A 142,490-nucleotide genomic window follows, 5' to 3' on the forward strand; every position below is an offset into this window, starting at 1 on the left:
TGTCTGTTTCTCCACTGCTGCCCTGTGAATAAATTCTTCAGTACCGTTTTTTTAGATTCCATATAGATGCATTAGACTATGATGTTTATCTTTCTCTTTGACTCACTTCACTCTGTGTAATAGGTTCTAAGTTCATCCACCTCATCAGAACTGACTCAGATATGTGTCTTTTTATGGATGAGTAATATCCCATTATGTGCGTGTTCCACAGCTTCTTTATCCACTCATCTGTCGATGGACGTCTAGGTTGCTTTCATGTTCTAGCTACTGTAAATAGTGCTGCAATGAGCATTGGGGTACATGTGTCTTTTTCAACGCTGGTTTCTTCAGGGTATATGCCTAGGAGTGGGGTTGCTGGGTCATATGGTGGTTTTATTCTTTGTTTTTAAAGGAGTCTCCATACTGTCTTCCATAGTGACGGTAATATAAGTAAATATCAATTTACATTCCCACCAACAGTGTAAAGTGTTCCCTTTTCTCCACACCCTCTCCAGCATTTATTGTTTATAGACTTTTTGATGATGGCCATTCTGACCGGTGTGAGGTGACATCTATTGTAGTTTTGATTTGCAGTTCTCTAATAATGAGAGATGTTGAGCATCTTTTCGTGTGCTTGTTAGCCATCTGTATGTCTTCTTTGGAGAAATGTCTGTTTAGGTCTTTTTCCCACTCTTTGATTGGGTTGTTTTCTGGCATTGAGTTGTATGAGCTGCTTGTATATTTTGGAAATTAATCCTTTGTCAGTTATTCCATTTGCTATTATTTTCTCCCATTCTGAGGGTAGTCTTTTCACCTTGCTCATAGTTTCCTCTGCTGTGCAAAAGCTTTTAAGTTTAATTAGGTCCCACTTGTTTCCTTTTGTTTTTATTTCTGTTATTTTATTTCTGATCTTCTATAGAGAGGATCTTGCTTTGACTTATGTCATTGAGTGTTCTGCCTATGTTTTCCTCTACGAATTTTATAGTTTCTGGTCCTACATTTAGGTCTTTAATCCATTTTTAGTTTATCTCTGTGTATGGTGTTATTCATGCTTTTCTATATATATACACATACACACACACATATATATCGGTCTTAAGGGAAATCAACCCTGAATACTCATTAGAAGGACTGATGCTAAAGCTGAAACTCCAGTATTTTGGGCATCTGACGGGAACAGCCAACTCATTCGAAAAGTCCGTGATGCTGAGAAAGATTGAGGGCAGAAGGAGAAGAGAGCATCAGAGGACGAGATGGCCAGACGGAATTACTGATGCAATGGACATGAACTTGGGCAAACTTCAGGAGATGGTGAGGGACAGGGAGGGCTGGTGTGCTGCAGTCCACAGGGTCACGGAGTCGGACACACCTGCGGGACTGAATAACATCAGCATACATGTCTATCCGGTCTCTGTATACCCAACTCTATCTGTCTACCCCTCTTTATATCCATCTCGGGCAAGCGTTGTATAGATGTATCTACTGTAACTACTATCCGCTGCAGTTAATACTTTAAGCTGTGTATCTGTCTCTGTATACATCTATCCATATGCAGAGATACTCCTCTGTCTTTTTATATGTATCAGTAACTACATACATAGCTAGCTATGTATCCTCCTCTGTATCTATAACTATCTTTCCAGCTATGTATTACCCAGCTATTCAGGTATCTCTTTGTCTGTGTAACTATATCTGTGTATGTTTTGATTCCTACCACTTAGATTACCCCCGAGGCCCACACTTCCCTTAGGTAACTCTAAGTGTGTTTCCTGGGTCTGGGAGTAGGTTGCTGTTTGATAAAGCAGATCATTTGTATTCATGTTGGATTCTGTCTCGAAGCTGTGCCATGTATCCTTAGTCTTCCTGTGAATGCGTGGGTCAGTGTGATCTCCTGCAGTTCATCAGTGTTGCTACCACTGGGAGACTTCCCTCTCATCTTTGAGCTGAGTAGTATCCACTGCATATGTATACCCAGTCCTCACTGTCGACCATGCACGTGTCCAAGGACTTTTTCGTAGGTTTCACGCCTTGCTTCTTGTAAACAGCCGAGCGTGGAACGTTGGGGTGCACGTGCCATTTGGAAGAATGGTTTTCTCCAGGTACAGCCCCAGAAATGTATTTCAGTATCTCCTGGTTGCTGTGTTTTCAGCTTTGAAAGGAAGCTGCTTATTGCTTTTTTTGAGTGACTTTTAGCCATCTACCTTCCCTATATGAAAAAAAATGACAGCTCCGTTTTCTCCGTCCCCCTCGACCGTGTATTTCTCATAGACTGCCTGTTGACCAGTGCTCGACGATACCTCACTATGCCTTTGGGTTCCCATTTCTTTAAGAGATGATGATGTTGAAAAAAATATCAGGGGTGTTTTTTTGTTTTGCTTTTTAGTGTGAACATATTATGCTCTTGGTGGAAAACAGCTTCTAAAATTTGGCCCCATTCTTCCTGCATTTTGTTTTACAAAACTCAGGCTGTTATCCAGCTCTGGGAGCACGTAGAACTCCTCAGGCCTTTGCCCAGGAGATGCCCTGAGGCACAGGCTTTCCAACTGTAGTTCCCAAACATGGCCACAAGGAGGCGACATTTCTTGCTGCCTCCTCCTGGGATCCCGGGCACGCTGAGCCCCAGTCAAAGCTGGGATCCCGGGAGGTAGAGGGCAGAGAGAGAGAAACCACAGAGGGCCAAGGGTTGACAGTCATTATCTCTTCAACATGACCCTTCACCGCCCCCCCACCACACACACATTCCAGGTCCTGCCAAAGGGCTCAGCTGAAGTGGTCATGGGAGGATGAGGAGGTGACTGGAAAGTAGGCGGCCAGAATTGGTACTCCTAGCGACAGGGAACGTGGAGACAGGGTGCCGTCCCAAAGCCCTTCCAGCCCAGAGTGTGCACCGTATGTTAAGGACCACAGGCCTAGTGGTGGAGGCATGGAGGGCCCCTAGGATCCCCACATTGTCCCATGCAGAGGGGGCCAGGACCGCGAGATCCAAGGGAGGGCTCCTTGGCATACACCTCCTGCCCAGCTGACTCACCACTGCACTGTCTGCCCTTGAGACGCACGCCTGCTCGGGCCCCGGGATGGACCACCGCCCCAGCTCAACCTGTCTGATGAGGGCTGCAGAGTAGACGGTTGTATTCATTTCCTGATGTTCACGGCCTGTTTATTGGTGACTGGAGCAGTCTTTTGTACCATTGTGCTTACTTGAGGGGCACAGCCACTGGACTCGCTTCTGCATGTCCACCAGCCTATGTTTCTGAACATCTGCTTCCCTGGGAGACTAGTCCATTTGTATTTATTTGAGATTCCACCTAGAAGCAGTTGTGACTTCCGTGGGTCCCTGTGATCCTCTGCAGATTCATCCACTCCTGACCTGATGTCTTTCTTCTCTCTTTGCTGAGTCACAGCCCTTCGCGCACCTGAAGCATTGCTCGAGTCCATTCACGTGTGTGATGGACATTTTTGCATTCCGCCCCTTGGTTACCGTCAGTGGGCGGCTCAAGCCACGTTGGGGTGCACGTGTCTGTAGGAAGGATGGTTTTCTCTGGATGTAGTCCCCAGAAGGGATTCCAGGACCCTGTGGTTAGCTGTCTTTTGAGTTTTGAGATGATGCAGTGTACTGTTTTCGAGTGGCTTTTCGCCGTCTGCATTCCATCTACTTGGAAACAGGGATTCCCTCTCGCCCTTCCCCGCTCAACCCCTTACCGTTTCGAGACTGCCTGTTGACCAGTGCTAGAGGAGACCTCACTGCAGTTTTGGTTTCCATTTCTCCAAGGGGTAGTGATGCTGACAAATCTCCAGCGATTTTTTTTTTCCTGCTGATTTTTAAGTGTGAGGAAATTTTCCCTCTTGATGGCATTAGGCTTGTGCAGTTCAGCCCTGTCGTTCTTCTTTTTGTCTTAGCAACCTCAGGTGGTTTATCTAGGGCCTGCATCATTTAGAACCCCACAGGCCTTGGCCCAGGAGATCCCCTGAGGCCATGGCTTTCCAACACTGGTTCCCAAAGATGGCGAAATTTCTGATGCCTCCTCCTGGGTAGCGGGGCCCGCTGAGCCCCAGGCAAAGCCGGGATCCTGAGTGAAGCAGAGTGCAGAGAGAGGCAGAACACAGAGGCCAAGGGTTGAGAGTCGTCGTCTCTTCGCCGATACCCTTCATCCCCGACACATGCCAGGTCCTGCCAGAGGACTCGGCTGAAGCGGTCATGGGAGGATGGTGAGGTGACTGGAAAGCAGGTGGCTAGAACTGGCACGCCCAGCACCAGGAGGTGTAGACAGGGTGGCGTCCCAAAGCCCTTCCAGTTTATTAATATAAATTAATAGATATGTATTTAGTAGATAGATATAAACATATAGATTGACAGATATATAGATAGCTGGGTGTGTGTATATAAACACGGCAGATACAGAGCGGAGATGGCTGGAAACAAAGACAGCTGGACAGAAAGATATAGATAAAAATACAGGGAGGAGATGGCAACCCACTCCAGCATTCTTGCCAGGGCAATCCCAAGGACAGAGGAGCCTGGCGGGCTATACAATCCACAGGGTCGCAGAAGAGTCAGACACAGAAACTAAACAACAACACAGATACACAGATCTGTGGATAGCTGGGGAGACTGACAGATACAAATACAGAAAAACTGATAGCTGAATATAGAGATACAGACATAGATGGATCTGTAAGTATCTATATAGAAAGATACAGAGATAAATAGCTGGACAGTTGGAGACATAGGTGGATAGAAAGATTATACAGATATAAATACAGATGTATAGATAAATCTATAGACAGCGACAGACATACAGATATAAACATCAGTCAGTTCAGTTCAGTCGCTCAGTCGTGTCCGACTCTCTGCAACCCCATGAATCACAGCACACCAGGCCTCCCTGTCCATCACCAACTCCCGGAGTTCACGCAAACTCACGTCCATCGACTCGGTGATGCCATCCAGCCATCTCATTCTCTGTCATCCCCTTCTCCTCCTGCCCCCAATTCTTCCCAGCATCAGAGACTTTTCCAGTGAGTCAGCGGATAGATAACTTAGTAGGTAGGGATTAACACACACACAGTGTCATATATATACTGTACATATTATACATAACTACAATAATATACATGAATGCATGTATATATGACAGCATGGACAATGAACCAGGCATTACTGGATGGGACAGGAACTTCTACTCAACACTGTCCTAAGCCACATGGGAGTACAGTCTAAAAAAGAGACACGCGTACACATAACTGAGTCAAGCTGTTTCCACGCAAAGAAACACAACAATGTAAATGAACTGTCCTTCAGCAGAAAAAAATAATTACACATTAGTATGTAATTAGTAATTAGTATTACTTAACCAGAAAAGAGGGAAATCATGCTTTTGCAGCAACTTAGACGATTTCCAAGCAAATCATACTGTTGTTGAAGCCTAGCATCCATTCACTCATATGGAATGGAAAGGGGAAGACAAGACTATCGGGTGACGCACAAGAGAGCAGCTTTTACTGCTCTGCCAGGCAAAGGGGGCCACAGCGGGCTCATGTCCTCAAAACCATGTGATCCACACTGGAGCAGGTCGGGAGTTTATACTGTCCAAGGAGCAGGCATGAACAGCTCACAGACAAGTCTCGGATTAGTTAGCATCCAACCATCTCCTCCTCTGTCGTCCCCTTCTCCTCCTGCCCTCAATTGTTCCCAGCATCAGGATCTTTTCAAATGAGTCAGCTCTTCACATCAGGTGGCCAAAGAATTGGAGTTTCAGCTTCAACATCAGTCCTTCCAATGAACAGCCAGGACTGATCTCCTTTAGAATGGACTGGTTGGATCTCCTTGCAGTCCAAGGGACTCTCAAGAGTCTTCTCCAACACCACAGTTCAAAAGCATCAGTTCTTCTGTGCTCAGCTTTCTTTATAGTCCAACTCTCACATCCATACAGGACTACTGGAAAAACCATAGTCTTGACTAGATGGACCTTGGTTGGCAAAGTAATGTCTCTGCTTTTTAATATGCTGTCTAGGTTGGTCATAACTTTCCTTCCAAGGAGCAAGTGTCTTTTAATTTCATGGCTGCAATCACCATCTGCAGTGATTTTGGAGCCCAAAAAAATAAAGTCAGCCACTGTTTCCACGATTTCCCCATTTATTTGCCATGAAGTGATGGTACTGGATGCCATGATCTTAGTTTTCTGAATGTTGAGCTTTAAGCCAACTTTTTCACTCTCCTTTTTCACTTTCATCAAGAGGCTCTTTAGTTCTTCTTCACTTTCTGCCATAAGGATGGTGTCATCTGCATATCTGAGGTTACTGATATTTCTCCTGGCTATCTTGATTTCAGCTTGTGCTTCCTCCAGCCCAGCGTTCCTCATGATGTACTCTGCATAGAAGTTAAATAAGCAGGGTGACAATATACAGCCTTGACGTACACCTTTTCCTATTTGGAACCAGTCTATTGTTCCATGTCCAGTTCTAACTGTTGTTTCCTGACCTGCATACAGGTTTCTCAAGAGGCAGGTCAGGTGGTCTGGTATTCCCATCTCTTCAGAATTTTCCAGTTTATTGTGATCCACACAGTCAAAGGCTTTGGCATAGTCAATAAAGCAGAAATAGATGTTTTTCTGGAACTCTCTTGCTTTTTCGATGATCCAGCGGATGTTGGCAATTTGATTTCTGGTTCCTCTGCCTTTTCTAAAACCAGCTTGAATATCTGGAAGTTCACGGTTCACATATTGCTGAAGCCTGGCTTGGAGAATTCACTAATCACTGAGGAAGGCTTTCTTATCTCTCCTGGCTATTCTTTGGAACTCTGCATTCAAACGGGTAATCTTTCCTTTTCTCCTTTGCTTTTCACTTCTCTTCTTTTCAGCCATTTGTAAGGCCTCCTCAGACAGCCATTTTGCTTTTTTGCATTTCTTTTTCCTGGGGATCGTCTTGATTCTTGTCTCCTGTACAATGTCACGAAGTTCCGATCATAGTTCATCAGGCACTCTATCAGATCTAGTCCCTTAAATCTATTTCTTACTTCCACTGTATATCATAAGGGATTTGCTTTAGGTTATACCTGAATGGTCGAGTGGTTTTCCCCACTTTCTTCAATTTCAGTCTGAATTTGGCAATAAGGAGTTCATGATCTGAGCCACAGTCAGCTCCCAGTCTTGTTTTTGCTGACTGTATAGAGCTTCTCCATCTTTGGCTGCAAAGAATATAATCAATTTGATTTCAGTGTTGGCCATCTAGTGATGTCCATGTGTAGAGTTTTCCCTTGTGTTGTTGGAAGAGGGGAATAATCCTGCCTAATTTAGGGAATGGACACAGACTTGGAAATAATCTCGATTTCCAAGCTCAGCATCAATATTTTGTGTTAAGAAAATATTACCTCTTTTAAACTGCTTTGCCATAGCACCTAGACAAACATTTGGAAAGTATTGGATGTATTACAATGAAGATCACTGCAGACAGTGACTGCAGCCATGAAACTAAAAGATGTTTGCTCCTTGGAAGGTAAGCTGTGTCAAACCTAGATAGCATACTAAAAAAGCAGAGACATCACTTTGCTGACAAAGGTCGATATAGTCAAAGCTACGATTTTTCCAGTAGTCAGGTACGCTATGAGAGTTAGACCATAAAGAAGGCTGAGTACCGAAGAACTGATGCTTTCGAATTGTGGGGCTGAAGAAGACTCTTGGGAGTCCCTTGAAATGCAAGGCGATCAAACCAGTCAATCCTACAAGAAATCAACCCTGAGTATTCATTGGAAGGACTGATGGGCCAATAATTTTGCCCACCTGATGCGCAGAGCTGACTCACTGGAAAAGACCCTGATGCTGGCAAAGGTTGAAGGCAAAAGGAGAAGAGGTCAACAGAAAACTAGATGGTTAGAGACTATCACTGATTCAACGGACATGAATTTGCGCAAACTCCAAGAGATGGTGAAAGACAAGGAGTCTGGCATGCTGCAGTTGATGGGGTCACCAAGATTCGGACATGACTGAGCGACTGGATGATGACAACAATACAATGAAGATAATGGTTACGATACACCTTTGCAGTGTTTTTCAAAAGAGCCCTCCTATTTTAGTTGTCAGACAAGAAAGTAGTTTTTGAAGTGTTCCCTTTTTACCTACACTTAGTAACCAAGTGGCCTTTTCCCAGGAGGCTATAGCTTGAGCTGGGGCTTCTCAGGCGGCGCAGCAGTAAAGAATCTGCCTGCTAATGCAGGAGCTGCAGGTTCGAAGATCTCCTAGAGAAGGAAATGGCAACCCACCGCAGTATTCTTGCCTGGAAAATTCCATGGACAGAGGAGCCTGGCAGGCTACCATCCACAGGGTCCCAAAGAGAGTGACACAGCTGAGGGACAGCACAGCACACACGGCAGCCTGAGCTGTCTCGTTTGCTATTACTGTTTTTAAACTAGGAGAAAGGTTTCATGATTTTAAGACTTTGAGACCATAAGGTTGTATTTGGCAGTGGGTATACTGTTTTGAAAATGGCTGACGATATCCTTAAGTCTGATAAAGTTTCTAGGAGTATAGAAACGTGTCTGATAATGGCCACCTAGTTCCCATTTTGGATGTCTGAACCTCAGTTAGCTTAATTTTTTAATGTAAATTTTTTAATGGCTAAAGCAGATGTACAACGCATGTTTAAGAGGCCACAAACAGGCCTTTTTCATCAGCCCAAAGCTCAAATCCAATCCTGTGCAAGCCAGAATGTTTTCCCCATACCTCAACATGTGAAAATGTCTTTCACCATGCTCCCCATTCAATTGCAGATGTTTCCATAAACGCCACTGGTAAATCAATACATTTCTCCAACGCTGCCAGGGTGGCTCAACTGCCTGCTCTGGGTCTATCTATGTCCCTTGGCCTCTTTTTTTTTTTTTCCTAGTTCTGTAATCAGATTATCACAAACAAGCTCAGAGCTGTGCTACTGGGGAAATGCTTTGTAGGCTATACGGTTTATCAGCTGTACTTAACTGTCACACAGGCACTGCACACATGCTTCTGGTAATACACACAAAACAAGCACGGAGACCTCATGAGCAGCTATACTTTGTGGCATCTACACTAGAGATTTTTTTTTCATCCTGAATATCAGGGTCAGAAGTAAAACAGTAACTTTCCATTTTGATAGGGAGACAGACATTTGGTAAACAGTGCGGCTGAGTGAGCTGGATGGTTCTTATGGGCTGGTCCAGATGTTTAGGTCGGCTGTTTTTCCACTGCTAGTATCTTTTCACCTTGGTGTAGGTGTCATTTGGGGTCAGCAGTCTTTTCTACAGTCAAGTGCAGTTTCCTTCTTAAATGGGAAGTACAAACTCAAAAGTCAGCTTCCTTCATTTTTGTTGTACATATGCTAGTTAAGAGTACCTGATCAGGGTCCTGTAACTTGGCTTAGTCCTTTCAATCGTGTCTTTTCCAGCGCGCTAATATCCCTTAGTTGTGGGTCACACGGTATCTGATCTTCATCCAAAGAGAGAGAACTGTGACTGGCTTTGGAAACAAGCTTAAAACACTCTTTTACTAGTTCAAATAAACTATACTAATATAGCAATAAAGAGCCATTTTGGACATAGATAATAAATACCAAGCCTCAGTAAATACAGAACTGCAATATCAACACATGTATACAACTGAAATATAATTTTTCTCTCTAGATTATCTTCATTTTTACTAAACCCAGACTAATTAAGGCTGACTTGTTCAAAGTAAGTTTGGTTTTAATAAACTTGGCCTGATTACTTATATAAATCTAATTGCTTATATAGGCTTTTATTTATGGCTATAAAATAAATGTGGCTTGTGATATCTTAGTCCCCTGACCAGGGATTGAACCCATGCTTTCTGCATTGGAAGCACACAGTTTTAACCACTGGACCACCAGGTAAGTCCCTAGGCTCTTTAAAATTGGTTGCACTGGAACTTTTCAGTAGGAATCTCACATTGAACTTCTGAAGGCCTCTCAAGGCCAGGAAGGCCATGCCAGTGGCTTGCCTTCAGATTCTGCCTGTGATATCTACAGACTGAGCACACTTGTCTTTTTTCCAGGTCCCCAAAATCTCTAGATTCCTACACATGACAAGGGAGTCTTTTTCATTCACCTGATAAGGTTGCTCAGAACCTTAAAGAGTTCCTCCAATTTCTGGAGGAATTAGATAAGAGACAAAACCAAAATATTTTAATTTTACCCGTAGGTGTAAATTACTATATTGTTGAAAATCACAAGTAGCTTGAGAAAAGGAGCTTTTCTGTATCTGAAAAACAAAGATTAGTAGCCAGAAGTATGTCAGACAAGTCGTAAAAATCACAATCACATTGAGCAGTTCACTTAACCTCATATAGTCAATCTTTGTTCTGTTTGAGATCAGTTTTCCCATTAGTTTTGTTGACCTTGCCTGATGACTGAGGACGCTGACGGTGATAATTTCAAAAAGTTTGTGACATTAATGACTGTATAATCTGTCCTGTGAAGTGAGTGTGTTGGTCACTGGAACTTGCAGAAACGATACTGTGAAACAGTTTCTAACCTCCTCCTTTTCACTGTGACAGGATCATCCCTGCAGGATGGAAAGCTACAATCCATCAGATGAAGATGAGGTTTGTCGGGGAGCCAGGAAAAGCCAAGTGGCCCTCCTGGATTTCCCACAGCTCTGATTTTTTAATTTACAGCTATTGTTTATTAATTTTAAATTCCCTGCCTTAGGAGTAAACCATTTCTGTGCTATAAGGAGATCTTAACAACATAGAAAACTCTTTTCTTGAAGTACCTTTTCCACAATGCTTTTTATCACTTTCTAGATTCGTGTTAATTCTTCCCTTATTTTTTCCATCCAGAAACCAACACCAACTTGCAGGACAAAATTATCATCATATTTTTCCCTCAACAAAAATATCTCCAGTCCTTTTACCTTCTTTTGCTGGTAATGCGTCTCATGCATGCTTTACACACCAAAATGGTCCCCTTCCCATTTTAGTAGCTTTAATATCATAATTTTCAACCCCTAAAAAAGCCCTTGCTCTCTAGTGAGAACAAGTGAAAGTGAAGTCACTTAGTCGTGTCCGACTCTTTGTGACCCCGTGGACTGTAGCCCGCCAGCCTCCTCCGTCCATGAGATTCTCCAGGCAGGAATACTGGAGTGGGTTGCCATTTCCTTCTCCACTAGTGAGAACAAAGAAGAAAGCAATTGTGAACTATCTGTCATACTGGCATCAGCAAACTTAAGAACATATTCTGTAACCTCTAAAAACAAACATTTTTTCAAACTACAATTTATTTTCTCAAAGACAAGACAGGAGTCTAATGAGCACACTATCCTGAGTTTCCCTCTTGCAAAAGTAGATAATTGCAGTTTCATTTGTAAACTCTTTTCTTTAAGCCAATTAAATACAACTCATGTACAAATTAACTTCAGCAACATTATTCAGACAGAGATCTCATTTTTTAAAAATCATTTTGTATTTCTTGACTCAGTCACTGCACTTAAATTTATCAGTTCACGAATAACAGTCACAATAGTCAAATTTGCACATTTGATTCTAAAAGGATCACTTGTTCTTCCCTCCTTTTCTCCCTGCTTTGACTTGAAGTTCTACCAGTTAAACTCAAGGATGAAGTTCCAGGCAAAGTGGGCTGTGTTTGTACTTCAAGGACATGGCAAGAGTTTACTTCAGGTTTTCTGCTAAGAATATTTTTGTTCTCTCAGGGTCAGTGTTCTGAAAAAAAGTATTTGTATCAAGCCAGTTTTCTCTAATTGTACATGCAAAAAGGATCAATTTTGGAATTTCAAAAGTTTCAACCAGTTTTCTCCACCTAAAGAATACTGTCCAACTCTGTGCGACCCCATAGACGGCAGCCCACCAGGCTCCGCAATCCCTGGGATTCTCCAGTCAAGAACACTGGAGTGGGCTGCCATTTGTGACCACATGGTGTTAGTTATCTTTTCCTTATTTGCAGGTTTATAGATTGGCCAGTCTGCCTGAACTTTTCCTAGGAGGCTGTCAGATGGAATCAAAATGAAGACGCGCTTGCTGTGTTGTGTCACACCATATCCAGAGAAAACCAAACTGTGAAACGATACACACACCCCAGTGTTCCATTCAGCACTGTTTACAACAGCCAAGACACAGAAACAGCCTAAATGTCCATCAGCAGAGAAAGGGATAAAGAAGATGCGGCATATATATACAACAGAATACTGCTCAGTCATAAAAAAGTACAAAATAATGCCATCAGCAGCAACATGGATGCAACCAGAGATTATACTAAATAAAATAAATCAGAATGAGAAAACAAACACCATATCATTTGTATGTGGAATCTAAAATACAACACAAAAAAAGCCTATCTATGAGACAGAAACAGACTCATGGACACGGAGAACAGACCTGTGGTTGGCAGCGGGGAGGAGGCCAGGGTTAGCAGATGTAAGCTATTATATACAGAATGGATAAACAACGTCCTACCGCACAGCACAGAGAACTATATTAAATATCTATGATGAACTATAATAGATATAAAATATATATTTGTAACTGAGTTACTCAGCTGTATAACACAAATTAATGCAACGCTGTAAATCAACTATGCTTCAATTAAAAAAGACAAAGTCCTGTGTCTACAACTTATTTAATACAATTTTAAATGGTTCAAGAAACAAATGCAAACAAGACACAGTATCGAGGGAGAGGACATTCACTGTACTTGCACATCCTCTGAAGGCTTGAAATTAACTCAAATGCATTACGTCACAGTGATCCCTAAAGGTGCTGTGGTCTCAGGGCGGTCCGGTCCTTGGCCAAACTGTCAAGTTCAGGAACATGAAAAAGAAGCCCATCCAACCACAACCAAGCTTCCAATCTCCCCTGCTCCAAATTATACAGAGTGCAGTGCCTCTGGTCAGCCCTCTGACCTAAGGGTTGGTCCCTAGAGGTGGGGGCCTATGCTATCCCGTGATAGGTCGTCTCCATGACAACAGCCAGACCAGCAGGCCGGATGGAGAGGCTGGAGACAGGCAAGAGCGGGAGTTCCACAGCCAATATGAGGCCACCCCTCACCAGCTCCACCAGAACAAGGAGGAGACTGAGGGCCCATAAAGGGGAAGGGCAGACAAGGTGGACGTGGCAGTGAGCAGGCAACACCACAGCAGGCACTGGGTCGGGACAGGCTGCTGATGGGAAATTCGAGAAGCGTCATGCTGACGCCAGGGACAGACGTAGGCTCAGGAGGATGAGGTCAGGAGCACGTGGGATGCTCACGGTCCCTCCTAGAGCAGGGCTGCAGGCTGAGCGCGGCCCCTAGGAAGCCACTCCCTCAAATTCAGCCTGCCTCTCCTGCCGGGCTCCAGTCGAAGTCCTGAAGGACGGACGGAGGTTTTCAGTTTGGAGACCGAGGCCCGAGGCCAGAAGCGCTGGCAGGTATTTAAGGGGCTTGCACGCCCATCCTGCCTTGGCCACTTGTGTAAGGTCCCCCTTGTCACACACGATACTGGAGAAACAGTCTCAGTCCACAGACCAAAGAGCCTGAAGCCTCGAAATAAAGATGTCACTGTGAGTGGAGAGAGATTAGGGAGTCCCTCACCCCCGCGGGCTCATCAGCAGAGACCCCAGCCTGGTCCTTCTCCCCCGGCAGCACCAGGGGCTCCCTGGGTGTATCGGGGCGGAAGGCAGAGTCCCAGGTACAGGAGCCCAAAACCTCACAGGGCCGAGGCGGGCTGGATGGTGATCAACTCAGGGCAGTCGGTGAGGTGGATACGCCTGGCCTAGGGCTCTGCTGCATCTGAGCTCCAGTTTTCAGACGTCCCACTGGGGAGGCAGAAGTGGTCTGATTCAGAGGAAAGTCCTGAGCTCTATGTAGTGTTTACATTTCAAAGTTTGTCTTGGAGGGACTCTTAATGGAAGTGTGGAGACGACAAATCAGGCATCACTTGTGGTATACCAACACAACTTTTACATATAATAATGAGGATTGGGAAACAGCACATTTTATATATATATATATATATATATATATTTAGTATGAGTAGCTATCTCTATTTTCCACAACCAGGTAGCATTTTCTAACACGTTTTCTAATTAGAAAATTTCTAACATTTTCTAATTATGTTCTAACACGTAAAAACGTGTTAGAACCACGGATCTAAAAATCAAGATTCTCTACCATCCAGGTGAAGACACAGGAGTGAGAATGGCATGGGAATAACCCCATGTCTGATGGAAATTCCCGTGCGAGGACAGCACAGTGACGGGCCCAGGGGACATCGTATGGGGGATCACCCCTGAAGACAGGCAGCAGGACCTCTCCCCCAGAGCTGTCCTTGGGCTCCTGGAGAAACACCCAGATCCTATCACCTCTCCGATAAGGAAAGAAAGTAACAAGATTTTTTTTGGTTTCACAGTGACATTTTGGCTCTTTCTCCCTGAGAAGAAAAAGACAGGCACAAGCCAATGGGGAAGAGTGTGATGAGAGAGGCCAGTATTGATCAGGCTGCGGCATTCTGACCCCACCAACTTCTTTCTCTTTTACCCAAATAAAGCAGAACAAGATCTACCATTACCACCTTACCTTTATCTATTCCTTTAACATAATTTTTTAATTTTTGGCTGTGCTGAGTCTTTGCTGCGGTGAGAGGGGGCTGCTCCTCATTGCCGTGTGCAGGCGCCTCTCCTTGCTGAGCACAGGCTCTAGGCGCTCAGGCTTGCGCTGTGGTGCGCACGGGCCTAGCTGCTCCGTGGCATGTGGGATCTTCCAAGACCAGGGACTGAACTCATGTCCCCTGCACCGGCAGGCAGATCCTTAACCACTCGACCACCAGGGAAATCCCTCGTGCCTTTAATTAACGTCTTGGCATTTCTGCTAGAGATAAACACATCAACACCATGAAAACTGTTCTGGTGACACCACTTGGAAAGACAGTCAGACAAGTGCCTGTGTGCTATTTTAAGATATTTTACTGCCTACGCTTATTACAGCCCATGAAAGGCTCCCACGGAAATCCCAAACTAGAGGCCTGGCTCAGAAACACAGCCACTGCTTCCCCCAGAGCCAGCTGTCTTTGGGTCTTTGGCCCAACCACCTGCCCTCTGCCATCCACATAGACAAGCAAGCACAAAGGTGAGCAGGTCACAGGTTGGTGACTCTGCGGGCACACACCCTTCTTAGGTTCCTCAATCTCTGAAACAAAAGGCCCATCTGGAAAGCAAACACATGGATTTGGCACAGCCAGTCACTAGAAGAACTGCATTTCTGAAGACACGTAGGGACTTTGATAAACCCCAGAAAGCACTGACCTCTCACCTTCAACCACTGTGACTGTTTCTTCCCAAAGAACTAAGAAGGGTTCAAGTCAGAGGACATTCAAGTCTCTCTGGCTGGATGGCAGACAAGAAACTAGACCCTCTTACCAAGCGGGCCCCAGGGTCACAGACACCCATGGAAGTACATTCTTCTAAGTCAAAAGCCTCTGTGTCAGAGAAGACTTTAACATACCCCATGTTGGGTGCCTCTTTCCTCGTGGATTACTTCTTTGGGAAGATGAACTTTGGGCAAAACACTTAAGCTCTCTAAGTCTCAGCTTCCTCATGGGTAAAATGAGGACAGTGCCATTTCCCTCACAGGGTAGCTGTAGGATAGTACACGGAAGGCACTAAGCTTTGTATACACGACCCACTAAGGGAGCAGAAAACAGTGGTGCTGGGGGCTTCGACATGACAGAAGAGTAGAAACAGCGGGCCCATGAGAGGAGCAACAAGAAAGAAATATACAATGCACGTGGTCAGGATAATGCACAGAGGTGTTAGACCAACTCACATCTTAGTTAACGAAAACATATAGATAATACTGGGCTCCAAGAAGGCTGAACAGATACAAAGACCCTGTGCGACCTGGAGACAGAAAATGTAACACCTCCACATCCAATACCTCCGAAGGGACACACCCAGCAGACACAGCCCTCCTGTTAACCTGACGCAAGACCAGCCCGTGATCTGCAGGTGTTAAGTTTCCTTATATAATCACTTCCCATGTCAAATACTATGCCAACTGACATCTTCCACCTTTTGGGGAGAAATTTGGTCTGAAATTTAGGATTCCACCATTTTAAAAACAGAGTTGCTAAAACACAGTATCCCGAAGAGGCCACGCCCGCTTCCTCACAGACTGCGTCATGCTTCTGAGGCGGGAACTACGAGGGCTTTTCCTCCAGGACGCCTGACCGCTCCTGAGCGCGCAATGCTTCCAATCTCTTCTTGTAGCGAGTCATGAAGTACTCGTCGGGCTCGATGCCCGCGTTCCGAAGATTTTCCATGACCTTTTCCAGTCTGACCACCGATCGTGCCCCGTCCACCTTTCTTGCGCTCAGGTACAGGGTGAACTCCCGAAAGTCCAGGAGCTTACAAGTGTCCACCGAGCAGATGTTCCTGACGTCACTAGTTCTATCCAGATGAGGGAAGAACACCAGTCCCGACAGCTTCTCCAGGTCCTGCAGGCTCACCTGGAACTCACTCAACTGGGGCTGGAAGCCGATGGCCTTGTTGGGCACCACGAAGGCCCCGAGGGCCAGGGGCTCAGCAGACCCCGCGCTTCTGCGTGCCAGGATCACCTTGTACAGGTGGGAGGGCACTGCCACGTTGTCCTCACCGATCACCTAGGGACAAAGCAGCCGTATCAGCGATGCTAATGCACACTGCGCGTGCGTGCTGAGTCGCTCAGTCAATTCCACTCTTTGCCACCCCACGGACTGCAGTCTACCCGGCTCCTCCATCCATGGGATTCTCCAGGCAAGAATACTGGAGTGGGTTGCCATGCCCTCCTCCCAACCCAGGTCTCCCACACTGAGGTGGATTCTTTACCATCTGAGCCACCAGGGAAGCAAGTCCCAAATATTTCCTGAAAAGACTTCCAGATGCAATTCCAAAAATGCACTTAACAAGCTACTCCACCCCATCCCAATGGATCTAAATTCAACTGCCAAAGGTAATAATAAACCAAGACAGATTCTCAGAGAAGATGAGCATGTAACAGGTAGATTCTGATCATTTTTAAAGTAAGGTCACCCCAAAGACCAGGGCTCCCATTCTCTGCTCTCTTTGTAGGACAGAGGAATGCCAGGAGTGCATCCTGGGTGTTTCAATGGATAAGAAAAGCCGTTGCCTTCTCTTTGTCTCATAATCAGGACTTTCAGTGCTAACATTCAACAGTCAAAACTGCCAGCTTAGAAACTCCCAGCTCTAGAAATAAAAATATGGCCTCAGTTTATCAAATTCACTAGGGAGCTAAACATATAGCCTTTCAAGCAGCAGCCAGACAGATCGCATAAGTTATTAATATCTTCAGTATCGCCTAGACTATGGCTTATTTTTAAAATTACATTAGATAGGGACTTCCCTGGTGGTCCAGTGGTTAAGACTCAGCCGTCGAATGGAGTGGGTGTGGGCTCAGTCTCTGGTCAGGGAGCTAAGAGCCATATGCCTCTCAGTCAAAATCCAGAACAGAAAACAGACACAGTAGTGAAACAAATTCAATGAAGACTCTGAAATGGTCCATGCAAAAAACAAAACTCTTAAAAAAAATTTAATTACATTCAGTTCAGTTCAGTTCAGTTGCTCAGTCGTGTCCGACTCTCCGTGACCTCATGAATCACAGCACGCCAGGCCTCCCTGTCCATCACCAACTTCCGGAGTTCACTCAATCTCATGTCCACAGAATTAGGTAAATGTAAACGCCGTCTGCTCAGAGCTCTGCACACTCGCATCTTCCATCAAACACACAACTCCTGAATGTGTCATCAAATCTAACACTTTGGAAAGCTCTCCACACAATGAAGCAGCCAGAACCCAGGTCAGGCCTGGAGACAACTTGGGTGCCTGTGTATGGCTGCACTAATGAAATAACACTGTTATGAAACCTGTTCAAATTTCCTTCCAATTGGCCTAAGAGCCATTATCTGCTTTCTGAAGAAGAAAACGTGAACATCTGCTTCCTTAATGGCCTCCAATAAAATGACAAATCCCACAACAAGAAGCCGGGAGCCCGGATAAGACAGAGGAAGGAGAGCTGTAGGGGATTCGCTTCTGCCTTTCCCAGCTCCTACCCACACGGCACAGCCAGACTCTGAGGCCATCTGCCGTCTGACACGCAGGGAGGCCCCGGCACCATGACCCACCCAAAGGAGTGGCCTCTGCAACCAGCTGTCCTGGAAGTTAGTACAAGCGGCTGGTCAGGGTGCAGCTTAGAGTAAGGTTTACGGAACAGCACAACCTACGTAACCCCCTCCAACAAGTCATGTATGCGTGTTCCTCACAGACCAAAAAACACACCCACGTGAACCCGATGGAGTGCACAACCAGCCCACGGATCACCAAGAGATGTTCACTCCAGAACGCATCTCAGGGGTGCCGTGCCCGGCATGCTGGAAACACTGAAAGGAACACGGCTGAAAGCAAACACAGCTCGCGCTGCTCTCAAGAAGCGTCCTGTGCGGGGAGAAGGCAACACCTGCAGTTTTCACTGCAGGCAGAGTGTGGTGAGATGTCAATATTGAGCATCAACGCCTGCGCGGAGGGCGCGGGTGCAGAGGAGTCAGGAACCAGAGCTGAGGGCACGGCAGCAGCTGCGCCGCGGTTTACAAGGAGGGGATTTTAAATGGCCTTCAAGCTGGGAGCCAACGGTTAGGCAAATCCTTGGTGCCACCTGGTGGACATCTCCGTCACTGCAGCACAGACCTCAGAGTGCCTCTGTGATGAGCCTTCAAGACCAGTCACTTGAATATTGTCTCCCCTCATGGACTCTGTTTACACACACAAATGAAAACTTTCAAAAATAATTAATAGGTCAAGCCTGTGTGCTGTCAATCAGTGTTTCTAATAACCCCAGTTCATTATATTCTAGGCAAAGTAAAGAAGCTTGACATTTTAAGATTCATTGTTTAATGGAAACCACCATTTCTATTAAATTTTCAAAAACACTCACACAGCTAGGGAACCTCCAGTACTGCTTTTGGGAAACTGCATGGACACAGGAATTCCTACTAAGAACCACAAAGTGTGACTCTTCCACCCATGATCTTCTCACAATATTTCAACAAAAGGGGGTAAAATATTCTTCACAAAAATAAAGAGAAAAATAGAAACTTAGCCACTCACTGTCTGCTGATTCAGCTTGCTTTGTTCTCAGAAAGTAAACATCTTTAACCTGCCTAATACAGGAACCAGTATTATTTGGAAATTCAGAAAACTCTTCGTTTCTTCATTGAATTTAAAACGTAAAAAAAAAAAAAAAACCTAAAATATTTTAAAACTTCTTTGTAGACAACTCAATCTACAACATAAATTCTTCCCATTTTCAGGAAAATTGGAAGACAAATAGGGCACCAAAACAGAACAGTTCAGCAAATTGAAACCCCAGAGACCTAAGGTTTTGCATGAAGTTGCAAGTCACAGCCACAGTATCTTCTTTTTTCATTCATAAAATGGCTAGTAACAATCCCCAAGAAGCCCATCTCTGAATACTCCTGTAGACACAAAGACTCATTAGTTTAAAAAATAGAGAAAAGGATTTTGAAATCTGCAAGGCCTATGTAAAAAGTTATTTTTGTAGCAGACATCATTCCAGAGACAGGAATGCAACTGCATTTGGCACAAAAGATGGTTCTGCACCGGGACAGGGGGAATGTGGGATTAAGCAAGATAAGACCAGTTCAAGGTGGACAAAAGGGATTCAGGAGAAGAAAGTAGGCTGGACACAAATGATGCCCTAAACAAAGGACCCAAGGGCTTAACTGATTTATCAGTAAATCAGTAATAGTCCTTTTCATATAATATTTAGTTATAAAAATACTTTACAAAGAAAATTCTTATTGCTGTTAAATTACCAAAAGGCACTGAACTCTTGTCAAGGCTGTAACGAAAACTGGAAATCAACCAGGAGTGACTAGAAAATACAATATATAAAACAAACAGAAAGCTGGCACTCACTCACAACGTGAGATAAGTTTCTATACCTCCTGGCCTGAGCTTGTTTCTTCCCACCCAAGAGACAGAGATGACAATTTGCTCCCCCATCTCGCCCCCAACTAACTCCACACACACAAAGCTGGGCCTTCATGCTGACTCTGTGCCAGAGAGACTGGCCACAAACAACACCCAGGCTAAACCTCTCTGTCGTGTCATACACACAGCATCACGAGGAAAAAACACATACCTGCAAGACTCAGACAGATGTGATATATCTGGTTACATTCCCTTGGTAAGACGATAAAAAGACATACCAAAAATAAAACTATTAGACACATCAAGAGATGAAGCCCTTAAAATAAACTCATGCCAATCAAGTGAAAGAGAGAGGCAGTGACGGTGTGATAAATGGGGAATCCCCACCTGAGTGGCCAGAGGGACAAGAAGTGAGGGAGTCACAGGGGTGGGGAGTCAGCAGGGGCGTGGCTGCCACGGACACTCAGACCCCGGGAGACCGTCCTTCTCACACTGGGCACCCGCCCTGGCAGGGCGCGGGAGATGCCACGCCAGTGAAACAAGCACGTCTTCCCAGAGGGTCACTTCCACTGAGTGATTTAGGATGGGAGTAAGAAAATATATAATATTTTATATATGTATCTATATATTTGCTTGCTTTTTTAATAAGACTTTTATTTTTACTTACTTTTTGACCCCAAACTATGGCAGTGAAAGTGCTGGCCCCTAACTACTAGACCACCAGGAAGTTCCCAAGACTTTATTATTATTATTTTATTTATTTATTTTGGCCTCATCACATGGCATGCAGGATCCTAGTTCCCCGATCAGAGATTGAACCTGTGCCCCCTGCACTGGAAACATGGGAGTCTTAACCACTGGATCCACCTAGGGAAGTGCCATAAGGAAATATTTATCCAATAAAAGAGTTGATTTCAATTAAATAGATATAGAAATTAAGACTGCATAAAGATAAAATAGGAGATTTAAAAAAATAATTGCTGATCACATTAGCTGATGCCTCGAAATCCCTGAAGGCATTATTTTCAATTTCCTTCTCCTCCTGGAATTAGTGGAAGTTTGGATAATGCTGTAGAAGGAAAAAAGGCTATTAAGTACTTCTCACAGGACAACCCCACCACTGCCGAGGCATCAAATCTGAAGCTCACTTTCTTGCAAGGACAATTATAATCTATGGGCTGGAATCTTCAGGTATGTTTAATTTGCCTGGATTCTCTCTCTCCTTGAAACAGGCACATGTCTGACCTAAGCTATAATAAAGGGGGTGACTGTGATTAGAGCTGTCAGATGACTCACTTCTGATAAAATCACTGCCTCTCATCTTCCCTCGGGCTCATGCTCACTCCAGTCCTATGACGCTGCGGTTCTTTCCTACATATTCCAGCAGACATTTCTGCCTGGCTCCTCTTGGCCCATTTTCTGCTCTTATGCTTGCATGCCAGCAACTATCACTTGTAACTGCTCTCCATCCACACCATGTTTTACCTCCTGGCCTTAAGCTTCTATATATGAAGAGCACAGCCAACCCTCCACTGGAGACTTTAGAGAGCTTAAAGAACAACGCTGTGAATGACGAGCAATTCTCATACAAGGAGAGAGACCCACGTTTGGATTTCCCCCTTGACAATTACTAGCAATGTCACTTGGACATGAGCCCTTGAAATCTCAATTTCCTCCAATAAAAGAAGATAATCACCACCTGTTTGTAAGAGCTGTTTGTGAGGACTGACCGGGATAGCAGGAACAAAGCCACAAACATACTGAGGGGTATACAAGGCCCTTGATAAATCCCACTTCATCTGCTCCACTTCCTCCAAAGTACACACACTAGATACACACAGAGCTTCATCACTAGATAGAAAAGTAAACAAACACATTATCTTTATTAGCTATATTCTACTAAAATAAGGTTCAGAGTATAGTTGTAAACAAGAAGGAAATACCAAATGGACAGATTTAAGAAAACAAATCATGAACTGCCATACGTAAGTGCAAAGCATTCCCTGGGAAACAGGATCCATGATTCAAATATGTATTGATTCCTTGAGAGGAACAGACCTACTTCAAGGGCTGGGCGATGCCATGTCCCCTTTCTTGGCATCTCTTAAGGACATGGTTTTACCCATAATGGTCATATTACAAATTGCCAGAAAATCACCTTAAGTTTTAGTTGGGCATTCAAGTTGAGCATTTGCGCCTGCTGCAAATCTTTCTTTTTTTTCAAAAAAACTTTTTTTGAAGTGTAGTTGATTTATAATGTATTTGTTGCAGGTGTACGGCAAAGTCATTTAGTTTTGTATATACACACAGAGACACACACATAGATATTCTGTTTCAGATTCTTCTCCATTACAATCATTACCAGATATTTAATGCAGTTCCCTGAGCCATACAGCAGGGCCTTGCTGTTTATCCTTCTATTTTTGTCTTCTTCCCTAGACAAGTGCTCTAATCCAACTGTCAGAGGGACTTGCTGTTTCTTAGCACACGTCCTGCTTTTTCCTGCCTCTTCCCCTGGCCTAGCTTTGCCTCCCATGTCTGTTTTCCTTAGCCAAATTCGCCCAAGTTTATATGTCATAGATTTGTATGCATACATATATTTTTAGCCCAACTCAATTCTTAAAATGGTGAGCTCTGAGACAATTTTTCCAATTTAATTGACTAACAGATCATATTTTCCTTTCATGCTAATAGATACACTAAAAATTTTTAAATGCAAATTCCACCTGAAGTCAAGTTTGATCTGAAAAATGATGCTGGGCTTCCCTGGCAGTCCAGCGGTTAAGAATACACCTGCCATGCCCTGTAATGTTGTGGGAGGCCTCCACAATAGTGCAGGTGTTCAGAGTTTCAGCAAAATCCGAGTACAAGTTATTAAGTAAAAGAACTGATAAAAGTTGTTGACTCAGAGAGAGAGAGAGAGATGACTTCCATGATGTGAAAGAAGGAAAGAAGGGGAAAAGTATCCAAACATAGGCTGAAGCGTGTCGTTTATAATTCCACGTACATTCCTCCCACGTGACAAGTACTTAAAGATTTCCTAAATTAAAAGATTGGCCAGTGTGAACACGAACAGGTCCTATTCATTACTACAGACATGGAAAACTAGTGTTACAGGTTCCGAGGCCCAGAATCTCAAAGAAAAGGCCTAAGGCTGATAATGCTTTAAAACAAAACAAAAGACTGTCACTCAGAGTCCACTCTTCAAGAAGCTCACCGTGGCTGCCCTCACACATTCACCACCAGGACACTAATCAGGGTCAGAAGAGCCGACAGGTCTCTTCTAAAATTCTCTTTGAGACTACCTATACACACCTGTATGGCATTCACTGATCGACTATTTAGCAGGAAAAGCAAGATTGTCTTTTTAGTGGTTAATTTTATATAACCCAGTGTAATAGAATTCTGGTATACAAAAGATATACGAAAGAGGTATAGACATTTGCTTCATTCTGAATTAATTGCAAATTCAAAATGTGTAAGGATGGCATATGGAATACTTGTATACCCTTCACCTAGATTCATCAACTCTGAACATTTTGCCCAATTCCATTTATTACTCAACCTTTTTCTATGTTTTTTTCCCTAAACCTTTTGTATTTCAGAGCAAAGACATTCACTTACATAATCACAGTATAATAATCAAAGTCAGTAAATTTAACACTGATAAAATATAATTATCATTATGACCAGCCTAGATAGCATATTAAAAAGCAGAGACGATACTTTGCCAGCCAAGGTCTGTCTAGTCAAGGCTATGGTTTTTCCCATGGTTATGTATGGATGTGAGAGTTGGACTGTGAAGAAAGCTGATTGCTGAAGAATTGATACTTTTGAACTGTGGTGCTGGAGAAGACTCTTGAGAGTCCCTTGGACTGCAAGGAGATCCAACCAGTCCATTCTAGAGGAGATCAATCCTGGGTGTTCATTGGAGGGACTGATACTAAAGCTGAAACTCCAATACTTTGGCCACCTCATGCGACGAGTTGACTCACTGGAGAAGAGTCTGATGCTGGGAGGGATTGGGGGTGGGAGGAGACGGGGACGACAGAGAATGAGATGGCTGGATGGCATCACCGACTCGATGGACATGAGTTTGAGTGAACTCCGGGAGTTGGTGATGAACAGGGAGGCCTGGCGTGCTGTGGTTCATGGGGTCACAAAGAGTCGGACACGACTGAGCTACTGAACTGAACCTACAGACCTCAAATGTTACCAATTGTCCAATAAACTCTTATTCAGAAACTTTTGTTTTTCTGATCTAGGATCTGATCTAAGATAACACAATGCATTTTATTTCATGCATTTTAGTCTTTCAGTTCAACTGGATGTCTTCCTGAATGTTTCCCTCCTCTTGACCCCAAAGACTGAAGTCGTGACTACTCTACTGTATTTCTCCCCACTCCACCTGCTCACGTCCAGCCCGGATCTATAACGATACCTAAATCCCACAACTCTGCTGCTGGTCCTAAGTGTTATGAGCTCACACTGCTCTATCTTCTGGAGTTCCCATGCTCCCCTCCTGACTCTGTTCACTCTTATTCCTCCATCAAGATCTAGCTCAAAAATCGCCTCCTTGGGGGACTTCCTTGGTGGCCCAGTGGTTAAGACTGTGCTTCCAATGAAGGGGCTAGGGTTCAATCCCGGGTCAGGGAACTAAGATCCCACAGGCCAAAAATAAATAAACAAACCCCCTCCTCTGTGAAGTCTTCCTGACCCCTGCAAACAGGGTTGGTCACTTCTTTCTGACACCACTTCACCCAAACGTGGATACATCAGCGCACGCTGCAACATAATTAGTTGATAACACACCTGTCTCCTTTTCTAAACTGCGCACTCCTTGAAGTCAATGGCTGCTTTTTAACCCATCTTTATATCCTCTATGCCTATCATTCCAACTGCTCAATAAATCCTTATGAATAAATGAAACTAAAAAGTTGAATACAGAGACTTCCCTGGTGGTCCGGTGGCTAAGACTGAGCTCCCAAGGCAGGGAGCCTGGGTTCAATCCCTGGTCAGGGAACCAGATCCTGCCTGCCACAACTAAATATCCTGCATGCAGCAACTAAGGCTCGGTGCAGTCAAATAAAGAAGTAAATATTTTTAAAAATAATAATTCTAAAAAGTACAATACAGAATGAGATTATAATCTCACGCACATAAGCCTGAATGTTAAAACATGTTCCTACCTGGTAACTAACTGTTTTCTTTCCATCACTTCCAGTCTGAGGTAAGGTCAGCGGTCCAGATACTATCCAAACATCCTCAAACCTTTCTGTCAGTTCTCGACAGTACATTTCTATTCTGAAAAACAAAAGAAAAAAGATATGTGATAGTCTCATACCAAAATGTAGAAAAGAAGCAAACCATATCAAGTCCGAGGAGAGGTAACAAGAATACTGAATTACAGAAATCAGTGTAAACAGTGAACATGGCATAAAACACCAAGAAGCAAATAAGCAACGTTCTTCCCAGTTTGCTATACGAAAAAACTTAAGAAAACACACGCATTTATACAACTATCTACATTTTCCTGTGTGTCCATTCAACATAAAGTTTATGACTCCCTTATTTTTCTATGCCAGTAGGTCTCAAACTCTATTCAAGAATTATGTGTCATTTCAACAAGTTGATATTTTTTATGTAACTACATCCATTGTAGGACAATCAGGTTTATCCCAGCATTTCATAAACACTGTCACACTGTATTAACAGAAATGAAATGTTAGTAGTGTAAAATGAAATATTAATAGCATGAAATATTAGTATTAATTTTAAATACTTAAAAGACCCCCTGACAGAACTGAATGAAAGCATATGAAAAATAGAGAACACCCAGATGATTTTATACAATAGTTCCTCGTCCACAGAGAATACATTCCAAGACCCTCAGTGAGTTCCTGAAACTGCAGACAGTACCAAATCCTATATATACTGTTTTTTCCTATACACATATATTCATGATAGAGTTTAATTTATAAACATGGTAAGAGATTAACACAATAATGATAAAACAGAACAATTTTAACAGTATGCTATGATGAAAGTTATATGGGTGTAGCCTCTCTCAACATACCTTACTGTACAAATTCACCAATCTAAACCAAGCCCTTCTCATGCTTAGTGGCTGTAATTTATGCAGCTTGAGATGCAACAGCAAAATTAGCACAAGTTTTGTTTTTCTTCACAATTTCATAGGTAAGATTCCTTCTTACCTTACATCACAACAATTTCAGCATACAATTTTTTTTTTAAGTCAACAACTTTTACCTTTTCACTTAAGGGAAACACTTTACAGCATCTCTTCAGCCAATCCAAGTTGCCACCATCACTGCTCTTGCATTTCGGGGCCATTAGTAAGTAATGTGAATACAAGCACGATGAACGCGAGATGGTTACTGACCAACAGGCGGGATACACTGGACAAAGGGCAGATTCACAGCCCAGGCAGCACAAGGCAGAAGGTACTAGATTTTTTTTTTTTAATCTTTATCTTTTTAAAAAAAAATTTTAATTAATGTATTTGGCTGCGCTGGGCCTTCACTGCTGTGCATGGGCTTTCTCTAGTTGCAGCAAGCAGGCTCTAGAGCGCGGACTCAATAGTTGCGGCACGTGGGCTTAGTCCCCCGTGGCACGTGGAACCCGTCCTGAGCAGGGATCGAACCTGTGTTCCCTGCGCTGACAGGTGGACTCCAACCACTGGATCACCAGGGAAGCCTGGGAAGCACTAGGTTTTATTGGGTTACTGGGCAAGGCACCAATTTAAAACTTAAGAAAATAAATTTCAAATAAACTTATATTTCTGGAATTTTCCACTTAATGTTCTTGGACTGCGGCTGACGGTGAATAAGTGAAACAACAGAATAATGTTTTCAGCAGTTTCTTCCAGAACTTGACTTGCGGCCAGTGGGAACAAGGCCAAAATGGCTGGCTATGGACTGACGTCTATACTTCCATAGGAAACCATCCCCAAATCCAGCAAAGAAAACTAGCCCAAAGCATTTATCTTCAGTATTGTCAGCATTTGAAAAATAAAAGACAGGAACAGCTCAGGCACGCCTTCTCCTGGTCACATCACTCATCTCCCACAGAATCACATTTTAAAAACTCTCCCTGCTCACCTGTTCCAATATCCAGCATTATTATCATAATTCTGAGGCACAATATTAGAGAGGTAAAAGGTTTCAGCCATGGCTTTCTGTGAAAAGAAATAAAAACAGGAACATGCGCTGAAATGCCTTCCCCTCTGAGAGAGACAACCAGTTCCTTAGTCAAACCTTAGCTCCAGGCAATTACAGCTACTATGTGTTCAGATACATGAAAGTCACAACTGCTCCATGACAGAAAGCTCAATAAGGATTATAATCAGAATAAGGACTATAACAAAAGATTAGTTTGGCGTGCTACCTTTCTTCATAATTTATTAAATTCATACATGTAATGTCGACTACATGAACAAAAAATTTCCGATGTATAGCTAAAAGGTAAATTCTAGTGCTAAGTCTCTGGCAAAGAGTTTCTCAACAAAGGTCAGCTTTTAGGAACACAGCAGTATTTAAGTAGTACAAACACATTAGTTCAACAGTGGCACCAAAAAAGTCCTGTTGTTTTGAATTTCTGGCCACCATGTGTTCATTCAGGCTTTCCTGGTGGTTCAGACAGTAAAGAATCTAGCTGCAATGCAGGAGACCCGGGTTGGATCCCTGGGTCGGGAAGATCCCCTGGAGAAGGCAATGGCAACCCACTCCAGTACTCTTGTCTGGAAAATCCCATGGACGGAGGAGCGTTGTAGGCTACAGTCCATGGGGTTGCTAAGAGTCAGACATGACTGAGCAACTTCACTTTCACTTTTCACTTTCATGCAATGGAGAAGGAAATGGCAACCCACTCCAGTATTCTTGCCCAGAGAATCCCAGGGACAGAGGAGCCTGATGGGCTGCCGTCTATGGGGTCGCACAGAGTCAGACACGACTGACGCGACTTAGCAGCAGCAGCAGCAGCAACTGCCAAGGCCACCAAATACTCTGTCTTCAAAAAGTGGCTCTCCGGCTTGCATGCACACTGACATAATCTACAGAGCTTCAAAAATATGGATGCTTGGGTTCCACGCCCTAGAATTCCTGATTTACCTGCTCTCATTACAGTCTGGGTACCAGGACTGTTTTAAGACTTCCCCAGCTTCTTATAATGAGTATCCAAGGTTGAGAGTCACTATCTTAAAGACAATAATCACCAACAATTCATGTAATAATCTCAACATCAGAAAAATCACTTCTCCCCTTTTTTGGCAGAAAAAGTATCCTAAACTAAAGGAGGCTAGAGAGACATGACAATTAAATATAATATGTGACTCATGATTAGATACTGAATTTTTTTTTAAAGTTCTAAATGACATAATTGGGATAATTTGGCAAATCTGAATGTGAACTGTATACTAGATATTATTGTATAAAAACACATTTGCACACATTTCTTAGTATAATGATACTTGATATATATTCAAATATCCTCATCCTCAGATAATATAATCTCCCAAACAATCTACCTAGGCATGAAGTATTACCATGTCTGCAATTTACTGTCCATGGTTTAAGAAAATTCATAAAGTAAATGTATCAAGATGCATTTTCTGTACTATCCTCAACTTTTCTCCAAGTCAAAATATTTTTGCTGTGCTCTCTTTTCAACTTTTCTACAGGTCTGAAATTTTTCAAGATAAAAATGAGTGAGTTGTTTAAGCTCATATTGGCTTTACAATTCCCTTTTGCATAGCTTTTAGTTTTCCTCACTCAACTCCTTTACAAATGCTTGCGCATCTGAGCAAAGAAAAGAAGCGTAATTAGGAAGAAAACGGCAAAGTACAGTATGAAAATCCTCAAGGGTTAGGGTCTTAGGTTAATTTCCAAGTCCCAGGGAATGCATGATACCAGCCCTGTGTTCCCATCCCTCCCGAAAAATGTGCCTACAGTTGAGAATTTGTTATTTCCTGCTGGGGCCATATGGCCTCGCGACCACCCACTGCCAATATAGTCCTCATTGAAGGCACTGAAGGCTGGAGGGATGCTGGGATCCGGCTTGAATTTACAGTGTTTTCTGTCTGCATCACCTGAAGAAAAAAGACACACAATGTAAGTGCACAAATATCCCTCAAGATTCTCTAAGCAAGGCAAGTTGCCAGCTGGTATCTCTTTGAGCAGTTAGTAGGTAGTATCAATCCTTAGTGATGGCACGCACGTCTCAAGTTCCTGGGACAGTTCAGATACTTCATTTGAGTTTAGCAACAACTAACTCTTGCTTGCAGTCCCTCTCACCCCATAAGGCTGCAGAAACAAAAGCAATATGGCTTTAGTTTACCAGGACCACTCTGACCCTCTCTGGATTCTGGCATTCCCCCAAATATTGGCCTGGCAAAGCTCTACTTAGGCTCTTCATATATTTTTTTTTAATTATTTTTTTCTATATACTGCTAATAACATTTCTTGTTGTTTTTGGCAGGAGAGTTAATCTAAATAACTTAGCCTGTCATTACTAAAACTGTAAAACAAATGCTTCACACTAAAATTAAGGAAATCACAGGTATATTGCTTCCTGTTTTCAAATAATATTAGTTAGCTCTATTTCACCTCCTCAAAACCGTACAGCTCACATGACTAACACTATGAAGCACGGTGCTTTTTCTTACATACCTCTGAAAATAATAACTTAAGCGTAAGGTAAAATTAGTAAAGCTGAAATCCCATCTTGGGCAAACTGTTGTATTTAAAGGAAATTTATCAGGCTTGAGACTAAATCAAGTGAGTTTCTCTTGATGTAAATTTATAATCAGGGACTTCCCTAGTGGTCCAGCGGCAAAGACTCCACGCTCCCAAAGCAGGGAGCCCAGGTTCGATCCCTGGTCACGTAACTAGATGACACAAGCCACAGCTAAAAGATCTCGTGTGCTGCAACTAAGGCCTGGGACAGCCAAATAAATAACTTTTTAAACTGATAATCAATTTCACTTGCTATGATAAAATTTACACTTACATCAGTTCCCTTCTAGCAGTAAGCATATTTCAAAGTGAAAGTTGCTCAGTCATGTCTGACTCTTTGGGACTCCATGGACTATACAATACAGTCCATGGAATTCTCCAGGCAAGAATACTGGAGTGGGTAGCCTTTCCCCTCTCCAGGTGATCTTCCAACCCAGGGATCGAACCCAGGTCTCCTGCACTGCAGGTGTATTTTTTTTTACCAGCTGAGCCACAAGGGAAGCCCAAGAATACTGGAGTGGGTAGCCTATCCCTTCTCCAGGGGATCTTCCCAACCCAGGAATTGAACTGGGGACTCCTGCATTGCAGGTGGATATTTTACCAACTGAGCTACCAGGGAGGCCAAGCATATTCCAATCCTCCTGCTATTCTGCAGGTTAATGTGTACTTTACGAAGGCACATGCTCATTTTAATATATTTAAACACAGTATGCACTATAAGGGCTTCCCTGGTGGCTCAGAGGTTAACGCGTCTGCCTCCGATGCGGGAGACCCGGGTTCGATCCCTGGGTCGGGAAGATCCCCTGGAGAAGGAAATGGTAACCCACTCCAGTATTCTTGCCTGGAGAATCCCATGGATGGAGAAGCCTGGTAGGCTACAGTCCACGGGGTCACAAAGAGTCGGACACGACTGAGTGACTGAACAGAAGGGGCAGGATGCACTATAAAGTGATGGAGAAATAATTTGTGGCTCATATAGCAAATTAAAAGGCAAATAACAGAATGGGAATAAAACAACTCTGACAAAGTAACAGTCTTAATACAAAAATTTCCTACAAAATTCAAAAAAGAATATCCCCATTGAAAATGGTAAAGAAAAATTCACAAAGAAAGAATAAATCACAAAATATTAACCCTCAAAGTGAGGGTTAATTAACCCTGGTAACCAACAAACAGCGGTGGTGGGAGTGTAACAACAGATTGGACAAAGAGTGATGTGGGAGTGTAACCTGAAAAGGCTACCGAAGAATCAGTCTAACAGTAAACAGCAAAACCCGGCCATCTTAATGACGGACGGCATCGGGACACGAGGCCACGTGAACAGGCGCACGCACCTGCCTGCCTCTCCAATCTCCAATCACGTTCGCCCTCGCTACAGCCAGGCTGGCCTTCTTTTAGGTCCCTAATGGAACGACACTCTTCACATGGAGGCCTCTGAAGAGGCAACCGTGCTTCTCTTTCCCTGTCTGGAATGCTCTTCTGCGTATCCTGCCACCCCCCAGCTCACTGCCATCCACTCTTCAGGCCACTTTCTCAGAGAAGCCTTGCTAAGCAGTACCGGGTTCTCCTGTTACAATCTCCCATCATATTCTTTATTGTTCCTTAATTACACAAACCCAACTTGCAATCACTTTTCCTCCAGAACAGTTACTGCCAAGTATAACTACACATTCATGAGTATTTGATAGGTCAACACACCCACTCCCTGACCCAAAGTGTCCTGGGAGTAGAGACCATCTACTCTGGTCACTGAGAGAACCCCGAGGCCCAGCCCAGTGCCAGGCACATGGCAGGCATTTACAGGTCTGTGTGGAGGTTATGAATGAGTGGTGCTCACAGCAGCCATATTGTGACAAAGCCTCCAATTCATGTGTCAAGGATACAGATCCTCTCAACCCCTGAGACAGCCAGGCAGTATCCATCTACCTAGTGAGCCATACAAACATTTTCTACAAGTGCAGTGATGTAGAAAGGGTTGAAATTATTAATAACCCTCTTTGTTCTCAATTTGGAAACATCTTTCATCAATACCTTTGCTTCTAATCACCTACCCATTATCTTGCTTTTGGATATATGTTCAAGAACCCATCGAGGCACCCGCTTTGATTGATCATAAGACAAGGCATGGTTAGTGTAACACCTTGTCTCTGTTCCAGTTAAAGGGAATCCAAATTGTTCCAAGACAGCCCTTTCCGAAGAACCTAAAAATGAGAAAGGGTGCAAACAAACAGTTAGTGACTTTTATTAGGAACAAAAAATAATAAAGAAGTGGGTAAGACAAAGGACTGGCTCGACCATAACATTAACCAGGTGATCTCATTTTTGCAATTACTTACAAGGCAAAGAAGAGAGTAAGCAAAATACTAGTTTGGCCTAAAATCAATTGCATAATTCTAGCTAAGTAAACTGTAGCTATTTCATTAACTGTTAAATAAGAATCCGATTTTACTGGTATTTCACATCTAATTTTCAAGTCTCTGCACCACATAATGCAGTGTACTCAAGAAAAACTCCTGTCATTGATATAACTGAATGGGGGACAGCCGACCTAGTCACCACGCTTTAAGAGTTAATGTGGGCACAAAAGCACAGACTTTTAATTTTAAAATTTTTTTTTTTAAGACCCTCATTCAGGGACTTCCCTGGCAGTCCGGTGGTTAAGACGCCAGGCATCCAATGCAGGAGGTGCTGCTTCAATCTAGGGTCGGGGAACTAACATCCCACATGCCTCGCAGCCAAAAAAAAAAAAAAAAAAACCCAAACAGCAACAAAAAGACCTCCTCATTGACACTCTTCCTCACTGTCTGGTACTGAGGCAGAGATGTATGCTGCAGCAAGACACTGGTAAAATTGGCACAGCTTTTCCTAGTGGGAGAAACTAAACACCTACTGAACAGGGAGTCAGTTTCCAAATAACCCTCTTTCCATGCCCTCTCCAGGCTTCACCTCACCAGAGTAGCTCTCTTGCTACATGCCAAGTGTCAAAACGAGCAAATGAAACGCACACGTTGGAGATAGAAATGAGCATGAGCTCATCTACTTTGTCAAACGTGAGGTACACCTGATAACTTGCAGATTTACTTGCGCTGAAGAAGGCTAGCAGATGTTCTTCATTTGAACAATGATCAAAGGAGGACAGCTCCCGGATCTCCCCAACCTTTTTGGCATCAGGGACTGGTTTCCTGAAAGACAATTTTCGCAAGGAAGGACCGGGGGGTAGGCCGATGGTTTCAGGATGATTCAAGCTCATTACATTTACTGTGCACTTTATTTCCATTCTTATTGCATGAGCTCCACCTCAGATCATCAGCCATCAGATCCCGGATCTTTGGGACCCTTGTGTTAAAACTATGGGGTCCTCCGTTCATTCATCTATACTTACTAGACACCAATTTACCAGGTACTGGGCCGTGTATACGGTGGAGAACAAAACAAAACAAAACAAAAAAAAACACGGTCCGAGCGCTTATGGAGCTAGCAATCAAGGGGACAGGAGACAGTGAAAAGCACGTGTGGGGATCAGTGCTTGGGGGACTGATCAAGTAGACCCCAGCGGGAAGGAAGTACACGGAGCGGGCAGGCGAGACGCGCCGGGGGGAGAGGAGGCAGAACCCAGAGACTGGACAGCGGACACCAAGGGCCAGGCGAGCGGCGACAGCGCGCGTCCACGGTTACGGCTGCTGCCCGAGGCAGGAGCCGGGACCGAGCCCTGGGGGCCCGCGCACTCACCGTCCGCCTCCTGCACCAGCACCGCTGGCTCAGCATCCCGACTCCGGAGGAAGTGCGCGGCCACGAGCCCGGTGCTTGCAGCGCCCGCGACAGCTCCGGCCACGAAGCCACTCAGAAAGCGCCGGGACCCGCGCAGGCGGGAAGCAAAACTCGCAGCAGCCATCTTGCCCGAGACGCGAGCCTCCTGCCGCAGCGCAGGCTCGCGCCGGGTCGGCCGCCCGAAAGCCAATCGCTCGCTCGGGGCCCAGGCGCGTGCGCCGCCTCCAGTCGCCCGGCACCGAGGCCCTCCCGGGCGCCCAAGGCCGGGGCGCGAGCGCGCGCCCCCTGGGGACCGACCGGGAAGCCCAGGCGCACGCAGGCTGCACCTCCAGTCCTCTGGGGCCCGGTGATGCGCGAGGGCTGAGTAGCTGCACGTAGAATCCTTTTAGTCCCACTTACTAGGCGAGTACACCACTAGCACATGCTTACAGTAAGGTCCTAAGAACCGAGATTCCAACTCAGATCTGATTCTAAAACCTGTGCCACATTAGGTGTGTTCAGGACACGTGACTCTGGAGTCGCATGCTACACAAATCGTAACTTCCTAAGACAGCTTTGCACCTCCTAAGGAGTTTCTTGACAAGACAGTACTCCATGGTAGTTTAGGACCCTGAATCACAGCACAGGGTTTTGGATCCCTCTCACCCACTTTCCACCTGCTTCCTCTTTTGAAACAAGAATACTTCTTAGACCCTAGGGTTTTTGTGAGAATTAAAGGAGATTAAGCATATAGTGTTTTGAGAACCTGAGGCATGTTGTTAAATGCTCTGTTAACATTCACAATTTGTTATTTAGCTCTGTTTTCTATATGAAATCCAGATTGCTGAATGCTTGCTAAGAAAGGATATGTTTTATGCACTCCCACTCACAAATAGGTCTTCATCTTGCAGCATAATCTCTAGCATTCCATGTGGACTTAGTTCACTAAGCAGGAAACCATTGCTAACTTCAATGTAGACATTGTTTTGACAGTTTCATGACTCCATGCTTCCTCCCAGGAGTACCTGTCATGAAGTCATTTTGTATCATCCCCTGGGCCTCTGACACTAACTGGTTTAGCTAGGTCAACCAGTCTTCCCAAGAATTTCAAATCTGGAATTTTGTCCAGGTAGCAAAGCTGTGACAAGTGGAACTCTGGCACCTAAGGCCTTTTTTCCTGCTAAGTAGTCAAAGAGCAGATGCATCTGGTTTTGCACAGAACACAAGGGGATCAAATGCTGAGACACAGGTGACAACAGTCTGTAATGCCAAACCCCGTTTCCAAGGCCCCTGAAGAAGTTCAGACATATCCTGACTGCCCAGAACTGGGCTGGCCACTTGTCCCAGGATCCTTCCAGCAAAGCCCCCTTTTTGTCTAGTGGTGTCTGGCATCTGCAGTCGAGTCCAGACAAATACAACCAGGCAGCGCTAGTTATCTGTAGGTTTCAAAGCTGCTTCCACCAGAATCTACTAAATATACACACTTGAGAGGTATTTCTCAAGGCCCTCCGGAGTGCCATGCAGTGAGCTAAGCACTAGAGAGGGGATGGTGGGTGACTTCTCTTCTTCCACATCCTGCACTTGGAAACAAAGGTGGGACCCCATACTGGGTCCGAAGAGTCAAGAATTAGAAGGAAAGATCGCCTGACTCTGGGTAGGGTGCCTCCTCTGGGCCTGTTGGCCTACCTTTAAAATGAAGGATTAGTAGTTTTAAAACTGTCATCAGGCGAACTCTAGTATTCCATAGGGGTGCTTGAGAAGGGAAGGAGGGGGAGGCAGACTTAATGGCCCCTGAGTCGCCTTCTACTTGCTCATGTGGGCAAGCCTGCTTTTATGAACTGGCTTGTACTTCCATTTCTGTTTCAAACGAAAAAAATTCCTTTGCTGAAGAGAAAGCAAACCAGATGGCCCCTGCAGTTCAAACTTCCAATGTTGTTAGCACCAAGGTCTTTATTCAAAAACATTATTAGCTTTTTGTCTTCCTCTCCTTCTCATGATTAAGGACACTCACTGATAAAAGGTGAACTTCCTAACACTTAAAAGGACAAAATGGACCCAAAACTGAACAGGTGATTCCTAAATAAAGGGCCCCTCCCTTCATCAAAAATTGTTCCCAGATGTTCCAAGCAAGTTATTTAAATCTTCATAATAAAGTGAATAAAAATGCACTGACCCCACCAGAAGGATTCAAAGCAGTTGTTTCTGCACACTTAGCAAGTACTAGTCACAGGCCAAAAAAAAAAACATCTTTTATCTTACTGCAGAAAGCAGTGAGGTGATTTCTGAGTCTCTCCTGTTTTATTAGGTAGTAGAGACTACAATCATTTTATTTGCAGGGAAGCATGTTTGCCTCTAGTGAGGTAATTCAGAAACTCCACAACAAAGGACTTGACTTGCTGATTCACATCTGGGGAGGTGTTCCATCACTGTATTTTTTAATAGCTCAGCAAGTGACCCGGGTACTCGACCACGTTTGGAAATGGCAGCACTTGTATTCCACAGCAGTCCTGAGTATAACGTTTTTTAAAACTGGGTTTCTCTGCTTCACTTACAAAAATAGTGTTCAGGGCTGTCTGCCAAGCACATAGGACTGTGGGGCAGCGTTGCGTGAGGGGTGGTCTTGGGGATTTGCAAAACACACCCCTGCTCTGCAGGGACATACTCAAGAGTCCCAGGATGGTCCACGAAGGAGATGCCCACTGTGTCTCCAACTAAGTACTGAGCTTCTGAAGGGCAGAACTGGAGACCTGTGTTTAGTCACCCATAGGAACTTGGCAGCTTGGTATCAGCCATTAACAACCGCAGGTGTCCCAGACAGGAACTCACAGAGGTGCTCAAGTTGGCCCTGTAAGTGGGAGAACAGAACCCCCCTGCCGTGAGATTAAGAGAGACCACAGGGTTTTATTATTATTATTATTATTTTATTTTCATATACAAAAAGATAAAACTTGAAATAGTTCTAGATTTTTCCTCCTATTCTGTTGGGGTGTGGCTGCTTCTTCACACGGGGGGGTTGGGTGGGGGACTACATTCACATCGGTTTATTTGAGGACCCAGTGCAGAGTTTAAGCAGCAAAACCCCAACTTAGCAGATCTAATTTCAAACTTGACACTCATTTCTAAAATTACCACAGTAAAAAGGAACAAAGATCCACTGCAAATGAATGAACTATGATACAATGTTCTTTCCAAAATGTCTTCATTTTGCAACTGTAATTACATGGATGTCTGCTTTAGGCCATTTCAGGTGTGTGCGGGTATTTAATATATATAGGTATATTTTATATATATATAATATATATATATTATATATATATAAATCAGCACGCTTTTCAAATCCAGACAGGGTAACAGCAACAAGCTTAACTCTGTGTGTATGTATATATATATATTTTGAACATGATACTTTAGTGTGACTTTTGTTAATTCAGTAGTACGATCTACTTGTGTTCTACAAAATCTTTATTGTATAGCTACAAGGGTGAAAAGTGACTATTACATTTACATCTCACATACCCTGGTACACAGTACTTATTGAATTTGAGCCAAAAACAAGAAGTCTTTAGTTTCAGCACTTGAAGAGCTTCCTCAACTTCTACTGTCTGAAATCATATCCTAGTCACATTTCCAGAGTTTGCAAATTATTCATTATTGTAAACGGCAAGAAAACAGGTGAATCCAAACTTTTAATTACAGTTTTATATACAAGTTAGATAACACAGCTCAAGAAGACTTTGCTATCCATCCTAAACCCAACACACACATTCTCCACTAAGTTATTAGACAAGTCTTAGGGTTTTCTGTTTTTCCCTTACAAATAATACAAACATTTAGAAGGAGCTGGTAAAACTGATATATTACGATGGCAAATGAGAGGTGACATCTATTGGTTCCAAAATTGGTCCTGCAAATGTACTCTGCTGTGTTCTTTAACTGTGTGTCTGTTGCATGCAGAAGCTCTTTTCACAAGAACTGACATCAAACTCAATATAAGTTGAATTTACAGTACTGTATGAAGTTATTCAGATTCAAGGACAAATGTGGAAAAATGTTAACACATGGAAAATTTGGCCTTTGATGCTATCATAAATGTGTCAAATTCATAAGCAGATTCTTTTGGTACAGTTGAAAAATGCCATCGTGTGGATTTGTGGTGTGGAACTGAAATCTCAAAGTATGTTTCTCATCTGCGGTAACCCTCATCCCCACCTCAATTCTCAAGTACCACCCAATTTACTTTTGCATTTTTACAGATTTCTAGAAGAAAAAAAAATGGAGAGGGGAGGAAAACGACGCTGGCATTTTAACAAGTCTTCCCCTCCCAGGAGGTCGTCAGGCTCTCAGATGAGGTCTCCTAAGAATCTCTGCATGAACACTGGCTCTCAGACGGCCTCTCGCAAATGACCTGGACACTTTCCAAATCAAACCCCAGCTGTTGCCTCATCCTTCCTACTCTCATCTCTGTCGTTGCTGGTTTAAGATTTCGATGAGTGCATTTTTCGCTTATGGAAAAAATTATTGGCGAAACATACACTTAACTTGTGGCAGTGCTCTGAGAAAACCTCAGCTAGGCTAAAGCCCCTGCAGAGAGGAGAGAGAACACTCTGAGGGCGGAGTCGGGACCCAGCGGGGACACGCTGACCCTGCTGTCCCACGGTCAGCAGGACCAGCCAGACAGGCAGCCCACGCTCATAGGGCTGAGTTACCACTTTAATCTTGGTCTGCCATCTACGCCCCGGAGATGCAAATTCAGATGTGGTGACTGCTGGTTAATTAAACTTTCTGAACTGGTTTAAAAAAAAAAAGGCTCTTTAAAAATATATATATATTTATTTATTTAAAATACATCAAAATGACAAACAGCCATAACCCGCAAGGCCTAATTTCACAGCAACGTATGCTACAGACATCTTCCCAAAATGCACTGTGGTGGATGGGATGGGGGGGATCAATCCTGCCATTTAAGGGAATGTTCTACACTTGAGCTTTAGCGACTGGACGTGTGTTACTAAGAGCTCATTTTCAGAACTCATTTGTGAACAAGGCCAACCAACTGAATCACTTTGCCTATTCAGACACGAGAATACTGAAAATGGCAGAATTCAGAGTGGAACATGGGAAGCACCGTTCAGATGACACTCAAGACCCATCCCACCACAGGGCCGTGAAGAGCTTGCCAGAAGCCCCTTACTTTTCAATCCTTGGGAAGAGTTTTACTTTAAAACAAACGAGTACCCATACTCGGCAGGGTTCCTGCATGTGTTTGTGTGTGTGTGTGCGTGTTGCAAGCCTGCAGTTTCGAGAGGACCCAGATGTTTCAACAGGAGGTCTGAGGTAACTGGTTCTTAACACACCTGGAGCACAGAACTGCATCCAGAAAACACAGCTGGGAAAAAGGAAAAAGGTGGGATTTCTGGCTAGAAAAGACAAGTAGAAAAAAGCTTACAGCAGTTGCTTTTGGAGGGAGGCAGGTGACAAAAACAAAGGCACAACAGAATTACATTCCAAGACGAGTGGCTGGAGGGCAGACAAACGCGCTTTGATGGGGAACAGGAAAGGACCGACTCCCAGAGTGCTCCCGGACCTGCCGAAACTCATTCATTCAAGTATAAAAGGGGTGGCGTAAAACGGTACTCTCGGCCAGCCTGGAGAGAAGCACAGCAGGTTTAACAGGACACATGAGAGACTCTCCTGACAACACCGTCCCGACCAGCGCACCTTCAAACCCAGCGGCTGAAGCCAGAAGGCCTTCAGCAACTGTGGATACAGAGTATTAGCTACATGACTGACCTCTTATACATTCCCATCAGAAAGGCTCACCCCAGTAACCATCCACTCTACCCAAAAACCAAAAGGCTAATGTATAAAGACCGCCTTCCACATCACGGCAGTGATGCTGACCTTTGTAGGAAGAGCAGGAAAACCCTATAGATGTGGGCAACAGGCCCTGATGGCACATGGTTCCAAGCCTCCTGCGCGGGCTCCAGGGTTGCTCGCTAGACTCAAGTGGCGAGCCAGCCCAGCCCCTCTCGCCTCCCAGCAGCCTTAACAGAGAAGACAAACATGCCAGGCAGCCCTCCATTCACTCTGATCGCAGTGTCCACACACCACGCCCCTCCCTTTCCGAATGGAAAATTCTCTCCTGAAAACTGGATAACTTGGTCTGAGACCATTCGGTTTGGCAGATTTCTCCAATCACCAAATCCTCGTTGTACACATTTGTTGCCTGAATCTTCCTCGAGTCCCAAGCCACCCCAATCTGCACTCCGGTACCATTTCTGTTCCCCGAAACCCCTCCACACCACTACACCCATGAGAATAACTTACAAAGGAATTATTCACCTCAGAACCCTTTGTTCAAAAGAAATGTCAGGAGGAAGCATGTACGTAAAGCACACTGCAGGGTCCTCTGGCCTCTCCAGCCCCTCTCCTCGCAGACTGTCCCATGTAGACAGCTGCGAGTGGAGTCTGGGGCCAAACAAGAGCCACCGGGGCCTGCACTCTGCCAGTGTATCAGCGAGAAGCCGCATGAGCATTGAGTGACAGCCCCACACCACTCACAGTCCAGTGGACGCTTATCGTGGAAGGTAAAGCTCATGACTCTGATTACAAAATCATTCCTACTCAAACTCACTAGACTTTATAAAAATAATCTGTGGTATAAAACAATCTCCACACACTGTGCAGAAGAAATCTGTCGGGTGATATAACTAAATATATATGCCGTGCTATAGATTTCTTAAAGTAAAATTTCAAGTGTCATATCTCTAGTATATAACCTATTCTTTTTATATATTTACAACGCTACCTAACAACATTCCAATGCGAACGTGATTGGGAGAATCCAGGAGTGAGCCCGAGCCCAACCCACAGCAGAAATTCCCAGGGCTCAAGACAGGACTCCTCCATTTGCAAAAAAAAGACCCATCCACATCTGCCCGAAAAGCATGAGCTAATGGGTCCTATTTTTTTAACTGTGAGCTTTAAAATGTAAACTTTGCAAGTGAAGGAAACGCCCTTCTGTGGATGTCCAGAAAAGCCCACATTTGTAGAATCCACTGCACACGCACACACACCTGTGTGTATATTTCTTCAGTGTCCTGTGGCTGGCTTGCAGTAGTTCTCAGAATTGCCTCGGCTCCAGACAATCCAAAGACACTCCTGGAAAGGGCAGTGCAGAGCCCATCTCCACATGCTGGCATTTAGAGAATATGCGTTTTAATTCATGAGGAAAAAACACTTGTCTTATCACTACGAGCTGCCATAGGAGCAAATAAAATCTCACTGGTTTTGGCACTACAGGGATACATGAGGATGCCAATCACAAAGGCCTGTTTCATTCACACCTGGAAGATACCGTCACAACAATGTAAAAGCTGGGTAAAAAGTTTCAGTAGTGGTAAATCCTTTCAATTCAAAATTCTGTCCAAACCAAAGTTTACAGTGAACGCAAAACGAGTTTAAAACAAGAATATTCAAAATATTCCACTAGGTAATCTGGACTTCTACTTGATGGTAATTCTTAGTTCTCCTGGACCCACTGCAGTCGGCCCTCTATATGGAGGGTTGGGGGGTGGAGATCCGAAATCCACTGACGCAGAAACCTCTTGTATAAAATGACGCACATTTGAAATCACCTCCAGATTATTTATAATACCTAATATAACAAAATACTATGTAAGGAGTTGTAAATACAATGTAAGTACTATGTAAAGAGTTGCCAGTAAGTGGCAAATTCAAGTTTTGATTTTTGGAACTTTCTGTAATTTTTCCCCAAAATATTTGATTCAAGGTTGGACGAACCCGAGAATGAGGAACCCATGGATGCGGAGGGCCAACTGTAGTTGTTTTTCAAGTGGCTGAGTCACATGCGTTAATTTCCAAGGGAAGGGTGCATTTTAAAATTCCATTTATTTTTGCTACAAAACTAAATCCTCTTAAAAAAACAAAAGAGAAACTTCCCCAAGCCTCCTAAAGGTCTGGGATACATTCATAGGTGGACTGCTGGTTGCAAATTAACTTTCAGGAATCTTACTTAAAGAACATGCCTATAACCCTGAATTCACTGTTTACAAATCTAGACTAAGAAGAAAAACAAACAGTTCATCAACTGAATTACTGGGCTGGTTTCTTTGCCTAAAACATAACTCCTGATTGAGACTTACAACTCATCATTACTAGGCTGAACACATTAGCTACTGAGTACTTTACTAGTTCAGCTTTTGTAAACAGCCATTGACCACCAGAAAAAGCCACCTTGTCTCCTTTTCTTTTTTGGCTGCTTGCCCTGAACCAAAAGGAGAGGGAGTGGGATGGGGTGGGGGGTGGGGGGATAGTTAGTCAGTTCCCTGTGCTTCTTGAAGAGTCAGGTCTGAGGCAGGCCTGGCCATCTCTCCAAATATTCAGAAGCAGCTGGGACTGACAAACTGAGTTAACTCCTGGAAAATACTTTCCAATTTAGGTATTTTTCTAGTGAGCCAAGTTCTCCGGAATAACGCCTGGCTGTTCAACTTCCAGTATGCATTCTCAGTCACATGCCACTCTTTGTGACCCCACAGACTACAGCCCACCGGGCTCTTCTGTCCATGGAGTTTTCCAGGCAAGAATCCTGGAGTGGGTTGCCATTTCCTACTCCAGGGGATCTTCCCCAACCAGGGACTGAACCCACGTCTCTTGCATTGCAGACAGATTCTTTACCACTGCACCACCTGGGAAGCCCCTTAACTTCTAGTACCAGTTCTAAAAACTTACATACGTATGCTCACTATATTACTTAAAAAAAAAACCACAAAATCCTTGTACTGCCAACAGATGCTGGGAACTTCACATTGTATACTGGAAGAGGCAGAATTCCATTTGCAAGAGGGCCATCTAGTCCTCCCATCCCAATGGAATAGCTCCCTCCCTGGCCTCATGGTTCAGAGTGCAGGGGCCACGGGATGGGGCTCTCTGAGCCACACACGACATATGGTGGACCCTCAATACACGGCTTGGCCTGCCACGAAGGAAACACCACACATGCACCAAGCACCCAAAGAGGCTAGCTGGAGAGAAAGGAGACAGAGAAGAACCACAGGATCCCCTGCTCAGCCCCCTAAGGCGTGACAGGACCAGCCATGACAGGAGGTCAGCCTAGTCCCTCGGGGCAGAGGGAGAACCCCCTCGGGGGCCTGGAGATGACAAATGTTTCCCTTGGCTGAGAACGCAAGAGTGGGCGGCTCAAGCATCCTGAGGCTATCCGAGGCTGCACAAGGTCCCTCTTCTTCTGGACACATGCCGCCCCATCCAGACAGGATGAAGTCTGCGTCAGCAGCAGCTGGCACGTGTAAGGAAGCCTCCCCAGCAGGACTGAGCCCTTGGGGCCCCTACTGAGAGCCAAGAGGACAAGAAGGCCACCTGAACACCAGGCTGACGGCGCTTACCCCATGCTGCCAGGGCCAGGTCTCCCTTCCTCCTCAGAAGGATCTGTCTGTGGCCTTCACACCCCAAGTACTTCAACCAGAGAAGGACCCCTGGGAGGGACCAACGGCCCCAGGATGTGCTAACGCCCATGCCCTCCCATGGCCTGTGATGAAGAGTCCTCTGCGGAACACTGTGACACAGTGGCCTCCGTCCCTACATGTCTCCTCCTTTCCTTGCTCACTCCTGGGTCTCTCTGGCTCAGGAGACCTCCCCACGAGTGACCAAAGAGAACACACTCTCCACAGCCAGGGGCCTTCCTGGACGACAGCACCCTCGGGAGGAAGGGGCAAGGATCCTGGTCCACTTCTGTCCTCTGACTTGGCCAAACCTCTATCCTGAACAAACCGGGGACGATGAGACCAGACTCCACGGCTCCCGGTCTTCCACAGAGCTTGGAGGGAGAGAGAAAAAAAAGTAGGAGTGATATGAGCTCCCTGGAAATGGAGAGTGCGTGAAACATCTGTGGAGATGAGCAGAGGCTGAGCCCCACAGCCCCATCGGCACAAGCCGGAGTCGTGGATGGCTGACTCCTCAGAGGACAAACATGACTTTATCAGAGGCAGAAGACCCCCCTAGGCCCCAGCGGGATGTCAGGAGAGAGATGCCCACCTTCTCCTGGCCACGAGCATGGTCAGGGACACTCGGCACAGCACATGTGCCACCAGAAGCCCTCTGCCAAGACACACCACATGGGGGCCAATCCCAAAACCTCATTCTGGTGTCACAGCCCCAAGGAAGTGACAGTGGCTGGGCACAGGGTCAGCAAACAGGGACCCCCATCCCTGCCTCCGACTAAAGGCCAGCCCTGCGGGCCCCACAGCAGGGCAAAACTTGCTCTCATGAGAATCAAGCCAGCACAAGAAAGAAAACCTGCCCAGAGGAAATCTAAAATCAAACAGAGGCTAGGGTTTAGTGTTCCACATGGGAGAGCATCAGGGATATGATCAATCCTGTCGGAATTTCTTAGTGGTTTATTTGTTTCTTCTGAGGGTTGAAAAGTAGAGACGCCCAGCACTGCCTAAGTAAGGAGAAAGCTGGAGAAACCAGATATGGCACTTTTCAATAAATATTTTAAAGCTTCTGAAAGAAATAAGTGGAAAAGAAAAGCAACTGCTGTAAGGCCTGTTTGCTGTTAAAAATCATTCCGAGGGAAGAAAAATACCACAGCACAAAATAGTTTTTTTTAAAAAAAAAAGGAAGAAGAAATAGACAAATAACTTACTAAAAAAAACAAAAACCTGTCCCTGGAGCCACCCTGGCCGGTCACATTCTGACCCATGAAGCAAAGCCCGCCTCCCACCATGCTCTGTGTCCAAACACGCAGAGGAGGACACAGCCTGGGGGGCCCAGAGCCCCCGCCACCCGGCCGGGCCGCCAAAGGGGCTCCAGAGACCTACCGGTCAGCTTCCCTCTCGCCACCACTGCTTTGCTTAAGAAATCAAGTCTCAAGTAAAATTACCTCATGGGGGTCTAAAGGCCACAGTTCTCCCAGGTTAAAGTGGGGTCGCCTGTCATTCTGAACAATGACCTCTCAAGTCGAGGGAAACAGCGGAACCTCCAAAAAACTCAGGAGGAGACGCCACCCGGTTCTCACCCCAGTCAACCTCTCCCCATTGCCCACCAACTCGCCTACCCTCAAGGTGAAGAGATCCAGTTTGCAAATAAAATGGTCTACAGCAATGGGAAGGAAACGCCTTCACAAATAAGAGTGATGAATGCCCAGACTCAGCCCAGACAGCCAACCCACAGTGGATGACAATTATTTACAAGGGGACATTATCAACGAAAAACGGGAGCACTCCCTAGAAGACTCACAACATTTTTTTCTTTTTCTCTATTTCTTTTAAACTTTCTTGTCATAAAAGCCAACTTACATTAAAATATACTTACTACGAGACAACACAACTAATAAAATATATAATAAAACTTACACAAGTAGAAAATTCTGAGGTATTTCTGGTTTGAGGTGGTCTGTGGTCGTGAAGTTTTAATTCTTTTACTTTTCAAAATTTAAACCTCGGAAGCCACATAGCAAAGCGTTTGTGTGGACGTGTATGTTTTGTTTTTTTCTAAAAAAATTTGCATGTTTCATAAATTAAAAAAAAAAGTCAAAAGTTGAAACAGCAGCATTAGGAACATTCACTGACAGAGCAAGCTTATGGCAACACAGAGAAACGGTTTTTTCGAATATGCACCTCTTTTGTAAGGGGGTCTGGAGAAAGCTGTGTCCACGAGCTACATAAAGGGACAGTAATGTCACCACACAGGGCAGAGCCAGCGCCGCAGGACTCTGGGGCTCTCCAGAGAGACAGGCCTTGGCCAGGCCGGACCCAGGAAATCCTCTTGCCCCGGCTGTGCAGGGCACCCACCCCGTGGCCATTTCCCTGAACTGCTCCAGGAGGAAACTATTTCAGTTCTTCCTCCATTATAGATACTTACAGTATAATGTCTCATGAAGACTGTACTCACTAAACTGTGATGATTTCTACCCTTGCTGAACCTTAAAATCAGGGTAGACAAAAAAATGTTGTGTCCTATGCCCAAGCCCAAGTGAGTGGAAAAATTAACTGGACAGGGCACACGGACGGGCCAGAGCCACAGCTGATTCCAGACTTTCTCCAAACCCCGCTGCTGCTGTTCATGCTCGGCCTCCACACAATCCTTCCCCTCGATTCCGGGTTACCTGAGAAGTAGTCTCATAGCAAAGGATGTTGCTCCGAATGTGCCCGAGTCCAGTGTAGCTCTGCTCCAGAACCCACCCCCAGCTCCGTCCTCCCCTCCAGTCCAAAGCATCCTCAGCCTCAGCCCAGTTTTTCCTCGGTCAGGACAACACCCGTTAATCCGTGAAAAGACACGCCTGCTGTTTCTTAAACTCACTGTCTAAAAAGGGAAAAAAACACAGGAAAAGGTGAGGCGGGAGGGGGACGAGGGCAGAGGGAAACTCCTCGTAGGAGGAAGATGTGTTCCTATGTAACAGTCTTCAAAGGTTCCTCTAGGTAGAGTTTGCAGCATTAAGTTTCCTAAGACAGGATGGGTTTCTTCGTGTCACAGGTTCTGAGACAACAAACAAAGAGAAAGCGGAGAAAAATGGACCCCGGAGGGCAGGAGGTGGCCGAGGCTCTTCAGCACGGCGCTGGTTCTGCATTCACAGCTCAGCACCTCAGCGCCTGCTGGCGTGTCCGCTGTTTGCGATACAGTAGAGCAATGTGCTGGTAAAAACTGATCCAATCCAAAAAATAATATTAATAATAATAATTATAATAATTATAATAATAATAAAAAGTCAAGGTAAAATAGCAGCTGCATTTTATGTGTTTGTTGGTATTATGGGATTTCCAAAACAAAACACAACTTTTTTTTTTTTCCTTTCCTCTTCAGATCTACTGAGTCTGGAGATCCACTCGTGTCCTGGGCTATTAGATGCTCGATTCCTTCGGGGGCAGGTCCACGTTGGTGACAGAGGTCACCAGGGAGACAAGACAGTCCGAGGTAGTGCCGTTGACTGACCTCCGGATCAGGGACACTCGCTCCTCCACACAGCCCGCGGACAGGCGAGCCTCCGCGTCGTGGTCCCAGCACTCCTCGATGGTCACGCAGAGCTGGGCCAGGCCCTGCACGCCGGCGGGAGAGAGGAGACACATGCCTTTGCTGGTGGCCCTCAGTGAGGACAAGCAAATCAGACAATGTTCCCGAGGACTGAGCCCACAGGCCCGTCCACAGGGGTCTGGGGTAAGCTCCCCTGCCAGCAGTCAGCATCCTGAGCCCCCAGCCTCCTCCACAGACCCCAGGAAAGGGAAACTGAACCTCAATACTCAACGAGGGAATCCAGGGCCCCACGGGGCTGCCTGCCTTGGAGTGGTGACATTGCAACAAAATCTCAGGCAAAGCCCAAATCACATGGGGGCCCAATGTGCAGTTACAGTGGAGACAGAGGGGGCCTCATCCAACCCTTTTTCCATGGCCCCCAGAACCTCCCTAGAGTCCAGGGAATGTGGCCTGACACCCTGTGCTGGGACCAACTGTGTGCAGCTGGGAAAGGCCCCAAGACAAGCAGAGTGCCCACCCACACCCAGGAACAACGCAGCCTGCTTGGTGCTAGGCCACTCTCAGACCCCTCCAGACCTGTTCCACGTCAGGGAACTGGACTAGCAACTGCAGCGTCTCTGCCCTGAGAGACTGACGGTCTGAGGCAGAAGGTAAGGCCCAGCTTCCTTCTCCCTGTGCCTAAATTTTCTCCATTTGCAGTCTTGGGTTTCACAGGTCAAGCAGCATGGCAGCAGAAGCTGGCCTTCACAGCTCAACCCCTGACCATGTGGGAAGAGGGCTAGCCCCCAATGATGTCCTTCTGAATTAACCCTAGCGTGCCAGGGGGAAAAGATTCAATGGAGCTCAAGGCAAATATCCTTCCAAGAAATGTTAACGGTTTCCACAGCTGGGGTCTTTTGTACATGTCCCCAGACTGGAGGGGCCCAGATGCCATGGAGCTCAGCCCAGGCCCAAAAAATTGATGAGGGCAGGGAAAAGCGATTACTTCACCAGAGCTAAGCCAACTTAAACACTTAAGTGATGGGTGTCCTGCCCAGTGGGGTAGAGCAACTCCTTAAATCTAATACTACCCTGAGGAGACAAGAGCTCAGAGTAATAAAGCAATTTGCCTGATGTCACCCAGCTACTGACGGACAGATCCAGGATTTCCTCCCCATGTGTCAGGTCCCGTCCCTCTCTGGGGTCAACACCAGAGCCGCCACCTTGGAGAGCACTAACCCACAGACACTCCCCAGAAGGGAGGCACCGCACCAGGGGGAGGCAGGGCCGGTCCTGCGGCCTGAGCCCTCCGCTCCGGCCCTGTGGCGCAGGACGGCGGGGTGAGGCCCCACTCCTGGCCATCAGCCTCGCTGCCCCCCACCAACCCCTCACCGGGTGTTTCAGCCAGTGGTCCTTGATAGCGGGCCGCATCTTCTTGTGCACCACCACCTCCTGCAGCTCCTCCAGTGACGGGTGCTGGCCAATCTCCTCCTCAAAAGGCAGCATGTACTCATCCACAGGTCCTGGAGGAGACAGTGAGTCCCGAGGTGGGGCCGGGGGGGGGACCCAACTGCCCACTTCTCCCCCACCACGCCCAGCATGCTCGGGGCTCCCACCCTGCTCACCGTCGGCAGCCTTGCAGCGGGACACGAGCTCCCACAGCACCAGCCCCATGGCGTACATGTCGATGCGCAGAAAGGCGTCTCTCTGGAAGTTGATGGCTCCCTCAAGCACCTCAGGGGCCATGTACCGCCGCGTGCCCACCTGCATGAGGACAGGGGAGGGGCTGCGGTCACCGAGCCTGCACAGATGCACTCACAGGACACAGGAGCTACCGTCCGGGTGTCTGACAATGACAGCTGTCCCCGATGGGCGTGGGGGGCAGGGAGGCCTACAGGGGGCACAAGGAAGCATCACTCCAGACAGTACCTCTTCACTCCATCAACACCACCAGGGGCTCCACAGATAATGCATATTTTACTGAGACTGACACCAAAAACAGAAGGGGCAGAACAGTTCAAAATATTAACAGCAATTGTTTTAGGATGATCTGCTCAGATTTAACTTTACGTTACTTTTTCTCTAGGTGTTTGATTTGCATTCTTGACATACATTTATTTATCGTACTTTTATCTTGTTTAATAATTACAACTGAAAGAGGGAAGGGAAATCTGTTTCTCGCTGACTGGCACAGGAAGTCATGCCACCCTCCAGGCCTCACCTCCCCACTGGTGAAATGACAGCATCGCCCCTGGGGTTCTCAGACAACTCTGAGTTCACGGGGTAAGCCCTGTCCCCTGCCAGCTGACACCAGAAGGGCAGTGTCCACCCCATCTTCCACCCCGAGGCTCGTCACCTGCCCGTGAGTGTCCCCCGGAGGTTTCCCTGGCTCAAACCGAACAGCCAGGCCAAAGTCAGCCAGCACAGCAGTGAGGTCACTCTTCAGCAGTACATTCTTGCTCTTAAAGTCCCTGGGGAGACAGTGGACTGAGATGGAGCCGAACCTGTGGTCTGATTGACCCTGGTCCTGCCTTCCCACCTGGACTCCAAGAGCTCTAAGCCGGGGCCCATCCCACCGTGGGGAGCGGGGTCTGCACCAGGGTGGAGTTCCACGAAGCCATACAGGCGGGCAGCTTTAGGACACTCCCCTCCATCGGTGTGAGAATCCCTAACTGCACTCTGACCAGAGCTGTCAGAGCAACGCCAACCCCAGTCCAGGCCCCAGCAATCAAAGCCCAGCCCTCACATTCTCAGAGGGTTTGAGGAGGGGCACTGCAGCTAGGGATGTGGGTTTCCTGGCAAGAATTTACACTGTTTGGGATGTGAGTGAGAAGAGAAGTTTCAATGAATTTGCCTGATTCTGAGCAGGCCCCAGAGCAGAGGTCCCCAACCTCCACGATCTAATGCCTGATGATCTGAGGTGGAGCTAATATAGTAATAATGAAAATAAAGTGCACCGTAAATGTAACATGTTTAAATCAACCCGAAACCACCCTCACCCCAGTCCGCAGAAAAACTGTCTTCCACAAAACTGGTCCCTGCTGCCAGAAAGGTTGGGGACCGCTGCCCCAGAGGTTCGAGCTTCTCTGGAGGTGGCGGAGTGGGCGCTGGGGTTGCGCGCAGCCCTGCCTTTCCCTAACCCTAACTTCCTCATGCCTGTCTCAGCATGAGGACTAAACCGATGGACGAATGCTTAGGGCCAGCCCTGGCACACTTACTATGCACTACTGTTAGGCTGGACCCTATGGAGGAGTCAACATTCAACCGTGTCTGACCTACAAAAAAGGTGATTTCATACAGTCAACGCCCTGTGTCATTAACGTTATTCCCATTGGAGCCCTTCAGCTTTGAACCCCAGACTTTGAGGCTCCCTCACAGTCAGAGAACCACACTAAACTAGGTCATCTTTTCTGTGCTGCTGTTCCTTCACCTGTAAGAAGGGCTGGGAAAAACAGTACTTATCTCACAGAGCAGTTAGGAGGCTTAAATGACCTGGCATTTTGGAGTGTTTAGAGTAGTGCCTGCCACCTTGATGACAAGGTTAACTAACAGACTGGCTCTCAAAGCACCATCCAAGGACTCCACAGAATCCCCAAGACTGTTTCATGGGATCTGCAAGGTCAACATTCCTTTCATAATAATCCGTTATTTGCCCTTCCTAAAGCTCAATCACCCGGGACTACAGAGTTTTCCAGAGGCTACATACACACGTCATCACTCTGACAGTTAACAGGACATGTATGCTCTAATACAGCAAGGATCAACACCCAGAACTCCAACCAGGGACAGAATCAGCACTTCCTTCTGTGGCCACTGGAGGGCACCAGAAAACCAGCTCGCAAGACCACAGCCTGAGCAGACAAGGGTGGAAGGCAGGGAAGGGCCAGGGTTGCCCCTGACACACCACAGGGCAGCTAAGCATGTTTATGAAACTGAGACCACCACCACCGCCTACCCCCCGGGCCCTGCTCTCAACCTCCAACCCTCTCTGTGGCTCCAAGTCAAGAGAAGAGAGGGCAACTGCTAACCCAGGTACCTGTGGGCGATAGATGGCTTGTGGCCCTCGCCCCGGCACCAGGGCACGTCCTCGTGCAGGTATGAGAGGCCTCTAGACATCGTCTCTGCCACGTGACACAGTTCATTCCATGTGATGATGTTCCCCTTCAGGTAATCCGTGAGGGAGCCCTACAGGAGACAGCACAGACTCTGGGCACGCGGGCAGGACCCAGCCCTGCCCGTGGAGGGCCTTACCCGTGGGTCAGATGGCTGAGTTCCCCACCCGGAGGTTGGCACTGACAAGGCCAGGAGGGGCTGGGAAGCGGGTGGTGTCAGATAGTGATAATCATGAGGTCTCTACTCCTGCTTGCAAGGACTGATCCCAGGGAGAGGGGTTCTTCCTGCAGACCCTTGTGTCCACACCCATGGAAGGGGAACCTCAGGGGAAGGCCACAGTGGGGCTGCAGTCACCTCCCGTGGGAGCAGGGTCCACAGGGCGAGGCTCACCTTGTCGTGGAAGGCCGTGATGAGCCACAGCTCCACCTCCAGGTTGGAACCTCGCTTCTCAGCGGCAATGAACTGCAGCAGGTTCTCGTGCTTCATGCCAGGCGTGCTGAAGATCTCCCGTTCACTCTGCCACGACTGCTTGTCCTGAAGCAGGGAGGTGCGGCTGAATCCCACGGCAGCCACGCCACCTGACAGCTTCCCACCCGCTCCCAACCTCAGCCTCTGTCAGCGGGCAGAGCAAGGCAAAGCAGGACTGAGCCGGGCCAAGGACCACAGGCCAACGGTGAGCCCTGAGATCACTAAGGCCAGCACCTGATTTATGACAGGGGGGCACTGAGGTCCACAGTGACAGAAATGAGTGGCCCAGGACCACCCAACCAAGAAGCAGGGAAGGTGTGGCTTTGCCAAGTGTCCTGGGCAATGGCTCTGTTAGCCTGGTGTCCAGGGCCTCTAAGCAGAACCTGATGTCAAAGCAAAACCCTGAAAACCAGGGTGGACTGAGGTTCTGCAAATCAAGGTTTCACAAAGCCCTACCCTAGGCCCACAGTAAACGCTGTCACCCGCAATGGGGCCCATTCCTCTCTCACCCCACTTGCACAGGGTATGGACTGCTCTTGGGCAGGAGGGCTCAGGCCCCAGCCAGATGACCTGGAGACCACCCCCACAGGCAGACACACACCTGGAGTGGGAAGATCTTGACAGCCACAAAGTCGTTCATGAGCTGCGCCTTCCAGACACAACCAAAGCGCCCCCGAGCCTTGATCTCCAGCAGTTGCAGAGGCTTCAGGCCCACCAGAGGGGACGGGGGTGGAGGTCCAGGGTCCTAGGGAGATCACGGGCTTAACAGGATCTGGCCATAATAGGATCTACCCTGCCCCGCCCCGCGCCAAACCCGTCTTACCTCATGGATGTCCACGTGGCCATAGGGGGGCTTGCGATGTCGGTACATCCAGAAGGCCAGCAGGACGATGAGGGAGAGGCCCCCGATGGGCAGCAGCGAGTAGGCCAGCACAGTGAGCAGGGTGGGGGCTGTCGGGGGTGGCTCGTACGTGACTGGGGACACACGGAGCCCAGCGTCACACAGTCCTCCTACCTGCACACCTCCAGGGCCAGACCAGAGGCCCCTGCAGCCGCTCCCCACCCCACGCAGGAGCCGAGCATCCGAGGGCCAAAGCCGGCCCACATCTGCTTCCCCGACACCCTCACCTTCCGGGCCGCCCGCCTCGGGCAGGTGGGTGAAGCGCTCGTTGCAGAAGTTGCCTTCGCAGCAGCAGAAGTACACCTGGGGGTTCTCCTCGGTGGCCACACACTCCTGCCTGGAGGCACAGTTTCCCATCCATAACTCGGCTGAGGAACAGACTCCCAGGGCGGCCCAGCCAAAGCCCTCCCCAGAGACAGAGATCCCTATGGGGAACCGTGGGGGTTGGGCTCCCCAGGAGTGGGACCCAGAGTCAGGAGCGAGATCCAAGGGGGGACAACCCCCGCAGCATTCCGGGGATGGACCTCCAAACCGGGGAGGGCTGGGACCCGGCGAGAGCCCGTATGGACTCCAGACACCTGGCCTCGGGGGCGCCGGCACCTGTCGTAGCAGTTGAAGTCGTCCAGCCAGCAGCCCTTCTTGACGAGCTCGATGGTGCCCGAGCTGTTGCGCCAGGAGGCGTAGCAGTGCAGCCGCTTGTCCTGCTCGCCCTCGCAGCGCTCCAGGCCGCTCTGGTTCGTGCGCTCCAGCTCCCAGTTGGCGTTGTAGTAGATGCACTCCCGCGTCTCGGCCTCCCCGCGCCCGGAGCCTGTGCCGGGGAAGGCAGCTGCTGCTGAACCGCCCGGCCCCTGGGGTGGGCACAGACCGGCAGCCAGGTGCACAGGGAGGGGCTTGGCCCACCCCTGGGCTCCGGGTGCCTCCCTGCACCGCGGCAGGGGCCCTGGACCCCAGGCATGTCGGAATCACTGTGCATGTTGGAGTGGGGCGGGAGGGTGAGGCTAGACATGCCTATTCCTGGGCCCAGCGCAGACCCCTCCAACTGGAGTAGGAGCAGGATCTGTGTTTTTCACCACCCCTCTGTCCCAGGCGGTTCTGGTGCAAACTCGGGGACCACTGTGGAGAAACCAGGAGTGCGGCTTCCTGTCCACGTCTCTGTCTTGTCTCAGCAGCTCCACTAGCCAGAGGCAGGGCTGAGGGATGGGGTGGCCCTAGGAGACCAGACGCTGCGGCAGAGCCCAGGCTGGTGCCAACAATGCCCACACCTCCCCCCACCCACCTGCAGAGCATCAGCAGCTGCGTACTCTGCAAAGCCCCCGATCCAGAGGGCACACGTGACCCACTACATCCATGGCAGCAAATCGAGTGGGGGTCCTCGGAGACTGGTGACCCGGTGACCCCCAAGCTGGGCTACAGACGGGGTGCTGGGCACAACCCCACCCTCCTCCCCCGACTGCAGCACGCAACACTGCCAGGCTCTTGAATATGCTCGACTTCCAGGCTTCACACAAGTTACTACCTCTGGTTGCAAGACGTTCCCCACTTTCTCCTTTAAATGTTGGCTCTTCTCTCTCCCTGGAGGCCAGGCCAATTACTCTCCACTTCCACAGGCCTTTGCACTTTCTCCATCACCTCATTTATCCCCCGTGACTAATTTCTTATCGCTGTTTAAAGGGTTATTCCAGACATTCAAAGAGTATAAAAATAACACAACCAAAGATAATCCCCCCCAGAGACAATAACATGATAAACACTCATATAAGAAACAAAACATTACAAATGCGCTTGATGATTGCTTCTTAAATGTCAGGCTTCCCCCAGAGGACTGCAAAGCTGATGCTTTGACAGCAGAAACTTTGACTGTCTTGAGTGCTAGAACCAGGTCCAGACACAGGCTGGAAAGATGGGCAGAGGCGCCGAAGGAAGGAAGGTCCAATAATCAGACAGAGGACATAGTTCTCTCCTGGCTGGAGCTGGATTGTCAAGGGAGGGGAAAACAAGGGATGGCCTCAGCCTGCAGCCCAAGTCCTAGGGTCCATCTCCGCTCAGACAAGCCTCCGCACCCCGTATAAAGCTGGGAGCCAGAACAAGAGAAGTCGCCAGACAGCAGAGTGTCCCCAGCTTGGCACAGCTCCTCTCTCCAGGCTGCTGACCAGGGAGGGACCCCTCTGGCCACTACTGTGAGCAGGACCCACGTGGACAGGGCTGGGAACTCCAAATCTCAAGGCTCCAGGTAAGACTCCGGGCTCAGGATGACCGTGGTCCCACACCTGACAAGATCCTCTTACACGTGCATGCATGCTAAGTCACTCAGTCGTGCTTGATTCTTTGCAACCCCATGGACTACAGCCTGCCAGGCTCCTCTGTCCATGGGATTCTCCAGGCAAGAATACTGGAGTGGGTTGCCGTGCCCTCCTCCAGGGGATATTCCTGACCCAGGGGTGGAACCCATGTCTCCAGCGCCTCCCGCACTGGCAGGCAGTCCCTTACCACTAGCTCCACCCGGGGAACCCCACACACCAACTGAAAAAAAGGGGCCCTGACCCCATTCAGGTCCTGGTTTGGACGCCGCCCGGCAAGTGCCCCACCTCGTGCCTCTGTTTCCCCACTCGTGTAAAGGGGATGCTAGTGAACCCACTTCCTTGGCTGTCCCAAGAATGACTTGAGTTATTGCATTTTAAATGAGAACAATGCCTGGCACCATCACTGTTATATTAGAGTCAGACCCCTCTCCACTGCCAACCCCATTTCGTCACAGCATAAGCCCCCTGCCCTGTCAGGCTGGTGGTGTGCACACCCTCACCTCCAAGAGCTTTGTATTCAGAGCCCCAGGGGGACTCGGGGAGACCGGGAGGCTGCGTGCCCCCCCACTCCCAGACTCTGCTGCCAGCTGGAGAGGAATCCCCCTCCTCCCTCCTCCCTGGCACTCCTTCTGCACACACTCAGCTATTTATAGCCTCTGGCAACACTCCAACCACAAGGCTGCCTCCGCCTTTTAATAGACACAGGGCTCCTGCCCACACTTCTAGAGCCGGGGCCCCCTACACAGGAGGCTCCCCCAACCCCCGCCCACTCACCCATCCCGGCAGGAGAAGAAGCTGTGCCCCAACTTGCTGCCTCAGAGCCCAGAGGGGCACCTCCCCCGAAGACATGAGGGTGAGGGGGTCCATTCTACCCCGAGCACCAGCCAACCTGAGCACCAGCCTCTCAAGGAAACAGGTATACAAGCAGCAGTGTCCCCAATAGGCGGTCCTTATGTTCCAAGGAGTCTAAACCTCAGTGGGAAGACACCCCTGGTGCTCCCCAAGCCCCCAATCCAGGCGAGACACGGAAACCCCAACCCTGGACTCACAGAGCCACCTAAAGGAAAGAATTCATGCAGATTCCACTCTGAACCCACGATCTGAGAGCAGGATGAACCTGAACGGATGGGCTCTGACACACAAGGTCTGTTTCCCAGGCCAGCTGGCCTCGGATGTACCCAGCTTGCACTTGGGGAGACAAGGGGGAAATCCAATGGGGAGAGAGTGGGCTGGAGACCTGAAGCAGACCTTGGGGAGAAGGGGTGCAGCCGGGGAAACCATGCCTCCCCTGGGGTCCCCCGGGCTCTGGGTCTGGGGAACATTCAGCTCAGCCAGCAGCTCTCAGAGGTACCACAGACCCCAGCAGCCAGCTGGCCGCTGCGCTCTGCCCGTAGTTCCTGGGGCTCCCTGAACAGCCCCGCCTCCCTGTGGGCGCAGTCCCCCTACACTGGAGAGTGGTGAGAAGGGGATGCCAGCCACCACCCACCCACCTCAGATCACCACCCCCCGCTCCCTGCAGGAGCCACCAAGCCAGAGATGTGGCCAAGTGAGGCAAGCGCAGCCTTCCCCCGCATCATCCAGCCTCCAAGTCTGCAGCCCCCGCTCCGCCACACAAGCGCGCACAGGGGTCAGGCCCCCTTCCCTGGAGGCCGTGCTTTGGGCGCCCCTCACCCTGCCCCGAGGAGGGACCTGCCCTTAGCGGAGCACCCGCTGTCACCACAGGCTCCTCCAGAGCAGCCAAGGAGGGTCCCGAAGGTGGGGGCGCCCAGCGACAATACCCAGATCTGAGTTTGTGACTCCGCCTCCCCCAGTCCACACAGGATGCTCTTCCCCATCTTCCCCATGACCAGAGTAGGATGGCTGGTGTGTGAGGGATAAAGGGAACCTAAATGCAGACGAGGAGGAGGGCTGGAGCATTAGACACACACACACGTGTGCACACACCGTGCAATGACACACACATACAAGAGGCAGAAAAGAATCCCAAACTGGACTACGTCCATCTCTGAACTTCTCCCACACAAAAGAATAACTCTACCCAAGATATTTATTAAGTGTCAAAACCATGTTTTGAGCCCAAGGCTGCCTCGCTGTGGAGTACAGACCCTCTTCACCTGCTCTGTGACGCCTCCACTCTCTGTTAGCCAACAGCTCGCTGAACGGCCGGACCACAGTCTCAGGGCCCATCCTCCTGGTGGACCTTTAGGGCCATTTACAGCATTTGCTGATGTAAGCCCTGCCGCTGTGGACCCCTCCTGGGGTCCTCTCCTGTGTGTTTCCTCATGAGCAGGTGTTCCTCTAGGGAATACACCACAGGTTAGAGGTCAGAGATGGCAGACAGAGGGATGAGCATCTCCAACTCACAGGACCCGGTCACACTGTTCTCCCACGTGGATGTACCACTGTTCGTGCCCAAGAGGCTCCTGCCCCGCTGAGCCACACCTCAGCCCCTGTGATGTGCCAACCAGGCCAGGGGGAAATCGGACATCAGGGTTTTGATCCCCATTTCCTAATCGCTTGTGAGAATGGTCATACGTGTGTTTCTCAGCCCCTTCTAAAAATTGCCTATTCACATCCTTTCCCATTTTTCCGCTGGGCTGATTCTCTAAATAAAACTTTTCTTACTACAAAATAACCCCTTTCGTTTGCCTGTTTGCTCCTTGCCAGAAAGCCTACTTTACTGTGACACTAACACAGCTATGTGACGTGTCCTGTCGTATTTCCTCAATTTATCTTTATCCAACTCGTACTTCCAAGCTTTCTGTATCTTTTTTTATCCCAACTCAATCGAATACTGTCTTTGATCCAAAATTGAATCCTGGGTCCAGGAAGAGTCCATATGCTGCGGAGCAACTAAGCCTGTGCGCCAGAACTACCGAAGCTACATGCTCTAGTGCCCGCGCTTCATGACAGGAGAAGCCACTGCAATGAGAGGCCCACACGCTGCAGCCGGAGAGTAGACCCCGCCTGCCGCAGCTAGAGAAAGCCTGTGCACAGCAATGAAGACCCAGCAGAGCCAAAAAACCCCAGAGTCCAGTCCCATTACAAGTACCACTATGTTCAAGAAAACCGGAGATATCAAGGGAACATTTCATGCAAGGATGGGCACAATTAAAGGACAGAAATGGTAAGGATCTAACAGAAGCAGAAGAGACTAAGAAGAGGTGGCAAGAACACACAGAAGAACAATACAAAACAAGGTCTTAATGACACAGATAACCACGATGGTGTGATCACTCACCTGGAGTCACACATCCTCAACTGGGCCTTGGGAAATGCTAGTACGAACAAACCTAGTGGAGGTGATGAAATTCTAGCTGAGCTATTTCAACTCCTAAAAGATGATGCTGTCAAAGTGCTGCGCTCACTATGTCAGCAAACTTGGAAAACTCAGCAGTGGCCACAGGACACTCCGATTCCAAAGGGCAGTGTCAAAGAATGTTCAATCTACCGCACAACTGCGCTCATTTCACATGCTAGCAAGGTCCTGCTCAAAATCCTTCACACTAGGCTTCAGTAGTACGTCAACTGAGAACTTCCAGATGTGCAAGCTGAGTTTAGAAAAGGCAGAAGAACTAGAAATCAAACTGTCAACATCTGCTGGATCATAGAGAAAGCAAATTAATTCCAGAAAAAACATCTGCTTCATGACTATGCTAAAGTCTCTGGATCACAACAAACTGTGGAACATTCTTAAAAGAGATGAGAATATCAGACCACCTTACCTGTCTTCTGAGAAACCTATATGCAAATAAAGAAGCAACAGTTAGAACCAGACATGGAACAACAGACTGGTTCAAAACTGGGAAAGGAGTACAACACCTGTATATTGTCACCCTGCTTATTTAACTTATATGCAGAGTACATCATGTGAAATGCTGGACTGGATGAAGCTCAAGCTGGAATCAAGATTGCTGGCAGAAATATCAACAACCTCAGCTATGCAGATGATACCACTCTAATGGCAGAAAGTGAAGAAGAACTAAGGAGCCTCTTGATGAAGGTGAAAGAGGAGTGAAAAAGCTGGCTTAAAACTCAACATTCAAAAAACGAAGATCACAGAATCCGTTTCCATCACTTCATGGCAAATAGGTGAAAAAGTGGAATCGGTGACAGATTTTATTTTCTCGGGCTTCAAAATCACTACAGACAGTGACCACAGCCATAAAATTAAAAGATGCTTGCTCCTTGGAAGGAAAGCTATGACAAACCTAGACAATGTATTAAAAAGCAGAGACATCACTTTGCCAACAAAGGTCTATACAGTCCAAACTATGGTTTCTCCCGTAGTCATGTAGAGATGTGAGAGCGGGACCATAAAGAAGGCTGAGTGCCAAAGAACTGATGCTTTCGAATTGGAGAAGTCCCTTGCATTGCAAGATCAAACCAGCCAATCCTAAAGGAAATCAACCCTGAATATCCATTGGAAAGACTGATGCTAAAGCTAAGGCTCCAATATTTTGGCCACCTGATGCGAAGAGCTGCCTCACTGGAAAAGACCCTGATGCTGGCAATGATTAAGGGCAGGAGGAGAAGGGAGCAACAGAAGATGAGATATCTGGATGGCACTACCAACTCAGTGGACATGAGTTTGGGCAAATTCCGAGAGACAGTGAAGGACAGGGAAGCCTAGCATGCTGCAGTCCACAGGGCTGCAAAGAGTCAGACACGGCTTGGCAACTGAACAACGTTTAAATTTGTTTTTTCTCTACTGTTATCACCTTTAGATTATCATTTTAGATCCTATTTCAGGGACTTCCCTGGTGGTCCAGTGGCCAAGACTCCTTGCTGCCAATGCAGGGGGCCTAGGTCTGATCCCTGGTCAGGGAATTAGATCCTACAGGCCGCAACTAAAAATCCCAAGTGCCGCAACCAACATCTGGCACAGCCAAATATATGTATGCTTTAAATTCCATTATTTCAGCCATTTCTGGTCTGGAAGTAATGCACACTATTTCCATTCCATTATAGGCTAACCTCTAAGTTTTAACATGTACATTTATGCTAAAAGCCGAAAGGTGATCAACATCTCTCCTATACCTTATTGGAACTTCACTGTTCCAATTACCTCCATCCAACCTACATTAAATTAGTTTAACATAATATTTGTGTTCCACATGTAATCGATTGTTCATCTTCTCATCTGACTCCCAAAGCAGATATTATTTGGGTTTTACACAGTCAGCATCTTCTGTCTGTACACCCATTCATTCTGGAACTCCACTCTTCCTTCCAGGACCGCTGTCCTTCCCACAGAACACCTTCCTTCAGTACAGATCTTTGGGTAAAGAAGCCTTGGTTTATCTCTCTGAAATTGTCATCCTGTTCTTTTTCCTAACTGACAGTTTAGAAGAACATAAACTTCTAGGTTGAGTTATTTTCTCTCAGCATCTTGAAGGTATTATTCCACTGTCTTCTGGCTTTCACCATTACTGAAGAAAAGTCTATGATTAGTTTAACTTTGCAGATATTCTGCCTTTTCCCTCTGGCTGCTTTCTTAGCTCTGCTTCTTGCAGTTTCACTAATGAGCTACATGTTTAAATTTACTTGTACTGCTCAGAGGCATGGGCTTATGCAGGTATGTGCTAAGTCGCTTCAGTTGTATGGTAGCATGCCAGGCTCCTCTGTCTATGGGATTCTCCAGGCAAGAATACTAGAGTGGGTTGCCATACTGCTCAGAAGAATATGCTTTTAATCTGATGATTCACATCTTTCACTGACTCTGAAAAATTCTTTGTTGTTGTTGTTCAGCCACTAAGTCATGTCCAACTCTGTGACCCCACGAACTGCAGCACACAAGGCTTCCCTGTCCTTCACTATCTCCCAGAGTTTGCTCAAAAGCATGTCCACTGAGTCAGTGATGCCATCCAATCAGCTCATCCTCTGTTGCCCCCTTTTCCTCCTGCCCTCAATCATTCCCAGCTTCAGGGTCTTTTCCAATGAGTTGGCTTTTCCCATCAGGTAGCCAAAGTATTGGAGCTTCTATATCAGCCCTTACAATGAATATTTACGGTTGATCTCCTTTAGGATGAACTGGTTGAATCTCCTTGCTGTCCAAGGGACTCTCAAGAATCTTCTCCAACACCCACAGTTTGAAAGCATCAATTCTTCAGCACTCAGCCTTCTTTATGGTCCAACTCTCACATCCGTATGTGAGTACTGGAAACACCATAGCTTAGACTATACGGACCTTTGTTGGCAAAGTGATGTCTTTGTTTTTTAATATGCTGTCAAGGTGTGTCATAGCTTTTCTTCCAAGAAGCAAGAGTCTTAATTTTGTGGCTGCAATCCCGTCTGTAGTGATTTTGGAGCCCAAGAAAATAAAATCTGTCACTGTTTCCACTTTTCCCGCATCTATTTATATCTCCCTGTTCAATGTTCTGATATTCCTATTACAAGCATCGGACCATCAGATCAGTCTCTTAACTCTGCTTTCATGTTTTTCAAATCTGTATCTAAACACCATTATAGAGAATTCCACAAAACTAACTTCCCATTAGTTAATTCTCTCTTTAGCTGGGTCTAATTTGCTATTTCATTCTAATTAATTTATAAATTCAATTAATCTATTTTTTTTATTTCAACAAGTTCTACTTAAAAAAAAAACCTTCTTGGTCAATTTTGATACTTCCATCCCTTGTCATACTTCCAAATCTCTAGCTTATATAAACTCCATAACTTAACTTCCTGAACATCTATTTATCCCACTTGTTACTTTTGATGATTTCACTCATGGAATCTTGTTTCCCTGTGTGTTTTGGAATTTTGGATTCTGTTTTTGGATACAGAACTTATGTTCAGTGGCGGCCTTTTCTGTGGGAATAAAAAGTGAAGCCAAGTTTGAGGGGGCAAACTTCCAGAAATAATTTATATTTTTGCTTCTGCCAAATTCTCCAGGACATTACCAATCTGGAATCACTGTAATTATTCAACTTCAGGTTCCCAGGAAACACAGATGGTATAAACTTCAACTCCAAGCTCATGGAAGCACACAGATCTATGGTTACAAATTCTCAAGTGAAACTACCCACCTCCCCAGCAATCAACAATTTATCTATTCCCTTTGCCAGCAAAAGAGCGCTCCCTCTGGTCCATACTTTTACTGAATGAACAACCCTGCAGAAGTCTCATCCTGTGAGAGCCTCAGTCTCAGCTCCGCATCTTACCTCCTGGGCCTCACACACCGCTGCTACACCCTTATCTCTAAATGACGGAAAGAGGCAAAAACCCTCAGGAAAAAGCAGCTTTAGCCAGTCAAAGGGCACAGCTCCAGTTTCCAGCCCACCCTTGCTTCTCCCTTTTTTATACATGCAATTATGCATATACATTTAAAAAGGATATTCACTATACATTATCCAGCATTTCCGTGTGTCTTGTATAAGGAGGTTTTTTTGGCTGTTCTGTTCACTATTATGGACAGAAATGGAAGTTCAGGAGCAATTTTCAAGGGTGACAAGAGGAGCTCTAACCAGCCTGCATGCTAAGTCGCTTCAGTTGTATCCAACTCTTTGAGACCCTATGGACTACAGCCTGCCAGGCTCCTCTGTCCACAAAATTCTCCAGGAAAGAATACTGGAGTGTGCTGCCATGCCCTCCTCCACGGGATCGTCCCCACCCAGAGATGGAACCCAAATCTCCTACGTTTCCTGCATTGACAGGTAGGTTCTTTACGACTAGTGCCAGCGGAACAAGAAATCAAGCTAGGTCACTTCGAGTCACATTCAACTTCGACTCTGTAAATAATTCCCTAACACCATTCACAGAACAAGGCTGGGGGCAGGGGAGGCGGGGAGCTTCCCTGGTGGTTCAGTGGTAAAGAATCCGCCTGCCAATGCAGGAGACAAGGGTTCAGTCCCTGGTCAGGGAACATCTCACGTGCCTCGGAGCAACTGAGCTGGCGCACCACAACTACTTTGCCTGTGCTCTAGAGCCTGGAAGCCAAAACTACTGAAGGCGTGCAGCCTGGAGCCCCTGCCCCACGAGGGAAGCCACTGCAGTGAGAAGCCCGAGCACTGCAACTAGACAGTAGCCCCTGCACTCCCCAACTGGAGAAAAGCCCGAGCAGCAACGGAGACTCAGCACAGCCAAAGCGAAAATAGACAATTTTTAAAAAGACAAGGGTCCAGGACCATTCTCCAAAACACCTGCCTTTCTCCAGAGCCCATCATTCCTAAAGGACACTGGCAAGAGAGCTTGTAGATAAAAGGTCAAGGATTATACACAAATGTTATTTTTGCTCCCTCCTGTAATCCCACTATAACCACAGCAAAGAAAAGGTTTTTAAGGCATAAACCCATAAAGACAAAAGGAACAGCAGAGAACCACAGAAGTCAAGTTCTGAAGCTGGAAAGCAAATACACGAGCGGCCAATGGCCACACAGACCCCTAAACTGGCTGCAGAGAGCTGAGAAGTGACATGATTTCCGCCTCCTAACATCTCCATCCCACATCAGAGTTTGTCTTCTTCTGGCTCCCCCTCCACTCTGTATCTTTGGGGTCCCAAGCCAAAAAGAAGGGCTCACTATCCTCACCCTCTGTTTAAAATTCCAATTCCTATCTTCCCCAGCCCGCAAGGCTGTCAAGTCCAAGGCGCGGCCTCTCAGATGCACATGTGGAGCTGAAAACAGACTGAGACCCAGCAGCCACCACGCAGACCCTGGCCTGCGAGGTTCTCCCCAGCTTCTTAGCTGTACAATGCTTTCAGCCGGGGGTGTTTTCCCTGTTTGTCCATTTTCTCCAGCTGCCTTCAGAAAGAGGGTTGATCCTGATCATCAAAAGAGGGAACCTCCATACCTACTTTGACCCAGTTTTTAAATATATTTTCAGGACTATATATAATACCTCAAGGGGACACCTCCACCTCCACACATACACAGCAACTGAGATCACAGTGCAGATAAGACTGCCCATAGAAAGTGTTAATCAAGAACACTGACCCCAAAGCAGAGTCCTGAAGAAAGTCAACTTCCCTTCCAAAGGGTAAGTCAAAGGGAAAACAATCCTCTGCCAACCAACTTCATTATTTCAGACTCTTGTGAACTGAACTGCATCTCCTTGCCCTCAAATTCATAACCGGCAATATGACTATACTAGAAAATAAGGCCTCTGAAGAGGTAATTAAGGTCAGTCAAGGCCACACGGATGGGGCTGTACAGGACTACTGTCCTTATAAGAGAAGAGACACACCCAGGGAGAGGGCGGTGTGAGGACATGGCAAGAAGGTAGCTCTCTGCATGCCAAGGAGCACGGGCTCACCAGGAACCAATCCGGACAGAACCTTGGTCTTTGACTTCAAGCCTCCAGAGCTGCGAAAATTAATTTGTTACTGAAGCCCCCAAGTCTGTGGCATTCTGCAGCCCAAGCAGATTACTACAGAGACAGCGCCCATCACCTGTGCAATGTGGGAAAGCTGACTGGGATGTCACTCACGCCTTAACCCACTGCCACCCAGCTCCGCGAACAAGACCTGACAAGTGGGCTCACACAAGGAATCCCAGGAAAACAGCAGTGAGAGAACAGAGGGCATGGTGAGCGTGGGACCCGGAGATCAGGGGCTTTGGGGAACAAGCCATCTCAACCTGCCCTCTTTAATTCTTCAGCCAGTCAGGGCAGAAAAGGCTGCAAGGGAACAAGGCACACCATCCAGGAACCGACGCCCACCACAGCCCCTTCGCTGTGAGAGGCCTCTCACCAGACTCCGGACCATTCCTCTCCAAGTTTCTCCCATCCTCCCGGCCTCCATTATCACCACGACCCTGCCACGCCCAGCGCTTGTCAAACGCACTGCGAGGACTGCAGAGCCTGCCCCAACAACCTTCAGCAAGAGCCCGTCTCTCTGGGGGTGGAGGCAGCGTGGAGCCACTGGGGAGCACACACAGACACACACGTGCACATCCACCCCAAACCTGGACACAGCCTGCTGAGTCCACCGCCACCTCCCCTCTGTCGGCACAGGAACTCAAGATGTGGGAAGCAGCCTCTCTGGATCTCCTCAGACACCGGGTCAGAGGCAGTGAGCATCCTTCCTGTCTGGGCACCCTTCATGGGGTGGGCGATTTCCAAGCTCTGTAACCTACCATTACACAGGGACACAAACACACACACACACCATGACACAGTATCCCATGTGTAATCGTTTCTCCATATCTATACTAAAATTCAAAACATACATGCCCTGTGACTCCCAACTCTCTCTTCTTGTCATCAATACTTAGCAAACAATCTGCATGAACTGTGAGCAATCAGAAAGCCCATCAATAGGAGACCAGAAAAAACGCAGCTTATCTCTGAACTCTGAAATTTCACACTACTAAAAAGACTGAGATAGATCCATAAATACTGAAAAAGACTGCCAGAACAAGTCTCTGAGCTTAAAAAGCCATGACAGGGACTTCCCTGGTGGTCCAGTGGTTAAGACTGCAGGGGACACAGATTCAATCCCTGGCCAGGGGAACTAAGATCCTGCATACCATGCGGTGGGGAAAAAAACACACACACGCCACCAAAACCATGACATTTGACAATGTGGATGCAAGTTACGAAACATGGTGACCAAAAAACGGGGACACAAAACAGTCCACCCTCCAAGATTACATCCGTTTAAAGCACAATGACAGCTTCCCCTGGGGCTCAGTGATAAGAATCCGCCTGCAATGAGGGAGCCCTGGGTTCAATCCCTGGGTTGGGAAGATCCCCTGGAGAAGGGAAAGGCTACCCACTCCAGTATTCTGGCCTGGAGAATCCCCTGGACTGTATATAGTCCATGGGCTGGCAAAGAGTCAGACACAACTGAGCGATTTTTACTTCACTTCACTTCAAAGCACAATGACAGGCCAAACTAACACATGCTATTAAAAAAGGACAGTGCTTACCCTCCAGGGTTTAGGGGTCAAGACTGGAATGGAGAAAGAGAGGGCTCAGTGGGGAAGGGGCAAGCATCTCCATCTGGATGCTGATAACATCAGCATATTCAGCTTGTGAAAATTCCTCAAGTTGTCACTTATGTTAATTACACTATCCTATACATAATTTATACTTCAGTTAAATGTTTGAAAAAGAGTTTTCAAACATTTTAGGTTAAAAAGAAAAAAACAGCTTTCTGTCTTTCTCTCATACTTCTATAGATACACAGGTCAAACTCCACCAACCGGAGAAGGCTCATTTCTGGAGAAGGATTCAGAGGGCAGACAGAGCTGGCAAAAGAGACCATGGCTTCCCCTGTAATATCTAAATTTCTGCAACTGAATCCATATGTGTTACTTATAAAACTAAAAATTAACAAAAATTTTAAATGGGACAAGAAGTTACGGCCAAAGTGACTATTACTATCAATGTCACCCCAGGTGGCCCACCAGGAGACCCCAGGATGAGTGGAGGTTTGGGAGGGGCTTTTCAGGGAGGGGAGACAGGACCGCACTAGGCCAGCTCACCTCCCCAACGGAGTCCTGCAGGATTCACTCTCAGGTCGGGGTGGGGCTTCACAGGAGGCACCAGCCCGGTTAGGAAGGGAAACTGGAATTCACCTGACTTCTCTGCCCCTCTATTTTCTAAGCTCCAGAGCAGATGAATCCCGATTCCCTTCTGCCCTCAGGGCACCAAGGGCTCTCCTGTAACCCCTACTCTCTAATGGTAAAGAATCTGTCTGCCAAGGCAGGAGACATGAGATGTGAGTTCAATCACTGGGTCAGGAAGAACCCCTGGAAGAGGGCACAGCAACCCACTCCATATTCCTGCCTGGAGAAGTCCATGCACAGAAGAGCCTGGCAGGTTACAATCCAGAGGGTCACAGAGAGTCAGACGTGACTGAAGCAACTAAGCACGTAGGCAGGCACTCACTCCCACCCAAGGCAGTGGTTCCAAGGGGAACTCTGGTCTACTTGGCCTGTGAGGCCCTGAAGGGAATGTCAAACTTGGACAGGAGGATAATTCTCAAACAGAACACAGTAATGGTTTCTTAACCCAGGGTTGCCAGTCCAAGACTCTGAGAACTCACGCATGCTTTCCGAGTCAAGGAGGGGAAAGGGGGAAGGAGGATTGTCAACGATCCTGGACGTTAAAAGGCATTGTCCTCATATCTGCAAACACTGTGCTCCACCATACAGGCCAGGAGGAGAAAACATCCTGGCATCAACGCTCAAGAGCAGCAGCTTCCAAGTCAGCCTCCCGTTTTCATTGGTGTTTGTCTAGGAGGCAAGCAGCGGCCCCTCCCTCTCCTCGGATGGACAGACAACAGCTGGTCTGGTCACATCTTCCCCGAAACGCTGGGCCACCAGCCCCAGGAAGCAGCCTCCTCCAGCCTCCAGCCAAGTGCTTGGGTTTCCAAGCAGCCTTCCTTTTCCTTCCCCAGAACTAATTTTAGCCTCCTTGGTTGTCAGAGTGGAACTGAAATAGTCGGCAAAGGAACGTTTGCAAACAAGAATATGCACTCACCTCACAAAACACCTCAGCTCCAGCCCAGAAACCGGCCAGAAAGAAGTCATCCCAGTAAGTGGCAGGCCAGACCCCTAGAAGCCACCCCCCCAACCCTGGAAGGAGGAGGACTCACATCTGCCCACTGGGGCCACAACCTTCCTTTCCCACACCCACTCCCGCGATCACGTGCCCAGGACTGAAAACACTCCAGGAGGGCCGCCAGTCCCTAAGAGAGTTTGAAAAAGGCACATGTGTGTGCACAGCTAGACAGGGAGAACCAGGGCAAGGCGTGGGGCTGTCCAAATGCAGACAGCCAAGAGTAATCCTGGGCCAGGGGAGGCCCAGCGAACTCCCCAACAATCTCAGCCTGCGTTACCAGTCGGTTTCCAGCACCTACTATAGTCTCAGACAGAGAGAGCACTGAGGAATTTCACCATCAGACTCAGAAGAGGCCAGCGGCCTCTCCTCTCCCCCATCCCCACCCAACAACCCAGGCATCCAGGGGCAAGACCGCAAAGACCAGGCACCTCTGGGGTTGGGATGGCAGGCCGCAGTTTGGTGGAGAAAGGCCCAACAAGGGGGAGGTGTCTGTTCTGGAACAAAGAACAGGTGACGGAATGGAAGGGAAGAGAAAAAAGATCAAGAATCCTGAGAAGGCAACAAAGTCCCCTTTGGGAAGACCCAAAAGATGGAAGCAGAAAGCCTCAACACCAACAAAATAAATAAATAAATGCAAACAAAATAAAAACCTTTAAGCACTTCACACACCACACAGCAGCGACAGGGAGAACTTGGAAACTGAAGCTTTGGGGACTGCTTCCTCCTACTCTGAAATCGTGCTCAGTTCAGCAAGGTGTATTTTGCCGATCTCAAGATCAGAGAGGAGATCCCCCGCAGAAGGCTCCGGAGTGGAGCCGCGAGTAGACTGGGGGAGGAGAGGAGGAGGAACAGGGAGCTGCCAGTCTGCCAAGAACAACCAACAGGCGCCGGAAGAGATCAACCCCCGGGCCGAGGCCGTGGTGCCGGCGCCCATCTGGTCTCCAGCCTCCGGCCGCGCGGCCCACCACACCTCCCCGGCCCGGGTGGAGCTGCGCAGCTGCCCCGTACCTTTGGGGAGAGGCGGCGCCCTCGCCCCGGTGTCCGCGGCCTCTGAGCCCCAGGCCCAGGGCGGCGGCGGCTCCCCAGGGTCCCCGGCGGCCGGCCCGCTCGCAGCGCCCGCGGGGGAGGGCATGCCCGGTGCTCCGCTGGGCCCGCGTCCGCTGCCAGATGCGCGCAGGGACGCCGAGCGGCGAGAGGCCCCAGCCCGGGCGGGCGAGACAAGATGCGAACCTGGCGGTGCACTCAGTGTGGTGGGCGGGGGCGGCAGGCAGGCAGGCGATCCGGCCACCGGCAATCGCCGCCTCCCTGAAACCTGAACCACTTCTGGGAAAACTCAAGGACGCCAGGATTCTCTCCACGGTGGCCAGCGGCACTCCTGAAGCACAAATTGGAACCAAACCCTGATGCTGAAGCAGGAGTCTCCCAGACTTTTAGAATCCAACCTTCCGCCCTGAATCTTATGAGGAGAGTGTGATTGTGAGTGTGAAAGTGTGTGTGTGTGTGCGCGCAAGCGAGAACGCGCGCCGCTTGGGGGAGAGAGTAACGGGGATGGTATTAGCCATTAACCCCATCTCCCACAACTCCCTGTCCCTTTAAAATTATGAGAACATTCTAGATCAGGTTCTCAATAAGGTGATTTATGCCCTCTCCACTCCAAGCATTTTCGGTTTTCCGGATTACAAGTGCTATTAGCATTTTGTGGGTAGAGACCAAGGGATACTGCAAAACATCCTACAATGAACAAGACACCCACCCTTCCCACCTATACAGACACCAAAGAATCACGGGATCCAAATTGTCAACAGTGTCAAGGTTGAGAAACTCTGTTCTATAATGAGGTCTAGCCAGCCAGGACCCTGCCTGAGGGCTGTCTGTCCAGTGTCATTCTCAAAAGGATTCAGATCAGCTACCACCTACCTAGGTCCCCAGATCCCAGTCTCTGGTAAAGGGCCAGTATTTACAAGTAGATCTAGGGTACTCTGGTCCTCACTTGCACTACCCTAAGTTCCCAGGTTGGAGGTTGATTGCACAGGCACTCAAGGGAGGGCTTCCTGAAGGAAAGGGGTGGGGGTGGGGGGTGTGGGGAGGAAACCAGGGCTCGCATGTAAACAGCTGGCAGGGTCACACAGGCAGAAGTAAAGGAGAAGTCACATGCAGTGGCTAGAACAGGTAGGTGGAACCGCCGGGTGCAGCATACCTGCCGAAGACAGCACGTTGCCTCCTGAAACAACGGGCAGGGCAGGCCTTCACAAAAGCCCACCCAGGGGGCCACAGTTACCTGATATCGGTGCCAACAGTGAGCGTGCACTAAGTATGCACTCACTCTCACACACACTCTCCATTTGCATTTTCTTGGGGGAAAGATCCATAGCTCTCATCAGATCCCCAGAGTGTACAATGGGCACAATTCCCTGGGTTCCCTGGAAAGGCTGTCCCTTAAGCGAAGTGCCAGGAGAAGGCCAGGTGCTATCTGGGGGAATCGGGATGACCTGAAAGACCCTGCAGAGTAGTGGGTGGCCATCAGGGTCTCGTGTGTTTTCACCTAGGTGGACAGCCTAGGAGGCTGGGTGAGTGTCTCACATCATCCACCTTGGAAGCGTCTCTAAGAGCTGAGGAGAGTGCCCGCTCCTCCCCAAGGGGCAGCCCGGCCAGCCAGCCAGGGCGGAGCCTGGAATGCTTAGCAGGAACAAGGACCCCCTTTCCCGGGAAAGGGAACCGGTGGCCCGTGACTCTCTGGTCTGTGTCCTTGAGAGCTACCACTACACTGGGCCTGAGAGTCACTTTACTCACTGCATATACACGGCCCCCTGAGGAGATGGAGCACATCTTTGGGTGGGTGAGTAGTTGTCTACAAGGACAGCAGGGAGCAGTCAGGGCTTGCTGATGGGACAGACAGAAATCAGGTCCTCCTCCCCAGCCAGGGGCCCCTGACATCTCACTCAGCATACTCTCCAACCCACAGGCCCTGATCTAAAGCCCAAGTACAGACAGAGGTCAGGATTCTTGGGGGATACACAGATGGGTGTCTGGAATATCCTCTGCAAGGCAAGAGCCAAATAACTTGTTTCCCAAGGATACTTGGCCAGGCATGGATCACAGAAGACTTGCAAAACTCACTAATGCTGATCTTGTATCAAGCACTGTATACCATGACTGCAGCATCCATTCTGCCTTTTCGAATAGGCCTGCATCGTCTAATATGGTAGCCACTGGCAAAATGAGGCTACTGAGCATCAAAAATGTACAAAGTCTGAACGGAGACATTCTGTAAGTATAAAACATGCCATGGATTTTAACAACAGTAAAGAATGTAAAATGTCTGTTTTAATACTGACTGCAACTTGAAATGACTGTGTTATATACATTAGGTTAAATAAAATATACCATTAAAGTTAATTTGCCCTTATTATGGGCTGAATGTGTCCCCTCAAAATTCTTATGTTGAAACTCTAATGCCCGATGTGATGGGATTTGGAGATGGGGTCTTTGCAAATCCGTTAGAGGTTCATGAGGGTGGAGTCCCCTTAATGGGGTTAGTGAAAGCAAAAACAACACAGTGCCCTCAGTATCCCTACCTGAAGCACAAGGTAAGGCCATGTGAGGATGCAGTGAGAATACACCCATCTGTAAGCCAGCAAGCCCTCACCAAAACCTGACCATGCTGGCACAGACTTCAGACTTCCAGCCTCCAGACTGTGAGAAAAGAGTTAAGCCACACAGTCTGTGGTATTTTGTTACAGTGGCCTGAGGAGGCTAAGACACACTTTTCTTTTTCCTTTTATTAACAAAACTACCAGAAAAGTTTAAAGTCTTCTATGTGGTTCCCTCTATATTTCTGTTTGACAGTGCTGTCCTCGACCTTCCTTCTACAAGGAGCTAGGGGTACTTCTAAACAACAAGCCCAGGGTTTGAAGGAAGCACGCCAGGAGGATGGAGGATCAGGAGGACCAGCTCTACCCCCACTGGTGTCTGTTGAGGCTCCTCCCGTAGCTCCTCACAAGTCAGGCAGTGGCCACCAGAGGACTCGCTGATGTGACCACAAGAAACACAGCGACTCCACCTTCCTACAGTAAAGAATCCGTCTGCAATGCGGGAGACCTGGGTTCGATCCCTGGGTTGAGAAGATCCCCTGGAGGAGGGCATGGCAACCCACTCCAGTATTCTTGCCTGGAGAATCACCACGGACAGAGGAGCTTGGCCGGCTACGGTCCATGGGATCACAAAGAGTGGAACATGACTGAGCGACTAAGCACACACACACACAAGCACTGCCCAAGCCAGGGAAGAGGATGGAAATCCCAGGGACCCAATCCCACCTTGCCTCACCTAATCAGGCGGGGACCTGAGATTGGTCAGGACAGAAGAGTTAATTAGGGAAGAGGCCACCTCGGAAGGCCTGGTCTTGGAAGAGCCCAGCACCTCTAGGAAGAATCCAGAGACAGCCACGTGAGCCGCTGCTTGCCTAATAAGTAGGCTAGCTGCAGCCCTTCCCTTTAGGGGCCAATGTCTTCCTTCACTTCAGAGATCTCATTTGGGAGAAAAGCATCTCAAAGCAAAACTTCAAAGGCAGAGAAAGGAACAGGTTCAACACCACGGACACTTTGCTTCTGTGACAGAAGAAATGGCTCCAAAAGCTCCGTGACCCTCTTCCATATTGTGCCCAAGTACCAAGAAGGGGCAGCTTCCCAGGTGGCTAGTGGTAAAGAATGCGCCTACCAATGCAAGAGATCCAGGTTGGCTCTCTGGGTCGGGAAGATCTCCTGGAGGAGGAACTGACAACCCACTCCAGTATTCTTGCCTGAACAATCCCACGGACACAGAGGAGCTTGGTGGGCTAAGTTCATGGGGTCGCCAAGAGTCGGACATGACTGAGCACGCGTGCACCCGCCAATAAGGGGCCTCTGTCTTCCAGTCGCTGCATTCAAGTTACGCAGCTCCAAGCCCCACAAGGAGAACTTACTTGCCTCCGACGCAGACGGCTAAGCCATGATACACCAGAAAGCAGGCCGGTGGAGTGGGAGTGGGGATAAGGAGATCCGGGATCCCCACCCCCGCAGCAGTCCGGGGATCCCAGCCCCGCCCCTGCACTCCCGGCCCCGCCCTTCGCGGGTTTCCCAGACTAAGCTGCTGCCACCGCGGGCGGCAGGGGACCCGCGCTGCATGTGTAATGGGGGCTGGGAACAAAGACGCGCAGGACGAGCTCCCAGGCTGCCGTGCACCAGCCGAAGAGACCGTCCCGGGCTTCTCCCTGAAGCTTTAATGCGCGGCTTCCCACGGCTGCCCAGGGCCATCCGAATCCGAGTGCGGAGCCTGTCCGCGCGCGCACACTAGAGTAGGGCGCGCGTCCCAGTACCGCTGAAAGAAGAAAATCTGTGCGCCGGCCAGGGGGAAAAGCGATCTCCCAGCGGAACTCCGCGTGTGTACACCCGCACCCACCCACCCTCAGCCGCCAGCACGCAAGCCGAATGCTTGCAGGGTCACCCACCCCCGCCACGTGCTTTCCCAGAGGTCAGAACGAATAGGGACCTGTTGGTTTTTCTTCTCGCCCCACCTCTCGTTCCAGGTGCCCCAAAACAAAGCAGTTCCTCGGGGTGACCGCACCTCGCGTACCGGGTCGCCTCAGGGAAAGCGGGTGCAGGTGGGAGCTGGCGCCAACGGCGCGCCTCGCGGGGAACACCACCCAGACGTGATGGGGTGGAGTGCAGGAGACTCCTCTAGGCTGTGTGAAGCGGCCCGCTTCGCCCCACTGCACCTAAGTGGCTCGAGGGTGGCGCAATCCAGCCCCCAGCCGCTGCTGCACCTACAATCCCGCTACCTCCGTAAAAGATCTGCCCGCCCCTCTTGGCCACCTTCCCATGCTCCGATTTTCATCTCACTCTCCCTGGGTTCCACGCGCCCATATAGCCTGAACCCCGACCCTGGGGTCGCCGCCGCGAACGGGAGCCCCGCAGGCCGCCGCACAGGCAAGATCATCCCCCCTCAAGATCAGCGAGCGGGGCGCCCTGCGCGCCCCCTGTCCCCGCCCCGGGAGGTGCAAGCTGGGTGCAGGTGGCGCGGCAAGGAGGCCGCGGGCCCGCCCTTTGTTGGTAAACAGCGCGCGGCGCCCAAAGCCGCCCCGCGCGCCCTTCCTGCGCCCCCCACGCCGCGCCCCGCTCTTACCGGCGCACAGCGATCCCCAGAGGAGGGCGAGGGCCGCCCAGGGCGCCGTCATGTTCCGCGGCGCCGCCCCGCGGACACCCGGAGCCCGCGGGCAGGGCCGCGCGGCGCTCCCGGGGCGCGCAGGGCCCGGCGGCGGCTGCGCTCTCCTTCCCGCTCCTTCCTTCGGCCTCGTTCCCCGCGCGTTTCCTGCGCCTTCGTCCCCGGCAGCGTGCAGGCTCCAAGGGCCGGACGGCGGGGCCGGGCTCAGGGCCGCTGCGGGCGGCGCAGGCTGCGGCCCGGGCTCCGGGACGACGCGGGGGCCGGGGGGCGGCGGCGGGGCGCGGGCCGGGGCGCGCCCGACTCAGGCATGGCGCGGCGGGGCTGGGCCCGGGCCCCGGGCACAGGGGCCGAGTCCGGAGGGGCCATGAACGGGGGGAGGGGAGCTGAACCGAGTCCAAAATGGCTCCCGAGCCGCGGCCGCGGAGCCGAGCCAGCGGGGAAACCCGGATGTTGGATACAAAGAGGCGGGCGCGCGGGGCGGGGAGGGGGCGGGGAGGCGGGCCGTCCGGCCGCGTGGTCCGCGCCCCCCTCGGGGGCGGGGCCCCAGATAAACAACAAACGAAGGCCCCGCCCCCCCCCGGCGGCGTGGTCTGGAAGGCGCGTGCAAACTGCGCGACCCGAGGGCGAGGCAGGGCGAGCTGGCAGGATTGCGTCCTGGACCACTTAGCCCCGGGACCCCGGGACCTCGGTGCCGCGGCACCGTGATTCCTGCTTTGCACTCGAGCCCGCGCTCCCGAACGCATGCTGCTTTGCGACCACGGAGAGGCTGGGTCGCCCCGGACTCTGGCCTGGATTCCCCTCTGCGCCTCCGTCTCCCTACCTGAGATGGAGGGCATAGTGAACCGCAGGAGACCTGTCTGAATTGATAGGCGAATAATCTGCAGAAAAAAAGGCTGATTTCCCTAAAATGACAAGTAGTCTCTTAACGTCTGCACCCAACCCCAAACACACACAAAGGCACAGCTGGGCATCTTGAAATTGGACACATCCCAGGGAGGGAGAGTGGGAGCCCCGCCCCCGCAGAGCAGCAGCAGATGGAACAGGGCCTCTAGCAACTTGCCTCTCTACCCTAAACCCCACCCCACCCCGATTTAATCTGCACCTTCAAAACTGTTCTCAATTGTCCAGCGAGTGTCTCTGCCACCCTCTTCACTCCCCAGATGGCTTCTTGAGAGCCCCTTGTTTTCTGGGTCGGTTTCTACCGTCCTTACCACAATCAGGGCTTGGGAGGGTCATGATGGAGAAGGAAATGGCAACCCACTCCAGTATTCTTGCCTAGAGAATCCCATCGACATGTCCATAGGGTCCCAAAGAGTAAGACACGACTGAAGCGACTTAGCAGCAGCAGCAGATGAGGCTCCCAGCTAAAGAGGGAAAGCCCGCTCACATCTCAGGGATGTGGGGCAGAATCCTTCCGTACAGAAATGGTCCTCTGGCTGTTCCTGACTTGCCACCACCTTTCTTGGAGCAGGACAAGAGGAGCCAGGCTCGAGGTGGAGCCTGGAAATCTGAGCCTAAGTTTCCTTTTATAAGAAGCGAGGAGGCTAATGAAGGGGAAAATGTGAGTAGGCTAGATTCCTTCCATGCTCTACATTTTTTAAATAGCAGAAACCTTATTCAAACAAAATCTTATGTAAAAGTCCACTTTGTACACAGTGTATCAATGAAGTTGAAATGAGGGTCCACCACCCCTACTTCCACAGCACTAGGAACACCTCAGGGACCACCTTCGGAGTCACTTACAGATTATAGGATGCTATATTGATGGACACATGACAAGAAAAGCAACTGTCATTTCCTTGGAAGGGAAGAGAAATCACTGCCTCCTTCCCACTGGAAGGTAGCAACCCATAATCTGTGTGCCAACATTTAGACTGGCTGCTTCTCTGCTACTCCGAACCAGGTAGGGTATCACAATAAAGGCTCAGGGTGGTCCAAACAGCCACCACATCTGTGTCCTCCACCCTGGCATCTCTGGGAACTTCAAATTCATATAACCAAATGCCTACCTGACATCTCTATTGGGCAGCCTATCAGGTATCTAGAACTTGCCCTAACTAAAGCAGAGTTCCTCATTCCCCAATAAATCGACTCCTCCGGTCGTGCCTGTCTGAACCAACGGCATAACCAGCCAATAGCTCAATTTGAAATTTTATGTAATTCTTGATTCCTCCCATATTCAGTCCATCCGCAATCTAGTTTCAGAAACACATCCACCATCAATCCACTTCTCTTCCAAATACACTATCACCACTATCTCACTTGTGGACCACTGCAACAGCAGTGAACTAAAATCATGTCTTGTCACCTTCTTTCATTCTTGCCTGGCTATATGTTCTGGATGTTGAAATGATCTTTTCAAAATGGGACTCACTTCACATTCCTCCCTTGCTTCAAATCCTCCCATGGCTTCCTGTTATGATGGCTAACAAATTGGGATATGAACAGCCCTACTTCCTCCACCATTTCAGCATCATCAGCCAGACACACTGACCTACTTTCTGTTCCCAAGACACATTAAGGTGGTTTCTGCCTTAGACCCCACCCCTACCCCAAACTCCCCACTGGCAAGGCTGGAATCCTCTTCCCATGATTCTCTTGCAGAGCTGAAATCCATGTTGTTAGGCTCACAGGATTAGCCTCTGTCTCTACCACCATTTGCTCATGTGCCCACAGGCTGTTTGGGAAGGTGATGCTGGGTATCTGAAATATCAGGCATGAGATGATGGGAAGTTGAAACGCAAAAACCCAACAAATGTCCACTCTAAAATTTCTGGCAGGGAATTCTGCCATTCAGGAATTCTGTGTGTTCGAACCACTCTTTCCGTTTTCTTCTTTCCTCAGTGATCAAGGTGGGAAAGCAAGGGATCAGGAAGAAACAGCTGAGCATGGCATCCTTCCATATCAACTTGATGAGAGAAGACAGAAGACTACAGCGTTATACTAATTGGTATCTGTATAGTTATAACCATTCTATTGTGAAGCTTAAGTGCATTTAATTGGCAAGATAAACTCTTAAAGGAAGTACAATTTTTGTAACTTTATTTAGAGACCTCTTTATTTAAACACACAGAAGTACCCCCAGCCTGTTTCAGCTCATGAAAGGCCCTGATTATAGAGATATACCATAGCGGGTAATTATGAGAACTAGGGGAAACATACATGAGTATATATTAGTGGGTAATTTAGGTACATTAAATTCAATTCAGTTCAGTTCAGTTCAGTCGCTCAGTCGTGTCTGACTCTTTGCGACCCCATGAATCACAGCACGCCAGGCCTCCCTGTCCATCACCAACTCCCGGAGTTCACTCAAACTCATGTCCACAGAGTTGGTGATGCCATCCAGCCATCTCATTCTCCGTCGTCTCCTTCTCCTCCCGCCCCCAACCTTTCCCAGCATCAGAGTCTTTTCCAGTGAGTCAACTCGTCCCATGAGGTGGTTAAATTACCAGTACATTAAACAATTTCAGGGGGTAACAGTAATTGGATGGGTGCTTGGGTTTTTTTGCCAATACAATTCTCCCCAAACATATCCATTTACTTCCAATCTGTCCCATGTGCCATCAACTTCAAAAGTTATTTCTCAGGCATTTCAAAACTGTTTTCTTTCTTGTCCCTACTGTTCTTCTTCCCACCTTGTCTTAACTTACTGGTGGCTACCTTCTGCTGCTGCTGCTGCTGCTAAGTCACTTCAGTCATGTCTGACTCTGTGCGACCCCATAGACGGAAGCCCACCAGGCTCCCCCGTCCCTGGGATTCTCCAGGAAAGAACACTGTAGTGGGTTGCCATTTCCTTCTCCAATGCATGAAAGTGAATAAAGTGAAGGCACTCAGTCGTGTCCGACTCTTCGCGACCCCATGGACTACAGCCTACCAGGCTCCTCCATCCATGGGATTTTCCAGGCAAGAGTACTGGAGTGGGGTGCCATGGTGACTACCTTGAGATCAACTAAATTAATTGGCTTGGATGTTAATTAGGTAAAAAGGTAACTCTCCATAGCTCTTAAAACAGAGTAGATTATGCTGTGCTAATGGAAAAATATCCAAACCCCAGTGGCTCAAAAGAACAAAATTTATTTCTCACTCATACTGTAAGTCCGCTGGGGGTCAAGAAGCAAGCTATAGTGACACAGGCTAATGGAGGCTACATTTTGATACTTGCTTCTACTGTTGCAAAGAGAGAGGGAAGACAGCCTGGTAAATTACATTCAAGCTTTTAAAACTTCTACCAGATTCTGAGAAGACGGGGGCTAGGTTGGTGGCTGCATACCTTTTGAATCTTCCAAAATTCTCAGAGTAACCACACGGAAGAAGAAAAAAAAAAAGAACAGAAATTCCATGTACATTTACAATAAAACCAGGTGACAGGGTTTCCCCTAAAACACCAAAATACAAACGAATCGAGATAACTACCAACAGCAATAAAAGCTTCATGGACTAGTCTCTGTGCAAGGGGAAGCTGAGGAATAGGGGTGGAAAAGGTACCTGGGAAATGCAGAATCCCAAAGTAGCTAAGAGATATTCACTGGGAAGCACTGCCTCAGTAACTTAAGAACAGTAGGTGAAACTAGAAGGGGTTTTTTCCTTCGATTCAATAGTGAGTGAGTCAAAGAGACTCTGGTAAGAATAGAAAAAAACTAGAACAGTCCGTCCTTGTGAACGCTTAAAACTGACAGGCCAAGCCTCCTTTTTAGGTCAGGCTCCTACAAGGTGGAGAAACCTCTGGAAGTGCTGGATAAGATGCTTTACTTCCAGTCATCATGCAGTAGCTGGAAGAGTTATTTGCCCTTCGGAGCCATGACAAGAAAACTGGACAAAAGACAGGAGTCAACTATCTTTGGAGTTTGGACCATCCTGAAATCTCTGTGAAAAGAGAAATAGTTGAAGTGAGGCTTATGATTACCCTGCTTTCTGCCTGGAGACACATTCCAGCCCACAGTGCAGGAAGTGCATTAATCCAGCAGAACCTGGCCACCTTGTAGAGTTGGGATCGGAGAGAGAGGTTGGAGAGGGGGAAACTGAAGGAGCAGAGTAGAGGAGGGCACTGCGTTGAGAAAGCTGGAGGTCTGCAGACAAGTCTCCTCGGGGCTTTTGCTGAATTCAAGGTTTCACATCCTCAGAATCAAACTCCATGAGGGGAGAAAGCAAGCAAGCTGAATAGCTCCAAGACTGGCACAGAACACCTTTTATTTCTAACTGGTTAAGGTGGACAAGTCCTTACTCAACACCCAGGACACTGAGAGTAAAGACTCAGAGAGTCACTCCAAGGGCAGTGGAGCTGAACTAGCCCTAGAGTCAAGGCTACTGTAACTCCACACTACCAAGCCTTGCTGTGATCAAGCTGGTCTGTAAGTAATTTAAATACCTACCAGACAACAGGCCAACACCTTTCTAAAAGAATTCAACACATCTGGCGTTGTACCACTGTACGTGAAAGAATTTACAATGCCCAACATTTAATTTTTAAAATTACTAAATATGAGAAGCAGGAAAATGTAACCCATCAGGAGAAAAATCAGTCCTTAGAAACGGACAGAAATGGCAGAGGTGATGTTTCTATCAGTCAAGGAATTTTTAAAAAGCTATTATAAACACACTGAAAGACATTTGGAAACAGGAACATCATGAAGAGAGACTGAAACACTTCAGAAATGGACTTTCGGGAGATAAAAGAAATAGTGTCAGGGGACTTATGTATACCTATGGCTGATTCATGTTGATGTTTGGCAGAAACCAACGCAATTCTGTAAAGCATTTATCCTTCAACTAAAAAACAAACAAACAAAAAAGAAACAGTGTCTACACATTCATAAGTGAATGGTGTGTGTCTCGTGCCTTTGTTGGTTTTCTGTGAGCTGCAGTTTCTGGGAAATGAGCAGCTCTCATTCCTGTAACTCTTGTAATCCAGTCATTCATGTGCCTCCTTCATGAGGATTCAGTACAGCTGTGGTGCTGTTATCCCTCTGATAGGAACTCTAACTCTGTGTAAAGCCCCAAAGGGCTGCTACTTATTTTTATTTTATATTGTACTATATTTCATTTACAGTGTTGTGTTTGTTTCAGGTGTATAGCAAAGTGATACAGTCATATATATATATATATATATATGAATTAACAAAAGCAGTTCCCGTCTTTTGATGGGGTGCTCATGGTTTATAACATAAATGGCATTGAGAGACGGATAACTTAGGTATGGCATTGGGTTTTTTTTCTTTTTGCAGCCTGAGGCAGTTGTAAAATAACTTAATGTAGCTTTTTACAACTGTGTATTCTATAGTATTTTTTCATTGGGTGAAATTTTAACTGTTAATGTTTTTGGCATTGTGCTTTGTACCATTTATTAAATAAAAATTTTAAAAAAGAGAGAAAAAAAAGAAACAGTGTCTTTTTTAATTGGGTGAATTGACATTTTATTTTTTCCTGTAGTTTTCAGTAAGTTACTGTTTCATTTTTATCAGTGTTACAGTATTATAAAGCTATACTTCACCTATCACTGTTTAAATTATATCCTATAAGTTTCATTATCCATCTTTTTTCTCTCCATTGATTTTTCTTTTTAACACATTTCTATAAGTTTTATAAGTATTTTACACCCAGGTCTTGAACATTTTTATTTATTTTTTTGCCCCACTGTGCAGCTTGCAAGATCTCATTTCCCCTGCTGCTGCTGCTGCTGCTACCAGGGATCAAACAGAGACAGTGACAGTGCCGAGTCCTAAGCACTGGACCATCAGGAAATTCCCTCAGTCACTTTTTTGGACACTCTGAAATATTGCTTTATGTTTTCCCTTTGCCCCAGAGTACTTTGACTTGCACATTTTGCCTTTGCAACAGAGCTGAGGTTATATATATAGAGATATACATTTTTTAAAATTTATCTATTTATTATTTGGCTACACCAGGTCTTAGTGGGATTTAGTTCCCTGACAAGGGATCAAATCCAGGCCTTCTGCATTGGGAGAACAGAGTCTTAGCCACTGGACCACCAGGGAATTCCCATGACAGTTCTTTATACTGTCCTTTTTTTTTTAATTGTTAGTCCTACCTTGTCAAAACATGTGCCATTTGATACTCTTCTTCCACCCTAATCCCCACTTTCACTTTGGTCTTAGATCTAAAACGATTCAGTGCTCACTAGCAATCCTTTTGCTGAAATTTCCCCAATGATCTCCTAATTCCATGAGGTTTGTTTTAGTAGAATACTGAGGTGAGCGACTGAACTGAACTGAACTGAAGAGTTATGTGTACAATATTTCCTGAGCTCTTGCATGATTAAAACTTTTTAAAAAACATCCTTGATACTTAAAGAGCAGTTTAGCTAAATACAAAACACTCAGTTCATATTTTTTCTCTGAGTTTCTCGAACATGTTGCCCCACTGCTACCTTGCATTTTGATGCCAACCTGATCGGAGACTTCTCTGCCCTCAAAGCATAATAGTTTGCTAGGAAGTATCTCAGCTGATCATTCTGAGTCAATTTTCCAAGTAACAAGACAGGCCTATTCAAGATTTCAAGATACGAATTCAGATCTTCTGTTTCCAGGACTTCCTCTTGGATAGTTTTAAATACTAACTCTGTTTCATTGTTTTATCTTTTGGCTTCAAGACTCCAGTTTTACCTGTGTTAATTTTTCCTTGCCTATCTTCTTTGCCATTTTCTTTCTGGGCCTTTCCAGCTCCTCGTGTTGTTTTTGCTGTCTTAGCTTTTTTCATTCTTATCTTCTACATGATTTATAGTACTTGCAGTCATTCCTATTTTCATTTGGATGTGTTGTAATTCAGTCTTCATCATCTAGGGTGATTTTGTCTTTCTGTTCAAAATTCTTTCCCGTTTGGTCCATTCTCTTTTCACATTATCCATTGTTCACATTTTCATTTTTATTCCGAGTGTCCAGATTTCTGATCTGTGGTATTCTTTCATAGCCACAATTGTTTCTTTTTTGAAGTTCATGGTAGAGGGTTGTTATAATTCACCTTTTGTTTCTTTTTACGTGAGGTATTTCATTAGCTTTAAAAGCTATGGTTCTCACTTTGTTTTCTTCTTGTGTTTGTATAATCAGCTCCTTTTTCTGTTTATGTTGATATCCCTGTAATAATGGGCAGCTCTGTGGGGGCAGGGGTAAAATGAGGAGTGGATTGAGCGACTTTCTGGTTTTTGGCAGGAGATTCCTTGTTTGTTGGTTGGTAATGGAATTTCTTTAATAAGTAATGTCCAAGTGGTGGTGAGGTGGGGGGAGAGTTCTTCTGAATCTTTGACCTGCTGTTGACGGGCTGTGATCTTCAGCTTCTTGCTTCCTTTTTTTGCCTTCATCCATCAAGCTTAGAAGGGTATCACTCCCTTTCAAGATGACTTCGTCTTTTTCAGATGTGGTATCTCTTATCCTACTTAAACCTCTAAATTCCTTCCCTTGACTTCCCACTAGTCTCTGCTCTGATCCTCTAGGTCTCAAAACTGTTGCAGCATTTGTGTCCTCTGTATGAGACCACAAGTAGTTTGGTTTAACCCAAGTCCAACTTAGCTGCAGGCAACAGGAAAATCTGGAGGATTTTGCAGGAGGCAGGTCACAGAGGACTTTCTACGGAGGCTTTTGCAATAATTTCAGCAAGGAATAAAAGGGTCAAAGTAAAACAGGGAGGGGTGGAGAGAAAGGAAGTACTCTTAAGGGATCACTGAAGGAATAACCAGAGTTACTTGGTGACTGATCTGAGGTGGGAAAGCAGGTATCTGAGTTCTGAGTTTGGGTTCCTGAATGAATGAATGGATAGATGGTGGTACCAATTCACTGAAACACGAACTCTGGATGAGGAGGTTTGGGGAAGGGCGTGGGAAGATAAGTAGGGTCTGAAGTACCCCTGTGAGAATGCTGACCAACTCCAAAGAGAGTTCTGGCTGGAAACACAGAGCTGGGTATAGCTAATATTTAAGGACCAGTTGAAGTCCAAGGTGCTAGATGAAATCACCCAAGAAGAGGGGACAGAATTGGAGGGAAGGAGGAATGACAACAGAGATTTGGGGCCCAGGAATAATTAAAGAGTAGACAGGGCAGAATGCTCAGTAAAGAAGAAAGAATGAATGATAAATAAGGAAAGCAGGTGGAGAAGAAAATGGTAACCCATTCCAGCATTCTTGCCTGGGAAATCCCATGGACAGAGGAGCCAGGTGGCTACAGTCCATGGCATCCAGAGTTGAACATGACTGAGCACACACGAGCACAAGGAAAGCAGGAGAAAAGTTGGAGAGAATGGCTATCAGAAAGAAGACAAAAAGAAGAATAATCACTGCAATGGATTAAGACATACAAAGTATGTTAAATGTATCATACTGATACTAAAAACCTAATTGCTTTCAGAGGATGCTTGGGGATCAACTTATCATCCTGAACATTGATGAATAAAGAGGAAAGAATCTATTTATTTTGCTTTGTCTTTCCCAATCTGCTGATTTAGGTCCTGAAAGGGGAAAAGTCACAGTTTTTCTTGGATATATCCCAAGCTCAGTATTACCTTGTCTCCTGGGATAAAGACAGGAAAAGAGAGATGTTTTCCTGCCCTGGGCACAATGGCACGGGGACACGAGCAGCCCAACTGGGTTCAGGAGGATGTGCTAAGATGGGCTTTAAGGCGGTCCCGGGCAGGGCTGGAGCACTGCAAGGAATCAGGTGGGGAAGCGGGGAGGGCAGAGCTGCCCAGAATAGGGAAGAGGATCCCAGCTGTCCAAGGTCACATCTCCAAGTGGGGTCAGGGGGCCTGGGCCTGCAGAATTCACTCTGGAGGCCCCCGGGTCTGACTCAGGATTCTCTGCTCAAGCATGGCATACCGCTGGAGGAGGGCCTCATAGACCTGGAGAGGTGGAAAGACCAGTTTAGGATGGGGAAGGGAAAGTGCCTCTTAAATATCTTTGCAAATTATAGTTTAAAAACTTTTCTATCCCGCTCACTTGCAATTTAATTTTTTTTGCTGGGCAGACAAAAGAGAAGTGTCAATTCACAAAAGAAGAAATTGTAGTAGTTCCCCAACCTGTAGTTTAAGATCTTTAACAAATGGGAACTAAGACAAGAAACCAATTTTTGTTCTTAAATCTACAAAACATTTAAGAATTCTGATGAAGGTGCCTGGAAATGACTGTCTCTTTGCACAGTTGGTAGAATTTGGTGGTACAACACTTTTGGAAATCACCTCAACTTTACATTTGGTAGAGGGGCTCGAAAATGCCCATAGTTTTCGACCTGGTTATTCTACTCCGCAAAGCTCTCCTAAGGAAATAATCCTAAATGTAGGCTGCTAGGTACACCAAGGGTCTTCTCAGACACCACTAAACATTCAGACTCATAAGACTACCATGGATTACACCTTGACTCTCAACAGAATATACTGGAAAAACATGAGTGCTGGCACAGTGGCTGAAGGGGCCCATGAACAGTTTGTACAAGTGTCCTGGGAAGGGTCTCTTTGCCTCCCTGCCTTCTTCCCTCCCTATACCCCAGGTCACAGCTCAGATGCAAGGAGATGAAATCCACATCTTACAGGTGCAGTAGCCTCATTTTCCACAGAATTATCTCTCCCAACACCTCCGTGGGCAAGAGACGTGCCTGTGAGAGATCACAGCACGCAGGGAGTCCTAAATCTGACTTACCCTTAGGTATTTGTTTTTTCCCACTTAAGATGCAGTTTCCTCATTCAAGGCCATATGGCCATAAGCAATGTTGCCTAGTAACACTGTTGACATTCCATTTTTATTAAGTCTCAAAGGAAGAAGAGCTAGAACATTAACCAAAGGTCAAATTCTCATGAAGAATAGGGAGAGGTTTTGTTATTCCTTTACCCACATAGGGTTAATTATAATAATCAAAAAACTAGAAGCAACTGCTTGAGAAAATGCTTGAGAAATGTGGTTCATCAGCCAGTCAGAATATTATGCAGTCATTAAAAATAACATGTAGGCACATTTTTAAGAATATAAATACTTGGTTGTAATGTAGAATTTTAAAAGTGGGATACATCTGAAAGAATGCTTTAACACACAATCAGGCAAACTGTGATTTGCGGAAATATCTCTTGATGAAAACAAGGCATAAAATGGAGAGTCAAGAGACCTTGCAATATGGATTGCAGAGATTTGTAAAATTAAAATCTGTCAATAGAGTAATAGTTGCAGATATTCAAACAATAAAGTCTGTGGCTAAAGGAGCTAAAAAAAAAAACTAAAATGGACTACAAAATTATGTATATAGTGTGCTGTATAATAAAATAAAACCCAAACCAAAAAACCAACATGGGAAAAAGGGCCAGAAAGAAACACAAGCCCACATTCTTCCTCTTCATTCCTTTTGTTTAAAGCTATTTTCGCCTGTAGCTTGCACAAGTGTAAGCCTTGCAGTTCAGGGCAGTGTGTGTTACAGATTCGACATCACAGACCAGCAACCCTGAAGACCAGGGATCTATATTTCTGTGGGACTCACATATACCACTAGGAGGTCATGCCAATCTCAATTTGGCTTAACTGGCCCCTAAGTCAAGGACTTTAGCAACTGATTATGCAACAGGGCCTCTGAGGATGAACTCACTGGGAAAGTAAAGGGGCCTTTGATCTCTTCTCCAAGGAGGAAATTGGAACATTCAGCCGAGCCTACACAGAAAATACTGTTCCTGTCTTGAGTTTCCACTTGAGCACACAGGTGTGCCATAGAAGGCAAACAGAGGATGCTGCCCGGCTCTCCAGGTTGTTTGCAATCCAGTCCTCAAATAAGCCACTTGTGCTAACAATCACAGGCTGTCACTGCTTGCACCTAGTGCTGAGAAGGATTCTGAGGTTACACTTGGGTTTAACGGTACAGAGTTCCATGAGCTATTAGCGACTGGTCACAAGCAAGCCAGGGAGAGTGGCAGGACACACGCTGAGTATTTGCCACCTGTCATGAGGCAGTCGCAGCTGTTTGTTACCCAAAAGCTTTCCCCAACTACCTGTTTCCTTGCTGGCCTCCTCCTAGAGAGGATAAAAGAGCAGTCAGACTCTACCCCAGGCTGACTGCATAACCAAGTGGTCATCTGTTGGGGGAGTTGAGGGGAACACAGTAGTATGTTTCTCCCTGATGCAAGAGTGTGTGAGGAGACACTCTCTGCCCAAAGGCATGCTCTGATTCCTGCCTGTGAATACAGCTGTGGGCGGACAGGATGTTAGAAGCAGCTGCAAACATCCTGTTGTCATGTGGAGTACATTTTAGTGCAGCACTATCCAATGTGGTGGCCACAAGCTATTTGCGGCCCTGAGCACTTGAAATGTGACTGCTGCTACCAGCAGAAAATACATATCAGATTTCAAAGTTCATACACACACACACACACAAAGTAAAATATCACACAAGCAACTTTTCTTATTAATTACATGTTGAAATGACAGTATTTTGGACATTTTGAATTAAACATATTAAAGTTAGTCACTTTTTTTTTTTAAATGAGACTACCAGAGAATTTAAATGACATATATAGCTCTCATGATATTCCCTTTGTCCATTGATGATCTGGAGAAAGTCAAAGAACCTGACACAGAGCCCTGACACTGCTGAACCACTGACCCAATACTAGCAACACCATCCGACCTCCTGTTGTACAATAAACCCATGCTAGGCAACGATTCTTTTTAAGCCTCACAATGAGTAGGTTAAAAGCAGGCTGGATAGATGTCCCCAGTTCCCAGATGAAGAAACAGAAGTTTGCAGATGAGGAGGCAGGTCAAGGTCATGTGAAGGTCACATGGAGAGGGAGAGGCATGATAAGAATCAGAACTCAAAGGCCCCTTATCTCAAGGCAGGTTCTTTCGACTGCATTGAGCTGCCTTTTAAACAGGACACACAACAGAAAGTAATGGAAGCCTGGGCAGACCCATGTGGAAGGGTTATCTAGTCACCTAGAAAGCAGGAGCTTCTGCTTCCAAGACAGGAGGGCAGACAGTTCTCCAGGGTGTTTCTACACATCTTGTGACAACTTTTGTTCCTGACTAGCTCCTCAAAGGTGTTGTATAGCAAACAGCCTTGGAAGATGGAGATGGGAAATTGGTGTGCTGATCAGAATCAGAAAGATAATGACTCCTTTGAGGGCCAAGGCTGGACGGGTTTGTTGGCAGCTCCTTTATGATGCTGCGGGATTCCTAAGCTTGGGGTCCCCTCAGTTGGGTCATAGACACAGTGAGGGCACACTATCCGCGTGGGTCCACTCCACGCTGCCCCACGGATCTTCAAGGCCAAGGAACTGACACAAATATGGAGCCTATACTGCCTGTGGAGCTGTGAGTAACAGAGCCCTCTGTTTGGGTCGCCCCTGCTCCTGGGCTGCAAGAACCTTCTGCAAACTGGAAAGGGGTGCAAACTGTCCAGACTGCCCCTCGCTACACCTGGGTAAAACTCGAAAGAGTCAACCCAGCTTCAGAACTTCCTGTAGGATTGACCGAGGGCTCCACTGAGATGGCACTGCAGCAGCTCCTCTCCCACCTTGGCCCAGCCCTGTCTCTTTGCCCTTCCACAGATGCAGATTCCAAGAGTGCCCCCTCATAAATCTCCTACATGTGAAAGTGTTGGTTGCTCAGTCATGTCTGACTCTTCGAGACCCCATCTGTAGCCCGCCAGGCTCCTCATGTTCATGGAATTCTCCAGGCAAGAATACTGGAGTGGGTAGCCATCCCCCTCTCCAGGGGATCTTCCCTACCCAGGGATCGAAACCGGGTCACCTGCACTGCAGGCAGACTGTTTACCGTCTGAGCCATCAGGGAGGCCCAGGAATCTCCTGCATCCTCATCAACAACTCAGGGTCTGCTTTCCAGGGTAGCGGCTTGTAGCAAGTGGGGTCTGAGTTCCCCGACTGAGGAACCACACAGTTGTCTTGGATCCAGACTTCAGATCTGAGCGGTAGAAACCCAGCGTGTCTTATGTTTAAGTGACAGAATCTTTCAGCAGCTTCTGTAACCCTGTGAATTAGAAGCAAGCACCCACTCCAAGGCATCAGAGCAAGGAAGATGTGCCCAGTGAGCCATCTGATCCCTGGGGCTACAAGATTAGAGGCATCTCTGAATCTCAGAGACAACCTGCTTCCTTTGCTCTAACTTTCTGACAATTAAAAAAAAATTAGATTTCCTCTTCAGTTGAGCATATCAACTATAACATAGGTGACAAAGAAAATACTTACCTTTTGGAAATAAGAACCTAGCGGGTTTTTCACAATGCAAGTGCCACAAATACATTTGGATGGTCTCTTACCTGAGACGCTCCTGGAGTTGGGGTTGCAACTAATCTGGGTTTTGGGGCTAACTTCACAATCTCTGCGAAGGGCATGTCTGTTCCAGCTGCAAGGCCTAGAAGGGACAGCTCATTTTGTATCAGTGCATATTGCAAATGAAGGTGTTGCCGGAAAAGGCATTTTATCTCTGGAGTGAGAATATGTTCTAAAACTGGATTATGGTGATAGCTGTACACCTTAATAAATTGTTTGTTTGGGTTTTTTCCCCTTTATATTGGCTGTGCCATGTCTTTGTTGCAGCACACAGGCATCTCTTGTTGCAGAGTGCAGGCTCGGTTGCTCCAAGGCCTGCGGGATCTTAGTTTCCTGATCAGGGATCAAATCCGTGTCCCCTGCATTGGATGGTGGATTCTTAACCGCTGGACCACCAGGGAAATCCCACAACTTAGTAAAGTTACGAAAAAACACTGAATTGTACAGTCAAGTATGGGTGATTTTTTTATATTATATAAATTGTACCTCCATAAAACCATCTTAAAAAGGGGGAAAGAGAGAAGAAAAGTTTCACGAGCAGCCCTCCTTCTCAGCAGGGCCTAGTTTGTCTGAAGTGCATGTTAGGAGGCAGCTAACCTCTGACCTCTGACAGAGGGGAGGGTCTGCCTGCCTCCCCTCCCTCACATACTCCACCCTCCCCACTGCTCACTGCATTGCAGTCACCCCAGCTTCGCACAATTCCTTCTGCCCAGAGCCTTTTCACTGTAAGGAATGTTCCCTCCTCTCTTTTCAAAGAGGTGGCCTCTAAGAATGTCCCTGCCACCCCTCAGCACCTTCCGCTTTCCTCAGGGCATGTCACACTGCTGCCACAGATTTAAGGTCGCTCCCTTCCTGAGATGGAAGCTCTGAGAGGCCAGGACTTGGTCTCCACTGGAGCCCTGGTGTCTAGCACACGGCTGCACCCAGGAGGTTCTCAGTGACTGCTCGCCAAGCAAAGGAGAGATGGGGCTGGAGAGAGGGAAGGCGGCCGCAGCGGGGCAAGGAACAAAGAGGAATTTCCAAGCAAATTAAGGAGCAGTATCAGACTGAAGGGAAACTCAAGACCACCAAGAGGGAAGGAGGGCCCAGGAAAGACGCGAGGCCCGGCTCTCTCGTGGAATGCTGGATATCCCAGTCCAGAGCTGTGTGGATGCGGGGCCAGTGGATGGTGGGGTGGCCCCCAGAGAGACTTCTCCAAAGACTCTGGTCCCCCTCCACTCAAAGCCTGGATTTGCGTGACTGATTTTTGTCCCTGGACATAGCTGGAGAGAATGGATATGGACATAAAGTGGAAACTGGCATTCTAGAACTTAGCTCAGGTTTTAGTTTTAGATGGCAGTACAGGGCAGCATCCATAGGTAATCTCTGGCAACTAAACAGGCACAGAAGGCAATTCCCTGACTGTCCACTGGTTAGCACTCAGCACTCTCATTGCCAGGGCCCGGTTCAATCCCTGGTCAGGGAACTAAGATCCTACAAGCCAAGTAGTGCAGGAAAAAAAAAAAAAAAAAGGTGGCACAGGAAAATAAGAAAGAAAAACAGTGCAGAATAGCAGTGGAGGCCCCAAAGAGTAGTTCCTTTCCTGTTTTGGCAGAAGGAGTATAAAGTGAACCCCTCTGAAGGCTGGAAGCTTATGGAATGGAGTTTTCAAAGTTCTGAGAAAAACATTTTAGAGTCCATTGTCCAGCCAAGGTAGCATTCTTTGTGAGGGTGGACATGTAGGCCCTCAGAAAAGTATCACCTACGGAATTTTTTCTTTAAAATGTATTCAGGCTGTATATTCTAACAAAACTAGCATAGAAATGAAGAAGGAAAAAGGAACTGAAGGGAGTCACCAAGAAAAAAAAAAGAAAGACAAACTCAAAGATAAGTGTAGATAAAAAGTCAACAGGATGTAAAGTCTGATGAAAAAGAAGAGTCTAGAAATAAACTGCCCAATGACCTTCATACAGAGGTGGCACCGTGTGGGATGAGGCAGACAGGGGAGAGGGAAGGGAATGAAACAGTAAGAGTTTATTAAGAGGAGGCTACGGTCCCTGATTAATTCTCAATGTTCAAAGAAAAACATACAAGGTTAAACAGGTGTGTTAAAAAGTTAAGGATAAATGTGTTCAGAATGGAACCACCAGAGGGAAAGGCCACAGCCCTTGAGGTACAAAGGTGGGCAACCTGAGCAGGCAGAGGATACGGCAAATGGACCATGTGGGTGAAACAACGTCCCTGTGGGCCTTTGATGCTCCCCTAGTTTCTGCCATGCCTCGCAGAGCCACGGTCCCCCCGTGGAGCTGTCCAGGGTCCTGGACTGCTTGCTCGGAAGCGTTCACCTTTGTGTCCATTTCCTGCTCTCGTTGAAAAGATGGTTCTGGACGTTATCCACCCCTCCTACCTACCCACTGTCCAGACTCAGCCCGAGTGCCCTCAACCAACATCTGAGCAGGCTTCATTTAGTTAGGACTGTGCCTCTCTTTTCCAGTTTAAGTAAGGAATAAAGGCACAGAGGGTTTGGGAGGGGAGAAAAGTGAAGCCCACCATGTTCCTAAAGACTGGGAACATCCCAATCTCCCCTTTCCACTGTCCTCAGCCCAGCCAGTGCCCCAACCGCTTCCAGAGGTGTCTGTCCCCATCCATCCACCTACCGTGGAAAGCTCGGTAAGCAGAGCCCACACAGGCTGAGTTGGCGGTGTCTATGATGTACACGGGGGCACCAAACACATCTGCAAGCACCTGGAAAGGACAGAGGTTCTTACTGTGGTGAGGTGTTCCTCAGAGGGAACGTGGACACAGACTGGAATTTTCCAGGCTCTCTTTTCTCATGTCTTCTGATACCTTCGATTCCACCTCTACTGCCTTAAAGGAAGTACATTTGACCATGCCACCCTGGTGATCTTAGGGTCAGGGTGACCTGGGAGAAGTCTCCATTGGAGGGCCACAGATCTCCAGGTTGTCCCTGCACTGTTTAACCATTTTATCAAAGACAAGGAGGAAGTTTTAGACTGAATGCTTAGCAAACAGCCAAGGTGGAGACGGCTTCGTCTCTGACTATTACTAACAAGCTCAGACAAACCCAAACTGACAAGAGCAGGTCTTATAGGGATAAACATAAAGCTTTCCATGTTCAGTTCAGTTCAATCACTCAGTCGTGTCCAACTCTTTGTGACCCCATGAATCACAGCACACCAGGCCTCCCTGTCCATCACCAACTCCCGGAGTTCACTCAAACTCATGTCCACAGAGTCGGTGATGCCATCAGGCCATCTCAGTCTCTGTCGTCCCCGTCTCCTCCCACCCCCAATCCCTCCTAGTATCAGACTCTTTTCCAGTGAGTCAACTCGTGGCATGAGGTGGCCAAAGTATTGGAGTTTCAGCTTTAGCATCAGTCCTTCCAATGAACACCAGGATTGATCTCGTCCAGAATGGACTGGTTGGATCTCCTTGCAGTCCAAGGGACTCTCAAGAGTCTTCTCCAGCACCACAGTTCAAAAGCATCAATTCTTCGGCGATCAGTTTTCTTCACAGTCCAACTCTCACATCCATACATGACCACGGGAAAAACCATAGCCTTGACTAGACGGACCTTGGTTGGCAAAGTTATGTCTCTGCTTTTTAATATATTATCTAGGTTGGTCATAACTTTCCTTCCAAGGAGTAAGCGTTTCCATGTAGGTCCCCCAAATAAATTATATTAGTTTAGAATAGAAGACCTGTACTAAGAGAAGCTCACATGGAAAAGACTCGAGGTTCTTAGTTGATGAGAGATATTGGGGGCGTGCTTCCCTAGTGGCTCAGCAATAAAAAAAAAAAAAAAAAAATCCGCCTGCAATGAGGGAGACACGGGTTTGATCCCTGGGTCAGGAAGATCTCCTGGAGAAGGAAATGGCAACCCACTCCAATATGCTTGCCATAGGAAATTACATGGACAGAAGGGCCTGGCAGCCTATACTCCATGGGGTCACAAAAGGGTCGGACACGACTTGGCAACTAAGTGACAGAATTGTGGATGTCCCATCCAGACCCCCTTACTGGGCTGGTGTGCACCCTCACCCACATGTCTTGAGTACTGGCTAAGAGCTCATGACTGCCTCTCAAAAGGATGGCTCTTGGTACCGCACATGCTCAAAATGGCAGAGAGTGAGACTGAACAGAAGGGCCTAGATGCAAATTCTCTGGTCATTGAACACGTCCAGGTGAACAAAGCCCCCAAGACGGGACACAGAACTTACAGATTTCACAGTCAGACCAACCTGTACATAAGCTCTCCTTGCCCCACTGAGACAATCCTTACTGAGAAAGAAGAGATTGCTCCGAAACCAGAAGAGGAGGTTGCACAAAAGTAAAAGATATTCCAGAAGAAATGGAAGAAACAAAAACTTATGACCCTGGAATAAATGCTGCAAAAAATAAATGCAAGTGAAAGTGAAAAAAAAAAAAAGAATTGCTCTTGGAACTCCCCTGGCAGTCCAGTGGTTAAGACTCTGTGCCGTCCAATGCAGGCAGCGCAGGTTTAATCCCTGGTCAGGGAACAAGGATCCCACATGCCGCAGGGCACAGTCAAAAAATAAATCAAATTTTAAAAAATTGCTCTTGGCTGAACAGAGGCTCCCTCTCACAGGAGGTTATTCTCACCTCTTCCCATGGTAGCTAGTTGCCCCCCTTACTCCAAGGTGGAGCCGAGTCTGCAGCAGAGTTCACGTACCTCATCTCCACCTGGGATGGAGCTGAAGCTGACTCTAGCCAGAACCACATCCTTGCTTATCCTTCTTCCCCTGCCCCGCCTGATTCCCTCACTCCCTTTCTCCTGGGAGCACTCTCCCAACAAATCACTTCTAGAAGAATTCCCATTTCAGGCTCTGCTTCTAGAGAACCTTACCTAAGACAAATATGTCACACGCCAACAGTTGATATACTTACTCAAACAGCTAAGGCAGCCTCAGGCTGTATCTAAAACTGCTCAGTGTCCCAGTAAGACACTGACAGCCCCGTGATGTGATGGCCTGGTTGTCAGATATCTGCAGGTTGATTCCACTTTGGGTCATATATTTCTAACACAATGAAGGACCGGAAAGAGAGTGACAAAGTCTGGCAACTGTATAACAAGAGAAATGGCTGAGAGAATCAGAGATGTTTAAACTGGAAGGGGGAAACCTTGAGGAAGACGAGAACACTGGCCTTAGATGTCAGAAGATTTGCCGTGAAAGAAAGGCACTTTCTGTGTGATTCCAGAGGCCGATGCTGGGATCAGAGAGTGGAGCTGGACAGGGCAATGGATTTCATTTGAGTATAAGATTGAACCTGTTCTCCACGTAAGCTGTAAAGAGCTGGCTTCCTGGGAGAGAATGAGCTGTAAGCTCCCCATCTCTGCAGGAGTGGGAAGAGAGGCAGTGTTAACTGCTGCAACTCTTGCTCTTAGAAGTATCAGACATGGAAGAGGCCCCAGTGCAGAGCTTGCTACTAGCACTTACCTGTAGGATGTCTCTGTTGTGAGATGCTCCTCCAGTGGCCAAAATCTTTGTCTTGGGCACTGTAAGGAAAAACAAAAAACAAATCCAAAAAATGGCCGTGACAATTCCCCAAGGCAGAAAAGGCTGTTTTGCAGAGTTCTTCTGCCACAAAGGGCTAGTGTCAGGTCAATGCCTCTTGCTTGTCACACGGGGCCTGGGGAAAGATCTGAAGCTGGCTCTGTCCACGTGGACTTGTGAAGCCACTGCCTCACCCACCTCTTGGGGATGCAACTAAAGAGGGTACACAGGACGGTTCTAAGGTTCTGGCAATGTTGCATTTCTTTTTTTTTAATGTCATTTGTTTCAGAGTAATACAAGGACAGAGGTTTCATTTTTTTTAACTTTTCAAAATTGTGTATTTATTTACGGTTGGCTGTGATAGGTCTTTGTTGCCGTGAGGGTTTTTCTCCAGTTGTGGTGTGAGGGCTTCTCATTGCGGCAGTTTCACTTGTTGTGGAGCATGGGCTGTAGGGCAGGCAGTCTTCAGGGGTTGCGGCGCAAGATCTCAGTAGTGGACCAGGAATCGAACCCATGTCTCCTGCATTGCCAGCTGGATTCTTCACCACTGAGCCACCAGGGAAGTCCCAGTGTTGTATTTCTTAACCAGAGCGCTCAATGAACAGGTGTTTGATTTTTTAATCTGTTTTTACAGTTAGTTGTATGAAACATATATTCTGTTACATGCAAGATATTTTCCACAATGAAAAATAATAGACTTCCATCCAGTAAAAGACATATAGTTCCACTTCAGGATAAAATGGAGATGGTCATCCCTTGTACTATAACGAGAGACCGCTGAATCAAAAAAATAATATATATATATATATGTTTATTTAATGCTAACAAAAAGTGGTAAATGCAGGGAATTGTCCAGTGGACCAGTGGTCAGGACTTGGCACTTTCACTGGTAAGGACCTGGGTTCAATCACTGGTCGGGATCCCACAAGCCATGAAGCATGCCCTCTTCCCCCACAAATAAGTTGTAAATGGAAAGAAGTGTAAATAAATTAAATTCTGGACTGAGCTGCTGCTGCTAAGTCACTTCAGTCATGTCCGACTCTGTGTGACCCCATAGACAGAAGCCCACCAGGCTGCCCCGTCCCTGGGATTCTCCAAGCAAGAACACTGGAGTGGGTTGCCATTTCCTTCTCCAATGTATGTTTCATAGGTGAATTCAAATTTGAGTAATTCCACTATAGGGTAATGTTAATTAGGCAGTTTTCCCAAATCTGAGAACACCAATGCTAATCTAGTTGTGCAAGCCCTTAAATGCTGACTTGCCATACCTGTAGTACAAGATAGGTGGCGTAGTGACCCTCCAGAGGCATATAAACTGCCAGAACAGAGAACCTGCCAGGCATTAGGTGGCGTTGGTACGAAACAGGCGTCCCAAAGGCAGAGCTAGTCCTCCCCATCCCCACGCCTCCCCACCGGCTGCCTAAGTGCTGATGTGGAAGCTAGGGGAGGGGCGGGAAAACAGAGAGAGCTCTGGAATCTCACAGGACTTCTACCCCTACACTCCTGTGTCAAGGGACTCTTTTACAATAAAAAGGCATTTATTTATCATGCAGGGATTTGAAAACAAATGTTCTAAGCCCCTCTCAGCCTCCCCCGTCTTCACCCTCGGCCATGAAGACAGGGCCTGAGTGAGATGAGGGGAAGGGGTGACAGCCACCTAAAGAAACAATCTGGGACGCACGGGAAGGTGTTCCCATGCGATTCCATGCTGGAAAAGCAAAACAGACTCCATTCACGACTGCAAGCGGAGTCAGCTGGGCGTGATGCAAAGCACCACAAAGGCTCTGGCAGAGTTTGGGTTTGTATGTACCCTTTGTAGGGAAAACGGGAACAGGACTCCAGCTTTATAAAAACAAGCTCATAAAGGGGACGGAAAGAAAGTGCTCCCAGACTGCACTAGCGGTTAGGGAGAGGAAATGGGATTATAGGTGGTTTTCTCTCATTTTCAAAACTTGCTATTATAAGGCTGCTTTTTTTAAAAAAAGTTTTTGGCAGTACCACACGAGATGTGTGGTCTTAGCTCCCCAACCAAGTTTCAAACTCGTGCCCCCTACACTGGAAGCACAGTCTGAACCACTGGACCACCAGGGAGGTCCCTAAGGCTCTGGTGCTCTTATAAGGCAACCTAAACATAATGAAATATACATGGAAACATAAGCTGAAAAGGAACCATGGTGTTAGCCCCGCCAGCTGGGTGCATATGTCTCCTGGTGTCTAAATAGTAAGACAGGGATTCCTTAAAGAAAGCAGATGTAACCCAATGGTTAAAAATCTAGAGTCTAGAACCAGACTGGCTTGTTTCAGAAGGTCTGCCAGCCTGGAACAAGTGACACAACACCTTGAGTCTTGGTTTCCTACTTTGGGAAGCAGGGGTGACACCCACCCCAGAGATATTGCTGTTAATAAAGATGAAGGGCTTAGGAACCTTGCTGGGCACACAGTAGACACTCAGTAAATAGTGACACCTGCTTTTATCATGATCACCAGTTTTACTTCAGACGTCTTTTTATTCTTCTCAGACATTATTAAAATGAGATTATGACTGTTCAATAAAGAAATGAGAGGGACCTCCCTGGCGGTCCAGTGGTTAGGACCCAGCACTTTCATTGCCAGGGAATGGGTTCAATTCCTAGTCCAAGAACTAAGATCCTGCAAGGTGCTCAGCCGGGAACATGATGCCTGCAGTCCATGCAGCCCTTGTGCCCTTTTAGGTTCAAGCGTGTTCATTCATGTGATCTTGTTTTGAGAGGAACTCAGCAGAGCTGGAAGGACAGGTTTGATTCACCACCTTAAGCTTGCTAAGAGGATAAGTAACTTTACGCTGTTTGCCCAAGAATCGCTTCAGAGGCTGGGAATGCTGACATGATCACACTAGTCCCCTGGAGCCCAGGAAGGCCTTCCCACCCTCACTGCCTCTCCCTGCATACTGGGCCAGTGGGGACAGCCCCTCAAAGTACTCCCTGCTGATGACCAGAGAACCCTTCCGGCCAGTCACTTATGTCCACCTCAGCACCAGTCCTGTCCTGCTCACCTGGGCTCACTTCTCAGGGAGCTTAGAAGCCTGTGGAGACCCTTGGGGAATTTCTTTTTACACTTTTGGTGGAAGAATGGAGAGGAGTGGGACTGTTTATAAAAGTTCAGTTCAGTTCGGTCACTCGGTCGTGTCCAACTCTTTGTGATCCCATGGACTGCAGCACACCAGGCCTCCTTGTCCATTGCCAACACCTGGAGTCTACTCAAACTCATGTCCATTGAGTCAGTGATACCATCCAACCATCTCAGCCTCTGTTGTTCCCTTCTTCTCCTGTCCTCAATCTTTCCCAGCATCAGAGTCTTTTCCAATGAGTCAGTTCTTTGCATCAGGTGGCCAAAGTATTGGAGCTTCAGGTTCAGCATCAGTCCTTCCAATGAATATTCAGGACTGATCTCCTTTAGGGTGGACTGGTTGGATCTTCTTGCAGACCAAGGGACTCTCAAGAGTCTTCTCCAACACCATAGTTCAAAAGCATAAATTCTTCGGCAATAAGCTTTCTTTGTAGCCCAACTCTCACATCCATACCTGACCACTGGAAAAACCATAGCTTTGTCTAGACAGACCTTTGTTGGCCAAGTAATGTCTCTGCTTTTTAATATGCTATCTAGGTTGGTCGTAACTTTTCTTCCAAGGAGCAAGCATCTTAATTTCATCGCTGCAATCACCATCTGCAGTGATTTTGGAGCCCAAGAAAATAAAAGTCTATCACTGTTTCCACTGTTTCCCCATCTGTTTGTCATGAATTGGGGTTTATAAAAGTAAATTCATTCTATTTAAAAACATCGTTGAGGGACTTCCCTGGTGGTCCCATGGCTAAGACGCCATGTTTCTGATGCAGGGGGCTCAGGTTCCTTCCCTGGTCAGGGAACTAGGATCCCACATGAAACGAAGATCCTGCATGCTGCAACTAAGACCTGGTGCAGCCAAATAAATAAATATTTAAAAATTAAAAAAAAAATGTTGAACTGTACACATCCTAACAAATGCACATATGCACCATAAGCTGACAGCCTGACATGTTTTCGACTGAAGACACATGTATAATCTATGAAACAGGGTCTCACCAGCACCCCAGGGGCACCATGGCCCCCCGAAAGGTAACTACCAATCAACCAGACTTCCAACCACAGCAGATACTTCTGTCTGCTTTTGAATCTGTTGTGCACAGAATCTGTCACACATAGTTTTGGGTTGGTTTCTTCTGCTCAGCATTTTCACTTGTGAGACGCGTCCGTTTTGCTGTGCTTGGTTGAGGCTGGTTTACTTTCATTTCTGTGTAGGATCATGTCATCTGAACACCCCACAAGGCATTTATCCTATCATCGACAGACACTGGGTTGTTTCCAGCATGGGGTGTCAAGCACAGGGCCACAGGGGGTGGACTCCTGCACGGCTTTAGTGAACACGTGTCTGCATCTCTGTCTTGCATCCGCCGGGAAGTGAGGTTGCCAGGTGGGTGTGTACGCAGCTTTAGTAGATGCTGCCTAACAGGTTTTCAAAAAGGTTTACCTAGTGCCTACTTTAAAGTGTCCTTTTACCTGATAGGTTCAAAGAGATAAAATACACATTACATAGAACTTGGACTGTTGGTAGAAATATCATGAGGAGACCCTCAAGCTGAGAGGATTCCAAGGGTTTCGACCTTCTCTTGACCACAGCTGCTGCCCTGAGGGATAAATACAACTCAGAATCCTGGACTCTGTGGTCGGCTGGTCCAACATCCTTAAGACTCCCCCAGACCATTCCGGCAACATCAGTAGGGGGAACTCACTGACCTCCTAAAGCTGCCCACTCCATCGCTCAGTTCTTAGAAGTCCCTTCCTCCCATGGGTCTCCCCCGGCCCTGGTTCTGTCCTCTCCACAGGAGGTCTCTCAGTTCTGACAGAGGTCCTATATCCCCTCTCTTCCCTGTTCAAGCTGAAATGCCCAGAGCTGTGCCCCACAGACAGGGGTGTGCCCAGAAGGTGAAGGTTCAGTGATGGCCCCTGCCCAGACCTTTGCCACCTGCATTGCCTGTGTCCTCAGGATCCCGAGCTTAGTACATTTCGTCTGCAGGATGGAGCTGAGGGTTACAGAAAGATCTCTCAAATCCTACAGTTCCTGGCCAGGAGATGAGGCTACTGGTGACAGAGCAGAGAGGCAGGAACAACCCACCTCCTAGTCTATGCCTGCCCACAGGGCCAGTCCACCTCATCCCACCACCAGGTCCAGGCTCTGTTTCCCTCCTGCAAAAACAAGGACCCCGTGATGGAGCCTTAAGAGTGTCCACGAGGCCTGGTCTGAAGGCAGAAAGGGTCTCAAGCACTTCGGTGTGTGAGCAGGACCCCTGGACCCCACTCCAGAACACAGCCCACCGGCAGCTCACTTACTGACTCGATAGCCCAGAGCCTCAGCATGAATCTTCTTGGCCATGAACTGTCCCTCGATCAGTGCTCGAATCTCCACATCCCGGGGGAATGCCGAGACCTGTCTCCGGGAGAAAGTGGACAGAGTGAGGAGCTCTCATTGCCCACTCACGCTGTGTGTGTGTGTGTGCTGTGTGTATGTGTGTGTGGTGTGTCTGTGTGTGTCTGTGTGTGTGGTGTGTATGTATATGTGTGGTGTGTCTGTGTATGTGGTATGTGTGTGTGGTGTGTATGTGTGTGTGGTATGCGTGTATGGTGTGTATGTGTGTGTCTGTGGTTGTGGTGTGTATGTGTGTGTGTGGTGTGTATGTGTGTGTGTGGTGTGTATGTGTGTGTGTGGTATGTAGTGTGTATGTGTGTGTGTGTGTGTGTGTGTGGTGTGTGTGTCTGTGTCTGTGTGTGTGGTGTGTATGTGTGTGTGTGGTGTGTATGTGTGTGTGTCTGTGGGTATGTGTGTGTGTGGTGTGTTTTTAAACAATAGCCCAGATCTGATGCTCATGACAGGCCTCCACTGGAGCTCACCCATAGTGGTGTTCTTGAACCACTGACTTTGCCTGTCAAACACACACACACACACATGCTCACGGCCTCACTCACCCAGGGAGAGCTCAGGCTCAGTCTGTATGGGATTAATCTCCGGCTTATGGGATTAGCAGATACAAACTACTGTACATAAAATAGATAAGTAACAAAGATTTACTGTATAGCACAGGGAATCATATTCAATATCATGTAATAACGTATAAAATATATACAGGCTACATATTTTTTCAGAATATAATTTGAAGAAAAAGTGAACCACTGTGCTACACATGTGAAATTAACACAATATTACAAATCAACTACACCTCAAATCAAAAATTGTTTTCAAGTATTTGTTTTATCACTAGTTGATTAAATGAACGAGGTCCCTAAAGCTAGCATAATTTCATAGGCATTTTTTAAAATTTAATAGTAAAAAATGGAGTCGACATAGCTCCAACTGAACAATAACATACATACCTCATGGTTTTCTGCACTAAACCTATGGCGTCCGGTAATTTCTGGGGTGATTTCCATGACATCAAAATAAAAACCTGAAACAAGACCAGGAAAAGATTAGCTATCAGTGGTCAAAAATAAAAGATCAGCTTCTCAACAGCTTCGGGAAAAAAGCAGAGTGAAATGACCCTAGATCCCTGTTCCCTGGGCGCCCCATTCCCTGGAGGAGACCCGTGAATATTCTAAGGTCCTTCTCTCCAGCAAGACAGAGGGCAACTGGAAAGGCCAAGGCTAGCTCTTCATGGAGACAGTTCTTCCTACACCCTCCTGGCAGCCCAAGCCAGAAGGCAGCTAGCTGTCCAACTAAGCCTAAAACGCCAGCACGGGTTTGATCCAGGGAGGCATGCTCCCTCCCTGCTCAGATGGCCTGCCCCATTGCGGGGCACTTTTCCTAACAGGACCTTGTCTCTGGGGCAGAAAGCTGCACGTGGGGATGCACTGGGGCAGGGCAGACACTGTGGCTGCCATCTCTGATGCTGTCGCTGGGAGCTTCCAGGGCACAGAAGATGCAGCTCCGCCTGGTCTGCCGCTCCCCCTCACTCAGATCAGGGGGGTCCCACACGAGTTTTAGGGCCCATGGAGCAGAAGTGGAGACAGTCGGGGCTTCCCTTGGCCCCTCCCGGGCAGCTGTTCCCCTCACAGGCCCCCTCAGCAGCCTACCCAGGTTTCCACCGTTCCCCATCTCCGTGGACTGCAGCGCCTTGGAGAACTCGCTCCAGGAACCGGAAGCAGACTCATCGCGGATCTTCTCTCTCATCAGGGAGCCATTTTTAAAGCTGCAGAAGTGCACACAACCCTGAGGGAGGGGCTAGGTGCGTTCCAAGTGGACCCACGGTTTTGGGGAAGAGTCCCAGGTAGAGGGGCTACAGGTCAGGCTGGACCCCACCCCAGCCAGTGCACAGCAAGGATCTGAGGTTCCGCCTCAAGTAGCAAGCCTGGTGCACCTCCCCGTGAGTCACCAGAAAATGCACTTGTCCTGGGGGCTCTGTTCACAGAAGAGGTTGCCACGAAAGAGTCCCAAAGAGAGACAGAGCTGTGGTTTCAGCACATTGTACCCTCTGGACAATGGGCGGAACTGGCCAGATTTACTAGACCTACATATTTTCCAGTAGTTCCTGGAGCTTAAAGGCTAAAAACCAGCAGGTCGCCAAATGTCTGTTTGGAAGGTACAGAACAGACCCCTTTCATTGAGAACTGTCAGGAGGCAGGATGTCCTTACTACCATTGGTTGAAGGTCCACCATGTGCCAGATACATCGTAACATCACTATGAAGTAAACCTCTTGTTCCTCCCACTTAGGGGCACAGTGTGGCTAAGATATGCTCTGGGGTCTGCCTCAGGCCACACACAATACAGATGTTGGGGATGGAATTTGTACCTGGGCTTGGGAGAGACTTCAGGTCCTGGGTGCTTCCCCCTGCCCCACCCCCACACCAACTCTGCTCTCAGCAAGACCCAGTGAGTCCCTGGGGTCTCAGGTGCCCCCAGGGCCTGCTCAGTGGAATGCCCCAGGGGCTCCACAGGGTGCCAGCCCTGCCCGTACTGCCTCCCCTGCACCCAGCCTACCACAGGAGCGCCATGTAGTGCTGGGGGTCGACAGGGTTGCAGAAGATGTGGCCTTCCAGGGCGGGCGTGGGCTCCTGGAGCCAGAGGAACAGTGTGTCGCTGGTGCCCAGGCTGACCTGGAGAGAGACAGGCGGAAGTGAGGCAGCTCCGTCTCTGCCACTCCAGCTGCCCTGACCCCCTCCTCGCTTCACTGTCCAGGCTGCAGATCCTTGGATTAAACGCCATTTCTTCAGCGAAACCTCTGCTGATCCTCCCACACCAAAATCCAAAGTTAGCTCCCAGGATTCGAGCTAGCACGAATTCCGTGGGCTGTTTTTCTAGAACTTACTACAACCACCTCTAAGTCATGGTTCGGGTGACGACTGGTTCCCCACTAGAAGCAGAAGGGTCTGGGTTATATCTTTATTGCCTGGAGGGCTCACAGTCCTCTGGCCCAAGGTCTGACCCTTCTGCCACTGTGCTCACTGTCAAGGCAGGCAGGGGACCTGTCTACTCAGCAAGGCAACTGACCTTCTAAGAGAGGAGCTGTGGGCAGGTCCTGGGGCCTGGGTCTCCCTCTCCCCTCCCTTGGTTGCCTTTTGACCCTGGATGCCCCACTGACAGGATACTGCTTACACCCAGTACCCTCGTCCCCTGGGGCAGAAGGAGCTGACCCTGCCTCTAGGAGGGAGAGGTCACCTTACCGCAATGTCACCTTCCTCCAGCCTCATGCCGGCCAGCGAAGCTGAGAACAGGAGGGGAGCCTGTGGTTAGCTGGAGGTCGCAAGGGAGCCACTTAGCAAACCAGTCACCTCCCTCAGATAGGAGTGAAGCCCCACCTCCAACCCCAGCCTACAAGCTGAGAGAGGCAGGAGCTAGATGAGATGAGGGCCAAGGATGCCCCAAAGGCCAGGAGGTGAGAGTTGGACCATATAGAAGGCTGAGCACCGAAGAACTGATGCTTTTGCACTGTGGTGTTGAAGAAGACTCTTGAGAGTCCCTTAGAGAGCAAAGAGATCAAACCAGTCAACCCTGAAAGAAATCAACCCTGAATACTCACTAGAAGGGCTGATGATGAAGCTGAAGCTCCAATACTTAGGTCACCTGATGCAAAGAACTGACTCACTGAAAAAGACCCTGAAGCTGGGAAAGACTGAAGGCAGAAGGAGAAGAGGGCGACAGAGAATGAGATGGTTGGATGGCATCACCGATTCAATAGCCATGAACATGGGCAAACTCCAGGAGATGGGGAAGGGCAGGGAGGCCTGGTGTGCCGCAGTCCATGGGCTCACAAAGAGTCAGACTGAGGGACTAAACGACAACAACAAAGGCCAGAGGGTGGGGTTTCTGTGCTCCAAGCCTCTGATTTGGGCTCAGAAGCTGCATCTGAAGGGATCCAAACTCCCCACAAGGCAGAGAAAGACAAAGGCGAGGCCTGAGTATGGGGCTTTCCCCCGCCTCAGCTGGGAAGGAAAGGGCAAGATTATGCTGACCGCTCCCTTTGACATGAGGCCCCTGGCAGCTTGTTTATCTGCCCTGCTCACTGATACACCAGTGTGTCAGAGCTCTGGACTCAGGAATCCCAACCGTCAGAGCTTATCCTGCAGGGACAAGGGACAGGGCAATATCTGCACTGTCTAAATGCTAAAAGCCACTCCTAACTCATCTCCCACCTCCATCCGAGGGAGACTGGCGAAGTAAATGCCAGAACAGTGGAACCCGAGACAACCACGAATGAAGTTCACAAAAATACTCCCTTGGTTGATTAAAATGGGTATTTATGGGCACAGAAAAAGAAAGTTAGAAGGACAAGTCCTCAAAATGTTAACTGTGGTTATCTCTGGATTAAGGGATAGTGGATGAATTTTTTACATTCTTCCCTTGGTTTGTCAGTACTTAAAATCTGCTTCTGCAATGAAGAGGCATCCCTTGTATATAAGAAAAAAGCATAAGACTAACGCATTACTTAAGGCGGCAGGAAAGTGAAGGTCAGACTTAGGGAGGGACTGGCTGAGGGCGACCTGCCTCGTACTTCCAACATTCAACCTGAAAGCAAAGCCCCAAAGGAAGGCTGAAAAAGCTGCTTCTTTGTCATTCCTTCTCAAACAGGCCCAGAAGCTCATGCTTCAGTGGTAAAAAAGCAGGCCCATTATTTTCCCTGACATTCTTCAAGTTGATAGAGTAGGCCTGAGAATATACATTTTTCTAAAAAGACTCATGGTTACCAAACAGGAAAGGGGAGAGGGGATAAATTAGGAGGTTGGAATTAACATACACACATGAATATACATAAAATAGACAACCAACAAGGAGGCACTGGGAACTCTACTTAACCCTCTGTAATAACCTATATGGGAAAAGGCTCTGAAAAAAATATATATCTAACTAAATCACTTTGCTGGACATCTGAAAGTAACACAACATTGTAAATAAACTATATCCCAATATGAAAATATATATATAGATAGATTTTCTTCTAATGAGACTTGATGGAGTTATTTCCATTTTGAAAAGAAAACAAACCTGGCCCACAAAGTGTAGGGCTGTCCTGAACTGTGCACCAGCTGCTCTTTTCTAAGGGAGACTGGGCCCCTTAACTTTCAGGGTAGACAGGAACTGGGGGCCTGGCATCCCCCCGGGAAGCCTGGGCACCAGAACACGTCCATCACAGCCCAGAGCTGCCTCTCAAATTAGCGCCAGGAGGACAGGCTTCACACCTTGCTGCTGCAAGAACTGGGTCAATGTCCACCAGTCTCCGTCTCACCTCATCTTAGGCCCCTAAGGAACACGAGGGGCCCTTCCCCAAAACCTGCTCGGAGTCTGGGTTTGTGCCTTGACAACAGGGCTCCACGCGAAGGGCTATGGAATCTGCTCAGGGACAGGGTGGCCCTCATCTGGCTCCTGGGGGCTCCCTGCAGATGCCAGAGTGGTGGTCACCCTAGACGGGAGGGGACACAGGGAGGACACCAACGCAACCACACGGTGGCAGGGGCATGCTCACGTGCCCTCGGCTCCAAAGCAGACGGGCCCAGAGCAGACCTTGGAGCACCATGAGTGTTATTTATATTGGACACAGAAACAGCAGTAATGGCAACTTAACTGTTTCTTTCTCCTGGTCACAAAAGTATACATAGATACTGCAGGAAATATGGAATTTAATATCATTATGATGAAGGGCTTCCCAGGTGGCGCGAGAGGTAAAGAACCCACTTGCCAATGCAGGAGACATAAGGGACACGGGCTCAACCCCTGGGTCGGGAAGATCCCCTGGAGGAGGGAATGGCAACCCACTCCAGTATTCATGCCCGGAGAATCCCATGGACAGAGGAGTCTGGTGGGCTACAGTCCATGGGGTCACAAAGAGTCAGACACGACTGAAGTGACTTCACACACAACACATGGTGACGATGAGCGCATTTTAACAAGACTTTCAGCTCCATTCTTAGGGACACAGCTCCACTCCTAAACACAAGTGCCTCTTTTCATTTTATTTCTGCCGTCCACATCCTCATCTGCATAACCAGCAGGAGGCGAGTACAGGGAGGCTGTGGGTGTGGAAGCCAGGAGAAAGGCTGAAGCCAGACCCCTGCCTCCACCCACAAAGCAGTCCAAGTCCTTTCATAGGCACCTCTCAGGAGTGCTTTCTTAGAGCAGGAATGGCTGCACAGGGTGGCGATTTGGCATAGAGTTGCCAGATAAAATACAGGGCACTCAGTCACATTTCCATTTCAGAGAAATAATACTTGGGACACACACTGAAAAAGCATTTGTTATCTGAAGCTCAAATAATGCCTGGGACACACTCATCCTACCTCATCATCTGACCTTCCTCTGAATTCAGGTTGGTCTTGTATTTGCATCTGTTCTATTTGTGTTTACTCTATCCATCAACCCTGGTTTGGTGGCTCATCAGGAAAAGGGCCGCAGGGGTGCGGTGAGGGGCAGCAGTCTGCGGCCACTTGGCCTTCCTTGAGAGACCTGTCGGGAAACCCCAGAGGAGAGGAGGAGGAAGAGGAGACAAAAGGCTTCGATGAGGGGTAAGTCGTGTCTGCATCACCGACTCAATGGACATGAGTCTGAGCAAGCTCCAGAAGACGGTGAATGCAGGGAAGCCTGGCGTGCTGCAGTCCACGGTGTCGCAGAGTCGGACACAACTGAGCGACTGAACAGCAACAGGTCAGAAGAGGCCTGAGAGTCTTAATGCTGGGTACTGGAGGAAGAGGAGGAACTGAGATGCTTCCTTTGGAACAGAAAAGGCAGGTCAGGGAGGGTGGGCTTGACTGTCTTCCTCAATCACTGATCAGTTCTCACCTTGCTGGGCAGCCCTGGGTGGCTCCTGTGGGTACAGCCAGGGCCAAGGCGGGGCAGGTACAAGGAGTCAGAGTTTAGGCCAGCATGGGGGTAGGTGGCCACGGAGAGAGGGCCTGCCAGACAGGCCTCCCCAGGAGGTTGGTTGGCATTCACCAGTGTCCAGCAAGGAGCAAGGCAGGCTGCTGGGGGGGTGAAGTCCCAGGAGGTACTCACCTGGGTTGTCCCCGGTGAACGCCACCACTTTGCATCCTGGAGGAAACCCATAGCGCTGGACAAAGTAGGAAGAGATGGCTCCCTGAGGAGAGAAAGCAAGTGCATTCTGTAGAAGCAAATCCCACCTGCTTGGCACAGCTGCCCACCCTTCAGGCCACAGGAAAGCAACAGGCCTGGGTGGAGCCAAGAGGCTCATCACAGCCAGGACGTCCTTTTCGCAGAACACCAGAGGAGTCCAGCATGGAGCTGGGACCATGAACACGAAGTTGTGCTACTGCCTCAAGGCACACTTGATTTTGAGAGTCAAGGCAGCTAGAACAAAACCGCCCCCAACATGGACTTGCTTTGTAAGCCCCAAATTCTGGATGTTGCCTTAAAAATAAATAAATGAGAGGAGAAAATCATTAAACAAACTCATGGAAGTAAATGCCTTACATACATGCTCTATCAGCCTAGCAATCAGATCATGAGCAATCAGACATGCATGCACAGAGGTCAACGTTCCAAAGAAAATAAACCAAGGAAAGGCGGTGGGGGAAGGAGCCTCCGCCAGGAACCAAAGCTCTCAGGGCCCCTTCGAGACTTCCTGTGGGATCAGAGGGCAGGGATACCTTCTAGACAGACCTACAGTCTTTAGAAAGCATAGTTATGAAAAGAAAGCTCCCCACCCCTGCCCACTGCTTTCCCTGTCTTTCTCTTAGTTCCAAAAATTTAAAATAAATGATGAGATTTCCTAGGAGTTCCTTAGTGGTCCAGTGGTTAAGACTCTACCCTTCCAATGCAGGCGGCGTGAGTTCACTCCCTTGTCAAGGAACTAAGATTCCACGTGCCCAGTGGCACAGCCAAAAAAATTTTTTAAAAAGGAATTTCCCAGCGTCTGGGAAGACCATTTTGCTCCATCCAACAAAATTTCATATCTCCATGAGAATAAAGCCTGGGAGATAAATGTCTTGGCCTTGGTTGCCTCAGAGAACAGAGTCTGAGTCAGGGCTTGTGCAGGAGGCTTATTTGGGGAAGTGACCCCAGGAAATGAGGGTGGGGGTTGAAAGAACGAAACGGAAGGGGTGAAAGCCCACCCAAGGGTACTCTGGGGAGCCGGTGCTGGCTGTGGGCACCATTTGAGGCAGGCTGTCCTCTTGGGGGTGGGACAGGGAGCCCCTCTCCACAGCTCCTCACAGGAGAAAGGTGTGTGAGTGTGTGGGGGTTAACCCCGATCCTTCAGGCTGGCAGAGCACAGATGCAGAGTTCCAGAAGCCCCCAGGGCAGAAGAGGGAAACGAGCTGCAGCTCAGGCAGGAGGCTGCCAACGGACATGTGAGGCCACGAATGCTGGCGAAAAAGGTGGGCTGGGAGGTTGCGAGGCGGAGGCGTCACTGCATGATATCTCCAAAAATTCTCCTGCAGAAAAGGAGAGAAAGCCATCTGGGCACCACCTTCAGAAAAAGAGATGACAGAAAACATGAATTTTGCTTGTTTTCCCCCATCACGTGGGTACATATGTTTCAAACGAAAACACACTTTTCCAAATCAGTTCTTTTCTGTTCCTCAAGCTGCTCGTGTCTGCACGAGGCCCCTTGTTGAGGCATGTGTTCTTGGTGTAAGGCAAACAAAGCTGGCTGTCGTGGACAAAGCACTGCTCTCCATTGACTGGAAACTTAGAGCCGTGTGCAACACCAGTCCCAGCGGCTTGGCTGTTTTCTGTTCGCCCTTCCTTTTTTCCTTTCTGCTGGGCATCAGCCTGCCTGGGTTCTGAACTGTCTGCTTGTATGGTGCAGGACACCCTTAGCTCTGTGCACTGGCTTCACAGCACCCTCTGGGTGATATGTGTATGCTCAGTCTCGTCTGACACTTAACGATCCCACGGTCATTCTATCCCAGGCAAGAATACTGGAGTGGGTTGCCATGCCCTCCTCCTGGGGATCTTCCCCACTCAGGGACTGGACCCAACTCTCCCACACTGCAGGCGGATTCTGTATCATCTGAGCCACCAGGGAAGCAGATACAGATTTTGCAAATATTTCCTCCCAGTTGGTAGGTTGCCTTTTCACTTTGTTAATAGTTTCCTTTGCTGTGCAGAAGCTTTTTATTTTGCGGTAGTTATATTTGTTGAGTTTGCTTTAGTTGCCTCTGCTTCTAGGGTTTTTTTCTTAATGTTTATTTGGTTATGCCAAGTCTTAGTTGCAGCATGTTGGATCTTCAATCTTCGTTTTGGTGGCATGCAAACTCTTAGCTGTGGCAAGTGGGATTTGGTTCCCTGACCAGGTTTGAAGTTGGGCCCCCTTCATTGGGAATGTGCCATCTTAGCCATGGAACCACCATGGAAGTCCCCTGCTTTTAGTTTCAAATGCAAAAAAAATCTCTGCCAAGATGAGTATCAAGGAGCTAACCACCTGTTTTCTTCTCGGAGTTTTACGGTTTCAAATTTTAGATTCAAGACTTTAATCCATTATGGATTAATTTTTGTATCTGGTGTAAGACAGTGGTCTGGTCTCATTCTTCTGCATGTGGCTGTCCCAAATGCTTTTCATATTAGCCCTGGGACCAAGCGCCATCTTAAGTACATTAAACGTATCACCTCATTCATTCTGCACAACAGCCTGACAGATAGAAAGGAGTAGAATTCCTACTGCTCCAGAAACAGTGGAGGTGATGAGGAAACTGAGGCATAAGGTCACAAAGGCGGTTAGCAGCAGAGCCCAATTCCACCCCAGACAGTGTGGCTCCGGGGCCCGTGCTCTCCCCAGATCATTGGCACTTCTTTTGATTTTCTCCAGACTGCCTGTCCCAAGCTTCAGTGGTGGTCCCTATCCCTTACATTTCCATCTTGTGCATTTTTTCCTAAGGAGTGCAACCACCCAGAACATATGCCTTCAATCCTTTGCCCATTCTAATTATTTTCCAGGGCGCAATTTTCTGAAGTCCACTCCCTACCCCCTCACCCCCGCCACGAGGCAGGGATCTGCAGCTGGGCGTGAGCACCTGAACGCAAGGCAGGGCTCCAGACACTTTGCTCTGACTCATGTCAACTACTTATCTTGCACTAGACAAAGCCCCATGTGTGCGTGCCCTTGTGTGAATGGATGGATGTATGTGTGTGTGGGGGGGGGGGGTGCGTGTGTGTACTATACCACTTCCCCAGCAGCAAACCAGCTTTCCGGTAAGCCTCGCCGCCGGGCAGGGGACCTACCACAACTGAGCAGGATGGCACCGGCCTGCCAAGCTTCTCCTCTAAGTGAGGTGCGCAGGCTCCAAGGCAAGCCTGTGACCAGACTTTGTCCTGAATCTGCAGCAAATTCATTCCAGAACCTAAGGAAGGAAGGATACAAGAAGGAAATAACAAATTTTTTTAAAAATGTGTCCTTTCTTCATTTTTTTCCCCAATTTCTGGGCCACACCTGTGGCATGTGGGGTCTTGGTTCCTCAGCCAAGGAGCAAACCCACGCTCCCTCTATCGGCAGTGTGGCGTCTTAATCACTGGACTGCCAGGGAAGTTCCCAGAGAAATCTTAAAAAAAAATCTTGTGCAAAAATGCACAAATCTAGCCAAGAGTGGATCATTCTCACAGCAAACGTGTACCTGGAGCTCTTCCCTGATGGAATGTAGACAACGGACCTGGGTCACTCTGCAGGGGCCTCTGGTTCTCTAAGGTCTGGCTGGGGGAGAGCAGCTCCCAGCAGCAGCATCTAGGATGGCTCTGAGTGTCCCCTGGGGTTCGAGGCTCTGAGGCAGCCCTGGCACCGATGTGGGATTTCTCAATCACATCTAACTTTTCTAGGGAAGCTCTCAGATGCCTCTAAACTTCCTCATACTCATCACTAAGATCAGCTATGTGTGTGTGAAAGTCACTCTGTCATGTCTGACTCTTTGCGACTGCAGGGACTGTAGCCTGACAGACTCCTCTGTCCATAGAATTCTCCAGGCAAGAATACTGGAGTGGGGAGCCAAATCATTCTCCAGATCTTCCTGACCCAGGGATCAAACCCAGGTTGGTCTCCTGCACTGCAGGCAGATTCTTTACCGTTTGAGCCAACAGGGAAGCCCTGGTGATCAGCTAACTCTTCCCTAAAATAATCTACTTCTCCTGAGGATGGAGAGTGGGGAGAATCCAGAACACAGGTAGACAGCTCTCTTCCTGGGGCCCAGGAAGAGGCAGACCAGCGAGCTGGGTGCTGCTGGAGCCCTGTCCCCATGTGAGATGGTTAGACAACTGGTAAATTAGTAGGTGACTTCTAAGGTGACAGTGAGGGGAACGGGTGGAGCTCAGTACTGTCCAAAGCAGCGATGGAACTTTCTCCAGCAGTGCTCAGCAGCCCGGATGAGTGTGGAGAACACTGGTGGGAACAGGCTGCTCCATGTGTAGCACTGTGCTGGCCTGAGCTCCAAGGAGCTGGGTTCCTGTGCGGGAGGAAGCTTTTCTTCTCCAGATTGTGAGCAAAGCTTGGGGACCACTCCTTAGTCACTTTACTCTCTCTCCTTGCAAACTAAACTAGTGTCTGGCACACGACAGCACTCACACACTTGAGCTGAACTCCCAGAGACTCAGAGTGTCCCAAGGGTCTCCTGAGGTCTCTCTCTCAGGCCTGGGCTCTTGCTCTGCCTCCTCGGTCCCTCCTTCCGCTCTAGCCTCAACCCAGAGCTCCTTCAGCAAGCTCCTCCCAGCTCTCCTTTCTCACTGGCATCATCTGCATTTATTTTTGTCAGGGTTTTGATTCCAGAAGCTCATTACTCTCCTGAGTTCTCCAAATGTGAACAAGAACTTCAAAATATAACTCCTGAGGGAGCCAGGCTACAAGACGGTGCCTGTTCACCCCAAGTCCTGGTGTTCATATCACGTGTGGTCCCTTCTTCTGGTGCCCGGAGGTCTGTATGCCCGGAGAGGAAGGAGAGTGATCTACGTCACTTCCAAGATCAGCGTGTAAAAGATTCTGCTGCTTCTGATTGGCCGCTGTCTCTCTCACCCTTCCCTTGGGGTGAAGTCTAGCTTCCATATGGTGTTGTTGGGGCAGTTAGGACAAGGAACTGAGACCTCCGGCCAACAGCCACGAGTGTGTCCTGGAAGTGGATCCTCCAACCCCAGTCAAGCCTTTAGGTGACCTCAATGCTGGAGGCCAGCTTGACTGCCACTTCCTCAGAGACCCAGAGCCAGGAGCGTCCAGTCAAGCCACTCCTTGATTCCTGACTTTCCAAAACTCTGTGAGGTAATAGCATTGATGGCCCTCAGCTGCAAAGCACTGGGGTCATTTGTTACCTGCCAAAGATAACTAATACCCTCCTTTCTTGGCAACAGACAGTCGGGATGGAAGACTGGATAAGGTTCGCGCTGCCGCACACCTGCTGACCAGGCCCATCCCTGGACTATGAAGACTTACCATCGCTGTAGTCAACAGGGGAGTAAGACCCAAGGAAGAGAGAAGCAGCGAAACTACTGACCAAGGAAATTCTCTGCAAGAGAGAGAGAGACAGGGAGATTTCTGACTCACTTTCATCAACAACTGACGACACACACAACAGGACAAGAGTTTTAAGTTGGGGAGAGAAGGAGAAACTTTGAGCAAGATGCCCTGGCCGTGAGAGGACGGAGGATCCCTCAGGCTCGCAGAGCATTTTGAGTGGCTGGAACGCCAAACAGTGACTCCTGAGGAAAGCCCCTCACATAAAACAGCCAGGTTCAACACTGGCAAGGGGAAAAAGGCCTTCCCTGCTGGTCTAGTGGTAAGGATTCCGGGCTTTCCCTGCTGGGGGCCTGGGTTCGATCCCTGTTCAGGGAACTAAGGATCCCACAAGCCTCGCAGTGCAGCCAAACAACAAAAACAAAACCGTATGAAGAAGCCACCCTGAGGGAAGGCAGTTTTCACCGGAATCCATATGCTGGTGAGTGTGGTGCCCTGATTTCCTTCCTCCATTTCTATGGCCTTTATTCACAGAGGAAGTAGACTTATGGCCACAGAATTCAGAACCAACCAAGACAGTTTCAGGGGCTCAGAATGAGTGGAAGTGCAAGCTGCCCACTTTGGAAGCCAGAGATCCCAGACATGAACGGGAAGAAATGATAATTGATTTCAAATGTCACCCTGAGGGTCTGTGCTTCCACATGGGAATCACAGGCGCTCGGACCAGGGGAGAGAACGCCATCACCTCCTGTTCACAATTGGGCCACCTCTGTTCTACACACAGACTCGAGAATTTTTATCATCCCCTCCACTCAAAACCTTCATTAATGGCTAACACTGCAGAATGATCTGGAACCTTGACTCACTAAATAGTAAACTGAATGTTAAGGTTAAAAAAGCAGTATGGTTTAACACAAGCTGATTGCTTTCCAATTACTTAGAGATGACTATCACTAGCCAGGCCATTGAGCTGCTCCTCAGGTGGCATTAATTTCTGGCTTTCAGCAACTGTGGCTCAAGGAATGGAACCTGGGTTCCTGGGATACAGGTTCTGGTTGAAGGGCCACAGCTAGATACACACTGGTCCAGCTTTACAAATTTCCTAAGAAAACAGAAACTCCACACCTATCAAGCGCCTGGTAGGCATCCTGCATTAACGATAGGATACTCAGCCCAAAAGTAAAAGTGTTAGTTGGTCCAACCCTATGCAGCCCCATGGACTGTAGCCCACCATTCTCCAGGCAAGAATACTAGAGTGGGTTGCCATTTCTTTCTCCAGGGGATCTTCCTGATTCAGGGATCAAACTCAGGTCTCCTGCATTGCAGGCAGATTCTTTACTGCCTGACCCACTCGGGAAGCCCAGGAAATTGAGACAGAGATGAAGGGCACTCAGACCTACTCAGGTGGTCCCCGGAAGACACCAGGTCCCCTAGTCCACTCTGACCCTGACCTCTACCCATCTGGTCAGGAGAGTCCCTGACTTTTCTTTCCTACAATTCCATTCTTTCCCTCCTCTTTGGAAAAAGCCTGACAATGAGAATAAAAGCAAATTGAATACATATCATTTTTAATGTCTGCTCATCAATGTTTTTAGTCCATGTACATGAGATGTATATTTATGCAAAATTATAGAAAGAATTCGACCCTGACTTGTAATCAAAGAGGAACGTTTAACCAACCTCTGTGTGTGAGTAGGCCTCGGGGTTCTGCTGGTAAATCTTTGCGATCTGGTTTCCTGTAAATCGCTGGAAAAAGAGTACAGGTACTTAAAAACCCGTATCCCATGGAGAATGCTCAACTCCATAAAGTACTGAAAGAGTTAGCATAGCAGGCTCTGAATAAGAGCTTAAGGTTTCTGAAATCTGGAAATGTCTGATGTCTGTTGAACACCCTTAGTAATAATCTCGCTTCTCATGTGGCAGGATGTCTGCTCTGACCAAAGGCACCCATGCAGGGGACTCATGTATTTTCCTAACCCACACCCTTCCTAACTCAGGTGGCCCAAATAGGGTCAGTCTTATCCCCGGAACCTCAACTCCAGGGAGGGTTGCATGATCCTGGCTGAGCCAGCAGCAGCTACCCTGTGGGAGGGGTGGGACTGTGGCTGAAGCCAACAGGAAAGAGGTACTCAATTTTTTGTTTTTAAATTTCCTAGGAGCTGCACCAAGTGCCTGTAAGCACTGACTCCTTTCAGCTCCAAGTTAGAGAGGCTGAGATCGAGGAGCCATTATCACCCACAGATACAGCACAGCTCTGACCTGGGAGCAGCAGCAGCAGGCCTGCCCTCACTGGACGGGCAGTGCAGAGGGTCTGGCTCAGAACCATGGGTCAGAGTGCCTGGGCCTGGCTCCACAGGGCAGCAGCCACACGGCCTCCCAGGATTCCTGCAGGCGCAGGTGACCAGTGTGTCCACCCAGACCCCCAGGGAGAAGAAGGGACCAGGGCCGGCAATCAGGTCTTCCTCCTAGACCAGCCCCTGTCCCCAGACCAAGGCGGGCGCTCCCACCTCGTAAGCCCGGGAGCCGGTGAGGCGGCTGAGAGCCTGGGCCCCGCCCACAGAAGCCTCCAGCTGGCGGCACTGGGCTGCGGTGCTGGAGTCCATCCACACCGGGCAGTTGCCGATGGAGAAACAGGCCTGGGAAGAAGGAGCACAGGCGTGAGCTCTGCCTGCTGACCCTGGGGGCCACCCTGGCACCGGCGGCCACACTACCCAGCACAGCAGGGATGAAGGGGACGTCTCTTCCCTGGACGTAACCGTGGAAAACCCGTGGGGAAGCCAGACCTTGGTCCGGCCTGGGTGGGGGCGGTCTTTCCTCAGAAAGCTCTAGGTGGAAGGTTCTGGCGAGTGTACCTGAGCAGCTTGAGAGACAGCAAGGGAGTGGAGGAGGCCCAGAGCTGTAGCCAAGCGCAGGCTGGCCCGGGTGTGTGGAGCTTGGGAGAAAGGGAGAAGCCAGAGCCTGCCTTACCAGCACCGCTGGGAGGCACTAGCTCCCTGGGGGAGTTTTCTGAGCAGGGAGCTTGCCAGAGTCGTGCTGGACTGCAAGGGACCCACGTGATGAGGGCTGTGAGCACCCAAGCCTTTGTCCCGACCACAGGGATGTGCATGGCAGACCACTCTCACAGGACTGCTGCTCAGCCACCTTCCCACACCCCTGACCATGCCCCAAAGCCCTAGGCTTCAGGACCGACAGGGCTCAGGGCCCTTCTTCCCTACCACCTCCCGTAGAAGTTTCTCAGCCTCCCACAACCCGGCCATGTCACCTGCAGCTGCTCACGCAGCGGAAGGTCCGGTGACAGGCTTGTCAGCACCTGGCCGGCCCCAGTCTTCCAGTACACGCTTCCGTGTTGCTGTCGAGGGAAAATCCAAGCCCGTATCAGCCTCCTGGAGCCCGGAAGGACCCCAGACTACACGCCAAAGAAGTGGACTCCGAGTCCACCCTGGCACTTCTAAGTCACAGAGCTCATCGCCTTTATGAGACTTGGTTTTCATTTCTATAATGTGAGGAGGAACTCTACCTGTCCACCTCAAAACATGGAGGAACAAAGAATTATTGGTCTAGATTTTGGTGCCTCTGTAACTGTCTTTAAATATATTGCTTAGAAGATTATCTGACACACACTCACTTATTCACTTACCACTGGCTGATCACCTAGATCACACCAGGATGGGACAGATGACTAGGGCAGTACTGTCCCTATTCTAAACGATACTGGAGTTTAGTCAGGGAAAAAGACACAAGTGGACAATTACAAAACTCTATTAAGGGACTTCCCTGGTGGTCCAGTGGTTAAGAATCCACCTGGCAATGCAGGGGACATGGGTTCGATCCCTGGTCAGGGAACTGAGATTCCCACATACCACGGAGCAACTAAGCCCACGGGCCACAGCTAGAGAGCCTGGGCTGCAACATAAGATCCCACGTGCTACAACGTGGATGCAGCCAAAAAACCCCTATGAAGTGCAGTGGCAGGGTGTGGAGACACAGGGGAGGAGTCCTGCCAGCTGGGGGTATACGTGTGCAGACGTGGATGTGACAGCTAGGAAAGGATCCCAGAGTTGGGTGCAGGGGTGCCCCATGAAGAGAGTAACTGCGGTTGACAGTGGCTGGCATGTGCAGGGAAGGAACCTGAGGCTGGGGTGGGGGAAGAAGGACTGGATGGGGAGGTGGCAGCCTACCCCTTGACATCTGTGCTCGGGAGGTTGGGTTCTATCTTGGGCTGGTGAGAACTCTGGATGGCCAGAGTCGAATGAATGAAACGGCTTGTGAGAGTCCTGGAGAAGGTAGGCTGGAGGCAGGGAGGTGGAACAGAGGCCCAGAGAAACATAGTGGGTACCAGGCCTGGGGCCACAGAGGTGGAGTTGGAGAAGAGGTGGCAGATTCAAGAGTCAGGTACAAATGAGCAGGATTAGGGGACCCCTTGGAATGTGGGGGTAGGAGAATGGAGGAATCAAGGGTGACACTTGGGCTGTGGCCCCAGGTAGGAGAGGGACAACTCCCTGAGAAAGGGCACCGAAGGAGGGCACCTGGGGCAAGATGGAGAAATGCTAAGTTTGAGGTGTTCCTGGGACACCTGGCCAAGTGGGCAGAGGGGACGTGTGGGAGGGAGAGGGTGTCCAGGCTGGGGGTTCAGGTGAGGGATGCAGCCAAGACCACCAGGGACTCTGTTTAGTGGAACAAGGACACAATCAATACGCTTCTGCTAGGTCAGGGGAAGAAGAGGCACCTTCAGAAGAGTTGGTGAGCGCTCTCTAATGAGGATGTGCAGACGCGCTAAACCAGCATGGGGCAGAGGGACTCAGAGGATAACACTGGACTGGAATCCTCGCTCCCCCTCCGAGCAGCTCCGTGACCCTGGACAAGTGACACTACCTCTCGGTGCCTCCGCTTCCCCACGTAAATGGCAATGATAATAAAGACGGTAGCTAAAACTTGGGGGTTTTTTGCACTGTCCTATCTATTTAACATTCACATTGACCTCATGGCAGATTACAGTATGGAGGCACAAGAAAGCTGGATAACGTGCCCCAGGTCACTGCTTGCAAATGGCAGAGCAAGGGATCAAACCTGGAGCCCCCTGTGCTAACAATCACTGCGTGATACCTCCTGGAATGACTGTGATGAAGACTAAGTCGGTGCATGTAAAATGTTCAGCACCGCACCTGGTACACACTAAGCGCTCAATGTTCTTTGTCATTACTACACTGCCATCATTATTAGCATGATTCTGACTTTATTTTTACTTCCGGAAAAGAGAAAAGCCATTGTGTGCCCTCAAACAGTCATAATAAATTCATGTCAAAAGCTTCCTCCATCCCGCCTTGGATGACCTGGATCCAGTTCCTCCTCACCCAGTGTCCTATTCTGTACAACAGTTAACTGGACGAACTGTCTCAGATCCTCTGCTTCATCCTCCAAGGTGAAACAGCTATAGGGATCTTCACTGCAACGAAACATGTGCAGTGACTCTCAAGAAGTGCACCTTCCTTTGAGGGGTGCCATCACCTCAGCACCCGCACCATTGACCAAGACAGACGCCCCTAATGTTGCGGACAGAGGCTGCGGCAAACAAACCTGGCCCGCCCCAGACAAGGCGAGGACTTGAGAGAAGTCAAAGCCCGAAGCCTTCATCTTCTCCAAGATGATATCCAAAGCCTGAGAAGAAACACAGAATTCACCGTGACTGTCCTGAACCACAGAACCAGGCTGATGCACAAGCCTGGACTTTAAGTGCCTGCCCTGTCAGTGGAGATAAAGAAGGGACTGTTGACTCGGGGTTTGGAAGCACTAGAGTACATCAATTAAATGAGGAGGCATCAACCAAATAAAAAAGTGAGCTACGCTCAAAATATTTTAAACAAATGGAATCAGAAACCAGCAATCAAATTTTGCCTCTCCAATTGGTGACTTCCAAACGTTCAGAAGGGCTTCTCAGGTGGCTCAGCGGTAAAGAATCCGCCTGTCAACGCAGGAGATGCCGGTTCAATCCCTTGAGTTGGGAAGATCCCCTGGAGGAGGAAATGGCAACCCACTCCAGTATTCCTGCCTGGGAAGTTCCATGGACAGGGGAGCCTGGTGGGCTACCGTCCACGGGGTTGCAAAGAGTCGGACAGGACTGAGCATGCACGCAAGTATTCAGGAAGAGCCGAAACCAGGTGGCTCAAATTTTTGTTTCTTTTATCTGCATTTTCAGTCCACCATATTACTGATATGACTTCACTGCAATGGAGAAGCAAAGAGCAAAGTTGAAGCTTCTATCAGAATAAGGCTCCAGAGACTTTCCTGGTGGTCCAGTGGCTAAGACTCTGAGCTCCCACTGCAGGGGGCCCTTGGTTCAATCCCAGTCAGGGAACTAGATCCCCCATGCCATGCAGCACAGCTAAGCATCCGAGAACTGGAAAACCTGTGGGCAGAGGCCATTCAGCTGCTACCTTTGTCTGACCTCTAGCTCCAGAGCCTCAGGTCCCCTGTGGTCAATGAGAGAGCCCTCAGCTCCCATCACACCTGCCTGCTCTGCCCACACCCTAGTCCTGTGGCCTCACAGGTAACCCAGATCTAGCAACAGGCATCTTCCTTCCTCACTGGTCCTGGCTTGGGATGGAGCTAAGCCTGACTGGGCAGGTCGCCAGTCACCATACTGAGGGCCCCTGCCCCTGGAGTTGAAGGGTCTGGGGAATGAGCACTAAGAGAAGAGAGTAAGGGCCATGTTTGGATCTCAGGGTACAAGGGAGGATGCAGGGCCTGAAAGTAGAATGTTTGGGAAAGGTCTGATCTGTGGCATTTGAAAGATGGCAGGACTTTCCAGTTGCTCTGGTTTCAGCACCTGGAAGCCCTCTGTGAGTCTCTTCAGCTCAGAAGTCCTGACACCAGCTACGATGGAGGCTGGCCCTGGATTGTGCAGATTCCACTTGCCCAGGAGGACCTGGTCTCAACAGGGGCTCTCATGAGCTGCCACCTTCAGGCTTCTGAGCAAATTTCCAAGTCGGCTGGTGAGATGGGCTGGGACAAGAGAGGGACAGGAATCCCTGTCTTACCTGGACCCACATCAGGACCGGAGAGGTCACTGTCAGGCCATCCTTGTGAACATGAACTCCACCCTGAGTCCTACAAGCAGAAGAGATAATGTGGGACAGACCCTCAGGTGGGGGCCCGGCAATGGCAGATCCTGGATCCCTCCCGCGAAAGAGAAGTGCCCCGCCCCTAGCCTTGTGGGGGAACTCCAGATTGAACAGGGAGATGATGGGCAAGATGGACAGAGAAGGCATGGAAATGGCCCAGTGTGGCTCAGAGGTGGCAATTCTCTGAAAGCACCAGCAAAAACAAGCCTTCTAAATATAAGGTGTTCACCCTGCAAGGTTGTCACTTGGAGAAGTAGGTATAAAGGGGTTGGGAAAGTTTGGGGTTGGATGAGAAGCCCTTCCAAGTCCACTTCCTAATTTTGGAGTGAGGAGGTCTTTTAAACGATGACTCAAAATCAAGAAGCAACAGAGAGAGACTGAGATATTCAATGACTGAAAAACAAAAACTCAAATATGGCGACAATAATCCAAGCAGAAGAGAAGAAATGATAAATTTAATGAAAATTAGAGCACGAGTCGGAGAGGGCAATGGCACCCCACTCCAGTACTCTTGCCTGGAAAATCCCATGGATGGAGAAGCCTGGTAGGCTGCAGTCCATGGGGTTGCACAGAGTTGGACACGACTGAGAGACTTCACTTTCACTTTTCACTTTCATGCATTGGAGAAGGAAATGGCAACTCACTCCAGTGTTCTTGCCTGGAGAATCCCAGGGATGGCAGAGCCTGGTGGGCTGTCGCCTATGGGGTCGCACAGAGTCAGACACGACTGAAGCGACTTAGCAGCAGCAGCAGAGCACGAGTCAATGAAAATGAAAAGAGAAAAATCAAAGAAACCAAAAGCTGATCCTATGGAAAGGTCAACTGATAAACCTCTAGTCAAGCTAATCAAGAAAAAAAAAAAGAGAGAAGACGTAAATTACCAACATCAGAAATGAGAGAAGGGTCTTCACTACTGATCTCACAGACATCAGAAGGCTGCTGCTGCTGCTGCTAAGTCACTTCAGTCGTTTCCGACTCTTTGTGACCCCATAGACGGCAGCCCACCAGGCTCCACCATCCCTGGGATTCTCCAGGCAAGAACACTGGAGTGGGTTGCCATTTCCTTCTCCAATGTGTGAAAGTGAAAAGTGAAAGTGAAGTTGCTCAGTCATATCTGACTGGTAGCGACCCCATGGACTGCAGCCTACCAGGCTCCTCCATCCATGGGATTTTCTAGGCAAGAAGGAATATTATGAACAATTCTATGGCCACAAATCTGATAGGCTAGATGAAATAGATCAATTCCTTGAAAGATACAAACTACCAAAACTCTCAGAAGGGTGGCCTGTAGTAATATAAAATATAAAAGCAAGACAGCCTCCAACCTCAGCTCAAAGGAGACATAGCAGCTGGGGAAGAAACAGATGGCAACATGAGGTGATGGGCAGTGAGACGGAGAGGCCAGAAAGGAAGGCTTCAAGGAGGAAGTGCTATCTAAAACAGACATGGAGGGACACTTCAACCAGGACCATCCAAGCCACCTCAAAATCAACAAATCCACAACTGCTATGAACTGAATTGCGTCCTTCAAAGTTCACTGTGTCCCAAGGCCCAGTACCTTACAATGTGACTGTGTTTGGAGATAGTACCTTTAAAGAGGTAATTCAGTTACAATGAAGTCATCAGGGTGGGCCCTAATCCAGTATGGTTGATGTCCTTATAAAAGATAAGGGTATAAATAACCAGGAGGTGCCAGGGGTGCACTCACATAGAAGGAGGACCATGTGAGAGGCAGCAAAGAAGGCAGCCATCTGGAAAGCCACGAGAAAGATCTCAGAGGAAACCAACCCTGCCAGCACTTTGAGTTTGGACTTCCAGAATCCAGAAGAGTAAGAACATAAATGCCTATTGTTTGGATTGCCCTGGTGGTCCAGTCATTAAGAATCCAGTGCCAAAGCAGGGGACACAGGTTCAACCCTTGGTCCAGGAAGATTCCATACGCCTCGGGGCAACTAAGCCCATGTATCCCAACTACTGAGCCTGGCCTCCAGAGCCTGTGCCCCACAAGAGAAGTTACCCCAATGAGAAGCCCACACACTGAAACTAGAGAGCAACCCCCACTCCCCACAACTAGAGAAAGCCTTCTCGCAGCCATACTCAATGCAGCCAAAATATTAATTAATTTTTTTTTAAGTCTGTTGTTTAAACCACCCAGTCTGTGGGATTTTGTTCTGGAAGCCCTATCAAACTAATACAAAAATCTAAAAATTAAAATCATGATCTTTTTCCCAGAAACCAATTCTCTTTCACAGTCTACTATCCACCCTGATGGCCAGCCAGAAGCCTCACCCTCATATCTCATAATAAATTCCGTACCAAGACCTATCAATTTTACCACCCAGCTCTCTCTCATCCAATCAATATCATTTCTCATCCGGATGATCTTTGGAAAACCTCCTCAGTGGTTTCCCAACATGTACTTTGGCCGCATCCTATGTGCTTTCCCACTGCACCCAGAGAGATCTTTTTAAAAAACAAAAACAACCATCTCACACTGTCCCCTCCCCCAATCCCTACAGCCCTACAGTGGGTGACCATAGCTTTTAGGATAAAGACAAACTCCAGGCCTATATGGCCCAACCCAGCCTCCACCTTTATGGCCCAATACACCCTTTCTACTCAGCCTTCTTCAGTTCCATGAGTGAGCAGTGCTCCTTGCCACAGGGCCTTTGCACATGTTATTCTTTCTGCCTGGAAAGCTCTCTGCCATCTATCACCTGGCTAACCCCACTCATTCAGATTTTGGCTTAAGCACTACCTCCTTAGAAACATTATCTAACCTACTCTTCCAAGTCTAGATCACATTTCTTTACAATAAGTACTTAAAGAAATGAGTTTCTTTCCGTCAATGGCCTTCTCTGAGTTTATAAAAAAAAAAAATTCTTTTTTTTTTTTTTTAATCAATCAGTCTTTGCCTGATATCAATTTTCCCCACTAAATGTGAAGAACTGGGAGAGCAACAACCATGACTCTTTTTGCTTCAGCATCAAATCCCAGCATGAAGCACAGTGCTTGGTACAAAGTAAGTCTCAACTGATACCTACTACATATATGAAGCCATGTGCAGAATTCGGAAAGAATGCAGGAGAGTGCATTCCAGGCACAAAATAAAGATGTTGAGTGATGTGTCAAGATCACCCTTCTTACAATTTGAGGAAACCAGAATAGTGTGGTTTATGAATATAAAAAGTTGGAAATTCTTGGCAGTCCAATGGTCAGGACTCCATGCTTGCACTGCAAGGAGCACAGGTTCGATCCCTGGTCAAGGAACAACCATCCCACAAGTGGCATGCAGTGGGGCCAAAAAAAACGGGTTTAGGGTGGACCCCAAAACCACCCCCCACACATACACAGGCACCCTAGGTACATACCCAAATTCTACAAGGTCTCTGTCAAAATGCACACTGTCTTCATAGAAGACACTCAGCTCTGCATCAACAGCAACAACTTTTACCTAGAAGGTAAAATATGACAAATAATGGATAGATTTTTCCTCAGCTTCTATACTGGTCCAGGGATAAGAACATCACCAGGTGAAGCCCGGCGCCCTAGAAGCAGTTCAGCCTGGAGACTCCTTGAGGCTGGGGTGCATCATAGCAATTATATGGGTAAGAGGCCTCATCTGACGACACATCCAAAGACTTAGTAAAATGAAGAATTGGAGGCTAAACAGAAACACCCTGAAACACTCAGGGAATTTCTGCCCTCCCAAACAGCCAAAGCCAAAATCCTCTAGAAGTAGATGTTCATAGATGAGCTGGTTCCTGTGCCAGGCAAGAAGGTCTGAGAAAGTCCTAGAGGAGAAGGAATGGGAGGCAGGGTCTGGAGATGTCTCTGGGGTGTCCACGCCTGCAGGGATCTAAGAGACCAGGCAAGGCCCCCGGTTTGTTCCCAAAGGCCATGATCAAGGACCAGAGATACATGTCCCAATGGAGCAGACCTCCAAGCTCAAGGGTACAATTCCTTTACTGGACAGATCGAGAAACAGGCCTAGCAAGACAACCTGACTTATCCAAGGTCCCCCCAGGAGTTTCTGGTCAGGGATTGACCACAGCCTTGCTCCCCTGACCCATCTGTGGAAAGGGATTTGTCTTTAACTGAGACCATGTCCTAAGTTAAGGAGAAGGAGCCCCTTGATATCCCAAACTGGAAAGCAAATCTGGACTCTGTTTGCCTGCGTGCCTGACTCTGGGAGCAGCACAGTCGGGCACGTTGACCTGGGAACGGTGGTGCCATCCAAGGGCTCTCACAGGCGGAACAAAGTTCAGGCGTACATCGTGCCCATTTCACTTAAAAAAAAAAAAAGCTTCAAGCGGTGATCCGGTTCCCGGTCACTGGCTCCGCCCGCGTGTCTCCCCGTCTGTCTGGCCCTCTGTTTAAAGCAGCTGAGTTCCTTCGGGTCCCTGGCAACCTGTGCTCAAGACGGCGCGCGAGCCTTTGGGGTTCCCCGGGCACTCCCCGCCGCGTGCCCGCGGATCCCTTGAAGGAGTGCGGGTGGAGGGCCCCCTTTCTGGGAGAGCCGGGGTGCAGGCCTGGCGGAGGGAAGCCCGAGGGGGAAGCGCTCGCAGCGCGGCCCAGGGTTCCGGGCGCCGGGGTCCCCGCCGGCCCGCCCGGCGTCGCGGAGGAAGCGGCCCCGGCCGGCCCGCCCCGGGGCCCGCGCCGATACCTGCTGCGTGCTGAAGTCCCAGCCCAGGCAGCAGCGGCGAGCGGCGCGCCCGGCCATGGTCGCGGGCACCCGGCGGCGCGCGGCTCCGCCAGTCCTCCCCGCCGCCGGCCGGTCGCCGCGCTCCACCGCGCAGACACGCCGGGCCGCCCCTCGCCCCGCCCGCCCGCGCTCCCCGCCGCGGGCCCGCCGCCGGGCGCTCCGGCGCCACCTGCGGGTGAGCGAGGGGGGCGCGCGCCGCAGCTGGCATCAGCCTGCCTCGCGCCCCTGGGCGACCCACCGGCCGCCCGCTCCCTCCAACCCCGCCCCGCTCGCCTCCCGTCCAAACGTGCTCCCTGCGCGGACCGGCCTCATCGCGGCCTGCCTTCCCCTGGAGGACGCCTGGCCCAGAGGACTCATCCCCAGGCCGGCTTGTTCCTACCCGCCTCTCTGAGAGCCCGGAGCCTGGGACCTCCACGTTCGTCCCTCTCAGGTACTGGAGCAGCTGTCCGCTCTCGGTGCTGAGTTAGGGGGCACAGGGAAATGGACCCAGGGACCGAATCCGCGCTGTCGGCAGTGAAAGCAAAGAATCCCGATCCCTGGACCACCAGGAAATTTCCTAGGCATTAGTTCTGAAGTACTTTAAAAACAAATCAGCACTGTTTTTACAGTTTACTCATAGTTATATGTACTTTGCCTAGAAAATCCCATGGATGGAGGAGCCTGGTAGGCTGCAGTCCGTGGGGTCGCTAAGGGTCGGACGCGACTGAGCGACTTCACTTTCACTTTTCACTTTCACACATTGGAGAAGGAAATGGCAACCCACTCCGGTGTTCTTGCCTGGAGAATCCCAGGGATGGGGGAGCCTGGTGGGCTTCCGTCTATGGGGTCACACAGAGTCGGACACGACTGAAGTGACTTAGCAGCATAGTTACATGTATTCTCTGGTTCCCAAACTGTGCACCCAGGTGCCCTGAGAAAGTGCAGGGAACCCTCAGGGGTGCAGCGGGGTATTTTTACTTTTGGAGGGAAACAGGGATATTCATCTCAACCTTTGTCAGTCTCTAAGGGCACTGGTAAGTAGTTGACTCTTGACTTCTAGGCAGTCAAACGTTCTAACACTGGATTTGCTAGATTCTTTTCTAGGATAAAGCTTCATATCTTTGCAAAACTGTGTCATAGTGATCAGCAAATCGCGGTGGTTAAGCAGTCAGGGTGATAAACATGTACTGCAGGAAAATTAGAGTGAAAAAATAAGGGCAGCGGCTTTCAGTCTGATCCTAATCTTTGAAGAGTTGTGCAGCACCCAACAGGCACACACATCCCCTTACTGAGTAACTATGCTTATTTAAGAAGGAAATGAAATTATTTTCTCTCACTACTTATGTGCACTAATTTCTTCAAAGAGCTTTTACGGTTGTTAGAACACAAGTATATATGAAGCCGTTTGGGCCTAGCTGTTGAAACTTACTAAACAGAACCATTAACCTGTTCTTTTGGCCAAGAAGCACATGACAAAACTAAGATTCTGAAGGATGCCATGAAGTGTGCAGTGTGGGAACCCCTGATCTACTTGGTTGCCTGTAACAGTTCATTAGTGTACTGACCCCACGTTTCACTGCTCAAGCTGCCCCTGAGGGACACTGGGGTGGACTCCAGTTCCCCACTAATGCAAGCAGCACAGGTTGAAATATCCTCATCCATGGTTCTATGGGCCTCTTGGAGGGAATTTTTTTTTTTGGGGGGTGGGTAATATCCAAGAGTAGGGTTTATATTATGTGTGCATAACTTGTATGATCAGAGTGCTGGATTACTTCTGAGAATTGCTATACTGGTCTACACTCCCACCTGGAATGCCCAAGGGTACCTGAACTTCTCCATCCTATATATAGCACCTGGCATTTATATCCTTTTTGATTTTGCCAGTGTAATAGGTGAGGAGTGGTTTCTCATTATTGCTTTAATTTGCATTTCTCTCATTATTGATGAATTTGAGCTTCTCTTCATATACACTCATCAGCCATTTAGGATTTCCCATTCAGTGAATCCCCTGCTTATTCCCTTTGCCCATTTTTCAAATTGGAAATTTTTGTCTTTTTTTTAAGGATTTGCAGGAGTTTCTTATATTTCAAGAGGTAAGTTCCCAATTGGTCATTTGTATTGCAAATATCTTCTCACAATATGTCATTTATCTGTTAACTGTGCATCTTGCCCTTCATGGACTGGCAAAATTTAATTTGAATGTAATAAAATCTGTCAATTTTTCTCCATATTGATTTTAAGAAGTGTTTCCCCACCTTCAAGCCACAAAGCTACTTTCTGACATTTTCTACAAAGATATGAGACTAGATTTTCTTCTCTTAGCAAGGTCTATGACCAACCTAGACATCATATTAAAAAGCAGAGATATTACTTTGCCAACAAAGGTCTGTCTAGTCAAAGCTACTGGTTTTTCCAGTAGTCATATATGGATGTGAGAGTTGGACTACAAAGAAAACTGAGCGCCAAAGAAGTGATGCTTTTGAACTGTGGTGTTGGAGAAGACTCTTGAGAGTCCCTTGGACAGCAAGGAGATCAAACCAGTCCATCCTAAAGGAGATTAGTCCTGAATATTCATTGGAAGGACTGATGCTGAAGCTGAAACTCCAATACTTTGGCCACCTGATGCGAAGAACTCATTGGAAAAGACCCTGATGCTGGGAAAGATTGAAGGCAGGAGGAGAAGGGGACGACAGAGGATGAGATGGTTGCTTGGCATCATCGACTCAATGAACCTGAGTTTGAGCAAGCTCCAGGAGCTGGTGATGGACAGGGAAGCCTGGTGTGCTGCAGTCCATGGGGTCACAAAGAGTGGACATGTGAACTGAGCAAGGTCTTTGAATCAAGTTTTCTTTCAATCTAGGTGTTTGTTAACTGAATATATTACATCTTGACACACAAGTCCGTGAAAACTAATCTATCTGAGGGTAAGCACTAGATGTAAGCTTTTCAGAAAAAGAAAAACATTTCATTTAGTAGATATAATAATGAGAACTTATTGTAAAATAGGAAAAAGGAGACAAGCATAAATTCAGTTTCTATACTCTGTTCACCAATGAAACAACCCTGAACTATCTCTTCATTCTTTAAAGTCTGCAGCCACAACATGAGTTTTTCTCAAAGTTAACCTCTTTGAGAAAAACTCTGAAGAAATATGCTTTCTGGATAAAAATGCACTGTTTTTTTAAATTCCAATATATGTTATTCTGTTTGTGTAATAATAGCAGACGAGTTGCTTTTATCCAACCTACCTAAAGCTGTGTTTATCAGTACTGATTCTACTGAAACCATTCAGGAATATATACATCCTTCTAAATAAGTAGTTTTTTTAGAGTAAAAAGTTAGGAGTATACTGGTAGCTTTATATATATAAAGCTATATATACTATATAGTTTTATATATAGTATATATATACTATATAGTTTTATATATAGTATATATATACTATATAGTTTTATATATAGTATATATATACCTATCCCTTCCACTTTTAAAACAAAGATAAAATCACTGAATCAAAAGTAATCAGAAATTGGGAAATGGAATAGCTAACTCAGGCATTTCCCTGGTGACCCAGAGGTTAGGCCTTGGCACTTTTCACTGCCATGGCCCTGGGTTGGGGAGCTAAGATCCTGCAAGCCGTATGATGTGGCAAAAAAATAAAAGTTTTTTAAAAAATCAGATAATAATAATAATAACTCAGATTCACTAATTTAGGGCTTCCCTGGTGGCTCAGATGATAAAGAATCTGTCTTCAATGTTGTATACCTGGGTTTGACCCCTGGGTTGGGGAAGATACCCTTGAGAAGGGAACAGCTACCCACTCCAGTATTCTGGCCTAGAAAATTCCATGGACAGAGGAGCCTAGCATGCTACAATCCATGAGGTCACAAAGAGTTAGACACGACTGAGTGACTTTCACATTCAATAATTTATTATATCTGTTTGAAATCTTATAGATTTCATCTTGAGATATGTCAGAAATTAAATAATTCTTTCTGTTCTGTTTCAAAGGTAGTACAAAATTTTTGTAAGATCTATGGGACACTGTTATGAGTGACGGAGAAGGCAATGGCAAGCCGCTCCAGTACTCTTGCCTAGAAAATCTTATGTACAGAGTAGCCTGGTGGGCTACAGTCCATGGGGTCGCCACTAGTCAGACACGACTGAGAGATTTCAATTTCACTTTTCACTTTCACACATTGGAGAAGGAAATGGCAACCCACTCCAGTGTTCTTGCCTGGGGAATCCCAGGGATGGCGGAGCCTGGTGGGCTGCCGTCTATGGGGTCGCACAGAGTCGGACACGACTGAAGTGACTTAGCAGCAGCAACAGCAGTTATGAGTGAAAATAAATGTTTTGAACTATAGCCCTTAGCAGGGCAAACGTCATACAGATTTGTTTATCCAAGTCTGAGGGTGAGGGGTGGGTCCTGCCTCTAGTTAAATAAGTAACTCAAGCAGCTGAGATTCAGATTTTTTTTTTAAGCTGATCTCAGCTATTAAAAAGAATGCATTTCAATCAGTTCTAATGAGGTGGATGAAACTGGAGCCTATTATACAAAGTGAAGTAAGTCAAAAGAAAAACACCAGAACAGTATATTAATAAATATATATGGAATTTAGCAAGATGGTAACTATGATCCTATATGCGAGACAGCAAAAGAGACACAGATGTAAAGAACAGACTTTTGGACTCTGTGGGAGAAGGCGAGGGTGGGGTGATTTGAGAGAATAGCATTTAAACATGTATATTATCATATGTGAAACAGATCACCAGTCCAGGTTCGATGCATGAGACAGGGTGCTCGGGGCTGGTGTACTGGGATGACCCAGAGGGCTGGGATGGGGAGGGAAGTGGGAGGGGGTTCAGGATGGGGAGCACATGTACACCCAGGGCCGATTCATGTCAATGTATGGCAAAACCACCACAATATTGTAAAGTAATTAGCCTCCAATTAAAATAAATTTAAATAAATAAATTAAATAAAGCTGATTTTGTGTTTGCATCTGGAGGAAAGTTTGATGGACTTTAATGTCCCATCAGATCCTAAAGAGCTTTGAGAAAAGCTCCTGCTGTTTCTGTGTTTGTACTCACTTCAGAAGCGAATTGGATTTAGGAAAACTAAATGTTGGTGTTCTTCTCTTGCATTTTCCTGGTTTTACTGCTTTTATCCCTTGGAATCTCAATTTCTCCTATTCCAGGAGATAATTAAACCCTGTCGTTTTGTATACATGAAAGGAAGGTCTGGAAATATATACTTCAAGTTTGTGGTTTGTTTTGTTTTTAATGAGTTTTTCTGTCAAAGACAGACTTAAATATTTATTCGGCTGTACTGGGTCTTAGTTGCAGCAGGCAAACTTTTACTCGTGGCATGTGGGATCTAGTTCCCTGACCAGGGATCAAACTGGGCCCCCTGCATTGGGAGCACAGTGTTTTAGCCATTTTCCACTAGGAAAGCCCCTCTTAAGTTATTAACAATTATCTGTTGGAGTGGGATTTAGAAACTGGTGGTTAGGGAGTGACTTCTGCATTTGAATTTACTCTGTATTGTTGAGCTTTCAACTTTTAGACTAAAAGAATAAAGAAAAAGAAAACAAGCAAACAAAATAGCAGTAACGGGTTGGATCTCAGGCTGCTTAGCACTTTTAACTTATTCTCTTAAATAATTACTGAGTCAAAGAGGAAGTCAAAATACAACACACTGTTTAGAAGCCAGGAAAAGGAAAACATCCTTTTCAGAACTTTGGGGATACACATACTCAAAAGATAAGTGTATATTCTTGAATGCTTTCATTAAGGAGTGAAAAGAGCAACTAAGCCCGTGCACAACTACCGAGCCAGCATTCTACAGCCCATGAGACCATGTATTGCAGCTACTAAAGCCCGCCCACTCTAGAACCTGAGCTCCGCAACAAGAGAAAACTCTGACATGAGAAGCTAGCTCACCGCAACTAGAGTAGCTCCAGCTTGCTACAACTAGAGAAAGCCCGAGTAGCAATGAAGACCCAGCGCAGCCAAAAATAAATTTAAAAAATTTTTTTAAAGAGTGAAAAGAAATTAACGAACGTCATATAGTGAGCAGAGGGACTTCCATGGTAGCTCAGATGGTAAAGAATCCGCCCGCAATGAATGCAGGAGACCCAGGTTCGATCCCTGGGTTGGAAAGGCCCCCTGGAGGAGGACATGGCAACCCACTTCAGTATGCTTGCCTGGAGAATCCCCAAAGACAGAGGAGCCTGGCAGGCTACAGTCCATGGGGTGGCAAAGACTCGGACATGACTGAGCACAGCATACATAGTTAGCAGAATTGTGTATTCCCCAAAGGTACGTTCAAGTTCTAATTCCCAGTACCTGTGAATGTGACCTTATTTGGATATAAGGTCTTTGCAGATGTAATCAAATTTAAATGACTTTGTACTGGGTGAGCCCTAATCCAGTGACTGGTATCCCCATAGGAAAAGAGAAATTTATTAGACATCCACACAGATACACACTCAAGGACTGCTGGCAACTACCCAAAGCTAGAAGAGGCACAGAAAGATTCTTTCCTAGATTCTCCAAAGAGAACACTCAGTTCAGTCACTCGGTTGTGTCCGACTCTTTGCAACCCCATGGACTGCAGTATGCCAGGCTTCCCTGTTCATCACCAACTCCCAGAGCTTACGCAAACTCGTGTCTATTGAGTCAGCGATGCCGTCCAACCATCTCATCCTCTGTCGTCCCCTTCTCCTCCCACATTCAATCATTCCCAGCATCAAGGTCTTTTCAAATGAGTCAGTTCTTTGCATCAGGTGGCCAAAGTACCCCACCATAATCTTAATTTTTGGATTGTAGCCACTAGAACTGTGAAAAAGTAAATCTCCATTTTTAAACCACCCACTTGGTGGTACTTTTATCAGCAGCCCCAGAAAATTAATACACTCCATAAATCAGGGACTCTGAAAGATACACAACCTTTTGATGAACTTCCCTCTATGTATAAAGAAATGCCTGAATTTTGCATAACTGCTGAAGTCCCTATTAAACTGCCCACTTCTCTAAACATTATGTCATGGACAGCTTTTCATGTCTGTAAATATAGAGCTTTAATAAATTGTATTAACTATATAATCTGAACAGCAGCATCTCTTAGTAATGATTTAACGTTTGTTTTTTAAAAAAAATTGGGACTTCCCTGGCAGTCCAGTGGTTAGAATTCCACTCTTCCACTGATCAGGACGTGGGTTCAGTCTTTGGTTGGGGAACTAAGATCCCGTAAGCTTCATGCCCCCGCTCCCCCTCCCCCAAAAAAAATGAAATTTAAAAAAATGTATTTATTTGGCTGTGCCAGGTCTTAGCTGCAGCACACAGGGTCCTCATTCTGCGTTGCAGCAGGTGGGATCTTTAGCTGCAGCATGCGAACTCTCAGTTGCAGCAGATGGGATCTAGTTTCCTAACCAGGGATCAAACCTGGGCCGCCTCCCGTTGGGAGCATGGAATCTTAGCCACCAGATCACCAGGGAAATCCCCTCAAAAAGTATTTCCACAAATTGTATATTTTTAATGTAACAAAGCTGCAGTGAACATCCTTGTGCACACCTATCTTCGTATCTCCTCCTTTGGGTAAGTCAGGGGAGGATTCCTGAGTCAAAGTGGGAAAGGGAAAATGAAGTCGCTCAGTCGTGTCTGACTCTTTGCGACCCCATGGACTGTAGTCCACCAGGCTTCTCAGTCCATGGGATTCTCCAGGCAAGAGTGCTGGAGTGGGTTGCCATTTCCTTCTCCAGGGGATCTTCCCGACCCAGGGATTGAACCCGGGTCTCCCACATTGTAGGCAGATGCTTTACCCTCTGAGCCACCAGGGAAGCCCAAAGGCTTCCTGTCAAAGGGTAGACAGAGTCAAAACATCAATATTTGTACATCTTACCAAACTCCCCTCCAGAAATGCTGCACGACGCACCCTTCTAACTGCAGCCAGGTGAGCACCCTGCTCTCTGCTCCTACATTACTCTGCCTTCTGCTAATCTCTCTTTTTTAACATCCTCATTGATATATAAGTCACATACCACACAATCTATTTAGAGTACTCAATCAGTGGTTTTGAGTGCGTTCACAGAATTGTACAGCCATTGCCCCAAGCAATTTTAGGACACTTTCATAAGCCCCCCAAAAATCCCATTGTTCATTCTTTCCTATTCTCTCCAGACACTGGCAACCACTAATCTACTTTGCCTATTTAGGACATTTAAGTTAAATAGAATCATACAACCGAGAAGGCAATGGCACCCCACTCCATTACTCTTGCCTGGAAAATCCCATGGATGGAGGAGCCTGGTGGGCTGCAGTCCATGGGGTCGCTACGAGTCGGATGCAACTGAGCAACTTCACTTTCACTTCTCACTTTCCTGCATTGGAGAAGGAAATGGCAACCCACTCCAGTGTTCTTGCCTGGAGAATCCCAGGGACAGGGGAGCCTGGTGGGCTGCCATCTGTGGGGTCGCACAGAGTCGGAAACGACTGAAGTGACTAAGCAGCAGCAGCAGCAGAATCATACAACCTCTGTGGCCTCTTGTGACTGGTTTACTACACTCAGCATACTTTTTCAAGACTCATGCACACTGTAGTGAAGCTGAGCCTCCTAAAACAGAGTTTCCTTACCTGGTTTATGATTAACCTCTCTATCTAAACCATTATTCCTTTTCTTGTCCCCTCTGAGCTTGATCCTGTGCTCACTGAACATTAATCAACTAGAGGTATCCAATGACTAAGACAGCTACTGTTGACAACATGGAAACATCATCTATGTATTAAAGTTGCTATTGTAGATATCTAATGTACAAATTCAACTTACAGCTCCAGGGCAAGATGAGCTCACAGGCCCCTGAGCCATAGACCGTCTTGATGACAGAACTGGAAACTGGAAAACTCATGACTCCTTGAAACTATGATTTTTAAAATATCACGGAAATGATACAGGACAATGACTAATCTCAGCTTCTTTGTTCTTCCCTTTTAAAAACACCTCCAACTCAAAGTTGGAGTGGATCGGAAATGTGTCCCCCACTCCCTTTCTTGGCACTCCGCAATAAACCATGACTTTGCTGCTAACATCCACTGTCAGAGTTTGGCCTTCTACACTGCAGACACAGGAGCCCTTTGCTGAGTAACAGTAGTGCGTGTAAGTACTTCATTACTTTTTTGGGCCAGAAAACATTCTACTGTATGGATATATCACCCTACAGCCACCAGGGTGACCCTTGTGGAAGGCAAAACTGATTCCATGTCCACTGCCTAAAAGCCGGCAGAAGCTCCTCACTGCCCTCAGGATAAAGACACAGCCTGACCTCGGCCTACGGGCGTGCCCACACCTCAGCTCCAACAACCCACATTTCAAGCCCTCAACAGCCTTATCTGGCTAGTGGCTAGCTTATGGCCTGTTAAAATATACAATGCCAAACTCTAGGTAATATTAGCCATTGACTAGATATCCCAGAGTACACTCAAACTCATGTCCACAGAGTCGGTGATGCCATCCAGCCATCTCATTCTCTGTCGTCCCCTTCTCCTCCCGCCCCCAACCTTTCCCAGCATCAGAGTCTTTTCCAGTGAGTCAACTCGTCGCATGAGGTGGCCAAAGTATTGCAGTTTCAGCTTTAGCATCAGTCCCTCCAATGAACATCCAGGATTGATCTCCTCTAGAATGGACTGGTTGGATCTCCTTGCAGTATAAGGGACTCTCAAGAGTCTTCTCCAACACCACAGTTCAAAAGCATCGATTCTTTGGCGATCAGCCTTCTTCACAGTCCAACTCTCACATCCATACATGACCACGGGAAAAACCATTGCCTTGACTAGACGGACCTTGGTTGGCAAAGTAATGTCTCTGCTTTTTAATATACTATCAAGGTTGGTCATAACTTTCCTTCCAAGGAGCAAGCGTCTTTTAATTTCATGGCTGCAATCAGCATCTGCAGTGATTTTGGAGCCCAAAAAAATAAAGTCTGACACTGTTTCCACTGTTTTTCCATCTATTTCCCATGAAGTGATGGGACCAGATGCCATGATCTTTGTTTTCTGAATGTTGAGCTTCAAGCCAACCTTTTCACTCTCCTCTTTCACTTTCATCAAGAGGCTTTTGAGTTCCTCTTCACTTTCTGCCATAAGGGTAGTGTCATCTGCATATCTGAGGTTATTGATATTTCTCCCGGCAATCTTGATTCCAGCTTCTGCTTCTTCCAGCCCAGCGTTCCTCATGATGTACTCTGCATATAAGTTAAATAAGCAAGGTGACAATATACAACCTTGACGTACACCTTTTCCTATTTGGAACCAGTCTGTTGTTCCATGTCCAGTTCTAACAGTTGCTTCCTGACCTGCATACAGGTTTCTCAAGAGGCAGGTCAGGTGGTCTGGGATTCCCATCTCTTTCAGAATGTTCCACAGTTTATTGTGATCGGCACAGTCAAAGGCTTTGGCATAGTCAATAAAGCAGAAATAGATGTTTTTCTAAAACTCTCATGCTTTCTCCATGATCCAGCGATTGTTGGCAATTTGATCTCTGGTGCCTCTGCCTTTTCTAAAACCTGCTTGAACATCTGGGAGTTCACGGTTTACATACTGCTGAAACCTGGCTTGGAGAATTTTGAGCATGACTTTACTAGCGTGTGAGATGAGTGCAATTGTGCGGTAGTTTGAGCATTCTTTGGCATTGCCTTTCTTTCTCTTCCAGTCCTGTGGCCACTGCTGAGTTTTCCAAATCTGCTGGCATATTGAGTGCAGCACTTTCACAGCATCATCTTTCAAGACTTGAAATAGCTCAACTGGAATTCCATCACCTCCACTAGCTTTGTTCGTAGTGATGCTTTCTAAGACCCACTTGACTTCACATTCCAAGATGTCTGGCTCTAGGTCAGTGATCACATCATCATGACTATCTTGGTCGCGAAGATCTTTTTTGTACAGTTCTTCTGTGTATTCCTGCCACCTCTTCTTAATATCTTCTGCTTCTGTTAGGTCCATACCATTTCTGTCCTTTATCAACCCCATCTTTGCATGAAATGTTCCCTTGGAATCTCTAATTTTCTTGAAGAGATCTCTTGTTTTTCCTATTCTGTTGTTTTCCTCTATTTCTTTGCATTGATCACTGAGGAAGTCTTTCTTATCTCTCCTTGCTATTCTTTGGAACTCTGCATTCAGATGCTTATATCTTTCCTTTTCTCCTTTGCTTTTCGCTTCTCTTCTTTTCACAGCTATTTGTAAGGCCTCCTCAGACAGCCATTTCGCTCTTTTGCATTTCTTTTCCATGGGGATGGTCTTGGTCCCTGTCTCCTGTACAATGTCACGAACCTCCGTCCAGAGTTCATCAGGCACTCTATCAATCAGATCTAGTCCCTTAAATCTATTTCTCACTTCCACTGTATAATCATAAGGGATTTGATTGAGGTCATATCTGAATGGTCTAGTGGTTTTCCCTACTTTCTTCAATTTTGATAGGGAGGCCTGGCGTGCTGTGATTCATGGGGTCGCGGAGAGTCGGACACGACTGAGCGACTGAACTGAACTGAACTGAGATATATAAATGGGCTTCCCTAATGGTTCAGAAGTAAAGAATCTGCCTGCAATGTAGGAGACACGGATTCGATCCCTGGGTCGGGAATATTCCCTGGAGAAGGAAATGACAATGCACTGGAGTATTCTTGCCTGGGAAATCTTATCACACAGAGGAGCCTGGTGGGCTACAGTCTATGGGGTCGCAAAAGAGTCAGACACTACTTAACAACTAAACAACAACAGATAAGCAAACTAGGTCCTATCTGCAAGTGATTGACAAATCCTGGCCACCTAAGGAATATCTAAGTGAGGCAGGGGTGTTCCAGATCTTCTGCCAGTCACATCTATGGCCACCAGCTCTTTCGACTCTGCACCATCAGTTTTCTCTGTCCGGACCCATGTCTTCTTCCTGTTCCCTGCAGCACTGGCTGAATCCTTCCAGCAAAGTAATGTGAGATGAGGCGTTTAAACAGAGCTAATGTGTGGGCCATCACAGCTCACAGACAGGCCTCTCCCAGTAGGAGCAAGGGAGGCCTTTAAATATCCTGTCGTCCTGTAAGCAGAAACTTCACGAGATTTTTTTCCTGGGCCTTTCAAACCCCTTTGGAGGCAATCCTGGAAAACTGGGTAAAGAACAGAGAAATCAGAAAATGATCTTTATACATTTAGAATGGATACACAACTAGGTCCTAGTGTATAGCTCAGGAAGCTACATCCAACATCCTGGGATAAACCATAATGGAGAAAAACATTAAAAAAAAAAAAAAGAATGTGTATACGTGTATAACTGAGTTACTTTGCTCTACAGCAGAAGTTAGCACCACATTGTACATAAATCAACTACACTTCAACTAAAAAAAAAAGAAAGAAAATGGTATTTTAAGATGGGAGTTCTGGACACCAGCTTCTTACTGTCCTGAAGTCTGGGTGCCCTGCTCTCCAGCCCCTGCCCAGGAGACCCTGAGGATCCATGAAGACACTCTCCTTCCTTCTCACAGAATCTCTGGGGAGTTAGCACCTCCCTGAAAAGTGATAATGATGTTCCAAATAAACTCCTCTCCCAGGGAGGAGAAAGAGAGTGGAGCCCAGGGCCTGACCCAAATGTTTCTAGGTCTGACCAGTAGATAAGGAATCCTGGGCCCTGCCTGGAGGAGCCCCTACACTGACTGGGAAGGCAGACTCACATCCAGGGCAGCCAGGACTGTGAGCTGGGGTTTGAGGATTATCCTAAGGGTGGTGGAGGTCAGAGGTCAGTCGGGATGGAATCATCAGGGAAGACACAGCCCTCCCCTCTCCACAGGATGACAGTGAGACAGGTAATCCCCAAGAGGTGCTTATTTGGGAAAAGCAAAGGAAAGATGGTGTGAGAAAGCCTTGTGTGCAAGGGAGACTTTCTCGTCATTCCTTCACATCCCACCCCTCCCGTGACAGGTGCACACAGGGGCAGGCCTGTGGAATCTGTCCCCAGCCTGCACCTGAAGCAGGAAGCCCACCCACACTAGTGGACACAACCCACCCCCACACCCCAATCAGATGACTCCTCACTGTCCCCAGAGGTCAGCAGAGACATCAAGGACCACTCTCCTCCAGGCTTGGGCCCCTGGGTCCTCTGGACACAGTGAATTTTGACCTAGTCATCTCAAGTAAAACATGGTACCTTTATTGGGAACGAATCATATGCTAGCTCCCTGAGAGGTGGGGCCATGTCTAAATCTCCAGGGCTGACCTCGGAGCAGGACTGACCCTGCCCCCCAAGTTGGAATAGGCCTAGAATTCACAGCCCCATATCCAGCCCCTCAGCTCCCATCTGAGATCATCCGGGGGCCTGATCCTCAGTCCTCCTCTTTGTCTAGTGTTTCTTCTTTAGGTTGCAAAGACGTGCTGGAGAGCCCATCTTGGTCTATGCTTGTCAACCTGGCGTTGAGAATGGTGTTCTTAGCCACTTCCTCCGTCATGTCGTCACTCAACATGTCCTCACTCGAGAGTTCCTCGCTTATGCTCCTGAAGAAATCATTGGAAAAAAAAGTCTGAGCTGCATCCTTTTAGGAGCTGAGAAAACAGGCCAGGCCTGGCTCTGCATTCCTGAGAGGTGGGCCTTTCCCATGCCTTGGTGGGTCCCCAGCCAAGCTTCTCCATGAGCCTAGGAGGGGGTCCTCGCCTCCAGAATCAGGCCTGTTACGTCTCCCAACCCTAGTCAGACCCTTCACTCTTCTGCATCTTTGGGAGGCTGTTTACCATCTTCATCACTGGCATTTACTGAGCACTTGTCTTGTGCCACTGTGCCAACCACTCTATTATTTACTTATTTAATTTTGTTTTTTGGCCTCACCGCACGGCTTGTGGGATTTTAGTTCCCCGACCAGGGATGGAAGCCCCGGTCCTTGGCAGTGAGATCACAGACTCCCAACTACTGGAATGGCAGGGACTTCCCACCAACCACTTCCTTTGGGCTTAACCTTCCAAATTCCTATGAGAAAGGAAGGCTAGGTTCTATGTCTTTACCTCTCCATGCCTCAGTTTTCTCATCTGTAGAATGAGGGATACTGACGGGACCTACCTGTCACTACTGCATGTGGTGATTTTTAGGACAAAGGTGGAAAGGCATGCAACTAGAACAGGCCCTGACACATGGGAAATGCTCCATACACATTAGCTTTTGTTATTATTACGTTATCATCCCATGTTGCAAATACTGAATCTGAGAGGTCATAGGTAACCTCCCTGCGCACATGCTAGCAAGTGTTAGCAGGGATAGAGATCCAGGCTCTCTGGTTTGGCTCCGGAGCCTGTGCTTTTAGTCACCGTGCTGTCCCCCTGCTGCATGCCACTCCCCCTCTCTACAACAGACCAAACACCTATTCATCCTTCAAAGCCCTACTCAAATATCCCTTCTTCTGGGAAGCCTGTCCCAAATCCCTAAACTAAAGCTCCTCCCTCCTGGGGTTCCTATAGGTCCTGTATATTCCTGTGTCAGAGTCCATTGGTGAAAACTGTTTGCATATCTGTCTCCCTTGCTCAAGCCTGGGAACCTCTTACCTCTGACAGCCCAGCTCTGGTACCATGCCTAGCTCAGGGGCTGTCAGTGAGAGTTTGAAAAAGGAGGCAAGGGAAGTAGGATGACGGTGGGAGAAGGACTGAGGAAGCCAATGGCAGAGGCCCCTATGCTATGAGCAGAGGGCACTGGAAGACATCAAGCAGCCTCTGCCCCTCCCCGTTGCTCAGGTCCAGGGAGAGAGTTGTGGGCTCTGCTGGCCTAAATCCTAGAAGAAGTGTTTCTACCAATCCTGACAAGCCTTTTCCAAGGGCACTTAAGAGACCAGAGACCAGAGAGTCCATGAAGCAGTTGGGTGGAGCCCATTTCCCAAGTGGGGTCCTGGGCTACTGGGGCCAAGAGACCAGAGTCATAAATCAAGATGGGTCCCTTTGGTGACTTCCCTGGCTGTCCACTGGTTAAGAAACCACGCTTCCACTGCAGGGTGCATGGGTTCAATGCCTGGTCAACGAACTAAGATCATCCATGCTGCGTGGTGGTATGGTCAAAAAAAAAAATCATAATAAAAGACTGGGTCCTTTTAAAGGAACTGGGAGTTCAGAAAGGAATGGAGAAGTACTCAGAAAGCTGATTCCAAGCCAGTCCCCTGTGCCCTGGGAGGGGAGGAAGCCTAGAGCATCGCCACAGACATCCACCCCAGTGTAGACAGACATCAGGGGATGAGGAAAGAAGAAGGCCTGGCCCACGCTGGGTCAGGAGAGCCAGACAGGATGGGAGCTGGCAGAGGCTGGGCTGGACCAAGGAAGGTGGCAGCATCCAGGAGAGCGAGGGAGTCTGCTGTGAGCACAGAGTAGCCTTTGTATCATAGGTCTTCCGGCAGTGGGGCGGGGGTGGATAGAGTCTGACATGCTCTCATGGCCAACAGCTTGAAAACCAGGCCCTGTTCTGGCCAGAGCCCAGAAGCCACGCACACCCACCTTGTATGTGGGGTAATGTGCTCCAGGCTATCAGGCAGGGGCTGATCTTGCGTTTCTGGCATGCTCGAGCAGTAGAATAGAGCCACGAAGGCTGAGAGGCAACAGAGAATGATGAGCAGGAAGGCAACGTTCTGGCTGACGAGCATCAACGAAGATATGCCTCCAGCCGCCCAGGCCAGAGACATGAGACCTAGGCCTGTTGCCCTGGAAGGGGAGGTGAGAGTTCATTTGGAGGCTTTTGGGGCCCAGCGACTGGACTGGGTGGGAAAAGCAGCTTCCCCAAATCCCACAACCTCATTTCTACCCTGGCCAACTCACTGGGCAACCTTGGAGAATTTAGTTCCTTGTCAGTGCAAGGTAGGTGATAATTTTTTATGGAGCCAGGAGTGGGAGAATTATAGGGCTCACACAGCATAGTGTGGGTGGGGAGGGGGACACCACGGCCATCATCAAGGGATCATCTGGAGAAGGGCCTGAACCCAGAGTGGCCCAGACACAGTCTAGGAGTCGGTGCCAATCAGGGGCTGGAGTCAGACAGCCACATCCAAACCCCACTTCTGCCACCTGCTGTGTCTGACCTTGAGCCAGTGCCCTCACCGCTCCGATTTCAGGTCTGAATTAGGCTTGATGATGGTGTCAGCGGGATATTTTGGGTGAGAGTTAAACGGAGTAACCCATGTAAATTGCCCGGTGAATGAATGCCCAATCTCAGCTGCTGTTAGTCATTCTATTGTTGCCCACCCCTGGCCATACCCCGCCCCCACCATCACCCACCAGGCGCCCTACCTGATGACAGTGGGGAGGAGCTCAGAAGTGTAGATGTAGAACATGGTGATGGAGGCGGCCAGGCTGAACTCTCCAAGCAGGGTTATCAAGACCACGAGCGATTTCAACCCTGTGGCCAGACAAAGAAGCCACCTGAGTCTGTGGCCACTCTTCCCTCGGGACAGGCGAGGGAGGCCTGCCCACTGGCCCTCCCTCAATCCCCCTCAGAAGGCATCTGGACAGTCCACCCCTACCACCTGGTCAGCTGGCCAGCAGGCTCAGAGGAGGGTCGGTCTGCTAGAGGGAATAAGTACATCAGCAGGGAGAGCTGGTCAGTGGAGTAGGACCCCTGTGGGCTCTCAGGCCATCATCTGCTGTGTGGACTCAGCTCCTGCATCCCTGCCTCCAGGCTCTCTGTGATCTTCCACATGTTCACCCAGATCCACCTTCCCCTGCCCCACCGCCTGCTCCTTCTGGAGCATCCATTCAGCCCCAGGCCGGCACCTTGTGTGCCTGGCTGCCTGCTCAGGCCTCTCCCCACTTCCTCATTGTCTGCCAGGTAGAGAGGGGGCAAGGGGGAATTTAGTCCCTGGGGCCTGAATGGCTAGACATTCCAGGATGCCCAACTCTGAGGAGCCAGATTATATATTAGAAGAGTCAGAAATTATCTTGGGAAACCCCATTCCTCAGGTCTAGGGGAGTTGAACCCCCGGCTCACTGACCTGGAGCCAGGAGTTCCAGCTCCTGCCCTGCTAGCCTCTGCGGGACCCTGCCCTAGGCCTCCTCCCCGTGCCCAACTCCGGGTCTGCCTTCACTTGGCCCTGGGATGAAATTGGAGACCTAGTTTTATTTACTGGGGATTTTCCTCCTAGTTTGTCTAGTTTCAGACAGTTCTGCTTAACTCATTATAGACCCACATTTTTAAAAAACCACTGGACAATAGAAACTGAATAATGGCTTTGTTTCTTTCGCTTTGTTTTAGCCAGTCAACACTCCCACCAGCAGGAGAGGGAGAGAAAGGGTCCAGGTCCAGACACACAAAATTGCAGCCCCTAGGGAGAGTAAGGGAGCACCATGAGGCAGATCCTGGACACAGCCTCCGCAACCCTGGCCCCAGAGGCTGAGGGGGCTCCTGTGGTAGCCATTCTGATCGGGTGAATGAACGCTGACATCTTAATGTCTGCATCCTCAGCCCTGGCATATTCTTCCAGCCTTGTGACCTGGGGCATAGGCACTGTTCTAGGACTCTTTGCAATTTTGAAAATATTGGGAGTCCACCCTCCCGTTTCCTTCCCTGGTTCTGAATTGACAGGGCACGGGGCGTGGGGCTCCCCAGGAATGAGTGGCCTCCATGCAAGAATTGTTCCTGCGAGTTGGGCCCAGTGTTATGCTCAATCTTCAGTGTGCAGTTGAGTTTTTCCTGGTGAGGCTACAGATGACACAGGGCTGGCAGTTGAAGACTACGTCTACTGCCTCTGTTCCCATTTGATTACTGATGTGGGTAGGACTCGAGGGGAAGAAGGCTGCCTGCTCTCCTGCCCAAGGATGATTGCTCTGAATAGCACCTCTTCCCCTCCCAGGGCCCTGGGACTTTCCAGTGCCCTGTCCTGGGAGGCCCCTCTTCACCCATGAGGGCAGTGCTCTAGAGAATGGTCCCTTCTCAGGAAGTGCTAGGGCCACTATAGGGCTGGCGGGCTGTGGTTGCAAGAGGCTGACTCCCAGGGTGTTGTGTTGGCTGGAGAGGGGCAAGAGGCACGACGTAGGGATTCAAGGAAGCTAGAAAGTTGGCGGTGCCATCAGGGAGGCAGAAAGAGGGGTTGCGGAGGCTGTACCTGATGGGAGCATAAGGCTAAGGAAGCACATGATGGCGCCTTGAAACAAAGTCACAATCAGTGTCTGTCTCCTCTTCAACTGCTCGATGAGAAAGATGCAGCAGAGCCGGGCGGGCACCTCCATCATGCCAGGAATCACTTGTGAGAGGTGGATGTTCACACCCAATTCCTTTATCTTGAGGCCCAGCATGTAATAGTTGCAACCGACAGCAAACCTGGGATTCATTACCGGAAGAGAGAGATACTCCGAGAAAGACACACAGACAGCCAGGGCCAGGAATAAAGACAGGCAGAGGAGAGCGTGGCAGGGTGGCCATGGAGGACAGGAACAAACCCAGAGATCTGGGTTCTGCGGGCTGCACATCTCAGCAAGGTTCTCAGGCCTTGCTCCCCCACCGGCCTCCCAACATCTATTCTCTCCCTGGATCCCTGAACTGCAAGCCCATGTGCAGTCCCTGCCACCAGCCCTGGGTGCTCACCATACACTGCACATCACCAAGGTCAACTTGCGGAGGTACTTGTTGCTATAGAAGTCCAGTATAGAGACAGAAGCCACCTTCTTTCCGGGTAGTTGCAACTGCAGGGCAAGCAGGACCAGCCACAGGCAGGGCCAAGGCCCTAGCTTGCTCCCCGCCAGCAGGACTCACGAGGTCCCCTGCCCTCTGCCTCCCAGGACCAGCCTGGCCTCTGCCTTTTCCCTGGCAGGGTTCCATTTTGCTGTCACTATTCTCCTTGAGCAGTGGGCTGGGGACACCCTCCAGGCCGAGGTCCCACCTGAAAGGATGAGGAGGGAAGAGGCCCCTACGTAGCCCCCCTGCCCGGGCCCCAACTCCAGGCCAGAGGCCTCTTACCTTATCCAGCAGACTTAAAGGAATGGTCTTTTTGTTCACACCAGCTGCATAGCACAGCATTTGCTTGGCCTCCTCCAGCTTCCCTTTCATTATCAGCCACCGTGGGGACTCTGGGAGAATCCTGCATGGCCCATTCCTCTCTTACCCATCACTCCAAGATGCCCCGCAGACCCAAGTTGGCCCCATCCCAGCCTCAGCTGTGGCCATTCTGTTCCAGCATGAGGTGACTCAGACGTTGGAGGCTTTGAAGGTGACCATCATCCTCGGACTCCCCACCCCTGCCCAAGCCATTCACAGTATCCACCACTGCTCAGTGACACCCCGGCCACTGGCTGCTTCTGCACCACAGCTTCTGTCCCCTTCAGCCACCTCTAACAGCTATTTTCTATCTTAGGGGTTGTCCCCAAATGCCCAGACATATTGAGGCCACTTCCCTCTGTGTCCACATCCTCTGTCCACAGCCTCGTTCTCGTAGTTGGGGATTCTCCTGTTTCCTATCTTCTAATAGCCTGGAGAGTATGGGAGGCAGGACCCCCGTTTTGACCACAGGGTCCAGCCCCTGCCTGGGTGAATGGAGGTCTCTACTCTGGCCCACTTCCTCCTTGTCACATCTCCATTGCCTTTGACCTCAAAATAACCGTAGGTCCTTGGTTCTTCCTAATCCTTCCAAGTTGAAGGACCTACACAGATTAACATTTAAAGCACTTCTTAAGTGTCCTTATTTTATCAGTCTATTAATCCTCTGCCTAAACCCAGATCGAGTATGACTATTCCCATTTTATTCTCAGCCTCAGGGCCTAGTGGCTTGCCCAAACTCACAGAGGGGGAGCTAGTATGAACCTCAGTCCCCTGGAAAGGCACTCTTAACAAAACTTTGCCATCAGCCCCTGCTGATTTCTTGTAACTGTCCCTCTTCCTGCCCCAGCCTGGACTCTGTGGCTGGTCACTGTACACACATACCCAGGACTCTAGAGACAACTTCATCCCCTCTACCTGCTCCTGCTCCTGTTCCCCCTCCAGCCCCCCAAGGGGCCAGCAACCAGTCACCCTGTTATCCTCCTCCATTCTAAGGCTACAAAACTGTCCTCATTACACTGGGAT

General features: G+C 48.1%; 4 protein-coding genes across 8 annotated transcripts in view; all 4 read right to left on the reverse strand.

The window, feature by feature from the left end:
- Nucleotides 1-1,367: 1,367 nt before the first annotated feature.
- EXOG (exo/endonuclease G) lies at nucleotides 1,368-33,706 on the reverse strand. Of its 3 annotated transcripts, XR_016036167.1 has the most exons (7): nucleotides 32,786-33,427; nucleotides 31,756-31,905; nucleotides 28,919-29,058; nucleotides 27,074-27,150; nucleotides 25,142-25,256; nucleotides 14,530-16,609; nucleotides 1,368-13,769 (listed from the first exon to the last, which is right to left on the reverse strand). XR_016036167.1 is itself a non-coding variant. In XM_055414622.2 (6 exons), the coding sequence occupies exons 1-6, from the start codon at nucleotides 33,594-33,596 to the stop codon at nucleotides 16,148-16,150; spliced, it is 1,107 nt and encodes a 368-aa protein (XP_055270597.1). In that variant the 5' UTR covers nucleotides 33,597-33,706; the 3' UTR covers nucleotides 1,368-16,147. The 3 variants fall into 3 exon arrangements, 2 of the variants coding, with proteins under 2 accessions (XP_055270597.1, XP_088687854.1); XM_055414622.2 differs by lacking the exon at nucleotides 32,786-33,427 and adding an exon at nucleotides 33,434-33,706 and having other exon boundaries at nucleotides 1,368-16,609; XM_088831728.1 differs by having other exon boundaries at nucleotides 1,368-16,609.
- A 2,145-nt stretch (nucleotides 33,707-35,851) lies between these two features.
- Nucleotides 35,852-71,026, reverse strand: ACVR2B (activin A receptor type 2B). Its single transcript, XM_055414620.2, has 11 exons — nucleotides 67,739-71,026; nucleotides 52,521-52,728; nucleotides 52,148-52,257; nucleotides 51,843-51,994; nucleotides 51,621-51,764; nucleotides 50,942-51,085; nucleotides 50,475-50,623; nucleotides 48,795-48,909; nucleotides 48,064-48,202; nucleotides 47,831-47,961; nucleotides 35,852-46,524 (listed from the first exon to the last, which is right to left on the reverse strand). Exons 1-11 carry the CDS (start codon nucleotides 67,860-67,862, stop codon nucleotides 46,330-46,332), a joined length of 1,611 nt encoding a protein of 536 aa, XP_055270595.1. The 5' UTR covers nucleotides 67,863-71,026; the 3' UTR covers nucleotides 35,852-46,329.
- An 11,292-nt stretch (nucleotides 71,027-82,318) lies between these two features.
- XYLB (xylulokinase) lies at nucleotides 82,319-122,561 on the reverse strand. Of its 3 annotated transcripts, none has more exons than XM_055414617.2 (19): nucleotides 122,426-122,561; nucleotides 121,131-121,213; nucleotides 117,676-117,745; nucleotides 116,216-116,296; nucleotides 113,904-113,990; nucleotides 113,149-113,277; nucleotides 112,322-112,387; nucleotides 110,621-110,693; nucleotides 108,439-108,557; nucleotides 105,253-105,334; nucleotides 101,433-101,473; nucleotides 100,750-100,865; nucleotides 99,844-99,959; nucleotides 99,145-99,218; nucleotides 98,107-98,203; nucleotides 92,647-92,705; nucleotides 89,824-89,911; nucleotides 87,175-87,269; nucleotides 82,319-82,768 (listed from the first exon to the last, which is right to left on the reverse strand). In XM_055414617.2, exons 1-19 carry the CDS (start codon nucleotides 122,480-122,482, stop codon nucleotides 82,691-82,693), a joined length of 1,611 nt encoding a protein of 536 aa, XP_055270592.2. In that variant the 5' UTR covers nucleotides 122,483-122,561; the 3' UTR covers nucleotides 82,319-82,690. The 3 variants fall into 3 exon arrangements, with proteins under 3 accessions (XP_055270592.2, XP_055270594.2, XP_055270593.2); XM_055414618.2 differs by lacking the exon at nucleotides 82,319-82,768 and adding an exon at nucleotides 83,911-84,720; XM_055414619.2 differs by lacking the exons at nucleotides 117,676-117,745; nucleotides 122,426-122,561.
- A 13,132-nt stretch (nucleotides 122,562-135,693) lies between these two features.
- Nucleotides 135,694-142,490, reverse strand: part of SLC22A14 (solute carrier family 22 member 14) — a 13,507-nt gene continuing 6,710 nt past the window's right edge. The window contains exons 5-10 of the mRNA XM_088831698.1: nucleotides 141,390-141,510; nucleotides 141,018-141,115; nucleotides 140,539-140,753; nucleotides 138,728-138,836; nucleotides 137,942-138,145; nucleotides 135,694-135,973 (exon numbers count right to left, since the gene is read on the reverse strand). Coding sequence (XP_088687824.1) covers nucleotides 135,805-135,973; nucleotides 137,942-138,145; nucleotides 138,728-138,836; nucleotides 140,539-140,753; nucleotides 141,018-141,115; nucleotides 141,390-141,510 — 916 coding nt within the window. The 3' untranslated portion in view covers nucleotides 135,694-135,804. The remainder of the gene's footprint in view (nucleotides 135,974-137,941; nucleotides 138,146-138,727; nucleotides 138,837-140,538; nucleotides 140,754-141,017; nucleotides 141,116-141,389; nucleotides 141,511-142,490) is intronic.

The sequence above is a fragment of the Moschus berezovskii genome, chromosome 24 (genome assembly GCF_049115385.1).
Source record: "Moschus berezovskii isolate FMDL1 chromosome 24, NW_MosBer_1.0, whole genome shotgun sequence".
Lineage (NCBI taxonomy): Eukaryota > Metazoa > Chordata > Mammalia > Artiodactyla > Moschidae > Moschus > Moschus berezovskii.

What these genes read in the sequence shown, in the direction of transcription:
- EXOG (XM_088831728.1), bottom strand. Translation starts at nt 32,981, where the DNA reads ATGGAAATAAAGTGCACAGTAAATGTAATGAGCTTGAATCATCCTGAA. An exon ending in GAAATAACAAATTCTCAACT is followed by an intron (nt 27,151 to 28,918) that starts GTAGGCACATTT and finishes TTCTTTTCACAG; the next exon opens with AAAGCCATGGCTGAAACCTT. An exon ending in AGAAAACAGTTAGTTACCAG is followed by an intron (nt 16,610 to 25,141) that starts GTAGGAACATGT and finishes CTTTGTCCCTAG; the next exon opens with GTGATCGGTGAGGACAACGT.
- ACVR2B (XM_055414620.2), bottom strand. Translation starts at nt 67,862, where the DNA reads ATGCCCTCCCCCGCGGGCGCTGCGAGCGGGCCGGCCGCCGGGGACCCT. An exon ending in CGGGGGACACTCACGGGCAG is followed by an intron (nt 48,203 to 48,794) that starts GTGACGAGCCTC and finishes GTCCTCATGCAG; the next exon opens with GTGGGCACGCGGCGGTACAT. An exon ending in ACCACTGGCTGAAACACCCG is followed by an intron (nt 46,525 to 47,830) that starts GTGAGGGGTTGG and finishes GCCGGCGTGCAG; the next exon opens with GGCCTGGCCCAGCTCTGCGT.
- XYLB (XM_055414617.2), bottom strand. Translation starts at nt 122,482, where the DNA reads ATGGCCGGGCGCGCCGCTCGCCGCTGCTGCCTGGGCTGGGACTTCAGC. An exon ending in CCGGCTCCCGGGCTTACGAG is followed by an intron (nt 112,388 to 113,148) that starts GTGGGAGCGCCC and finishes CTCTTTTTCCAG; the next exon opens with CGATTTACAGGAAACCAGAT. An exon ending in CAACTCCAGGAGCGTCTCAG is followed by an intron (nt 82,769 to 87,174) that starts GTAAGAGACCAT and finishes CCACCTCTCCAG; the next exon opens with GTCTATGAGGCCCTCCTCCA.